At 40.0% G+C, this 144,179-nt stretch overlaps 1 protein-coding gene across 7 annotated transcripts; it reads right to left on the bottom strand.

Moving 5' to 3' along the window:
* Positions 1–22,700: 22,700 nt before the first annotated feature.
* On the bottom strand, positions 22,701–143,318 carry PRKCQ (protein kinase C theta). Of its 7 annotated transcripts, XM_054594000.1 has the most exons (21): positions 143,154–143,318; positions 90,774–91,104; positions 90,080–90,262; positions 89,778–89,904; positions 85,099–85,298; positions 81,952–82,016; positions 78,640–78,743; positions 75,060–75,222; positions 73,904–73,935; positions 73,725–73,810; positions 69,322–69,451; positions 65,819–65,928; positions 64,976–65,093; positions 63,043–63,203; positions 59,400–59,573; positions 40,962–41,053; positions 39,301–39,363; positions 38,026–38,164; positions 33,237–33,425; positions 24,901–25,029; positions 22,701–24,118 (listed from the first exon to the last, which is right to left on the bottom strand). In XM_054594000.1, the coding sequence occupies exons 4-21, from the start codon at positions 89,893–89,895 to the stop codon at positions 23,963–23,965; spliced, it is 2,229 nt and encodes a 742-aa protein (XP_054449975.1). In that variant the 5' UTR covers positions 89,896–89,904; positions 90,080–90,262; positions 90,774–91,104; positions 143,154–143,318; the 3' UTR covers positions 22,701–23,962. The 7 variants fall into 7 exon arrangements, with proteins under 7 accessions (XP_054449975.1, XP_054449925.1, XP_054449964.1 ...); XM_054593950.1 differs by lacking the exon at positions 78,640–78,743 and having other exon boundaries at positions 81,956–82,016; positions 143,154–143,317; XM_054593989.1 differs by lacking the exon at positions 78,640–78,743 and having other exon boundaries at positions 65,018–65,093; positions 81,956–82,016; positions 143,154–143,317.
* Between the last annotated feature and the right edge of the window lie 861 nt (positions 143,319–144,179).

Below are 144,179 nucleotides of genomic sequence, written 5' to 3'. Positions count from 1 at the left end.
CTGGAATTTATAATGGGAATTCCTTTCAACTATACCTGAAAGAACTCTCAACGCACAGTTTTGGTAACAGTAATAGATTTTCCTCAATTTAGGTTTAAGTGAGTAAACCTACAGAAGGTAGCATGGAGGAGATACTATAGCAAGAATGTTGATATACTGAAAAGCTATCATTTTCATGAAATGGGAAAAATAAGATTAAGGTGGTAAACCAAGATGAACTTTCTTTGTTCATACAATTACTCCAATGGCAAAATTACAAATCTTGTAATATGGAAGGGTTAGTTCATTATGCCTTTGGTGAAATGTGTTCAAAGGCTGGTTGATACCATGACTTACCAAAATTGAGGAGACTAGTTTAGTTTTGGACTGCCTTCCATTTGAAGAAGTCTGGCAGTAACTCATTAATTGTATAGAAAATGGTTGTGGGGATAGAGAGCAAGCCAGTCCTTAACATTGTTTGGGTACTCACTCCTCAATAAATGTCTTCATTTACTGATTAGTTTAATTTGAGATGATTTGCAATTTTTCTTATTGAGGAGTATTTGTTGGATTATTTAATATGTTACCAATTTGGTGGGGTATGTGCTTTTAAACTGACGTAAATCCTTAAATAAATGAGTAAAGCTCGTAAGTTGGGACTTCAAGCAACAGAGATCACAGCTGGTTTGCTGTTTGGGACTCTTCATCACACTGGCTGAGTGAGGCTGCCATGAAAATACTTTTTGGAACCTTCGATGCCTGCCACCTTCTTGGGAGGAAATCGAGGGCAGAGAGTGGGACTTTATTTCTAGGTCAACAGCTGCCAAGATTGACCCCAAGCAGCTTCATGAATGGGACTTTAAGTAGGAGTAGTGTTTGGGAATGCACAGAGGCATTTTTGATTTTTTAAAATGGCCCCAGCATTGGTGGTTATGGGCATTATTGGCATTTAGTGTTTGGTAAGAAGATGTAGGGAACTAATTTGGCAAAGGACAGTTTAGTTATCTTGGAATTTGCTTTAAGATGTAAAAGAAATTCATTATCCTCAATTATGTTTATCAATTCAATACAATTTCAATAAAAATATCAAATGGGAGTTTTAAAAGCAAAATTTAAGCTGATTTAGAGTTTATTTGGAATAGTAAATGTGTAAGAATGGACAAGAAATTTTTGAAAAAGAGCAATTGCCTCACAAGATATCAAATTGTCTTATAAAATGATAGTAATCCAAAACAGTTGCTTCTCAGTAGAAGAATAGATACACAACTTGATAGATCATAGTAGAGAATATTCAAAGATATGTATGGTAAAATATGACAAAGACAGAATTTAAATCAGTGAGGAAAGGACAAATTATTCATTCAGTAAGTAGTATTGAGTCACTTGGTTACCCATTTGAAAAATCAATAAGGTTACATCCCTACTGCACACCATGTATTAAAGAAATTCTTGAGTGGTTAGGTCAGTGCTTCCTGACCGGTGTGCTTCTGTACTGGTAGAGTGTAAGTGGGTTACAAGAGGCTTGAGTTATTGATCCCTTCAAAAGTTAGGCCAGCTAGGTACGGTTGGGTATTGTCAGAATTCCTAGGTTTATTGCTGTCTTCTACAATCATTCATGAGCCCCATTGCTCATGCAGCTTAGTTTGCTGTAAAACGAGCATAATGTTTCATGTTTCAACAACTTTAAAAAGATTAGGCTTACCTTAAAAAACAAAAACAAATGAACTATAAATATTAAAACTTCTTAACAGTGTCAAGAATAAGGGAACAACCTACTCTGCATTCTTGGGCCCTTCTGTAACAGTTTGTTCTTAAACCTAAATGTTTTAAATCCTCAGGTAGATACAGACATGGGAAGATAAAAAATTATGACACATACACACATACAGAGTTAGGAAGCATTGGATTAAATGTCTAAATGAAAATATATTTAAAATGTTTGAGTATTTCACTTGGACCAAGATGGAGTAACAGGAGCTAGATTTACCCTCCTGACTGAAACAACCTAAAACCAACAAAATAAATGAAATAAGTTCTCAAGACATTGCCCATCAGGTACACATTAGAAGCAAATGAGGTGAACCTCAGGATTGTACCAGCTACCGCCTGGAGAAGTTTCAAGGTCATGGTGAATGGAGGGGAAACCCAACTAGGGAGACTCTGGCAGTTTCCTTGAGTTGAGTAGATGGAACCAAGAGCCCTGAGAATCCAAGGCAGCTAGACCTCACAGGATAGTGTGTCAGAGCACAGACAGAGGTCTCCTGAGATCTGTAGAGGATGCTACCTAAGTATTCATTTAAGTACTGTTCAGCGTATGTGCATAAGGAAACTGCTCAAGGCAAGGGAGAAAACCAGAAAGGACTGGGGCAAGCTCACAAAGAGTCTGAGATAGTGCCTATTTACAAAAGCTGGAGTGCAAAACCTCATACTCCATGGGATAAAGCACAAAGAGGGATCTCATCTCAGCAGTGCAGAAAAACTAGTCTTAGGCTAAACATTTTTCTAGTCTTGTCTATGAGAACTTAAAGTGAGATCTGAAAGGATCAAACAGTTTCCAAGTAACTTGATCACAGCATAGAACAAAGCTCAAATATTTTTAGGAGTACAAAAATATTTAGGAGTACCCCCCAAAAGAAAAATCTCAATGTCTGACACCCAATAAAAAACCTACCAGGCATAAAAACCTACCAGGCATACAAAGAAACAGGAAAATGAATCTCATAGGAGAAAAAAAGTCACATAAGCAAAACTGACCCAGAAATGAATTAAATGATGTTAATAGGCAAGGACATTAAATGTATTATTATAACTGCATTCTATAAGTCCAACAAGCTAGAAGAAATATTGAACATGTTAAGTGTAGACATGGAAGGTATTTTAAAAAAACAAATTGAACCTCTAGAGGTGGAAACTACAATGTCTGAGATGAACACCGCACTGAATATCTGAGATTAGATATTGTAGAAAAAAGATTAATAAACATGAAGATGTAGCAATAGAAACTATCCCAGATAAAACTCTGAGAGAAGAGTGACTGAAGAAAAATAATAACAGGACATCAGTGTGAACTACTGGATAACTTTAATTGGCCAAATGTATATGCTCTTGGAATTCCCAAAGTAAGGGAGGAGGGAGAAAAAAATATTTAAAGATGTAACAGCCCCCAATTTGCCAAAGATGATGAACACTTCAAACCTACAGATTCAATAGGCTCAAAGAATCCCATGCACAGGCAGCATGAAGAAAACTGTATCAGGAAATCTTATAACCAAATTTCTTAAAACCAGTGCAACAAAGAAATCTTAAACCCAAGAAAATACATATAGACAACATACTCAAAATTTTAAAAAAATTTTGGCTCATTTTATGAACCCCAGGTTAAGAATGCCCTAATTTAGATTAAGAAGGTGAAGGCATGAGGACAAGCTCATGAGGGAAAGGTAACAAGTCATACTGTAAATTTAAGGTTAAAGTTTGGTTACTGCCATTCACAAAACTCCCATTATGGAGAGAATCCCAGGACCATGTGTTTCTATGTGGTTTTGGGATTGTGGGGTCACGGTGAGGATGGAGCTCCTTCATTGGCAATTGTCTAACATTTTCTTGTTTCAGAAAGTACTGGTGCTTTCTGCCCCTGGAACACACTGGGGCCTCTCCCATCGGCCTCTCCATCCCCGGGGCTGGCACACAGACACACAGACACACAAAGGACTGGATGAGTTTAAAGGCTACTTGGCAACTATGACTCGTTGGGGAGTCAAACATTCACTATGATAAAACAATTTGGATTGTAGATATGGTTGACCTGACATATTGAGCTCAAAACACAAGACTGTTACTGTTGTTCAGCCATTTTAGCCCCAAACTCTGCTAGTTAGTAGAATCAACTTTCCTGTTGATAAATTCACCACCGTAAACACCACGGGTGTAATTTATTTTTGGAGGAAATACAATTTTGGGACACTAGAGGTCTCCACCTTACCATACAACAAATGACATCTCCAGAAAAGCTTGAAAGAACAATTTCCGTTGTAAAGATGAGTGGGTGTCTCGTTCCTGGGGTTTGGGAGGGGGCGGGAGGGGTTTGAGGAGAGGGCAACCCGTGAGACAGTCGGGGCAGTTGGTTCAGTGGGTACTTTCTGCGCTCTCTTGAATAGATGTCATCTGCTGGTGTTTTGAAATACTGACTAAATTTGAGTAGGCTTTGCTGGACTTAGATTTTCCGCTTGTTTTTCAGATTTACATCTTTGGTTGGATACCCAAAGCTTCTTAAAGCCTGCAACGCTGGAAAAAAACCAATAAACATGTAATCGTTACTACAAATACTTGCAGAGAGATTCTCTTCCCCTTTGGATTTTAAACGGACTTTTCCCATGACAACAGCATTCCTGTTTTTAAATTAATTACATGCTGCTGTTTGCATTTTAAAGTGCGACATGTGAATGCAAAGAACTTTTGGGTTTATTAGAAAGGAAAAAATGCACCTCTAAAATTTGTGAGGCAGAATCCGACTTTGACTATGAACACTATTTAGATTGATAAATTTCTTGATACGTATTTCTTGCCAGAGGGTGCTGATGAACTAGTAAGAACTGACAGGAATGCTTGGACTACGGTCCCGTGTAAATCCCTACATGCTCCTTCCCATCAGAGATCAGTCAGGGCGCTTCTGATTCCTCAAGGAGATAGGAAGCCAATCTAAGCCTGGTTGTTCCTCCTTGTTGCCATCTCTTCCCTCTCCCCTCTCCCCAGTACTGGTGGCCCTACTCTAGCAAGGGGGAAGGAAAACCTGCCTGCTACTCCTAACAGGCTGCTCCCCAGCCCTCGCCCCATTCTTGGCACTTGCTCAGGAGCCGTCAGCGCCCCTCTCCATCCAAGCTCCGGTGGTTACTTACGGAATCATAGAGGCTTGAAGGAGTGTTGGTGATAGAGTCCATTGTAATTACAATTCAGAGCTTTAAATGCCTGTGACAAAGTGGTTATATATTCTGTGCTTGATTAGTTCCAGCTCCTGAGAACTTCCTACTTCTCGGGGATTCTGTCTATCCATTCTTCATCTATCTATCTATCTATCTATCTATCTATCTATCTATCTATCTATCTATCTATCTATCTATATCTATCTATCTATCTATCATCTATCGATCTATCCATCCATCTATCTATCATCTCCTCTTTTCCTTTCTCTCTCTCTTTACCTATGTATATGTGTATGTTTATGAGTGGAGACCCCAATAAACTTGGAATTTATTTATAAAAAATTGTGTATTTATTCTTACATGTTTATACTTCAGCGACCTTCAAAGTACTCCCCATTTGATGTAATACACCTCTTGAGACATTTTTTCCACTGCTCAAAACAGTTTTTGAACTGGTCGATTTTGATGCCTCTTACTGCTTCTGTTGTTTTTTGTTTCACCTTTTCCACATCAGCAAAACGTTTCCCTTCAAGGACTTCTTTCATTGGGGAAACAAAAAAGAGGTCGCTCAGGGCAAATCAGGTGAGTAGGGAAGATGGGGCATGGGAGCCATGCTGTTTTTGGTCAAAAACTGCTGGACACTGAGAGTGGTGTGGGCAGGTCCACTCGTAAATCCCCCATCATCAAATGGGCAAACATGTTGAAAGAGTCTTCAAAAAACAATTCACTGAAGCTGAATGCAGCCTCTCACAACAACGCCAGCTGGCACACTGATACAGATGTGTTCCTAGGACACGTATTTAGTGGGGAAGCCTGTGCTACAAGGGCCCACCCTCCAGAAGATAATTCTGGTTTTTGGGGTCTCCCTTGTCTGTTAAATGTGTATTTAAAGTGATCAGTACACATAGTTTTAAATGTTATTAGCTGTTTCTCCTTAATATACCTCAAGTAGATTTGTGTACTGCTCTTTCTTGATTTAAATATGTTGAGATTATTTTTTGGTTTTCTACTAATAAATATGAGAATTTATTTTAACTATTCCCCTATACACGTAACTTCTGCTTTCCCCATATTCTCCTAATTAGGTTACAACTCTCAATTTGATTAATTTTACATTTATATAGTTATAGCATGTGATTTTTTTACTCACAGTGGCCTTATTTAATATATTATGATTACCTTTCCTTTTAAAAGATTTATTAAAAATTTTTAAGATTACAATCGACATTCAATATCATTTTATATAACTTTTAGGTATTCAGCACATTGGTTAGATTTTATATAATTTGCAAAGTGATCCCCTGATAAATCTAGTACTCACCTGATACCATATGTAGTTATTACAATATTATTGACTACTATTTTTACCTTTGGGAGCAAATATTTATTTTGTCTAGAATTAAACATTACATCATTTATTCATCAGCTTGGTTTTCTGTGTATCTATCTGTAATTCGCCCTCAAATCTCTGACAGAACTGAAGTCTCTTGTAATACATTTATATATACCAGATATTCCTGTCTGTACATATATTTTTTCTTTTTCCCCCTAGAGAAACCATTCTCTGTCAACCTGCTATAGTCAGAACTGGTTGCTCTCTAGGGATACAGTACAGCATAGCTACTGTCTTACAACTTCTTTTGTAATTATCCTGGGAATCCCTTTTGCTTCATTCACTCTTCAGTTGGGTCCTCAGTCTCCAAGTTCCTGTGTCTTTGTCTTCCTTGCTTAAGTTCCTGCCCCTGGTGTCAGCTCTCCTTCCCCCCAACACTCTGTTCTTTGTCATAATGTCTTTATAATGTCCTGGCACCTGCATAATAGTTTTGTTTAGGGATGGAATTTTATGTTCATTTGTTTTCTCTCAGCATTTTGAAGACATTGTTTATTGTCTTACAGCTTTCATTATTCCTGTGAATAGTCATGTATCATTCTGTTCCCTGATCAACTGCATGTGGCCTCTTTTTTCTCTATGGAAGCTTTTTTGGATCAATTATTCTCTCTCATTTCAAGTGATCAATATTCTAAAATTACTTTATTATGTGCTTTGATGGGGATTTTTTTTCCCATTAATTTTACTGGGCATCAAAATAATCTGCTCAAACTTCTCTTAAGTCTTTAAAACTATTATGTGGACATTGAACCTCAGGACTGAACCTTTAATTTGTTCATTATTTTTCTAACATTTTCTACCTTTCCTTTATATCTATTTTCTGAGAGCTTTCTTTACCATTATTTTATAAACTATTTGTCCTTTTTATTTCACTTATTAATTTTTAAAATTTCCCAAATACTTTTTTTCTTTTCTGATTTTTTTATAGCATTCAGGTCTTTTTCACAAATGTAATATGGAAGCAATATTTTCTTTTGTATCTGTGAAGATTGTAATAATTGTTGTTATTGTTATTTGTTTTTCTCCTATTCCCCAAATTTTCTCTGTTGTCTTTTTTTTTCTTTCAGTTTTTTTCCCGCCATTATTTTGGTTTCTGTATTTTAGGTTAGATAGAGCTTTTCTTCAAGTGCTTGGTGATTCTTAATTGTCTGTTTACATTTTGGAGAAAGACACTAAAATTATGATTGGGAATTGTCCATGCTTGGGATGGATTTAGACATTAGAGGAACTGATAAGGGTAAGGAGAAAGGAACCCAGTTATTTCCATGAACTTCCATAAATGGCTGGGTCTATTGGCCTTTTCTCAGGCTGACCATTTCTTCAGAAATAAATCCTATAATCTATAGCTATGGGAGAAATACTTATTCCAGAAATGAAGTAATGGATGGTGATTAGGGCGTGGGCATGTGTACTCATTCAATATATGGATTTTGACTTAATCTCTCACCTTTTGATCTTATGACTTAACTCCACTTTCCATTGAGGGTCCTTGAGTCCAGATCTTCTCAAGGGAGCAAATCTCTCATTTTCAGCTGGCTGCTAGATTCAGTGGTATCTTGGCTGAATGGAGAAGGTAACTCTAGAAGGTCTGACTGCTGCCTCTAAAAAGTTGTAGCCTTTACCCCCTTCATCAGCTCCACTTTACACCATTGCCTTCTAGGATATTTTGCACAATTGAAATTTCTCTTTATTTTTGAGATTCTATGGAATAAATAGGCCTCAGGTTAAGGATTTCTCTCTTCACTGGGCCAGTTCTCCTACAGCTGCTTTCTAGCTTCCCAAATTTTGTTAACACCTCATTTCTGTTATCTCTTTTCTTGTTCATTTTGTCCTTTTAGGTAATATATCTTTAAAAAATTAAGTGAGGTTGGGAAGGAAGTGGATGAAATGTTGTTTCCAATGCACTGTGTTTCTTCATTCCCTCAGACAACACAATAGCTAGGAAGGGTCTTTTTTTGTTTTAGTTGAGATATAGTTCACCTGTCTTTCTTATATTAATTACAGTTGCTATCAGTTTTACTTGTACTAGTATTCTGTTTTCTCTAGCTTCAAGCTAAATGAAATATGAATAATTCCTCTTTCACATAGTCATAGCCTTCATATATTTGTCCACAGTACCAAAGCTTCTCTTTTTCTGCTCTGTAATATCTTTTCTTCTCCAAGCCAAACAACTCCAGGTCTTTTGACTGTTCTGATGTTGCTTAATTTGGTTTCCCTCTATCTTTTTGATAACCTTCCTCTAAATTAGCTTCATTTCTTTGAGGTCTCTCTTAAAATGTAGCACTTAACCACTTGTCATGGCCTGATAATTTCAGAATATGGTATTATTGCTATTCCTAGATTCTCTTAACCCACTACTAGATCTTCTCTGGGAAAAGAGAGGTCTTAGTGTGCAAGTCTGGAACTGAATAAATCTTACCAATAGAAACAACACAGTATACTATAATATAGCATTCTTCAAATTGGGAGAATAGCAGTGTTATGAAGGTTCTTGTTACATATTTGAAAGTTTTATGTGTATACACACACATATGTATGCATGTTATTAACCAAAATAACATGCATATGTGTGTGTATGTATCCATATCCATATACATGATAGTCACACAGATGACTGACTCATAATCAAATAATACTATGAGATCTCAGAGCTGTGCTATCCAACATGGTAGCTACTAGACATATGTAACTGTTTAAAGTTAAAATAAGGTTTTAGTTTCTCAATCTTGGCCACATTTCCAGTGCGCGACGATCTTAAGTGGCTATTGGCTACCCTTTTGTATAACATAGGTAAATTTTCATTTTTGAAGAAAGTTCTATTAGATATTGTTGAAATTCAGGGCTTGAGGTGCACATTGTTCATGACTGTGTCAGCACCAGTGGAATTAATTTGTCATGCGCTGTAAGAAAGGAGTTGACGTACATATAAGCATTTATGACAGATGTAAATCAAATGCATCAAGACACATAACTGATTCTTCTTTGATAGTTTCAACGGAGAAAAGCAATGGATGGACTCAGTTCTCACACCGCACCTTTAATCGTGATCATCTAACCATGATTAAAATCAGAAGAATTTGCATTATGGTAGGACACATTTATAGCAGAGTGGTGGTTTAGTTTTAGTCTAGGTGAGATCATATGGTGTTTGTCTTTCATCAACTGGCTTATTTCACTTAGCTTAATAGTCTCCAGTTCCATCCATGTTGTTGCAAAAGGTGGGAGTTCCATCTCTCTTTCTTTCTTAAATGCAGATTGATTTTATTTATTTTTTTAGATGTCAAAGTTAATTATAAAATATTTAAAAAAATTTAAAACCATTATAAATTCTCAGCAATTAAAACAACATGATATCAGCAAAGATATAATCAAGTAGATCAATGAAATATAATGAGAAATATAATGCTCCTAGAGACAAACGTATATATCTAACAATATAATATATGATTAAGTTGATATTTCATATCAATGGGTAAAATAAGGCTTATTCAACATATAAGGTGCATGGACCACTACTACTTGAAATAAAACACATATAGAGCCCTATTTCACACACTATATCAAGAAATATTCAGGTGAGTTAAAAATCAATATGTCAAATCTAAGGAGTTTTAGAAGAAAATAGCACTAATATTTTTCATGACCTGAAGTAAAATATTCAAACTCAGAAGCTATAAAGTAAATATTGACAATATGACTACTTTTTTATATGTATATTACTATATAGTAAATTAAACATTTAACTATATAGTAATATACATATAAAAAAGAGGACAAGGAATAGAATAGTATTTGCAACACATCTAAAACATGGTTAATAGGTTTTTTTTGTTTTTGGTTTTTTTTAGGGAAAAAATTCTACAAACCTTAAATCAATGAATGGATAAAGATTACCAAAAAGTCATTTAAAACTTTTTTAAAAAAAATAATAGAAATAGGCAAGAAATATACTAAAACAGGTTTAGTTTCAACAAATAGTAAAGGAACAATTAAAATGACATCATTGTCACAATCAGATTAATGGGTATTAAAGATATCGGTAATATCAAGTACTGGCAACTCTGAAAGGAACTGGGTATTCATAGAAACTTTTTCTTCATCTTAAAGCAATCCCTTTAGCCTATTTTGCAGGGCTGGTTTGGGGGAGGTGTATTCTTTCAGCCTTCTTTGGTCTGGGAAACTCCTTATTTCACCTTCCATTTTAATTGAGAGCCTTGCTGGGTAGAGCAGTCTTGGCTGCAGACCTTTGCTTTTCATGATTTGGAATATTTCTTGCCACTCCCTTCTGGCTTGCAAGGTTTCTGTTGAGAAGTCAGCTGCTAGCTGAATAGGGGCTCCTTATATGTTACTACCTCTTTCTCCCTTGCTTGCTTTAGGATTCTCTGTTTGTCTTTGATATTTGCCATTTTAATGATGATGTGTCTTGGAGTGGGCCTCATTAGGTTCCTCTTGAATGGGACCCTCTGTGTTTCCTGGACTTGTTTGACTTTTTCTCTCTTCCATTTGGGGAAGTTTTCCATCATGACTTTTTCAAACAGGTTCTCTATCCCTTCCTCATCCTCTTCTCCTTCTGGTATCCCTATTATACAGATATTATTACGTTTCAGGTTGTCCTGCATTGCCCTCAATGCCTCTTCATTCTTTTTGAGTCTTTGTTCATTTTCTTGCTCTTTCTGGGAGCTTTTTTTCTACGTTGTCCTCCAGCTTGCTGATTCGGTCTTCAGCTTCATCTAGCCTGATTTTGATTCCTTCTATTGTGTTCTTCAATTCAGAAATTGTATTCTTCATTTCCTCTTGTCTCTTATTAATACTTTCTATGTCCTTTTTCATGCTGATATAGTTTTCAGTAAGTTCCTCATAGTTTCCCTGTAGTTTTTTGTAATTCTCTCTGAGCTCACTGAGCTCATTGAGCTTCCTTAGAACCATTGTTTGGAACTCAATATCTGATAGTTTACTTATCTCTATTTCATTTAGTTCTCTTTCTGGAGATTGCTCCTTTTCCTTTGACTGGGGCGTATTTCTCTGTCTTCCTATTATTTGTGAGACTCTTCTCTTTTGCTTCTTATTCTTAAGTTGATCTGTCTTGATCTCCTGACTTTGTGGTGTGTCTAACTTGCATTAACTTTTACAAATCACACCCTGACTTTGGTTTTATAGCTGTCTAAGAATACGAACAATAAGGTAGATATTGTGTGTGTGTGTACACACATACACACACACAATATCTTCTATCTATCTATCTATCTATCTATATGGCTTGTTCATGTTTAAGTTTGATCTCCTCCTTTTGTGACCAGGTAGAATTATTTTTCCCATAACACTAATTTATTAATAACAATACTGATATGTTAGTGGGAGCCTGTTATACATTAGGTGGTCTTCTAAGTGCTTTGCCTGTATTATCCCATTTGCTTCTGATAACTCCCCTATGAGGTTTGCACTGTTATTGTCCTCATTTTAGAAATGTGGAATCTGAGGCACACAGTGTTTAAATGACTTGTCCAGGGTGATACATCATGTAGTGGTGAAGCTGGGATGTGAATTGGCCGGTCTGACTCCAGAATGTACTTGCTCATACATGATGCTGTTTTGCATACCTGTATAGTGATAAAGAGCCAGGCGTTGGAATGAAACACCTCCTTTTTAAGACTCTGGGTAAGATATCTCAACTTTCCTTATTATAAGATGGGGCAACTGTGCTGTCCTCATAGGGTTGTTCTGAGGAATAAGTGAAATAGTCCACATAAAACACCTAACACAGTGCCTGGTTCTTGGCAACATTTTTCCATAAGGAAATCTTTCATTCTGCACTTGCCAGCTAGGGGCTGGCCCAATAACCACTTCAGTTAATGAAGTGAATGCATTCTAATGATGTATTTTTTTCAATGTCCCTAAGTACAGTTAAATAAAGTTTTATTGGAACACAGTCGCAGTCATTCGTTTACATATTGTCTATCATTTCTTTCCTGTAACAGCGGCAGAGCTGAGAAGTTGTGACTGAAGCCACCTAGCCCACAAAGCCTAAAATATTTACTCTGTAGCCATTTTCAGGAAAAGTTTACTCCTGCTGGCTTAGATGACTCTTTTTTCATCCCCTGGGAAGGGACCACTCTCCCTGGACATATTGCTGCTTGCATGATTCTGGAACAAAATCAGGGTTCTGTTAACAGAACCTAGGGGATGATGGCTATCAGCAGGCATACAACAGTGTAGACTTATTGGGAATATTATTGTAGCTAACTGTGTCTCTGCTGCCAGGCTGACGGTGCGTGTCCCTACTAAATCATTCTCTATACAGTGATATATTTTATTGCCAAAACTTCATCAGCAATAGAAGTAATATAGAAAGCAGAGAACTGAGAGGCAGGAAATAGGTTTCCTGCTGGGGGCATTTGTTTCCTGTCTCCCTGGTGGGATATCACCCCACCTCCCAGGCAAGTCCCCCATGTGGGAGTTGTTTCCACCCCTCTGAGGTGCTTTCCTGACAGTGAGTTGAGAGCTATACAGAAACAACCTTGGGGGATGCCTACTCCATCCCCAAGAGGGCCGTGGTTGTTTGGGCCCGCTCTTAACTTACTGTTGTTTTAAAAGGCAAAATAGGGAGGGAAGCATTTCTGACCAATGGCAACTGGTGTGGTCAGCAAAAGCCTCAGGCAGGAGGTTAGAGCATCAGCTGGGTCTTGGGGTTGGGTTGGTTTGGGTTGTTTACCTCAAAAGATGCAGGAGGAGCTCTCAAACTGGTAGGAGAAAATGAGTCAAAGTTCTGGGATAGGAATATATATCAGGTTTGTAGGGAACAATGAGTCAACCAGTTCAATGCTAATAACTGCATGGTGAGTTTTGCAATAGTTTAGTTAATTTCTCTCTCTCCATCTCTACAGAAACACACACACACACACACACGCACGCACGCACACACACGACACACTCAGGACTCTTGGGTCTCAGGGTTTCTGAGGCTACATGGAGAAACAAGGCAGTCAGGACTAGACCTCATTACGAACCCTCATGGATAGTGGATGTGAGTCACTGAGAAAATAAATGTACCTGGCGGCTTCAGTCCCCTGGCTGGCTTTCTGACTGGGGAGTGCTCCCACCTCTGTCAGAGGGTTCCCCGAGTGAGTTAGAGGACCAAAAGAGGACTGACTTGATGGTTGCCCAAAGCACTACCTTCCCAGCTGCTCTGAGGACCCTTCAGTAGTGATAACAGGTTGTTAAAACAACTCTATATGTAGTCAGAATTGGTTAGCCCTTGGTCACTATTCTAGTGGTTCCCCAATGTGGTGATAAACTACACAACCACTACTTCTGTGATTGCCCTTTACTTCCTGGCTTCTACTCTTTGATGGCCTTGCGGGCTCTGCTTTGATGGCTTCTCCCTTTGTCAACTGCTTTTTGCCTCTTCCTAAAATTCCCCAAGAACAGAATGTAATACCAAAGTTCAGTCAATCACTGTTGGACAAAGTCCTTACTACCAGGCTTTCTCATCAACTAGTCTCATATGTTGATAGATAATCATAGCTAGGTGCTTACCCACAGTCAAATTCATTCATTCAACAAAGTTTATTGAGCACCTGCCAGGGTGGTAAATTGGTGATAAAAGGTAGGTGATGTATGCATCTGAAATCTCTCATGGATACTGTGGCACCAAGAGCAACATAATCTTCGCTCCAACACATGTTTGTGTGTGTAAACAAGCAGAATTCTTAGGGTAAAATAAAATAAAATAAAATAAAATAAAACATCCTTATTTTGCCACTCTCCATCCAAACCTGTTCTGTGGGGCTAACTCTTCCAACCTTGGAATAGGTTTCAAGATGTTTTTGGTTATTTCCAGGTGATTGAAAATATCCTCACTTCTACTTTCCTTTCACAACTCATTTCAGCCACTTAAATGTTCAGTGTGATGGAATAATTCAAAATCCATTTAGAGTAATTCTTCTCCCTCCTCCAGTTCAAGTAAGCTGCATGTTGTGGTCAGCTTCTTTGTGATTTCTCACTTCATGTTCTAGTCTTCTTTTCTGGCTTGGTAACCATGGTTTCTGCTCTCCTGCCTTTTCTCTCAAGTTGGGAGAGGAGAGGTAAAGAGTAAGGGGTGGTGGGAGAAGTCTTCCCTGATTTGCACTGTTGTGGATTTTGGTATTTTCTGGGCCTTGTAGGTGATTAAAGGTGGTGCTTTCTTTAATAGGGGTCTTTGCTGGGTCCATCCCAGACAGATGTTCTGAATACTGAAATCTCTGTTTGCACTTTTATACATGATCAAAGGCATCTCTCTTCTGGTTAGTGGTGTACGACTTCTCCTCTACACTTAAGCATTTGTGGGCAAGTCCCCAGCAGAGCAACTGCCCTGAGTGGTTTTGCTAACAGGCTCCAAGAAAACCCTGGTAGCCTCTCTCAATGGCTCACACCTTATACACGGGAAGTACTCATGCCTCTTCCTTTGTCTGCATGTGCAGTGAAAGGTTCATGAGAGCAGTCAGACTCTCAGTCCACATCTTCCTTAGAAACACTAATCTTTCTTTTTCCTGCACCTTTGACTGGGCCCCAAGGAAAAGTTCTCATTTCTATGGGCAACTGCGTGGAGGCAGAAGTACAATATGGGAGAGAGTTGGGGGTGGTGGTGAGATGGCCAGGCTTCCAGGCAACTGTCTCCCTGTACTGATTTCTTTAGAAATGGAGCAGCTAAGGCCAGTTGTGAACTGGAACCGGATGAGTCATTTTAAAACTCTGTAAATCATAGGACATAGCATTGCTGGACAGATGCAGCAGGAATACTGCAGTCTGCAATGAAGCAGGATCTGATGTTAGATCTGGGTTCAAGTCTCCACTGGGCCACTTTCTAGTGCGACTTTACATAAGTCACCATCTCCTTGAGCCTCAATTTCCTCATCTATTAAGTAGGTATATTAAGAATCAATTTCAGAGGGTTCCTGTAAGAATAGAGTGATATGTGTAAGTCCTTTGTATATTCTACTATATGAAGCAAACATTGATATTGTTAGTCACCGACAAATTTACATAGACAACGTATATTGGAAGCCAGGTTTGAATTAAACATTAAATGGGTATCGTGGTGGGGGGGGGAATACAAATTTGTATGTTATTATTTTTAAGGGCCAGCTCTTAGAAATATCTCCTGCTGTGGTTCCTGGTAGGGGTGCTCGGGCAGCCTGAGAATACTAGATTCCTCAGAACAGGGTGTGTAGGGACCCAGAACGAGGGATTGGAGTGCGGGAGGGAAAGAAGGGGGGCTGGTGCAGGTCTGCCAAGGGTGGAAGCAGTGAGTGTTTGTGTGTATGGAAAGTATTGCTCATTGACCTTTGCAGCTTCTCAGATTAGAATGAGAAAACGTTCATGCTAGAAGGGACCTTAGATATTATCTTCCCTGACCCCCTTATTTGGAGTCCCCCAAAGATTAAATCACTTGTTCAAGGTTTCATGGTGAACGAGAAGCAGAACCATTTCAGAACAAAGGGCCAGAAGATCTGTGATCCTTTACCCTAGCCTTTCTCTTCCTCAGTGGTTGCCTCGGGGCCCTTGTCCATTCTCTTCTTCCTTCAAGTGGGTGCATTTGGTAGACATCTCTGTGCATTTTTATCTGGAGCAAGCGAAGGGGAAGCATCACCTTCCATGTAACTGGAGATCCATAGACTTGATATTGTGTTCAGGACACGGTACCCTAACATCTGAATTGATGCTTCTGAAGACAGGCACCTATTTCTACTGCGTTTGATGAGGCTCTTAGTGTTCATTTCAGCAGCATCTCTATTTTAAAAAAAAATCACAATAGCCTCAATCTGGTCATGATAAATCACAGCATGTCTGTCAGACTGTCAACTTGCCTTTATAATTGTCTTAAGGTAGCATGAGTCTGTGGCCCTTTGGCTCACTGCAATATTTTATTTTCCTTGTCAGGCTGGTCATGTCTAGAAGAGCTCTCAGTTCACATGCTTTTGTCGATTACCCTTCATATAGACCATTGTGGTGCCAAAAGTGAAAAAAAAAGTAAAGCAAGTAAACAGAACAGTTGTTAAGTGTAGCTTTATACTCATGTTTAATTTGATGTTTGAAATGGTAACTTTACCTGATTGTTCTTTCATTCTAATCACCTTTTCAGGTTTTGGGTTCCCCACCCCACAGCAAAATTAACATGGCTTTCTCTGCTTCGTCTTTTCCTAGCCCGAGCTCAAACAAACTGTACACAGCTTCCCGACTCACTCCACCTTCCTGGCCCAGGAGGGGGCAGCAGTCCCTACACCAGGGATAAACAAACATGCTCTAATGTCCTTTTTACTGTTCCGAAATGAAGCTGCAGGTAAATAATCTATCCCTATACAGACTTGCCCGTTTCCTCCAGTTTGAGGGTCTGTTACTTGGTCATGGCAAGTTATTTCACCTTTAATTATTTCCCTCTTTGTTTTACCATATTCAAGGCTAGTCTGATTTAGAAGTGCAATATTCTGGGCCTTATTTTAAATAAAGTGAGGTTACTTGCCAGTAGCAGGGGTGTAAGTGCTGTCATTCCCTCCATGACACAGTGAGCATAAGCCATAATATGATGCTACATTACCTGCATTTTATTACTTGCTTTGCTCTCGAAGGAGCTGCTTGTGCGCTCCTTGTTTGGCCCTGAAGGAATGGGAAGGCAAGGAGGTCTAGGTGTTTCTTCATGGCTGCAGCCTCTGTAAACAGACTGACTTGTGAGGATGACAGGGAAAGAAGCTCTGGGGAGGAGTGAGAGCAGCGCCGCAGCTAGACATGCGCCTGCCTGTCCTGTCTTGACCACTGTGCAGTGATGAAAAATAAAAGAAGGTGTTGGAAAGAGAGACCTTATGGAATTTGAAGTCCCATGAGGGCAGTGATGATGGCTCTTTTGGTGCTGTGAAGATGGGATGGGCTGAGAAGGTAGCATGTAGGTTCAGTAAAGGAATGTTGATGGTGCAACATGAAGGCAGAGGGGAAATGACCCCATGTGGAAAGAATATGTATAGTTTAGTTTTGAAAGAGAGCAAATTGGGAAAAGCACGCTGTTGGGATAAAAGGTGAACCTTTGTAGTTAGAGAGTTCTGGGTTCAGATATGCCTTGGCTAATTACTAGCTGCATGACTCTAAGCTGTAAAATGGGGCAGTGAAATGGGAATATAATTATAATTATAATGCCTAACTCATGGGGTTATTGTGTATATCTACTTTCCTCTGGCACATGAAATGTTTAATAAGTGTTGGTTCTTTCCCAACTTCCTTTTCTAGAGCAAAGTTCTGCGATGGAATGTTTGGAATTCTTATCTTGCCCTAAATTGTTGAGGAAGTCATAAAATGGGTCATGACGACCTCATGCAAGGAGCTCAAGAATGGGCTTCTCCCTCACTCACTCTCCCCCTGTGACTTCAAGGTTGTCACTTATCTTCCAGAAGCTTCTATTTCTTCCAAATACAAACAGATGGACTTGTATAGTTGAGTGTCCTACAATTCTGAAATTTGATGAGGCATTACTTTTATTATTTTAGGAGACCATGGCCACCTGCCTTGATGTCTCCTTTCTGGGAAGAGATAAAGATCAAGAGAAGGAAGTGAGGCCCAGTGATCAAAGCTAGATGAGTTTCACCTCTGGAAATTAGAATCTGCATAAAATTAACAAAATACTTTCCCATTTTAAAAATAAGACCATCTTACACAGCTATAAGTAGACTCTATAAGTATATATGAATGTTTTAAATATGCTTTTGTCACAAAAGCTGTGACATGAGTGAACAAAACCAGCATAGACACAAATTTATCCTCAGAGTTCCCCCATGTGTCTGAAGGGAAGGTGGGTAAGATTTACAGTAACATAAAATGTGGATGTCAGGAAAAAGCAGAGCTTCCTTTAAAAGAAATCGTGGGATTGTGACCTGGAGATTGAGTTTGTGAGCATGAGATTAGAGGTTTTAAGGTCTTACCACTTTCCCACTTCAGGAGAAACCTCAGCTTTCCTGAAAAGGCCAAGAACACTGTGTTGACCAAAAATAAAACTGGCCTCAAGTCCATCCTAAAAATCAGTGTAACAAGTACATGAAAATGTTGAAAACTAGTGGGAGGTCCCCTTTTGGCTGATTGGCCAACCTGGGGGGAATTACGTGGGGCAGTCACTTATCTTTGTTCTGGGAGAAGCGGGTACTTTCTTTTCCCCTAGCGGTGGAAGTGGGGGCCTCTGTAGGGGCAGATAGGTTTCTGGACTCTCCTCATGCAGAGGTCCGGCCACTGTGGCCTTCCCATCAAGGAACAGCAGGAAGCTCTTTGTGAATAGTTTGCCTGGACCACAGGGCCTCAGCTCAAGCATGGGGAGGGGGAGGCCAGGGGACAGGGGGAGCCAAGTGCCTGAACTTTAATTTGGCTCAGCTACTCTGTCACTCCATCTTCTTGACCAATGCTTTTCTTCTTAGACTCTTCCCTCTGTAAAAGCTGAATCAACCTTTCTGGCATTGACACCTTAGGGAACTCCTGGTGCAAAGGACTTAGGAGATGTTATGTGCTCCTTTATTCATTAAATAGAAACTCACAAAATAAGCAGCCTTGTGAAATGTGTACATGGTGAGTTTAATATGTAAGGATTATTTACCTTATTATATTCATATTTTCATTTTTTTAATTAAAAATGCTCCAGCTTTATTGAGGTATAATTTAAAAATTGTATATATGTAAGGAGTACAACTTGATGTTTTGATCTATGTATACACTGTGAGATTTTCACCACAATCAAACTAATTAATGAATCCATTCCCTCAGATACTTATCTTTTTCTTTTGTGGTGAGAACACTTAAAATCTACTCTCTTCAAATTCCAAGAATAAAATACAGTATTGTTCATTGTAGTCACCATGCTGTACATTAGATCCCCAGAACTTATTTATTTTGCATAAGTGCAGCTTTGCACCCTTTGACCAGTATCTTCCCATTTCCTTTTCCTCTAAGCCCCTGGCAATGACCATTCTACTGTCTGCTTCTAGGAGAGTGATTATTTTAGATTCCATGTGTAAATGAGATCATGCAGTACTTGTCATTCTTTGGCTTATTTCACTTAGCATAATGTCCAGATTTATCCATGTTGTTGCACATGGTAGAATTTCCTTTTATTCGGGAGAATAATATTCCATTATATGTATGTATATACATACTATACTTTATCTGTTTATCCATTTATGGGCAGTTAGGTTGTTTCTATATCTAAACCATTGTGAATTAATGCTGCACTGAGCATAGGAATGTATATATCATTTTGAATTAGTGCTTTCTATTTCTTTGGATAAGTACCCAGAAATGGGGTTGTTGGATTATATGGTAGCTCTATTTTTTAATTTTTTGAGGAACCTCCATACTGGTTTCCATAATAGCTGTACCAGTTTATATTCCCACCAACAAGTGCATAGGGTTTCCTTTTCTTTATATCCTCCTCGCCAACACTTATTTCTTGACTTTTTGATACTAGCCACGCTATCGGGTATGATGTGATGCCTTGTTGCTGATGTCCTCCTCGGATGAACAATTCTATATGAAGGAAACTCTGAGTGGATCTTCACTACAGAAAATTCACTTCTAGGTTAGCAGGAAACTCTTTTATATACACATATATATATTTTCATTTATGCCTCTGGTGCTTAAGCTTTGAGGATTTTGTTATGCTTTGTTGGCATAATTTTAGTGGCTCTACGGTGCCTATGGAATGACATTCAAGCTCTTTAACCAAATATTTGCAGCACTGGAAATCTGGCTCTAATATACTTTTCTGTGCTCTCCATAGCCCATTGGTTTGCTTACTATCTCCTGAAGGCCAAGCCCCAAGTGTGCAGTTTTTGCAGTAGTGTGGGAGGTTGTCACCCTCCCCGGAACAGTAAGACAAGAACAGCTGATTCTGACTACAGATGAATCCAGGATCTTGCCTTGAAGATAGTAGAAGTGCATCAGCCTTATTTAGAACTCAGAGCAAAGGGTGCCGTCCAGAAGAAGACTGCAAGATTAACCCCAAAGCTGGCTTCAGGGACCTGTTCTAGGAACACTGTCGCCACTTAAGAAAAAAGTTTTTAGTCTGCAGGAGAAAAATACATGGATAAAAATTATGTTTCTGTCAATTGCAGTTACCAAACTCTGGCTGGTGTTTTGAGTAGCACACATTTTAGATGGACTAGGGAGGAGAGAGGAAAATTTACAAAGTTCTTTGGGGGATCCTGAAGACAAGCCAGGTACTTCTAGTACATAATAGGTACATAGTACTTATTTGTTGAGTAATTTTCTGATTGGAGGGCAAAAAAATAGTCTAATAGGCTGACTGAATGTTGTTCTGATCTCTTATTATAATGTTTTAGAAAAAAGCACAAGAATGTGCCTTTACATAGAGTATTACAGTTGTTTTTATTCCGGCTATCTTAGGGATCAACTCTAACTTGATGACATTTGCACAGATTATTTTTCCAAATAAGGCCACATTCACAGGTGCCAAGTAGATGTATCTTGTGAGGGGCCGCCGTTCAAACACTACGCAGGGCATTCATTTATTGACTCATTTCCCAAAACCTCTTTTGAGCACTAATATACAAAGGAATTATGGGAAGTATGAAGATGAACTGGGCAGAGATCCTGCCCTCAGGGGTATACGGCCTGGAGAGATGGCAAAGCATACCCTTTTATAGCTTGATCGACAATGGTGGGTGCTGCGAGAGAAGCACAGAGAAATACAGTATGATGGGAGCTTGGAGAAGTGAGAGACAGATAAACCAGCGGGGGATGGGGAACAGTGAGGAGGGGGGATAAGGCAGGCCCATCCATTGAACTGGATCTGAGAGACAGGAACACATTGAACATGAGGTGAAGGGGCATTTGGGGCAGAAAAACTAGCATCGGGGAGGCCTGGAGGTGGGAAACAATAGGTGTGGATAGGCAATGCTAGGGAATTCAGATTGTTTGGAGCGCAGGTGAGTGAAAGGGAGAAATGAGAGGTAAAGGTAGAGGGGTCGTCAGGGACAGAACGGGTGGCGTTTAATGGGTTTTAGCCAGTGAAGATGACACAGGGATTTGAACGTCAGTATGATGGAATAAAACCTTTTATTTGTGAACATAATATTTTTATATTAAAATAATAAAGATTATTTTAAAATAAAGACATTTAAGATTCAACAGATGCAAAAGAGGCCTTCTTGGAGCTTTTCTTATCTGACTAAAAGCAAAACCTTCAGAGAAATGAGGAGCACCATAAATTCCTTCTTTGGGACGGGTCTGTTTCCAGGAGTGAGACCCAGAGTAAACCTACTTCCTGTGAATCCTGTCTCTGGGGGGAGTTTTATGGCCCCAAAGAAGACAAGGATCATTCACATCATTGCAAACGTTATCTCCTGTTTGTTCTCCTGAAACTCATTTGTCTTTCCTCAAGAAACCTATTTGTTCTTCTCACAGAAGCCTTTTCTCTCCTTTCCCTTTTTCATGCTAAGTTAGGTATTTTAGCCCCCAATTCTACCCAGTCCTCTGAGTGACTCACCACTGTGCACTCCCATGTGCATGTGCACCACATGTGTAAATAAAATCACTCTTCCCTTGCTGATCTGTCTTTTGTCAGTTTAATTTGCGGGCCCACAGGTGCTTGATATAAGAGGGTAGAGGAAAAGTTATTTTCACTTAGAAGTTTATAATATAGCTTGTATACCTTAATTAAAATGGAGAGAGAGACTTAAGATGGAAAGATTGATCCAGGCATGATTAGCAGGAAACTAGAGGTGAGTATGTATTTTGCAGAGATTGCAGAAGCAGAATCATAATGATTTTGTTAAAAAAAAAAATGAGAGGGGGGATAGTCTCCTAGTCAATGATGACTGAGATTCTGAGCCTGGATGACAGGGCCTACAATGGTGTCATTAACAGAAATAGGAAATACACAAGAGATAAAGATTGTAAGAACACAGAACAGTTCATGGAGCCTGTTGGAAGCCTGGCAGAGAGGTGAGAACTGGAGGTGCAGATTTGAGATGCACTGGATTGAGTGGGCCTTAAGACAAGAGGTGGAAGGAGAGAACCAAGGGCAAGTGAAAGCAAGGAGGGGCAGGGGTTTTGGAAGTGACTTGGGGAAGGAGAAAAAGGAGCCTGTTAAGGGGGTAATCAAAGGTGACAGGGATGAAAGACGAAGGTGCTGGGTCAGAGGGTTCAAGGAGCTGAGATCAAAGAGAGGGTCTTCCCTGGTATAAAAAGCTGTAGAAAGGTAGACAAGGACTTAGGACATTCCACAAGGCCTGGCAAGAAGGTAACTCTTCAAGGAAGCAGTGGCAGGAGAGAGAGGCTGGAAGGCAGAGCTGAATTCGGGTATGGGAGAAGTAGAGGCAATGTGTATTGATTACCCCTAAAGAAATGCTGTGGTGAAGGGAAAGAGGAACAAAATACCAATGACTTAAGGGTTGTCTGAGTTTCTTACCCACTTTGGGATTTTTATTGATTTCTAAAATTTAAAACATCAACTCAGTCCTAGCCACATTTTGAAAACCATGACAGAACCAAGTTTTTGGGGGGACAAGTAGGGAATTAAACTATTAAGATGCATCCTTTTTTCATTCTTTTATTCCATGTTTACATATCCACCTCTTTGTCATTAAGTCACAACACTTTATCAAAATATACAAACAGCACAGATACTTAAGAATGTATAACTACAATTCTAATTAAACAAGATTGACTGCTACAACTAGCATGCATGGGTCTTTTATCTTGAGTGATGCCTAAAGGGAGACTTCTGAGTCATAGATAGATTCACCAGTAAGGGTACAGGAACTGTTTTTTCTTTCCCTGTAGAAGAATTATACACTTAATTTCTTTTCTTGTTAACATAAATGTGAGGATGGCAATGAGTGGCTGCCACTGTCCTGTATGTAATCAACTGAGAATGGATGGATGGAAAGGTTTATTGGCAGGAGTACCATGATTCACTCTACCTTTGCTGGACTGTAAATTTAACATCTATGTTGACAAGGTCCACAGAATAGGCACTCTTTTAAAACCTTCCATATCAGTGACAGGAGCTCTTTCCACTCGCCATTTCCCTCTTTCCTGTGAATTACATGGCTAATCATAATGAATGGATTGATAAATCTCAAGTTACAAGCTATGTTTATTATGAAGGATTCCCATAAAAACCTATTCAGGGCTTCCTCCCCCACCCCCCACCATTTACACTTCCACAGATGTACACAGAATAAAATGGATTAGTAGTTACTTGTCCACAGCTGGATGAAATCCATTATTATACCAGGCTTTCATGCATGGAACATGCAGTTTCAGTCTTGAGAAGTTTGTTTTCACTTTGCTCTGCTAGTCAAATATTTCATTGATCAGCAGTTGGATCACAAGTGTAGAACATAATTTAGAGCACAAATAAGTTTTCAAATCTTTCACAGTGCGAAGAACCATCCTTCAAGTAAATACCTATGGTTAGTAATGACCTAACTTCAAGAGTGGCTGTGAAAGATGATGAGAGAAACCAAAGGCGCCATCATTAGTGAAATTGAGTTGGTTTCTGCTACAGATACAGTCAGTGAGGAGCTGAAAGGCGTCAGCCTTTATCATTGAGTGTTTCTTTCTTTTCCAAGTCGAAAAGGAACCCAAGTTGTGTCACTCAAACCAGTTCACAGAGAGAAGGCAAATTCCTTCGTGTGTCTGGAGAGGTTCAGGATATCAGCTTCTCCATCCCTGGGTTAATGAAGGAAAAGTTTCTGAACATGTTCTGGTCCATACTGTTGATCAGGGCTCTGTCGGCGAACGACAGCCGGGGTTTCTCGTTTAAGAATTCCTTGTCGAAATTGCTGCAGTCATACGGTGATTTCTTGATCGGAGTTTAAGGGGGTAAAAAAGGGAAGAAAAGCAGCCACTGAATTAGTTACTTATCTTTACCTTTGTTATCAAGGCTACGATCTGTGTATGACAGAGTTGATGTTTGCAGATAAACTAAATACTTCCAGATGATCACATGTGGTTTTTGTTGAACATCTCTAATATCCTTACTCATCAATTTATCAATAGTATAATTAAATTCATACAATGGAATTCCACTGTAAACATTCAAATAGGATCTCATGTTTCTAGCTAATAATTTACATGAAGCAGGATTGGCAACATTTGAAAAAATGGTGAGCCCAAACTCGATCTCGGTCTTTTCAGTTAAGAGAGAACAATGGGTAGGTGGTGGGGACAGGGAGGGGGAGATGTCATTACAGGGCGGGAGCAGAAAGAAGGAGTTTTGCAAATTATATCTACTTCTGTTCTTTTATCAACATCCTTCACTGCCATTGGTTCCCCCACCCACGTTAATTTTATTATTAAACATCTTTGACTGTCTTCCAAGACAATGCAGTGTGGTACAAACTCTCCTCAAGCCACCTGGTCCATTTGGTGCCCATGGCAAAGAGAGAGGATGTAAAAACAAACACTCATAAATTCTGTTCAGTATGGTGTACAATTCAGCTTTCTAAGATTATCAAAAGTCAGCCTTACATATAGAGGAGCATAACTGAGAGTCAGGTACCTCCCACCCTCAAGAGAACCAGCAGACAATGTGGGAATAGAAGGAGAATGGCTGGAAGCAAATGTCCCTGGGTGTCTCCTTACCACTTTAGGCCTGAACGGTGGGTCAATCTCCTTTCTTTCAAGCTCTTCCCAGTTGATCTCCCGAAACAAAGGGTGCTGGCGGATATCTCCCCTCACTCCCAGTCTCTTTTCAGGTTCCCTCACAAAGAGCTGAAAAGGATCAGAAAGGGAGCAGTCACTTCTCCAGGGATGAGCCCATTCGCTTTATATGGAGGTTGCATTTCTTAGTGAGTGTCATGAATTTGACTCCACAAAGATAATGGCCTGGCTTTTTGCCACTTGCTTTTCTAACCTTAGTTTTTTTTACTTTCCATTATCAACTGCTGACTCAAGTCAAACTGGTGGCAAAACTCTCCTTCAAACAAGCCTTCTGAATATTCTGGAGTCTGAGATTTTGCTTCATTACTCCCTAGAAATGCTGTTTTTTTGAGTTGTATACACCTGGTTTGAAATCAGCTTTTCCCTGGGTTATTTTCCCTAGCAAGTTACAGCTGAGTTAGTTTCCTTACCTGCAAAGTGAGTGAAGCGTCCTTCCCACAGGGCCATTCTGAGGGTTAAATGAAGTTACAACAACAACACACACAGACATGTACACATGTGTGCACTAATTCCTGGTTTGTGAAACCCCACAAACATAGAGTAAGTGATTTTTTATTGTTTGGCTGATTGCCCATTAACCAAGTGTGTTTTCTTACAAGGCTGTCCTCTTAGGATTACAGTCTCACTATATAGGTATAATGTAAACTAGTTCCTAACAGTCAGCTCTGGGTAAGGCAACTGATTATGAGAATCACTCTTGAATCCTGCAATTCTGAAGGACAAGTAATCATTCAAATCATCTTTTGCCATCTCTGACCTGTTACATAGATATTTTCCTCTCTGTCCTCTCTCCTGCTACTTTCCCCGATGAAGTCAAAACGCACATTGGCCAGGACAGGAAAGAAACCTGGAAACTCATCAAAGTTAAACAAAACATGTCAAGGGCATTAAGGAACAAGAGAGTCCAAACTTGAAACCTAGAAAAGTCATGGGTCTCTGAGTGTCTGGAATAGTCATCCCTCTTTCTCACATCAGCTAGATGTTTATTTATGAAGCAACTGCTAGTTGGAGGCTATCATAAGGAGGCTGTGGGTCTTAAACAGAACCCATGGTGAAATGCAGGGATTTCATGAGGTTCTGGCAGAATTTTACCTCCATTCTCACCTAAATTGCAGGGATCTCTTGCTTTTACTTCTTATAAGAATAGCCAGTCTGTGTTTTAAAACATGGCTTTATTATGTTGCCTTACTACTTGAAAATCTCCAAAGTCTCTACTTTACCAAAAATAAAAATAAAGATAAAATAAATGCTGTAATAAATGCCAAAAATAAAGATAAAATACAACATGCTGTAACAAAATGGAGATTTTCTTTTTCTTTCTTTCTTTCTCTTTCTTTCTTTCTTTCTTTCTTTCTTTCTTTCTTTCTTTCTTTCTTTCTTTCTTTCTTTCTTTCTTTCCTTCCTCTCTCTCTCTCTCTCTCTCTCCCTCCTTCTTTCTTTCTTTTTTAATTAGGAGAATCTTTTTAGAAGTCTAAGTGAAACGCTTCATGAACCCACCCCAGTATATGCAAATGGTCTTGTCTTGGGCATGGTCCTAACTTCCTCTCCTTTTGCTGTAGGATGGCCACTGGGGCATCTCAGTGGAAACTTGGAGTTCCAAAGCATCTCATTGGAAAACCACTACACAGTGGAAATAACATGAGACTGTCATCTAAGAGGCTTACACCCACATGGCTTCCACCAAGTTTTCTGAATCTCAGTTTCCTTACCTGTAAAATGCAGAGTGAGGCAAGGTGATCTACACTCTTGTGAATCCTAAAGTCCTCTGAGCCACTTGGGCAGGCGTTCCAGGCTCTCTGTAGCCAAATGCTGGCACACATCCTTCATTTCCCACTGTAACCCTCTCTGCTGTTCAGACATGTCGACTCGTAGAATATGCTACCTGCCTTCCCTACCTCTGTCCTTTGTTAATGACACTTCCACCTTTTAAGAAGATACCTCTCCCCACATTCTGCTCCCATTTCATTCTCTTCATTGTTAGATCCTGACCCACCTTTCATGGTTTGGCTTACAACCCGTCTTCTTTGCAAAAGGTGAAAGATTTATATGATCTGAAGAGAAACAGGAGTATGTCCTCCCCGTCTCCTCTGTAAAGCTTTCTTTGATCACTTCAATTCATAGTGAGCTCTCTCTCCTTTTCAAGTCATGTTCATTGTTATTGGGTTGATTAGAGCCAGGCATTGTATAGATGCCTTAGCTATATCATCCTGATTTTAAAAACAGATTCTAAAAGCAGATATTATCTCAATTGTCAGTTGGGGAAACCAAAGCTCACAATAGCTAAGAAACTTGCTCAGGATCACAGGTCCAGCCAGTGATAGAGCCTGAATAATAAACAGCCCATCACTACTTCTGGTACTGGATAGTCTTCTTCTGCGCTCCATAGAATGTGGAGTTAGCTACATGTATACATGCACATGTATACATACATAGTTATGACTGCTGTTCCTACTAGAGTAGAGTGTAAGCTTTGGAGGGCAGACACCATTTTATGTTTCTGTTTCTTAGAGAATCTAGCACAGTGCCACACACAAAGTAGATGGTCAATAAATGGTTATTGAACAAATGAATAAGCTGTCTTTCTATTTATGTATTTGCAGATTATGTGTCTTCAGTCCTCATCTGTTAGCCTCTTGTTTTCAGCATATAGATCAGCATACACAAAAGGCACGAAGTTCACAAACATATTTTTCTGTAGAATCAAACACCAGTATGAGTCACCAGATGGAAAAGCAGATTGATTTTTTAGAAGCAGAGGGAATAAGTGACTTGCCCCATATCTCTTGCCTTGAAATGATCATAATAAATTATTGAACTCCACTTCTTAAGGACATTTTGATGAAACAAGACTAGAGAGAAGATGAAAGTGCCTCAAGAATAGGCCCCCCAAGCTAGCTAATTAAATGCTTCAGTGAATTAAGTTAGAAGTAACTGCTGGAGGCCAAGTGTGTACCATACTAGGTTTTCCATTAGATTTTTCTAGTAACATGGCATTTGTACCAAGAGGATCATGACAAAGAACCTTCTGAGACTGTTACATGTACCCATGAAATTTAAAAAAATAAATATTTTAAAAGATAAAATGTATAATGAGAATATAATATGACATCCAGTTTTGAGACCCAAAATTCTTTCTAGTTTTGTACACAACGGTAAATTATCATCTTTTCTGCCTGGCAGCCAACCACCCCCCTCCCCTCCCCCTCCCTGGTTCTAAAGATGACTGGTGACCTCACAGGCAGTCGTTGGGTCTGTGGCAGGGAATTCACATTGAGGGAATAAATGTTCATGAAGACAGACTTGGTTTTGTTCATAAAAGCTGTCAGAAGGGTGGTTTACATTTATAGGAAACAGCACACTGCTTACATAAATGACCAGGATGTAGCTGGAGTTTGTTTAAATTTATTCAACTGCTTAGGCAAGAAAGCAGTGCTGGGCTTCTGAGGACGGCTCCCAGGGCTTAGCACCTGTCACTGGAATCTTCTCTCTCTCCATCCCCTTCTCAGATACATCTTTCTACAAAAGGGAGAGTCATTTCTGTTTGAGATCATTAGTTTTCCATCATTTTTCCAAACAAAAGGACGGGACATCCTGGATGACTAAATGGGGAAGAAAGAGGCACTTCTTTGGTAATAGCCAACCATACTGCAGTGTCCCAGCTGTAATTCTTGACGAAGTGCAGTCTCTCCTCTGGGCAAATTGTTCAGTGTGCTACATGCATCCATGTACTATGAGGGGAGAGAGCCCCTCATACTGAACACTGGTGCTGTAACAGATGCCACTACTTGCTTTGTTTAGCTTTTCCAGAAGACCCATTGCACCTGGGTTTCACAACATTAGGTATAATTCCCTAGGGAAAGTTTCTCAGAAATATTGCTTTGGATTTTTGCAAAAAGGAGCTCAAAGATGTGGGGCTGTTGGATAAAGGTTATAGAGAAAATGAGCACAGATGAAATTAGAACCCAGTCTTATGGTCAGAAAATTGCATGATGGAAAATAATTTTTGTCAGCCCAGTTGCTAAAAATATGGGTGAGCTACTTTCCCCGCAACGGAGCAAGGACATGGAATTTTTATTAAGTCATGAGGTAAAGATTAAGCCCAAACTCTTCCATATGGATTTAAAACCTCTTGCACCAATGAATCCTTTTTCTCCCCTTATTGATCCCTAATTGTCTTGGTTTCTGCTCTATTTAAACATATTTATTTTCTACTCTAGCATCAAATCTTTTTCCTGCCACTGAAACTGCAGAAAATTTTTTTTTTTTTGGTGTTTGCTGGCATTTAGACTTACATTTTCTTCTAAATTTTTTATTTTGAAACAATTATAGTGACTTAGTATGCTTGGGCTGCTATAACAAAATGCCATAGACTGGGTGGCTTAAACAACAGACATTTATTTCTCACAGTTGAGGAGGCTGGAAATTCAAGATCAAGGAACCAGCATAGTCAGTTTCTGGTAAGGACGCTCTTCTTGGCTTATAGACAACCGTCTTCTTGCTGTGTGATCACATGGCCATTCCTTGGTGCATGTACTTGGAGGAAGAGATCTCTTTTCCACCTTTTGTAAGGGCATTAATACCATCCTGGAGGTCCCACCCCCATTACATCATCTACACCTAATTACCTACCAGAGGCTGCCTTACCTCTGATAACCATCATACTGAAGGATTAGGGCTTTAACCTATAAATTCTGTGGGACACATTCAGTCTCTACATGTAGGTTCGCAGCATGTTAAAATATACCACAGAGATGTCTGTGCACCCTTCACCTAGTTTCCTCTAATGCTTACACCTTACATGATTGTAGTATAATATCAGGACTGGGAAATTGGCATTGGCACAATATGGTGCAGTATGTCTAATTCTATGTGATTCTATCACGTGGGTTGAACTGGGTGACCACTGCAACAAACAAGATACAGAACTGTCCTGCCAAAGATTCCCCTTGGGATAGCCCTTAATAATCAATCCCCTGCTTCCATTATCCCTAACCCCTGACAACACAAATCTGATTCCCATCTCTACAGTGTCATCCTTTCAAGAATGCTACATACATGGACTCATAAAGCCAGCTCAATGCCCTGAGACCCACCAAGTTATTCTGTATATCAATAATAGTTTGTTCCTTTTTATTGCTGAGTAGTATTTCATATACATGACTTTTCATCTTTTCTCCTCCAACTGGAAGTAATTCTTTCCTCCTACCTAGTCTTTCTCTCCTTTGAAACCATTGCTCTCAGCATCTTTCCAATGACTCAACTTCTGCTCAACTCCACTTGGCCCCAGTTACTCCTTCACCCTCGCTCCTTGCCGAGAGCTCTCCCAGATCCCTAGGTGGAGCTGGGTTTGGGAAGCACAGCTGTTTAGCTTTATGCAGCATCAGCAGGTGAAGGTGGATTGCAATTCTATACACCTCCAGGGTCTCAAGAGAGCCAACAAGCTTTTTCCTTAGTTCCCTTTCCTGGTGGTTCCGTCCCGCCCCCGCTCAGGCCTTTTAAATGTGGCCCTTGCTTTGGATTAAACTGTGTCCACTCTAAATGTGTATGTCAAAGCCCTAACCACCAGTGTGAGTACTTAGAATATGGAAATAATTGAAGTTAAATGAGATCATAAGGGTGGGGCCTACTCAGGTAGGATTAGTGTTCTTTTAAGAGGAGAGAGCAGAGAGCACTCTGCAATTTCAGGACAGAGCTAGAAGGCAGACTGCAAGCTGGGAAGAAAGCTTTCACTAGACCAATGCTTCTGGACCTTGATCTTGTCCTTGCAGTCCCCAGAACTGTGAGTGAATACATGTTTTGTTGTTTAAGCCACCCAGTCTATAGTATTTTGTTACAGCAGCCAAGCCAACTAACATACCTCATGTTAAGTGCTCCAAAAAGCTGAGTGTAAAATAAATGTAGCAACTGTAATAATGCTTGAACTTGCCTTTATGTAAAGAAAATTGCTTACACTGTCATCCCGCTTTTATTTTTACTATTATCTTTTTTAAAAAATTGGTTAATTTTGAAATTAGCTTTCATTTTATGTGTTTTGTTCAGTCATTAAGAGTAAATTTAATTGATCATTTGGGGAGCTTTCTAGGTTTATTGCTCTTTGGATCACAGTCAGAAAAAGTGAAAGCTGAGTTGAACTGGCTCAGACTTTTAAACACCAGCACCTTGGACAGGGGGTGTTTTCTGGGGGATTTGTCAGCACTTCAGGTTCCACATCTTGATTCCTCAGGGAGAGCCCTGGAGTGGCCCCACCATTTCCAATAACCCAGACAAGCTGTCAGTTGTGTGAGAAAGGTAGAAGTGTTTGCCCTTTAAATTTAATTTCCGGCAGTTCCTCATGAAAAAAAAAGTAGCCTTAGTGAAAAAAGATGGGCCCGGTAATCTTTTTATAAGTTTATATTTAAAATTCACTGATCGCTTCTAATGTTGAAAGAGTTTATCTTATTTCCCTTTTCAATACAGAGAATAGCAAGGCTGAACATTATTTCCCTAAATGATTATTATTATTATTTTTTTAGTTAGCTGGGATCTGAGATGCCAGAAATCAAAACACTGTTTTGGTTCAAAACATCTATATTCTTGGCCCACTTTTTTTTAAAAGAGTTTTATTTCTTCATTTTTAGAGAGAGGGGAAAGGAGGGAGAAAGAGGACAGAAACATCGATCAGCTGCCTCATGCGCATCCCCAACTGGGGACCTGGTCTGCCACCCAGGCATGTGCCCTGACTGGGAATTGAACCTGGGACCTTTTGGTTCACAGGCCAGCACTCACTTCACTGAGACATACCAGGCAGAGCTTGGTCCACTTCTTTTAGATTCGTTTGCCTCACACTGGAAGGGCTCTCTTATCCGGAGAGTTGCCGGGATGGCTCAGTAAATGTAGGTGGTTATTATTACATGGAATTAGCATGTTGTATTACCATGATTTATTTTTAGTTTTTACAACTTGTTACAGTCAGACACTGTAGATGGTATCTTGAATCCTCAAAAAGGTAAACTGGGACTCTGGCTAACGTCCAAGTCTTTAATGATGGTTTTCAGTGCTTCTCCTGTCCCCTCATTGGTTTGCCCTGGGAGCTCCTGGTTCATAGCCAGTGATTCTCAGAGCCAAGTTTACATCTGTAGCACTGTACACTGATTCTTAATTGATCTTGGGCTATCACAGACAGAGGTCTGAACCCTGTGTTGATGGTAAATTCTGGAGATTGCTGCTGAGATGGTGGTGGCCTGCATTCTTGGAGTTTTAGGGTAAAAATGCATGAATATTTCCAGTGGACACAGGTAGGGGAGGTGGCAGGAGTGCTCGTCTGCCTAAGAGACTTTGCCTAGCAGGTGGCAGGCAGTGAGAGTGCCAGAGTCCCAGTGGGAGGGAGTGCTGCTGAGGTGGGGGCTGGGGTAGAGCTGGGCTGGGGAATGCACCGAGTAGCCTGCATCTCAAGGGCTTCAGCCAAAAATGTCCCCAGTGATAGGGATTTTAAAAAATGCTGCTAAAATGCCACAGCAAAGTCTTGGCTTTAACAACCTACCAAATTGAAAGAGCATGAAGCCACCCAGCCATATAAGGACAGTTCTTTCTACTCATTGTCCCTCTATCCTCTACCTGCTTTTAACCTGGTATAGCCTGAAATAGAAACTCCAGAGCTGGAGAGGAAGAGAACAAAGACACACATAGTATGACCACACTTCCTTCTCCAAAGGCAAGCACTGCCAGCCATGAACTTGGCCAAGGGAGAGGGAGTAGGACTCTTCGCTTCAGAGTTAATAGTGATGTGATAACTTATATCTTGGACTGAACAGTTTTAATTTACCAACTGAGGTGGAGTATTATGACTTAAGAGTGACAAGTGGTTTGTCTTTTACCTAAGAATGAGCAGAAAAGTCATGCATCCTGTCCAAGTTTTCAGCCAGGAGCAGGGGAAGATGAATTGGACTGAATAGATTTAATAGGGACTATGGGGAAACAAAAAGTTGAGTTTTAAGCTACAAATTCTGCTTGTTCCATGGACTAGTTATATCTCAAAGTGGAGCATCCAAGAGTTATGAAACTGGTTTTTTTTTTGCAAATCATGCACATGTGGATTTATTGCTACTATATGTTCATCATATTGGTGCCTCAGTTAAGGCAGAGATGGTTAGATTTCCGTTTGATTCAATACAACTGTTGCTTACTTTACCGTGTATAAATCCGAGCTTAGAAGTGAATGACAATACTGATTAGAAAACCTAATGCTAACCTGATGAAGTCTCCTTGACTTCATTTCTTACCTTCACTAAAAGGTCCTTAGCCTCCTTCTCAAGCCATCGTGGGTAAAAGGGGTTGTCCATGCGGATGGAGTGGAAGAGCTCTTCTTCATCTTGCCCATGAAAAGGTGACTGACCAATTAGCATTTCATAGAGGAGAACACCAAAGGACCACCAGTCAACAGAATGGTTGTATTTCTGACCCAGCAAGATCTGTGTGACCAAAAGGCAGAGGTATAATTAATAAAAATGAAGTTGAGGACTGAAAACCTTGCATGGGCTTTTTCAAGGACATTCAGTAAATAATTGATGGTGATGACAGTAGTATGTGGTTTTAACAAAGATCACACTGAAAACTGAATCTTTTGAGAAGCTAATGATTGGATGCAAATGAGTGGGCAGTGCTAAAATGGAGTAAACATTTTTGAGTTTCAGTTTCTACTTTTCTTCTGGCCTTAAGTGAAACAACTGAACTGTGTGTCCCATTAACTTCCATTTCCCGTGTGATGTGAGGGCTTGGGCAGTAGGTTCAGGCCTAAGAAAGCTGGTGTCCATCCCAGCTCCCCTGTGCCTCTGAGGTAACCAACTAAACCAAATCCAGTGTTGCACTTCTACCACCCCGAGTCTTTGCATAAAGTTTATGTAGGTAATCAAGTATCCAGAGAGGTCATCTGAACAAGTCCATTCTTTAAATCCTAACTAGTCATGGTTTATAACTCTAAGAGAGTCAAATTTTGTGACTGTGCCATGAGACAGACTAGGATACCAATATTTTGAGTAGATACCAATGTTTTGAATAGAACTGGTCTGGCCTATTCTTAAGAAAAGCGAATTTAAAGTCTGGAATCCCACCTAATTTTTAAAAATTTCTACGCTTTTACCAATCCACTTTCTGGCATAACAGGCTTTGTACTTGGGTCTTCAGCAACTTTCTTTTTAATGTTGGATCACAGAGAGTGTACATGTCACTAAGCTCAATCCTTTTCATCCCTACAAACCATGCTGTACCCTTCTCTAAAACAGTACATAGGGCTCTGACTGGTGTGGCTCAGTGGGTTTGGTGTCATCTCTCAAACCAAAAGGTTGCTGGTCAGAGAACACGCCTGGGTTGTGGGCTAGGTCCCTGGTTGGTGGCATGCGAGAGGCAAATGATTGATGTTTCTCTCTCTTCTTTCTTTTTCCCTCCCTTCCCCTCTCTCTAAAAATAAGTAAATAAAATCTTAAAAAAAAATGTACATAGGATCCATCAATGCATGGATGGATAAACAGTGTGGTCTGTATATAAAGTAGAATACTATTCAGCTTTAAAAAGAAAAGAAATCCTGACATATGATACAGCACGGGTGAACCTCGAGGACCTTGTGCTAAGTGAAATAAGCCTGTAACAAAAAGAAAAATGCTGCATAGTTCCATTTATGTGTGGTACCTAGAGGAGTCAATTTCATAGAGACAGAAAATGGAATGATGGTTTCTAGGGGCTGGGGGACATGGGGAGTTGTTGTTTAATGAATACAGAGTTTTGGTTGTGCAAGAAAAAAAGTTCAAGAGATCAGTTGCATGACAATGTGAATGTGCTTAACAATACTGATTGTACTTTTTAAAATGGTTAAGCTGGTATGTTTTATGGTGTGTATATCTTACCACAATTAAAATCAGCGCATAGTAGAAACACAATTTTTAAATGGAGAAGAGAAAATCCTTGCCTTTCATGACTGCTGCTGGCAAAATGGTTTGAGGGCAAGTTGCTTTATTACCCAAAACAAAATGGCGATAGATGGAATAATAATAATATTGAAATACTAAATTTAAAAAGCAAGATTTGATCCTCTTGGAGTCCTTTTCACCCGGCCATTTAAGGCTTAGCTCACCTGTGTGAGCACACCTACAAACACACAGAAATCATGTTACTGTAGCTTCCTCATTTGAAATGGAATTTCCCCCTTCATAAATGGGCCTTTGGAATGGATAGTGGAATGGCAGCACTGATCGCCTTAGGAAAGAAAAATGACATGATAGTTTTAGACATTTGAGTATTTTCCAGGGAAGCTTGTATGTCTTAATGCTGGTGAAGTTTTTGATGCAGTAGAATAATGTGCTCAGCAACCATCTCTGGCCCTTGCCTGGCCCCAGGCCTGTCCTTGGGCAAGGAGACAAGCTTGGAGTGAGGCTCAGGCATACTGTGAAAGTATCTCTAACATAAGACTTGCCAAGCAAACAACAACAACAACGAAACAGTTATGAAGGCCGTGCAAACTCCACAGCACGTTCTACTTCTGCCTTAGTCCCTTATTGTGTAGTTTACATAATATTTTATACACTGGGTTGTAAGGACCCAGTGAAAAGTAAGAAAGATAAAGTGCTTTGCTGTATGGAAATGGCTATATGTTATATGATAAATATCTGTCTTGACTAATGGGTACCCATTTGTGACAATAAAGATCAAGCTGCAAACAGAATTTATCAGTCAAACCTCCGGGATAAAAACACTATCCACTAGCCAAACTCAATAGTTGAATGCTAAAGTTTACCTTAAAGTTTATTAAAAAAAACAACAACTTTGCCTTAAGGAATAATGTAAAAGTAGACCCAAGGAGAATGATAAAGAAAATAAAGATGTGCACACGTACACAATCATTTCAGATACTTGCCTGGAGTGAGGCCCGGTGCACACGCAATTCCCAGGATATGCCACAAGGGAGAGCCCAAAGCAACCAGAAACTGCGTGAGCACCACCTCTTTATATGTAAACAACTTCATTTGGCAGGAAAATGAAAAGGATTTTGGAGGACAGGAGACAGCTGTGGTGGTAATTAAGTCATCTAAGCCTAGGTGATGCTAATAAAGAATTTTAGTCTTAAGTTAGAAGGAAGAAAAAAATGTAGATTTCTACTCAATGACATACTGTTAAAACAGAATGTCTGTAAATGCTTGCTGATAGGGTTTTCCAGGCAGTGTGTGTTTTATTTGTAAGAACCTCTGAGGTAGGTCCTGTTATCCCCAAGAAAGGAAGTGGTTGGACTTAGGGAGGTTACATGTCTTATTTAAGGTCCCGTAGTTAGTGTGTTGAAATTTATGTTCTGAAGCCTGGTCTTTGGCTGTTTAATCTCATTATTTTAATGAACCATAAATATATACTATTAATAAATATAACACAATTTAGTTATTTAAAACTATTTTATCTTCAGTTCAACCTGATTATATTCCTCTTTATGCATATTTTATAACACACATACTATATTGGCAAAAATGTATGAGGTTCATGTAAAATAAGTACACATAGAGTGGGGATGCTTTTTTAACAGATAAAGGAGCAGGTCAAAAAGTTTGAAAACATAAGGGGATCCAAGATGGTGGCAGAGTAGGCGGACGCTACACTAACCTCCTCCTAGGACCAAACTGGAATTACAACGAAATCATAGAAAAATGACCCTGAATAACCAAATGAACACTAGCTGGCGAGAAGCCTTATGACCAAGGACAGACAGAAGAAACCACTTCACCACATCAAGGCTGTAATTAGGTCAGAATCACATACACACAGAACTGTTGAAAATATATAAAGATGCACTGGCAGTTGGACGGCGACGGGGAGGAAAGCCAGGTTAAAGGGTATCACTGGGGTCCAGACAAGAGATATCTATGCCTGGAGTCAGGTATTAGCAATAAGGATGTGAAGGGATTGGAGAAGTTTGGGAGACTGAGGCAAAGGGATTCATTTTGCGCAGGGGTCCCTAACCCCGGGGCCATGGACCGGTACGAGTCTGTGGCCTGCTAGGAACTGGGCCTCCGTGTGCCAAGCCCTGCACTTGGTCCTTGGGTAGAAAAGTAAAAAGATCACACTAATCTATATATGTGACAAAATGGTATAGAATACATCTTGTACCAGTATCAGTTTCCCGGTTTTGATTGTACCACAGATGTAACCATTGGAACAAACTAGGTGAAGGGTATATGTGGGTGAGATTTCTGCACTCCTTCTGCAACTTCTTATGAATCTATAATTGTTTCAAAATAAAAAGTTATTAAAAAGGGAATCAGAAACAGCCCCAGACTTCAGAGCAATCACCCAGTGGTGCAGGAAGATTCAAAGATAAAAAAGCCAGGATGACAATTGTTATGCCACAGGAAAGGCTGCATGGCTGGGGGGTCCGGTCTGCCCAGGTGGCCGCTGCCGGGACTCCCTAAAACGGAGAGGGGAGGGGAGGGGAGGGTGGGAGGGATGGATGTCTTCAGAGCAAATGTGGTTCTCCTGGGGGCTCTGAATATGAGAACCATGCCTCTCCTCCCCGTTTTTTTAAAACTTTCCTAGGTTTTCTCATCTTATGCTCGCAGTAACATGTGATACAAGCACTGTCCTCAGTTCGCAGAAGAGGGACTACGTCAGCGCACTCAGCAGTCTCTCCACACTCACACAGTGGCAGCTTAGAGACCACAGGGTAGGTTTTCCTGGTCCCAAAATGAACCTGCCAGACTTAGGCGGCCACTTATGATCCCATTCAGTGTCCACTTGGTTCTTCCCCATTGTTTTCCCTGGTGGGTCTGAGCAGAGTGAGGATATTTTAAGGCGGGGGGTGGGGGAGGCCACGATAGAAAAGACATTCATGACTTGGAGAAAAAACCTAACCAGCATGAGTACCATCCCCCATGAAACAATAACAGCAGCTGTTATGTGCGGCCCCACTTATGAAATACTCAGAAAAACAAATTTAAATCCTGAACCAAAATACTTAAAATCTTCTGATTTTCAGGGAGAAGGAGCAGCGATGCTTGGCCCGGGGTGTGCTGGGCTGGAAAGGGGCGGTGCACATCCTACCTCGGGGGCGATGTAGTCAGGGGTCCCGCAGAAAGTGTTTGTCTTGGCGTCTCCTAACATGTTCTCCTTGCACATTCCAAAGTCCGCTATCTTGATATGTCCATCTTTGTCTAACAGGATATTATCTAGCTTCAGGTCCCTGAAAAACAAAAGCAAAGCACAATCTCACTTTAATAATTCCAATTTTGCTAAGATAGAATTGCCATCTGACGGGTGGTCTCATCACTCTACATAGGGCAGCCCTCGCCTGGCCGTACCCTGCGGAATCAGAGAGCTGTCCCTAAGTGAACTGGTAGCCGCTTGTGCGCACCACAGCCCGGTCCCAACCATTCTGACTGAAAGTTTCTGGGCTGGATGATGCAGAGTTCCTGTCCTCAGCAGCTGGTGCAGGGCACCACGTAACCCTTGCTGATGACTCCAGGTCAGGGCTGTGAGCGTCTGCTCCAGAAGAGCACACGATCCCACTCTCCTGCATCCCCTCAGTTGTCTTCCCTTTCTGTCTGGCTCTCAACTGTCCCTCCTCTCTGTGTCGCTGTGCAGGCCTCCAGCAGGTGGGCCGGCGTCCTGTCTAGCTCCTCTCTTTTTTTATGTTTACTTTTTCCCCCTCATTCTGCAGTGAGTCAGGAACCAGACAACTAAGCTTTTGAATATTCATGTGTTAAATAAATGTCAACTATGTTTTGAGAAAAGAAGTCAGGAGATTGAAGTACAATAGCTTTCATCAAAGAAGGATGTGAAACGACGGCGTACAATGGAGAGATTTTGGACAGACATCCATTCACAAAAGAGGTCGCACGTGGTGTTCTGTGCATGTCCACAAGGTGCAGGCTCCCAGGTTTCCATCAGTGTGTCTGAGTGCTCAAGGGAGAGCTCCCCCCACCCAAAGGAGAACATTCCATCAACATTTCTAGGCAGCCCAAAGGAAATGCAGGCAAAGACAACAGCTGTGAGAGACATAATTGAGGAAGCAATAACATATAAAAGAGAAAGCACAGTATTAGAAGGGAATGAGAAAAATGGAGGTGAGAGGATGAATAGGAGAAAGGACCGGAATAAAGAACTAGATAGGATTAGAACCTTACTGCTTTTGAGATTGGAATTTATTACTTGGTTGTGGTTAAAGCATCATCTGTGTTATCACTATGGGCAGGAAGCCTGGGTGAGAAACAAAAACACTCTGGACTTTTCATGGCACTAAGGTACAATGATTATGTTAACCAGACCAGGAAACACAGATAGATGCCTCAGTATTCGTCTCCAAAGGGTAAACTGTACCTGTAGACAATGCCTTTGGAATGAAGGAACTGCAGACCAAGAATGATTTCAGCAGCATAAAACCTGAGGGAAGAAAATCAGGGTTCACCGTGAAGGCATTAACAGAGCAAAATAAAACCCCCATTTTTATCTAGTGAGTGCTCCACACAGTCCAATGCTAAGTGTACACACTCAACTTTGTATGTACACAATTTATCTGTATACACACACAATCTTTTTTCATCCTAACAAAAGGAAGATGAGACTGAAGCAGAGCTGGTATCCTAAGTAAGCCCTACCTGCAGCCAGTGCTCATTTTTATATTTTAATCTACAATGCTCAAACTGTCACTTTTTTCCTAATAAAACATCCACAAACATTAAGTGTAATAGTATAGTAAAACAGGAAAATAGTTTTCCCTTTTATTTTTAAACTCTGCTTGGAGTCTTTAGACCAGTGTGCAGGGTCATTCCAAATAGAATTGACTTGTTTGTGTGCAAGAAACGCAGCCCGAAAGGGGGCGGGGGAAGGGTGCGAGAAGATGGGAGGGATACTGGGCCCTCCATTCTCAATGGCAGACTGGAGGGCAATGAATTTGCACTAGCACCGGGGGGACTGAAGCTGAGGATGAGGGAGAACTTGGGAGCGAGGTTTGCTGGATCTCCTGGGAGGCCCTGAGGATACACTGGATAGCCTGAGCCTGATGGCCGGCTCCTCTTACAGAGCTGGAAAGGGGGTTGGGCCGAGTGAAACCTTTCCAGCAGAAAAATGCCAGGTGGTTTCTCAGCTGTGGCTACACCATACAACTGTCTCTGGGCAGTTTGCTGATGGCTCCTGAAGGCAACGAGATTAGCAGCGTGTGTCCCACTGGATCTCACAAAAGAGCCCCTTCAGCAGGGTTTCTGCAGGAGCTGGGGAGCAAGCCATCTTTTCAGCCCAGCTCAGACTCCACCACTCAAAGCATTCATTGGGGGCAAGCGAAAGATTACTGAAGAAATAAAGCCAGTGCATGCCCCGCATTTTTAAATGGGCCTGGTGGCACCGTTTTTTTTTTTTTGGTTGCTGTTGAATGTCACAGCGGTTTTACCACTTTTGAAAGAGGGACCACGAGGGGTGGGGGTGGGGGAACAGTGGCTGGGCGTCCTCAGCTGCAGTCCCACCGGGCAAGCACAGCCTGTTCGATTCCGCTTGTGTTTAGAGTTGCCCAAGAAGGTGAAGATTTATTCTCAGACTAAGCCTCCCTCACGGTTTCCTAATTCTCTTGCCCTGGAGCCACATGCTTTATAGCTTCACATTGACTGTCCCACTAAAGACCATGGCTGAAGCGTCATTCTGCAACCACCTTTAAGATCTGTGCTCCATTTAACGGCCCCCTTTTGAAAGGGCAAATATTTTCTCACATGCTCACATGCTCCTGAGGAATGGGAGCATCTCTTTGAGAAACTAAAAAGTTGATTTCAAAACACAGGGAAATTAAACAAAACTGACAAGAACGTAAGAGTCACAAACTGGGAACACCGTTGCCCTGTGTGATCATTCGCAGGGTTCCCTCGCCCTGAGAGTTAAGCATGCTGGGTGCAGAAACACAAACAGTTCAGGGAAAGCATATTCTGTGGCCACTGTGGGGACACAGTAACTGCTGAGAGCGATGGAAACCCCCAAACCCTTCAAAGGGCTCTTACGTTGCTCTGGAAAGGTCAAACTTGTGGCAGCTTTGGATGTGGTACATTAAGTCTCCTCCGTTGAGATATTCCATCACAAAAAAGAGGTTTTCCTAGGAAAAAACAAAAACAGTTTCAACCTTTAGCTTCCTTTAAAAAAAAAAAAAAAAACACAAGCATGGATTGAGATGATTTCACAGGAACCAATTCTGTCTTGAGATCACTTATAAAAAAGACTGTTAAAGTAATTTAGCTGATCTGCAGTATTTCTGAACCCCCAGAAGGCTGGGAGCCCGTGGAATGCCCTCTAGGATGCCCGTGTGCCAGGACTCAGCAGCTGCGGCCAACATGAGGGAGGGTGCACCTGGATTTGCCCAGTGGGGATGGTGTTGGGCATTTTGTGGGTGCTGGTTGTATACCTCTGAAATGTACAGTGTCTACGGTAGAATAAACACAAATTGGGGCTCTGTTGCCAGCGGCAGGGTGAAAGCATCCATTCATTCAACAATCAGGAAGTAGTTGCGAACACAGTTTACAGGCATGGCCCCTCTGGGAGAAACGAGTGTGGAGATGCTCATTGCTGCCTCATCCATCAAAGATGATGAGACACAGTCCTGCATTCAGGGAGCTTGCAATCTCGTGTAGCCTTTATTCCTCTCCAGTGCAGGCTCTGCTTGTGGCAAGCCACAGCTTAAAAGCCTGTTGCCTCTAGCAGAGGGCTCCCTGTGTGTCGTTAGAGCTGGCACCCTTGAGTGGCAGCTGTCAAAGGCAGGGTTGAGGTCTGCCAGGTGTGGTCAGAGTTTCAGAAGTGACTGTGATTCCAGGAAGCCTGAGCTCCTCTTACTATGTGGGACCCTACGTCCTCAATAAGAATATTCATAGCACTTTGAGTGCCCTAATTTTTTAGGGTCCCCATGAACCACAGAATTAGTAATCCATGAAGTATGAAGATATGTGGCGTGTCTGTGCATACATTTGCACCTAAAAACCTCACCTGGGTGATTTTTTAACAGAATTAACCTTTAAGTTTTGATGCGAAACTGACTGTGGCCTTGGGGCACACCAGGTGCCAGTAGACACGGCATTCTGGTCTGGCAGTGACATATATTGCTTGTTCCACATTCCACAAAACTAAGGAAACCCAGTATTGTGAAAATTATCTCAATAATTCAGGTAAAGGTAAGCATCATCTTGCTTTGTCCAAAGTTGACCTTAGGTGGGAAGTCGCTGGAGCCCACTGTTTCTCTTGTGCACATGCCAAAAACCCTCTGCTGACCTAAGTCCAAACGTTGACATTTCAAACATACTTTGAGATGGATCATTTGCTTCATCTGCACACACCTGCTCTCTTATTAGTATATCTTCCTTCAAACTCTTGTTGTCATAAGTACCATATGAACGGCTTCTGACCTTTACATTTATACCCCAACCCGCGATGGCCTGTGTACACACAGTGTTGGGATCTCCTAAGTATTCAGGAGAATGAAAAATAAAAGGTCAGTGTGAGACCACTTAAAACACTGCTCAGATGAAAGATTCCCTTTACGTGTTAGGATGTTTACAAATTCCTATAAAGCCTGAAATTTCAGAATTTACAAATGGTCATTTTGGACTTGGAGAAAGTGGGGAAGGCAACTCGAGGCCCCAGGCCAGCCCTCACTCGTGCACATCCCTGCACAGCAGTCCCATCAGCTCACCTGTCTAGACCAGACGCGCACCTGTGGTGGGGGCTGGGGACCGAATGCGTGCCGTCAAAGAGAGTCTAAGAAATCACGGCTCTCGGCCAGTGTTTACCACCACGGGCATTCCAACAAGGCCACACTGATGTAGTGATTATTACATCACTACATAGTGATGTAGTGATGGAGATTTATAGCACGTTGGATGCCACACTTAATCCTACTAAAAGACATTAGGGCTCTACAGTAAATTTTTCAAAACAATCTGTTGTAGTTCTCATCTTTATATCATGCTGGGGGCAGTGAATAAAGCTCATCGTGTGCCTTTGGTTGTTTATGATGGCATTTTGCTTTAGTTTAAGCCTTTGGTTTGAGTGAATATGGGCTTTTTAAAGGGGAATAAGGGCAGTCCATGCCTGGAAGTCGAGCTTGGGTGAGCAGGACAGGCAGACTTGTTATTCCTCTAGAGGGTCCTGTTTGGAGGATCTTTGCCAGGTCTGATAGCTATTTGGAAGTCTCGGGGATCCACTCATCAAGGAACTGTTGGGTCCACTCTGGACCCAATGAGATGATGCTGTGATGAAATTAACATGAAGGACTCTACATACAAACCACGTGGTCCTTGGGGTTGGGTTTTGAGTATTGCATTTTGAAGGATGGGTAAATCTTTTCAAAGTTGAGTCCCAAATCCCAGTCATAAAAAGTAAATATGATCACAATAGCCTCAAACTTTCATAAATGGCTGGGAAGGGAGTGCTTAGGGCTGCAGTTGACCTGCCTCTGACCTGGAACCCTTCAAGGCCGCCGTCAAAAAGAAGTCTGCCCACTGGGGAAACTCTGGATTGAGTGGACTAGGGCCCAGCCCAGAAGAACTCCACTCAGGGTGATTGTGAAGACCATGACATGGTCTTTGCCCCTACTTAGGCCTGAATTCAGAGCTCCTCTATGTGTGGCCTGGGAGAAGTTACTTAGTCCCTCCTGAGCCTCAGAGTCTTCATTTGTGAAATGGAGGCAATAATATTCCCACGTCATGGGTTGTCACTGAGTACTCCATGAGAGGATGTGTGTGGAATGCTGGCTCAGGGCTGGCACTCAGCATGCACATGATATCTGGTAGCTGTTGTAATTATAGAAAACAATTGAAAAGCTAGTCAAAAATAAAAACAAAAACAAAAACAAAAAACATACACCAGCTCCTTCCCAGAGAAAGGAACTGTGCAGTCCAGGGACTTGGATCTCCTGCAGTCTGTACTTTCTGTTCTGATCCTGAGCAGAGAGAAAAAGCAAGCAGGCTAGACTGGGGGTGGGGGGCATGGTCTCCTGAGCTGGTCCCAAGACTGGTGCAGCTGGCTCTTCTTTAGGCCTAGTGATACTTTAACTGACACAAATGTTTCTTCTGAGGGAGTGAGAATGGACATTGTGGTGGTGTTGGGAGAAGGGACGTTTCAAGTCTGCCCTAGACTTAGAATTTGTCAGCACTGCTGGCACAGCATCTGTGTAGTGGAGATTCTCGTCTCTGTTCTGTCACTAACTAGTGGGTGGTCATAAATCACACCATCCCTGGGCCTTAGTCTCAACCTCGGCAAAATGGTAAGTATCAGCAAGACCCTTGGCTACATTCCCCTTTACTAACCCAAAGACTTCCTGGTTTTCCATATTTATTTTTTTCCCCTTTTTTTGGGGGTGGGGTGGGGAAGAGATGAAATTAATAAACTATGACCATTGAGCATGTTATAAGACTTATGTAGTGCTCCCCAAATGATAAAATAAATATTGGTAAGGTGTTATGCTTGCAAAATTCTTAAGAGAAATCTTGGTCTAGAAGTAATGCATATTTGAAGTAAAATTAAAGAAATAGTGATGAGTCCTCCCTTTGAACTTTCTTCAAAGGACATAAGCATTATGGCTGGGTTCAGGGACCACCTTAACACCCTGAAGGCGGCCATTAAACAGAGGTCAGAGGGCCTCCTCCCATTTAAGTAGTGCCCTGGTTATGCCAATACAGCTTGGCTATTGGTTGGGGGCAAATTCCTCTGTGGCCCAAGGGTCCTGGTTGCCTTAACATTTGAATTAATCGCCCATGGGCCAAGGGCTGAAAGGCAGAGTGGGTTGGAACAAACTGTGGCTCAGCACTCTTTTGAGCAGACAAGAGTGGCAGGAGAATGACTTTTTGATTGGTTTTTGTATTTCGTTTCTGAATCTCATATCTTTTTCTTTTAGAAAGAACTTCCAGCAGGTCTGCTGGAAGAAGAGTATTACCTAATTTTGAAAAAGAATTGAAACACAGGAGTAGAACTCAACCTTTAGGATCCTGATTGCAGTCCAAGCATTCTGGGAGTTTTTTCACTTTGCCTACCTAGTAGCTCCTTGGAAAAGGGAACTTTAAAATAGGAGGGATGCCTTACTTAGCCAGTTTCCTGCAGGAGGAAACATGCTAGGGTTCTCGAAACCTCTGCTGTCAAGTTGAATGGGCGGATCTGTAAAGTGAGCGGTCCTATAAAGCTTCATGTTCATACCATTCGTGGTCTTCAGAGTGAGTTCTATGAGTGTTCTTCCTTCCTCCATTGATCTTATCAATGAGACAATCAAACACTGAGTGTATTTCCATCCTGTCCGTGAAGTGAGTTTTAGTTGGGGTTTGACAGTACAGTTATATCAGGGCCACTGGAAGAAGTGATTCATTCAACAACGTTGAAGAACCTCTGGCTAATGAGGATGCATTTGGTATATTACTCAATACCATTTATTTATCTATCTATCTATCTATCTATCTATCTGCTCTCCAGGTCACAAGCATACCTATGGCATGCATGCTGTTTCATTTGCCAGACTATAAAAACTAGAGTAACAGCTTTGCTGTGATTTTCTGACAACTAAAGGCAATAGTCAATACTGATGTTTTGCAGATAAATGCTCTGTGGCAGTATTTTTGGGAGCTTTTTAAAATGATATTTATTAGAGTCTTGCAAAATCACTTATATATACCCATATGTACATGTGTATATATATATATACATACCCATATGTACATGTGTGTATATATATATATACACATATTATGTATATATATGGAGAGAGGGAACTTTCGAGAATTCAAAATGGTGTAGTGTTCTCGCAAAGATTTCTGTGTATGAAGTACTGAATTTTCCAGTTCCCACAAATATCTTCCATTGATTGGTTGAAAAAACTGCATAACTGGCTCTCCTATATTCTTATAAGAATATGAGATCACTTTAGGGAGATTCTAAATTCCTTTGTATTCATTTTCTTTGTGAAATATTTATATGAAATTTTACTGTAAAAGTGACTTATGCTGGCACAATGAAGAAATGAAGGTAATCACTGTATACAAGAATAGGATATTTAATAGTTTGCAAATCTAAAAACTGAAATAATCATTTTTCAGAAAACATATGTACTAATTTCAGTGGTTCTCGAGGCCAGATCTTGTAAATAATTCTGGTCTGAATTTAACCAAGACATTGTCTTGGATTCTCTACCTTTGTGATTCTCAGTCTATATACTTTATACAGTTGATGTGCTAAGTCTGAGCTAGTGTCATAAGTAGAGGTGGGGCCCCTCCATCAACGTTTACATCTTTACTTCTACTGATTGTTTCTTCCAAAACAAGGTTTTAGTTGAGAATTACAATCTGTAAGAGCTGCTTTTTGACGTCCTCAGCAATATGGTCATGAGGGCATGGAGGGGCTGCCTCCCTTGAAATAGACCACAGAGCGGGGGGCTGGGCCGCCCAAGCTGTGTGCTTGGAAGGAGCACGCAGGTTGGGGTGGAGCTCCCATCTGGCCAGCATGCCGGGTGGACGCACTGGACGCTGGGCTCACCCAAGAGTCTCCCAGGTTCACTGAAACACCTGCGTCAGCTTGGTCACCCCGGCACTCGGTTTCTTAGGTATATTTGTAATTTAGAAGACGGGAGCCATTCTGAATCTGGAGTACTTTATTTCTTTCTTCCATATTGAGCTATAAATTAAAACATCCTAGAAAATAGGTTTGTGGCCTTTTTCATCAGGAATATGCCATTAAATAAAATTAACAGATAATCATATATGTATTTTTTATATCTAAATCTAGTGTGTGTGTGGGAGAGTGAGTAAGAGAGGGGAGAGAGATAGCAAACTCTCTATAGACCAGCAAACTCATTCATTAGGGCCTGTTTATATTTCTACTGTAAACTCTAATTAGTGAAATTCACTGCCTTCAATCAATTCATTAGTACATATCAGAAATAATGTGCCCGAGTTTCTAGAGGTTTGCACCTTGCAGCAGGAACTCAGGTTCAGTTGATATTTACTGATTTAATTGTCCCACAGGGTCTTCTTCCATTAACAAATAGATTATTTCCCTTCAAAACAGAAGTATAAACAGGACTCCATTCCATGAATTTTAAAACTCTTTTCCCTGATATGATTAGGTCTGTAATGAGAAGCAATATAGCAGTTAGGCCTATGGACTTTGCCACCAAGCTGCCTGAGTTTGAATCCTGGCTTCCCTACTTAACAGCTGTTGGACTTTAGGTGTGTTGCTTATCCCATTAAAGGGACCACCTCATTTTCCTTATCTATAGTAAGTGGATAAAATAGTGTCTACTTCAAAAGTTGCTGTGAAGACTAAATGCCCTAAAATGTGTAATGTGCCTAGCACATGTATTGGCACATAGTGAATGCTCTATAAATGTCAGCTGTTGTTATATGATGTCTATAGTTACTACATATAATATGCATGCCATACATGTTGAGAAATACATATTCACAAGAACAGACTAAGTTTTCAAACATAAATGGCAAGTTTTAAGGAATATGATTTTGAAGTGATAATGATTTACTCTACTGAAGATTTCAAAGTTACTAAATTATCATGGCTACAGAGAAAAAAGATGCAAAAAAGGAAGAAAGGAAATACTCAAAATTCCTACCTCTGGGTATCTTTGAATGCCATAACTAGGAAAAACTTTTTTTTTAAAAATAATACTATTGTGTATTTTCCAATTTTTTAAAGGATGTTTTGATATAATTACTTTTATAATGAGGGAAAATAATGAATTTTACTTAAAAATTTTAAGTGAGTGATTTTTCTACCACCTTATGTTTTATATGGTATATATTCTCAATATCTGCCAAAGGAATAGGTTATTGTTCAGATTTAGGCTACTGAAAAGCAAATTCCCCAAAGTACAAGGAAGAGCTAGGGCCTTGTGCTCTGTCAGTATATCGATTTCAAAGAGGTCTGGGATAAGCCTGATTCACTGATAGATTCAAATTAGCATTGCTATTTGTAGTGCTGGCTTGGAGATTTGCATTAAGTGTGTGATGTCAAGTCAGGTGCTGTCTTTTCCAACTCACCTAAATTGAAATTGGCAGTCTTATTTGGGAAGAAAATATAACCAGGCACAGGGTAGAAGAGTTATCTGGTTATAAACTTTTAAAATCGCATTTAATAAAAGTGATGCAACTGGAATAATTATCTCAAAAAAGAATCAAAATAACGGGAAGATCTGAAAAAGGAAGTGTCATTAAAATAAAAATCTATGTTCACAATATGAAAGCAAGATGATTAAATGCAAGATTAAAGCGATAGATTTAACAGAATTTGTTGTATAGTTCTCAGAGGGCTATGTCTGCACACACGAATATTTTTTAGAGAAGTTAAAAGTCTTAGGCTTGTCAAAATACATTAACATTTAAAACATAAGCTAGTTCTTTAAAAGGACATTTTGTGAATGAATATTCTAGAATTAGTAAACGGGGAAATGTAAAAGATGGGCTCAGAAATTATTATTTTTCAGAAGTTATATGATTTTTAAAAAACATTTCATTTATTTATATTTAGAGAGGGGAAGGAAGGGAGAGAGGGAGAGAAACAGCAATGTGTGGTTGCATCTCTCACACCCCCTACCGGGGACCAGGCCTGCAACCGAGGCATGTGTCCTGCACTGGGAATTAAACCGGTGACCACTTGGTTCGCAGACCGGCACTCAATCCACTGAGCCACACCAGCTAGGGCAGAAGTTATATGATTTAACTTCACTACTTTCCCCTTAGAATGATTACATGTCTTTTTAATAAAAGAATGAAAAGTAAGAGCTTTGGAAATTATTTACTGACAATGACTATTCAGTATAGCTAACAATTGTCAAATGTGTGTGCATTATAGGATAAACAAGAACTTTATGGCATTAAAGAAATTAGCTAATGATTTTATCAAAAGAATAACAGATAATTTTTTTTTTAGGTTCTAGCTCTGCTAGGCCACTAACAATTAATTTTGAAAATACACAGAGAGCTTGGAAAATTTTATGCAAATTAGGTCAGAAATATATACTCCCTCTCCAGGAAAAGTAAGGTGGGAAAGGAGGAAAAGAATAATTATAGTCGTTTTTTGCTACTACGTTTTTCTTCGAAGACTAGTAAATTAATGTGGTAAATTTTATTCAAGAGAAGATTTGCAATGCCTGAAGAAAAAAATAAAACTAGAATCAAAGTATTTACTGCATATTATAAAATATCTAAATATACTTGTACCCTTCTAAGAGTATCACATATTAACCATGTGTAAAAAATGCTGCAGCATCCAAGATTATAGCATAATAATATGGAAATTGGAGAGAATTCATCTCTACTTTGGGACATATTCTATTACACCAAATAGAGAGTGCACCATGAAAACCAAAGGGGAGCTGGGCCAAATCTAAAATTCCAAAATTAAATGAAATAACCCACATACAGTATTTAGCCCAGTGCTTACATATAGTAAGAACTCATAAGTCCATGTTGACTTTTGTTACGTGCATTGTTCTGTCACACAGGATGGAAAGCATTTAGTTGTATTATAGTCAGACCTCAAGGATCATCCCAACATGTACAAGGTCTGGAGCAAGATGCATGCCCCACACCACATGTCTAAAATTTTAAGTGTTATAAATCAAGCTCATCAACTGTAAAATTAAATATGCTCTATATTCCCATATTTTTATGCATATGTGTATATATATATATGTGTATGTGTTATATGTGTGTGTTTTTGTGTATATATTGAGGAATATACCTTAATAATAATCCAGAAGGTCAGTGATGAATTTAGAATTCCTCTAAATCTTGTACCAGTTCAGTGGCTACCCTGGGAAAGTGCTGCACTCCCTCACCCCGCCGCCACCACGTGCACACACACAGCAGAACCTAGGAAGATGTCTGCATGTGCTTCAAGCTATTTGGGTATGGAATTCTGGGGTCCCAGAGCATGGCTTAGGAATGGGGCTAGTGGCTGAGGGGGTGTGGCTTCTTGCTCCATGTGGCTGGAGGAAAGCCAAAGGGAGGGTTCTAAAGGGTCTAGGCGGAACCCCTTTTGCTCCAGCCTGAGATTTAGGACATGCGATAGATAATTTTCCAGTTAAATGAGTTGGAAGCTGCCATCGGTATTTAGGCACCTTGAAACCTCAACTTTACTAACAGTTGTGGATTGACAGTATGATCTAGAAAAGAGCACTATACTGTGATTGGCTAGGCTGATCTTCTTTGGATCTCAATTCCTTAGGGTCAGAATGATGGAGCCTGGCTCCTTCTTATGTTTAAATAAATTCTACATCTATTCAGTCTGTCATAAGAAAAACAAATGATTATAACAAATCAAATTAAAAGCAATGAACAACCAAGATGTCCCCCAGTTGGTGAATGGATAAACAAACTGTGGTATATCCAGACAATGGAATATTATTTGGCAATAAAAAGAAAAGAGCTTGGAAGCCACGAGAAGACAAGGAGGAACCTTAACATGCTTGTTACTAAGTGATAGCAGCCAATCTGCAAAAGCTACAAATTGTGAGTCCAACTGTATGACATTCTGGAAAAGGCAAAATTACGGAGACAGTAAAAGGATCGGTGGTTGCCAGGGATTTGAGGGAGGGAAGGATGAAGACACAGAGCACAGAGGGTTTGCAGGGCAATGAGAAACTATTGAGTGTGATACTGTAATGGTGGATACATGCGACACATTTGTCAAAACCTATGGAATATTCAACATAAAAAGTGACCAGTAATGTAAACCATGGACTTTATGGTATAATAGTGTATCAGTATTGACTTGTTATAATAAAAGTATCACACTAAAGCAAGATGTTAAAAAAAGGGGAAACTATGGGAGCTGGGGGAGGAAGGATACGTGGGGACTGTACTTTCCACTCAATTTTTCTATAATCGAAATCTGTTCTAAAAAATTAAATCTATTAATTAAAAAAAAATAGTAGCAGTAGGCTAGCCAATACATTTAAGGCAATACTAATGTACATGACTGGAAGAAAAACAAAACATCTTTATATTCTTCCTCATATGGAATTTATACAAATATCAATAACATAATGACTGAAGAATATGTAGGCTAATAAAGTTCTACTAAACTCATGTTTATTTGCCCTATAAAGGTAGAAACTTACACAAAGAAGATAGCATTGCAGGTTCTATTTAAAATTATTCTTGAAATGATGACTTCTAGACATATGTTTTTATTTATCTTGGTTGACAGTGTCTACTTAAAATATTGGTAACTGCTCTTTTAGAAATAGTTTTCTTTTTTTAAAAATAGTTTCCTGGAGAATTACTGTTTTCTCTTTTTTTGAGGATTTAAGAGCTCACTCTCATTCTGGATAAATACAAATGAAGAAATGGTTTAGAAGTCACACATTAAGTTTTGTTTCTCTGTCTTGAAGGCTGCTTTCACCTTGCCAGTTTCCATCCCTGGGAAATTCCCATCACACACGTACTCTTCAAACTTTGGCCCTTCGGTGGTACCTTGAAATTTTTGCTTCTGTCTCTTACTGAATCTTTAGAGGAGCCCCTGTTGCTGACATTTCAAGCCTCTTCTGTGTGTCCAGCTTCTCAGTCCCACTCCTGCTGCTCTCATTTCCAGCTCGAGGCAGCGTCCTTCTTCATTGGGGGACTGCACTCTCTGTGAGCTGCCTCAGATTCCCTCCCTGTCTAACTTAGTCTCCTCCTTTCCCTTCTGTGTCAGAAGTGACAACCGTCCTTACCAGAGTTTGCTGTAATCTTTATCCTAACCCCTTCCTCTACCAGAATCTTCCTCCCTGAATTCCTCCCTGTTGTCTGGTTTCGTCCTCTGTCTCAAGCATTCTCCATTACTCTTAACCTGTAAACCCTGTGATCAAAGCAGGCTTCCGTCTTCTGAAACACACTTTCCGAAAGACGTCTGTATAACACGGAGTCTGCCCACCTGTCACTCCTTATGCCTCTGTCACCTGACATATGCCCTTGACCTTCTACAAAGATACTTCTTTCTGTTCCTCTTAAATGTCAACAGTTGGTCCCCTCACTGGCTCTCAACACTGTGTTCCCTCTTTTTTGAAATTCTTTCCTCTCCACTGACCCTATTCTGACAGTCCTCCCCTTACCTACCCAAGAGATCTCTTTATTCCCCCTTTTTCCTCCTGCTCCTGAAGAGAAGGCTTCTCTTGGGTTCAGTGCGTGAGCCACTTTATCCCAACTCTCCTCTGTTCCCACAGTCCCACATTTGTCCCTTCCTCTGAGTATGTGCCACAGCCCCTCAGATGCTGTGTGGTCATGGTTTAACATGGAACTGCTTCTCTGAGGGCCCTATTTTAGGAGAGGTTACTGCTGGGAACAATAAGTATTAAGCAGCCTTGTGCTGCCTATCTCATGTTTGCTCTCAGACTGCTGGCTGAGAAAAGGACATGGAAGTGACAGAAGTTTTAATGTGGAGAGACGAGGATGTAAGAATGATGTGGGGGTCAAGGCAGAGAGTTCAGAAGCTGCAGCGGGCATAGAGCCTGGGAACTGGGGGTGAAGGGGGACCAACGGGACTGAAGGACACGCAGAGGTTGAAGCGGGTATGCCAAGGGTGGACATCCTCTCCTCAGTCCTTCTCGCACCCGAGGATTCTGGCGGACATGTTATAGTCAACCAATATAATTTTCTATAGGATGACTTCTTTTTCTCCTATTCCACCCTCCCCCCTGTCCCCCTGAACATTTTGTAGCATTCTGTGAGGAAATGAAAAGAGGAAAAGAACAAAACATGCTTTTTGGTATCAAGGAAAGTATTATTTACATGATACTTTCAAGTAGGTGTCTCTGAAAACAGTCACAGAAAAGGTCAAGCAGTACAGGAACAAAACCAGCTTTCTGGGACTTGTAAACCGAGAAGCCCGAGGGGTGAAAGATAATGGTCGTTAAATAGGATTTAGTGAATCTGACCACGTGAGGAGGTAGTCTCTGCTTTCAAAGGAGCCGAGCAGGTTCACAGATGAGAGAAGGCACTTGCCTACAATAACACTCTCGAAGTAGATGCAAAATGCTCATGTCATGAGGGAAGCTGGTGACAGTACTTTCGGGACTTTGAGAGAACAGCTGACAGAGAAATGAACTCACAGTGTGGTCACATGAGCCCTGAAGAAACATTATAAAAGTCACATAAAGGTGAGAAAATATCTGTGAGCTTACAAAGCAGGTGTGCAGAAAGGGTGCGATATTTCAGGCTCACTAGGCAGTGCTTATAGTCAAAGGATACCCGAGTATTTGCTCATTAATTGCTGATTTTCTCCAGTATCTTGGGGGAAGGGGTGGTGCAATATGAATTTACCATAAATCTACTAATTTTTGTAAGTTTACTGTAAATCTCACATCTGCCAAATCACAGCTGAATTGCACAGAGAGGGCATCGGAAGCACATGGAAGAGATGAAACAAGCATTTCCAAGCATTCTCACTGCAGGAAACTGCCAGAGCGCTTTAAAGAAGACAGACTTGTCAGTCACTACGAATGGGGATGACACAAAACATTAATTCTTGTCTCAGTTCGTGGATAAGTGTTTTGGAGGATGTGGTTTGTGTGGGTTTTTCTTTTTGTTAAAATTGTGATAATTGCTAGCGCTCCTAACTCAGCCAGAGGGTTTATGGATTAAAAAGTATTCTTGAGAGCTTCAGATGAGGCAGTTTCTGAATAAAATACTTGAAAGTAAAAACCTTCTGGCAACCTTAGATGGCTTTTTGCTTTCAAACCATGGAAATATCAGAACGACATACTTTTAAACACTACTATGTTAAGGAGTTTTATTTCAAATAATAGTAAAATTCTTGCCGTTAGTATGGCACTGTCTTCATAAAGGAGCCAAAGTCCTCTGCAAGTGCTATTTTTTTTTTAACGTTATCTTTCTGGAGGCCCAAAGAGGACAAGGTTACCAAGCAATGGTAGGTGGCTTGTCGAAAGTCATACAAATTGTCAGGCATAAATTCATAACCCGAAACCATAAACACAGGGAGACCATGGTGAGGCTGGCCCAGAAGTCAAGCTTTGTGTGTTCTATAAATGGAAAGTGAAACTCAGTTTTCTTTTTCATATTAGAGAAATTTCTAAGTAATACTAAGAAGGTTCACATTGGGAGTGTGGAAGTCAAAGGCAGTGGTGTAAATGTGAGTTCACACTAAATTCCTGTCTCCTGACACGGTGCTGGGGAATCTGCTGATGGAGACCTACAAAACCACAGCACTTACACGCCGCCTGAGAGGGGACTTTAAATGTTCTCATCATCTAAAATTTCTTCTAGGTGTGACATTGTAACACTTCTTATATGACTTGTAGACAGACTGTAGTACAGATAGACCTTTCATAATCCAAAGGAGACACAAAGGCAGGCCGTAGTTCACTTTTAATTTCTAAGGAAATTATTTCAAAACAAAACGAAAGAACACAAAACAGTGTTCTCACAGTGCTGGAGGCATCTCTCCTTTCCAAACTAATTGTGGAACTAAACCTACTTATTTTTCCATAGTGCTATCAGAGATAAGTCCGAGAAACTTTAAATACTTAATTATTTAAAAACTTTTATTTATTTATTTAGAGAGAGAGGAAGGGATGGAGAAAGAGAGGGAGAGAAACATCCATGTGAGAAAGAAACACTGATTGGTTGCCTCTCCTATGTGCCCTGATAGGGTAGGGGTAGGCACTGAACCCGCAGCCCAGGCATGTGCCCTGACCAGGAATTAAACTGGTGACCTTTTGCTTTGCCGAGTGACACCCAACCAACTGAGCCACATTGGCCACGGCAGGGTACTTCAATTATTGATCTTTCTTTTACTCTAGCATAATTAAAAAGAGAGGAAAATTATTTTTCTCAGTGTTTTGTCTTCCCTGAAGGCCAACATTTAGTTACTACAGTGATGACATGTCACTATGATACTTCCATGGTCTAAATGTATAGGAGGCCAATATCTGGGCACAGACACACATGGTAAAATTGTAACACTGTTCCCAGTTACCAGGTGAATGGTTTTAGGCCAAGTTCATTATCCTTAGTCTCAGTTTTCTCATGGGTGAAATAAGAATAAACATATTGACTTCACTGGGTTTAAGAGAATTAAATGAGATAATATTTAAAGTATCTTAAAGTTCCTAGGAAACTATCGGGCACAAAATAGGCTTCAGTAAAGGCAGGCTTTTAAAATCATATTTTTCTGTATTTTAAAATATATGTTGGAACAGAGATAGCTGGTTGCCTACCTTTCCTTCTTAGTAGAACATTTTATTCTGGATGCAAAGTGCCTATTGCTGAAAACCAAAGTTTTCTAGCTTTCCCTGTAGCCATAGAAGGGTCAGAGGTATGTGAGCAGAAGTTTTTCGTGGGCCTTATGGAAAAGAGATTTAATAAAGAAAAGAGAGCTGGCGTGGTCTTGCTTTATTCTCTCCCTCTTCCTCCTGCTTCTTGACTGGAATGTGGTTGTGAGGGCTGAGCTCCAACAGCCATAGTGGGCTGAGGAGTACTCTTGGGGATGGAAGCCCAGTGCTGTGGATGATGGAACAGGGAGCAGACTGTGCCAGGATCTCTGATGAATGACACCATGGAACTGCCATACCTGCTCTGAACCACACGTCTCGCTCCTTTTATATGAAGAGATAAACACTTCCATCTCCTTTAAGTCATCATTATTTTCTGTTCTCATTACTAGCAGCCAATGCAATTTCTAATCAACACATGTTATTTCACATTTAGACAGTTCTGAAACTGGGAGATAGTTCCTAATACAATTTTAAAAATAACTTTATGAAGAAAAGTGATAGTGCATCTAGTTATTAGTGGTATCTTAAAAATAAATGACACAGAACATTATTTTTCTAAGTTAGGTAAGACTTTAAAAATTTATTTACTAATTAGAATTAGGAAAAGGAAATAGTTTTGCAGTTTTATCCCCAGGCAGTTTTCTAGTCTTGCCTGTTTTGGGGGAGCATATGGAACTTATAAACAGTAGGTCCCCAAGAATAATTTGTTAAATTAACAATGAGCTTCTAAAATAATTTGTGAAATATATTTTCAAGGTTATATGATGAATTTGTTTCTAATAATTTTTATTTTACTTATTAGTACAGTGGAAAATTTATGACAATTATTCTTTTTGTGGATTTTCCTTATTTCTACTGTTTTAAAATGTAAATAAGTGGAAAATAGGTACTGAGCATATAGGCTTGAAATCCATATATATATATATATATATGCATATATATGCAAGACTTAGCTGACATACATACTGAATTTGGTATTAAGAGGGACTGTACAATTCAAGACATAGGGACTTTCATGTGAGACACAGAAAATAAAATATTAAAAAAATTATAAGTGCTAGTATAAAATAAAGAAAAGAATAAAAAGTCATTTTCTCCTCCTGTTAAGACAACAACCTTTCATCATGGTGATTTGTACTAGACTCTGATGCCAGTGGTTTATGTCGCAGCCTGAATGAAGTTATACTGATTGATATAGCACTGAGAAAATGAATTCATTTCAAAGATTCTTTCCTTTTGAGCCTTACTCAGGTTCAGATTTAACTGACACTGTCTTACACACCTACGTTCCAAGCACTGTGCCTTCACACACGGGATGCAGCTTCCAGCCCTCAGCTCTTCTGTGTGGTGATTTTAACTCCCTGTCCAGTGCTGGGGAGGACGAGCCCCAGAGTCCCACTGACGGGTGGTTGAGCTGAGACTCAAGTTCTTCAGAAGCTCAGTCCACAGCTATTTTCACTCTTCGTAGCTTCCTAAATGACTTTACCATATTTTCACACTTCAACAGGTCATATGTACCTCATATATGAATTTTAAAAGCCTTTAATGATTTAACCCACAGATCCTGACAAATTACAAAGGGATCTTGTCCTCACAATCTTCTAAATAATCTGGCATTCAACAGGTAGGTTGTTTGGAGGCAGAAAGCAAATGAGTAACTTTTTCTAAAACCACAATTCCCTAGAAAAGTAAATAGTTATTCATCTTATCTAATGTCTTCACTAGTATGCAAAGAAGACTGTCCCCTCAAAAAAGCCGTTTTCAAAATGTTCCCAGAGCAAATCATCATCATTCATATCAGTTGTTGCTTTATACACTCGCCTGTGGTACTTAACTAGTTATTTTGTTTGACCTACAAGATCTGAATAATAAATCAGGACACCTTAGAGGCAACTCAAGTCCTTCAGAAAATGTAATGCAAGCTTTCCACTCCCATCCTTATTTCTAAAATGACTCAATGCCTTGAAATCTAAGTCATGAGCCAGTCATGTTTGACATTTGTGCACATCCTTTGCCACTTTTTCTCCTGCACTGACTTCCCTGTTTTAGAAAAACACCACGGCTGCGTGGGACCCACACGCACCTCCCATGGTGGGGAAAGAAGTGAGCACAGCCTGATCCCTAAGAGATAAGCAGAGAAGGGAATGTAGCTATGTTCTAATAATGTGAGATTGATAACAGCTTTCCCCATATGATATGAAGACAGTCATACATACAAATGTCAAAAAACAAACAAAAAAACAACAAAAAAAATCCCAGTGGGGAAAAGGTGCCAAGCTCCACTTGATTACGTAATGCCCCTAGAAGTCTGGTCTGAAGCACATTTTATGTTTATACAAGCCTCAAAAGAGGAAAAGTGAGATTGTAAACAGCGCCAGGGTGCCCAGCGAACCCAGCACACAGGCTGGGAGAGCGTGGCCAAGTTCCGCACTTGCCTTTCGGTAACATGTCTACACCATCCCAGACCAATGGATATTTATGACCTCCACGAGGAAGTTTCTGGTAGAAAATACCTCTGACTTATTCTCAGAAATTCCAAACTCCTTCCTGCTGCAGAAAATAAGCCTGCTTTCTCTTACGCAGCTTCTCCTGGTCCCTTCTGTCCTTTGTGCTTTCTCTCCTGTTGCTCCCACACGTCTACTGCCCCAAACTCAACCTCGTCACATTCCAGTTTCTAGGATTTCAACTCTGGTGCTTAGAATCTGCATCCTGCAATGTAACATTAGCCACACTGTTGGAAGTAGTACTCTTGCCTCTTTCTTTAGGGTGAAATTCTGTAATTTCTCAAGGCCAGAAACTGTATTATGCATTTCCATATCCTCCACAGTGCTTTGAATATGGTATATTTAGTAAGTGCTCTATCATGGCCTAGTTTCTCTTTATTTTAGCTATGTGTATTTATTCATTTATTCTTTCATTAAATATTGGTTGAGTACCGACTGGGGGCTGGAGAAGCGGGGATGGAAGCCTTAGTTGCCGTTTACATTTTCTGATTGATTCACGGTTTCCCAACTAACACTTTCTGTGGCTGGAGGCAGCCGAGAGGCCCTCTACACTCATGGTCACACTAATGTAGTACATTATCATCAAGGCTTGAAATACAGAGAAAAACTTCATGTTCTTTGGGCCTTAACCTCATGGTACCACATGGGTCTGACTATTATTAAGGCTATGCACAATGGGGGTCAGAATGAAGGGGAGCAGAAAAACGAAAAAAGAAAAATAATGTTTGTGCATGAGATCTACAAGGACAAGGATATTCATTTTGGTGTTATTTAAATCAGAATAGAAAGTTAGAACGGTTCTAATTTGGTAAATCATGCTGTAGAAGAATATCCACAGATGTGAGGAGATGTATAAATACAGCGTTAAAAATATGGGGTACAGAATAGTTGATATTTACAATAGGTTGCTATTTTTATTTTAAAAAATTCACTGGGGGGAAATCTGGAATAAGCTACAAAGTATTAATGGTGAGTATACCCAAGGGGTAGGATTATAAATGATTTTCTTCTTTAAGTGTGTATTTTCCAAATTTTCTAAAAACGATCCTGGATAACTTTTGAGTCAGGAAAAAAGTAATTAAAATTTTTTAAGGAGAAAGGAGACCAGGACGAGACTCTTCCCTGACAATAGGGTAAATTTTGACTCCCGACAAAATTCACCCTTTCCCTCAGCACTTGGGTCTGGGCTCCCTGATAAAGCCCCCTGTACAGACAGCTGCTCTGTGGGCCTTAGGAAGGCAGATACCAGGGCACATGCCTTTTGATTTCTTTTCCCATTTTTGTCTCTTCAAATAAATGTATGTAGGTGAACAAACAGGTGTCACATTTTTTTTTCCCTCACAAAGCACTGCTTTGTCCAACAAGTCACAAACTGGTACAAATCCCAGTCATTATATAAGTTAAATCAAATTATAAAAAAACAAGCAAACAGACCAACAAATCCAGAAGTAAAGCCCTTTCCCAGCTCACGACACTGAAAAAATTCTAAGTAATATTTCAATGGTATTTAGAGGAGAAGAAACCTGTGTGGATGGGCAGAAGGTGGACTGAGATATAAAAAAGAAAAATATGCAGACTAGACCCCACATCTCACAATGAGGGTGCCACCAGGGGTACTGTGCTGGGACAGGCACATTTACTAGGGGCAGGCAGAGCAACGTTTGTCTGCACAGAAGCCATACCTTAGTCTGGAACGTACAGAACATGTGTGTTAGGAACGGGTGCTCCCAGGCCAAGGAGAGAACTCTCTTCTCTACCATTGTGCACTCAACATCGTCATCCATCAAAACCACGTCTTTCTTCAGGGCTTTTATTGCAAAAAATTGATTGGTTTTCTTGAACTCTGCTAGGAAGACCTATAAGGAAGGGGAAGAAGTAATTTTATTTTAGAATTTGGATTCACACTCATTAAAGAAGGGACAAGTCTGAGAGAGATGTGTTGAGTGAGAAAAGAGGCTTCCTTCTCAGGCCCCTTTTGTCTGTGTACAGAGTGCATCACTGGTTTAGGATGCCACCTAACCAGTTTCATACTCTCTTTGTATCTTTCAAAGGGTTTCCCAAAACTACTGTGCCATTGGATGGGTTATTCTCAGTTCCTGAAAAATTCTATTAAAAAAAGTATGCCCTGTCTGCCCTGGGACCTGAGCACGTTTATAATTAAAATCCAGAGACAAATGTGTATCGATGGAAGCAGAAGCCAGAAGCAGAGAGGCAGGCCTGATTGTATTTGAAACATCACTGCAAATGAGCACAAAACCTTCTCCAAGTTTTACCCAGTTTTTTAAGGCAAAAAAAGAATCTTTGAGGCATAGAGCTCTCCTAACTTGCTTACAGAGTGCACACTATCACCCTGGTTGGATGACTCAGTTGCTTGGAGCATCATCCTATACACCAAAATGTTGTGGGTTCGATCCCCAGACAGGGCACATATGGGAGGCAATAGATCAATATTTCTTTTCCATCGATGTTTCTCTTTCTCTCTTCCCCCCTTCCTCGTTCTCTAAATCAGTAAACATATTTTAAAGTATTTATAAACATATTTTAAAATCCTTGGGTGAGGATTTAAAAAAAGGGGGAAAAAGAATGCACACCATCTTATCTGATGGCACAGACCTCATCGCAGTTTCAGGACCTACTATGTATCAGGCATTCTGCTTTGTACTTTCCATGAGCTACATCCTTTTATTATCTTTTAATTCTTAGCTGAAAACACTCTGCAAGACAGACAGGAATAAAAAAAAAAAAGGAGCTTCAAAGAATAACTTAAGTTTCTCAAATTCAAAATGGGGCTACTCAGTGGAAAATCTAACTCCAAAGTTTACTTTTTCCTCTTGATTTCATCAATTTCACATGAAAGGACACCAGATGGTACCTAACGGAGAGTTTCTACAACTTTCATCTTTGCAAGTGATGCAGCCACAGACGACTAACAGTTGCAAGGACATGGCATTTGGAGACAGAACACTCCAGCTCAGGTCTCATTTCACAGACATTTACTAGCTGTGGGAATGTGGGCAAGTGAGTTAACCTCTCTGAGCTTTGGTTTCCTAATGTGTAAAAGAGAGAACTGTCACCACATTCTCTCACTCACAGGACCACTGTGAAAATCCGATGGGATGCCACGTGGGAAAGTGAGCTGAGAGCTACGAAATGCTCTCTAAATGACAGTGACTAAGAATACCTGTCATTTGTTTCTTTTATTGACTTTTAGGGAGTCTTGAAGTCAATGATGCTAAACCAGTAGTGTAAATGCATGTGTCCATGTATAAAATAATAGAGCGCAGATACATAGCTATGAGGTAGCTGGCTTGATAGAGTGGAAAGAGTTTAAATGAGAATTCAGGCAAATGACTACGGTGTATAGCCCCAGAAAACATGCCATTTGTTCTCTTGGGCCTAAAAGTAGATATAGAACAAGGATATAGAGGCTACCGTTTTGGTGAGGAGCCATATTTCCTATGAAGAGCAAAGAGCAAGAGGAACAGTTTGGGAGTATTCTCAGTTTTGGGAGCAAAGGAAATGGGCTGTCCCATGGCTTTGGTGCTTCGTCATTCTCTCTGTGGGCCCCACAGTCCTCTCAGAGCATAGGCGCCCCGGGTGCTGATGGCCAGGCACAAGCAGAGGACACCTGAAGCTCTCATTTGTTCTGGATAGTCACTAAGACTTATGGGTTCAACTTCACTTCTTCCTTATTAACCGTGTTCCAGTGAAGCAATGCACACAGGAATAAAGAAAGGTAAGCATTTCATTAACAATTCAAAGTACTCTTTTGGTAACTGCTTCATTCAGAAAAACATCCCAAAACTAGCCATAAAGTAAGGAGCTGAAAAGGTAAAAAAAAAAAAAAGCACATCTCTATAATGTGCTTTCAATTTTTGGTAAAAGGTTATGATTGCATGTTAATTGATGCTAAATTACAATGGAGCCTGGCTGTAAAATTGCCTATTACACTCAGATTAATGCCAAATGGGCCTGCTGTGGTTCATATTATTGTGGAAACGAACTAAATGAATTAATGGATATCAGCTACAGTTTGCAGGGCAGAGTAAATATTGTCAAAGGTGAAGCACTGCTGTTTAAGTCCAAACCCCAATTATAGCATGATGGCATTCAGCTGTGAAAACAATCAGTTGCATTTTAGTTTGTTTATTATTAAATAAACTGGATAAGTTTTTCAGCCAAAGTCTGGTGAGCAGGTGCTGAGCATAAGCAGTCTCTGGTTAAAATTTTCATAGGTGTCACATCCAAGAATATGAAACAACTGAGAGTGCCATTAATACATTAGATATCCTTAATATTGGAAAAACCTAAAATCCTATATTCCGTTTCATTCCTCTTTACAACCACTGGTTTGTAAATATTCTCCCATCATCGATAATTGATTGTAATTTCTTAAATTATGTCTTCTTCCTCTCCTTGTCCTCTGTGACTGGAAGAGATAGCCCATGACAGGAATGTGCAGCAGGGAGGATTTAGAGGAGGGACTTTCTCCATGAAGCTTTTCCCAGGATTCTCAGGATACAGCTGTGTCATCGGGGGAATTGCGTCCCTTCCAAAAAACTCATATGTTGAAGTCCTAACCCCCAAGACCTCGGAATGTCATTGTATGTGGAGACAGGGTCATTACAGAAGTGATTAACTTAAAAGGAGGCCACTGAATTGGGCCCTAATCCAATATGACTATTGTCCATATAAGAAGAGGAGATGAGACACGCACACAGGAGTGACTGCAAGAGGACACAGGGAGAAGAGGCACCTATAGGCCGTGGAGAGAGTCCTTAGGAGAAACGACCCTGCTGACCCCTTGATCTGGGACTTCAGCTTCCAGAATTGTGAGAAACTGTTGAAGCAGCCCCGTCTATGGTATTTTGTTATAGTAGTCCTCGCCAACTAATATAAGGCTGGGGACATTTGCAAAAGAAAAAGAATCACATAAGAAGTAAAACAACACTCCAGGTTTGAGAAAGGAGCAAAACAATGACAACAAAACACTAACCAAACAAAAACCTGGTGTGAATTATGAACAGGCTGAAGCACTTTCTTGTTTCTGAGGTGTCCAAAAATATCAAACTCATAAGTTTGGGGGATGGGCACTTTGAAGCAAAATGGCTTGGGAACAATGATTTCCAGGAAGCAGAGGCTGCCATTCCTTAGAGCCCCTGGGTCCCTGTCTATTCAGACATCTGAACTCTGTCACAAAATGCTCAGGAACACACTCTCTGAACACCCACCCACGGTTCTGATCCCAAGACTTTAGTTCCACTGACCAGGAGCTTTGCTGTTCAATTTTTGGAATTTGATGTTGTATTCTATATGGTATCATACCTTGCCAAAACTTCCTTTCCCCAACATTTTGTGCAAGATAAAATCCTCAATTTTTAATTTCATATGGAGAGATGGTCTTTCTACGTTCAGCGCAGGTTCTGGACGATGGCACATTTTCTCCATCTCATCCAAGGGAGACTCCCAGGAGATTCCCTGAGGCTCTGAAAATAGCAAACAGTGGTTAAAAGGAAACAGGTAACAACAGAGGGTCATTCTAGCTACTTGCAGAACATGCTTCCTTGTCCACTTCCCCTTCCAGATCCATCTGCAATGATGCAGACAGGGCTCCCTGGTGGGCATGAGCGGCACATCCTGCCCGTGAGCCTGGCACTGGGGCACAGGCTGGGCTGCTTTATCTATCCAATGGATTAGGGGAAATTTTAAGTCTAGAAACAATCCAATCAGCAAAAGCCCATATATGCAACACAGATGAGCACTTTTAGTAAATGTCAAATCAAGGACAAATAGGGATTTTTATACAAATTTGAGGAAAAATGATTCTTCATTGCTTGTGTGGCTCACAGGCACAGTGGCATCAATTTCTACGACTTATCAGGGGAGGGATGAGAAAATGGATAGCAGACCTCTAAACATCCAAATCGCATCATTTGTCAAAGTCTTCCTACTGCCTACTTCGGTCATCTCTGAGACACAGTCTGCTTCTCTGCCTGGACTCCCTCCCCAGATATAATCCAAACCTTTCTTGAAAAAATTTTAAGTTGATTTATTTCTCACCCCATGTCAGAGAGGGTGTAGAGAAACATTTCTGTCTTTCCTCCTCCCCTGCATATCATTTTTTTTCTTTTTTATCGAAAATATTTGACCTATCACATTGTGTTCACTTAAGATGTACAGTGTGTTGATGTGATACATACTGTGATATGATTGCCATTGTAGCAATAGCGTCACTACCAAATCATGGAATTATTATTTCTTTTCTTTGTTTTGTGGTGGGAATAATGACATTTATTTTTCTGTCTCTAGGTTTATCTTCCATAGTTTCCCTAAGTCCAAGGGCAATGAGTATTTTTTTAATGTACGCTGAAACTCTTCAGGTTTCAGAGTCAAGTGCTCATACCCTCTCATGATCGACCGTCAGACCGAAGGCTGGATAAACTTCCATCGCTTCATGTGCACAGGACATTGGGCACTGCTCTTCTTGCCCTTCCTATTCTTACACTGCCCAGAACAGTCTCAAAGGTGCAGAATACGATGGTTCTGTGGTATTCCCACCACTGAGTGTTATGGTGGGTTTATTTCTGTAAAACCATTTAACAGTGGCAGGAAGAAACATTCTAAAAGTCTAAGGAAAACTTTACAGTTGTTTTTTCCAGACCTATCCCATTTTCTTCTCCCTGCTCCAAACCTCCTACCCACTTAAAAGGGTTTCCTAATGGGGCAAGTGCTGGTTTCACTTCTAAAAAGTAGGAGCCTCACGGATGGTGGTTAGGTCTGTAATCTTTTTTAAACATAGAAATTATTGGGGTGACATTGGTTCACAAAGCCATACAGGTTTCAAGTGTACAACTCAACATCATCTGTACACTGCGCTGCGCACCTATCACCCCAGCAATGTCTCTTTTCACCCCCATTTCCCATCCCATCTTAGCTCATTTCCACCTACCCTGCCCCTCCCCCCCGACTTTTCCTCTGGCTGTTGCCATACTGTTGTCTGTGTGTGCCTGTGTGTTTTATATATATATATCCCTTCGCCTTCTTTTATACAGTCCCCCCCACCTCCAACAGCTGTCAGTCTGTTCCATAGATTCATGCCTCTGTTTCTATTTTATTCCTCAGTTTATTTTAGGTCTGAAATCTTTAAGTAGAAAAGAATCATCTATCAGACCAGGTAAATGGAGAATTTATATAGAAGAGGTTAAGGTTAATCAAGATAAACTACTGACATTGATTCTGTGGGGATCAGGATAACTACCTCGTTTCCCCGATGCCAGTACATATGGCAGCCTTGCTTCACCTTTTATGGAGCATGGGGGACCAATTTCAACGGGACCTTCTCTGAAGATCTGTTCAGTATCTCTTAAGCAGCGAGCCTAGATTACAAACAAAGAGTCAGATCACCCACCTCTGATGTGACAGCTCAGCCTGTGACATCCTTAGGGATGAAAACCATTTAAGACCCCTAAATGCGTAAGATAACCAAAGTTCTTTCCCTCAGCCCTCTTTGGATTCTATATTTTGTGAGAGTCTGTCTATTGGATTTTATGCATCAGCAGAATCTATTCACTCTCTCATACTTTTCTGGAGGCTAACTGGTTTCTCTCATGCTGTGCGCATCATTCTGTTACAAATAAGAATGGAAGGTCAATGGGTAGAGGAACAGCACCGCCAAGTCCTAAAGAGGGTTAGTTCTTGGATATGCAAATTCGGCATGCTAGTCAGTGGCAAGGCACAAGCTGCCCTGGACTCAGTGCTCTGAGGTCATTCTAGGGATGATTCTAACATAGAAGCGTTCCCCCCAGGCTATTAAATAGCCCTAGTATATGGATATAAAGTTGGCAGTGAACCCTCAATAATTTTAATGAATTTGTTTCTGTCCCTGATCATTCTATGGATTTAAGATCTTATAAAGATCCATACAATACAAATGCATTAAATAAATTATCTCAAAGGGAAGGGCATGGGCATGCAGATGAAAAGGGAAAGGCAAGTGCTCAGAAAGAGACTCCTTGTTGACCCACACAGTTGCTGCAGATCAAAGAGCAAAGGGACTGGAGTAGTCCTTGCTGAGTTGAAATTGCAGGAACTTGTCACCGACCTGTTGCGTGCTCTCAATCATTGCCAGTGCTTCAGCCATTAGCTTCTGGTTTATGCCACATAGGTTGGCCACCTTTGTCTGGCATCGGTGATGTACGTTCATGCCACATGCTGAAAGGAGGACAGTGACACCATGAGCCAGAGCAACAGAAACGACTGCCATGGACTTGGCACATTATCTTCTTTAGGTACACATATATTGAAGGAACAATTGGCAACCCTGTGCCGTCTTCCCAGCAGAAGGAGACACTGCATCCAAATAAATTGGGGGCAGTGCTTTTATGATGCCACTGGGCATCCACCTCCCCTTCCTGAAACAGACCAACACAGACCAGCTGCTCCTCACGTGATGCTGGGAAGTGATCCCCACTAATGATGCAGCCAGAGCTGTGTTGATAGGGGTGGAAGTCTGCTGTCAGTAGGCATTTAGACTTTGCCATTGCTGAGAGACAAAGATTGATATTGGCTCTCACTGGTGGTAATATGCAATGTTGGAACTGAAGGTTGCTCACGCCCACCCGAGATCAGAGCCCAAGCATCCCCTTCCCCACACAGGCTGTAAAGAGATTCTCTGCCCTTTAGGCTGAAGCCCAGGGTTCAACCTCAGCCTGCAGAACTGAAAGTGAGATGGTGGGGGGTGGTCTGTGTGTGCTTACGACTTGGGGTAGGAAGAGGGCAAGTGGCTGGAGACCACATTCCAGCATATGGGAGAGCTGGGCTTGCTGCACTAAGCCACCTACATAGGCTTCTAGCTCTGACAGCCATGACCTCGGAGGAGTTTTCCAATTCATTAGTCCCGAAAGCAGCACGATAAAGGCCTGCCCTCCACTTACTGTGACCGTGGGAGCCACCTTGGTTCGGGGGTGTGCATGCCTGTGTGTCCGTGTGAAGACGACTATTATATCACGTTGTTGGTTTTAGAGAATTAAAATTCTGCTTGTGAAACATCACTATTATCATGAAAAAAAAAGTTCACGATTTCCAAATCCTAGCTAAAAGAACTCTGATCTCAAGTCCTTCTTGATTCTATAAAGGTATATCAATAGGGGTTGTTAAAATGGAATTAGGCAGGAGGAGCTATCAAATCATGCAGTTTCAATCTTATTATTAGCCTCTTTGTATGCAAAAAAAATTTAGCACAATGATTGACATCAGATAGGTGTTAACTAATTACAACTTTTCTCTCATCTTCATTATATATTACAATGAAATATGTATTGAAGTGTCTAGGTGAAATTTTAGCAGCCTTCACCTTTAGTTTTAACTAGGCCACTCTTCCTCAGGTAGTTTATAACAATAGACAATAAAAAGGATTTTATATGTAAATAAGTATAAAGTTATTTCTTGTCCCAGTATAAAGGCACAGATGTAGTCATAAAAATTGACTTACAGTGCAATGTTTAATAAAAATGATATTTGCAGAAGCTGCTGCCCTTCTGAATTCTGCATCCTTAGCACAGGGGGATGAGGGGTTGTTCCTTAAAATTGTAGCCAGATGTAAGCTTGTCTCTGACACAGGGTTGTGAAGAAAGGCCCCACCTCCACTGTGACAATGTCATAAGTCTTTGTTACTAACCTCTTAGGTGATAATTTGATCTCTGTGATAAGTTGCTTTTGGTGACTATTTTCATGGGAGGTATAGTGGAGAGAGGAAGTAGGCAGGTCAGAAAGGAGGCCCTACCTAGGAAGGTGACTCTTAGGAAAGCAAGATAAAGAAAGTATGCAGTGAAGATGAGGGAAAAGGAGATGTAAGGAAGGGAGTTGGACGTGACAAAGATGAGGGCATCAGGAAGAGTGACAGCAGGGACTTAAGGGTGTTGACAGCTAGAACAGAGAATAACACCGATGAGGGAGGAGAGGGAGAGGGAGGAGAGGGAAGGGAGGAGAGGGAAGGGAGGAAAGGGGAGGGGAGAGGGGATGAGAGAAAAGAGGGAGGGGGGCCACTTGAAGTGCAGGAGATGGGACAGTGGGGTCAAGAATGGAATGGAGGAGAAAGAACATTAGAAAAGGACAGAACAAAGCTGGCATGTGAGCCGTGAAATAATGCCAAGAATCCTCGTGGAAGTTCTAAGCTCAGTGTAAGCGCACTGCTGGGGCCAGCTTGGCCTGGGTAGGTGGGGCGTCTGGGCTCCAGGGAAAGGAAACGTGGACTGTGAGACCTCACAGGAACAGGAGGCCATCAGCTGGGGCTTTGAATATTCATGTCTTGTTTGTACAGTTAGGATATTTGAAGTTACTTCTTGCCTGTGAACTTGTAAAGCTAAATCTGTACAGTGCCAGGCCCTCCCAGGCATCTTGAACAGGCCTGGAGAAGAAAGTATATAGCAGTACTTGTGTGCTATGGAGGGACTGTTCAAGAGAATTTTGACTACATATGTGTCTTGCCTTCAGCAGTGGTTTAAAAACCTGCCCCCTCCTGCCTCCATGAAGATGTCATTCCAGGCTCCCCAGACACGTGAACACAGTTGGGATGAGCAGGGGGACGCTACTGAAGGTGATCTTTCACCTACCGTCAGCGCCTCTGTCACTTAAAAGACATGCATTAGCCAGTCACGTTAAATAAAATAAGACTGCAAGAACAGTGGCTTCTATATTTAATAATTCAGAATAGAAAGGTCTCTGCTGCATGAAGGAACCCTCCTTTTTGAAGATATTTGGGCCCTATCCCTACCCTCACCCCCCACTCAAAAGGCAGAAATGCATTGTCATTCTTACTGGAATGTTTCCCTTCCTACCCTCTCATCTTGGTATCGTAGCATCTCAGTTTCTGGGGGTTATATTATTGCATTGGCAACTTGGAGTTTTAGAGCAAGAGAGCCCTTTTGGCTTTTTCTCAGGGTCCGCCTGAAAAACTTGACCAGGGAAGGCTGCAGGCTCTGGCTCTGGCGACCCTTGAGGAAACATTAGAGTCAGAGCCAGACTTGGCCTCTCCCTGGGCATTCTGAGTTTGCAGCACGCTTTGGTGATACACTATCTGTCCAGCTTAAGTCACGGAGTTCTTCCATGCAGGACCTTCCGTTAGCCAAGCAGATGCACTGGGCTTGCTCCTTGATGGGACCCCAGAAAGAATCTCACTAGTTGATGCAAAAGAGAGGGCAGGGGCACAGCTGACACTGCCAGAGTCAGGGGCCAGGCCCAGGGAGGCGGCAGGTCAGGTCAAAGGAAGTGGTCAGTTAGAGGGAAAATGCTGCCTTCATTTCTCCCCAGGATCACACAACAACAGAAGGCAACGGGGCCAGGAGCCTTGATGTGGAACCTGAGTGATTTCGTAGTTATCTGGGTTCAAGGTTTAGGGTGTGCGTGTGGGGGGGTGTGCGTAAGAGAAAGAACAGCAGTGACTTATTGCTTCAGGCATTTTCTCCGTCCCCACCCTGGGCTCCTCCAGGCTGCTCGGAGGGGTCAGCTCTCCATACCCTCCCCCCTTCCTTCCTGCGCTCTGTTAAAGCTGTGAATCCACCTGCTGGAGGTATTCTTTCGGGGCCCACATCATCTCCCACTACTCACCGTCACACTTCAGTCCTTGCCTGGCCAGGCCCCACAGCAGGGTCCCACAGTGCTCACAGAAGGTTGGGCTTTTGTAATTGTAGACTTTGAATCTATGCGGCATGTCAATTTTGAACCTCTCCTTGTGGAACTGAAACGAGAGCACTGCATGGTGGTAGGTGTCCCTGGGTCTCCAGCTTTCTATCTCTTAACAGATACTTTAGCATAAGTAGCAGAGTAATAAAAACAACGGAACAATGCATTTTAAGCCACAGTTTTTACTTGTTAAACTTTATTGTCACATCCAAAGAACTCAGACACCCATTAGTTCTTTTGAGGTAAGGGGCAAGAGCGTGATATGCACATATCAAGTAACTGGCAGACGGCTTACGTCTGAGACATTCCCACAGCGGGGCTGACTTTTCAGGAGGGGGGACAAGGGTTATTTATTTAAATGGGAGCTAAGTAAACCTTGCACTTCCCTTCCTATTTTAATATAAATATTTTCTTTACTCTTTCAACCCAGAACGAGTGCTTTAACCTTTGGAAGGTGTTACATAACGACTCCTCTAGAGGAAACAATGCCATGGGATAATCAGTATTAGAGCCCAAAGTGTGAAGCGTTTCACACCTGTTATACATGGACTGAGGAGGCCAGGGGTAGATGGCAGTTCTGCCAGGTACTGTACACACATATGGCGTGTGTATTCTCTTTTACACATGGGATATTTTGTGTGATCTTCAAAATATCCCACTTGAAGTAGCCTCTGTTAGTACTTTCATTTGATAGATGAGGGGATTAAGCACAGAGAGGGCAAGACACTTGTGTAGATCACACAGCCAAGTGAGCTGGGAAATCTGTAGCCTGGCTGTCAGAATCAAAGCCTATCTTCTTTTACTGTTATTCTTCTCTCCCTCTAAATAAATGTATGACTTAGGGGATGGGGAGAGGGAAGATGAGAAAGGGATGTTGGTGGTAGATGTATGCATGGCAGTTTTGTTTTGTTTTTTTTTTCCCACAATTTTCTAGTTTACTTCCTCTCCTTTAATCAAACTTATCTCATGCTCAACAACAAGAAAAATCAGGCAGTTTGAATCTTGACAAGAATACCAGTATCCTTGCACAGTATAAAAAGTTTTACATACTTAAGACCTATAATCTCTGCCTAAGTTTTTAATTAAACAATTGATTTGGGAATGTATGCACTAATGAAGCCTTATTTATTCAAGCGATGTAGCTAATGTCCCTGCTTGGGCTACTGGTCAGCACTGGATCTTTCCAATGGCTGGTTAGACTTGCTCAAAAGTTGCCCAGCACTTACTGTAGCCATTTTCAATCAAGAAAAGAAATAACTTTTAAAACTCATTTTGTATAATCATTTCCACATAAATATGGACAATCGATGTCCAGGTCCAGGCTGGAAGGCTTCCACTTTAAATCATGAACTGCTCAAATGGTTCAAGATATGTCTGGGAAAGACTGTAGATCGGTACTTTCTAATATGATAGTCACTTAGCCACAAGGTCAAATGAATATTTGCAAGGTGGTGAAAAGGTGTGCTGTAAGTGTACAATGCACACTGGATTCTGAAGACTTTGTATGGAAAACTGTAAAATATCACATTAATTTTTATACTGAATATATATTAAAATGATAATAGGCTGACTGGGTTAAATGACATATAATGTTAAGAGTATTTTCACCTGTTGCTTTTTACTTTATTTAATGCAGCTAATTGGAAATTTAAAATTATTCTGTGGCCCTCATTCTATTTCAATTGGACATTAATTAGCCTTTAAGGTTAACAGTCATGCTTACGATGTGTGATTCTCCACAAAAGCTGAGGCATCAAGTAAAGGGAGCAGGAGGCCATTTGATTTAAGCAAACAACATTGGTCTGGGAGACTGAGATCTGAATTTTAGCCCCAGCTTTGCTTCTTATAGGTGGTTGAGTGTAGACAAACTACTTTAACCTCCTTGAGGCTTAGCAGAGTCACTTTAATAAAAGGTTATCCTTTTCTGGCTCTAAATTTTAAAAGAAATTCTACTCTGGAAAAAATCAGTTTGCTTTCTCTGTACCTGCCCCTTTGCTGCAGAAAATCACATGCCTGGGCAGGCGGATACCCTCATATTCAAAGGGGCTTTCAACTGTGCTTGGCCATCCTACTGCTTTTTCCTAATGCCTTTTGTTCCCATCTCTAAGATAATCATTTCTCCTCCTCAGAGAAGATCCTCCTCCTCAAAGCTGGCCATTGTCTTCTCTTGTTCCTTCTTGCATTCCTCAGACTCCACTGAGGATGTAAGTTGGCTAAGAGAAGTTCTCTTATCTGCCCACCCCCAAGTCTACAAACCAACCTTAATCTGCAACCATATTCTCCTCCCTTCCTGACACAATTGAGGACATGTTCTTCCATCCATCAGAGACCCATCTCCACATCCTTAGAATATGTGGACCTTCTCCCCTCTTGCCAAGGCTGACTGCTCTGGTCATTCCCCTCTCCAACTTCATCCATCCATCATTGCTCCCTAACTATGGGAATATTTTTACTCCTTGTGTCTCACCTCCTTCCAGCTACTGTTTTACTTCAATGGTCTCCTTCACAGTTAATCTTCATGATAATATTAATACATAGGTTGTTTACATGTTATCTTCCAGTGCTGGCCAATGACGGTACCACCTTTATAAATCCTCTGAAATTTCTCTGATCAAGGTCTCCAAAGATCTCCACGTAGCCCTCATTTTTTTCATCATCTCAGCTGCACCAAACAAAACCCCGCCCTTTCATACACTCTTAGCATATGAAGAGCCCTCTCGGAACCCTTGTTCTCAGTCTCTTTCACAAGCCCCTTCTCTTCTACCTAACATCTAATTTTAGATTCCTTTTGGATCAGTATGTTGACCCTGTACTCCTTTCTCTCTCTACTCACTAAGTAATTTCTTTGGCAGCTTTAAATTCTACCCCAATGATAGTCACCTTCAAATATATAGATTTGGTCCATTGGCTCTTTGCATTCCAAACTCATATAAAATTGCCTATTGGATACCTCCACTTGGAAGTCCTTAGGCATCTCAGACTGGCTTTGTCCAAAACTGAAATGTTAATTTCTCTCTCCAGATCTCTCCCTCCAGCCTTATTCACATTCTTATGGTTCTGCTATCTACCCCACTGCTCAAGACAGACACTTAGCCATCACCCCTCTCTTTCATTCTCTATATCTTGTCCATTGGCAAACAAGTCATTTGGAACATTGAAATCACCTAAAAAAACCTGCTTGCTTTGTACCATCTCCACTATCACCGCACTTCTGCCCTGGTGGGACTCCACACTCTGATTTTTACTTTCACATCTCAACCCACCATTTTCCCTACCAGCAGTCACAAGTGGACTTTATGTTGCAAGTCGAATAAAATCCAACCTCTTTTCCAGGATCTAAAGACGCCCTCCTGACCTAGGTTCTGCCAAATTCCTCAGCTTCATGTTTCCATTCTTGCCCTTGCTGTTCCAGTCATGTGGTCTCATCTCAGTTGCTAGAACATGCTGCTTCTTCCCTTCCATGGAGCCTGTCAATCTGTCTTGGGGGCTCCTCTCCACTGCTGCCCACACAGCTGGCTCCTTTCATCCTTCAACTCTCAGCTTAAGTGTCCCCTCCCTTGGGAGAGTCTCTGACCTTCAGTCTAAGTGAGCCACTCTGTTATTCTCCAACATCACACCTCGTTGGCTATTTTTATAGTACCTAATTAATATAAATGGGAACTATACATAGTCATTTGTTAATGTCTGTTTCCCCAGCTTTATGGTAAAGTCCATAAAGGCAGAACTACATCTGTTTTGTACTCTGCTATGCACAGAGTACATACATATATTATACACCCAATAATTAATACTTGTTGAATGAAGAAGGGAAGGTGGGAGAAGGGAGGCTGCCTGACTTTCTAGCTCAGCTTCCCTTCTCCATGGAGTAAAATCTAACTTGTCCTCAAACTATATACCTCAAAGTTCATTCTAAAAGACATATTTGCCTTTAATAAAAGAATTATGCATCTATCATCATCTTTTTCTAACCTTGTAAATGCTTATATCTGTATTTTATTATCATTTCCCTCTATTCTTTGTCACTTCTAGCTATAGATACCACAGAAGTTGTTCTCACATAATTGATCAAAACTATATCTTCTGGCCACTTTCTATTATATTTCTCTGGAAAAGGAAGAGCCACTAAAATTCTTATTGTGTTTTTTTTAAATTCACACCCTAGTCATGAATCTCAGTAACAATTATTAAAGAGGAAAGGCTTTAGGGAGATCACCGATAAGCTTAAAGATTCAAATTTGGGCATTATTAAAAAACATTAGTGGGCTGTAAAATCTAATGTCAGGTAAAATCATCATATTTCAGACAAAGGGGAGAATCTAAATACATACCATGGTTTCTCGGCTATTGACAGCTGATCCCGTGCACTTGGCTATGACTTTATCTATACACTTCTTGTGAATTGCTGCATTACATTCTGAAAATAAATGAATGTGGCTTAAGATTTTCAGAAGTTAAGGAACCACTAAAAAGGAATGATAGTAATACAACAGAAATCTTTCTTACTTACGTCGACACTGGTAGCCCTGTTTGTTCAGACCCCTGCAATAAAGCACAGGTTTGATTTATGTGGATATTCGAACCAACTGCAGCACCACAGACATCTGAAAGTTGATGAGATCTCATGGTTTCCTACTATCACAGAACATTTTCTCATTAGCAGCCCTGGTCTATCATTTGTCAAGAGTGTTAACATGTTATTTTTTTTTAAACTGCTTTGTTAAAAGTTTGATGATAAAATAAATGAGCTCTCATTAATTGCCCTCTCGTTGGTGTATTTTCCAAACAAACAAGGTTAAAATGCTTGATTGAAAATGCATCATTGGCTCCTAGTAGCAAATTTCCATATCCTACACGTAAAAATTCATTGTCTCATTAAGCTCAATATAGATCAGCAAAGACATCTGAACAACATTCCATTTCCTCTTTCTGAGTATCATTCCTGAGTAACACTCACTATGAGAAAGGGAGGGGGTTCAGGTCATCAGATGAAAACAGGTTGATAGAAATCCACTAAAAGTCTGTTTGCCCTTGGACACCCTGGTTAAACTAGGGTTGTGCATTAATGGATTTTGCAGTTGTCCAAAGGGAAGAACATTCTGCTAGGAAGAAAGTAGGCTGAGACTAGAGATAGGAGTTGTTTCAAGTCTCCATTCCATCATAGCCTTTGCTATGTGGCTACTGAGGATTGAACCAATCTCTGTTCGAGGACTGTTAAAACACCCAAGAGCACAGTAAACATCCAAACTCATTAGCTCCAATGGGAAAGTTGTTGTCTGTTGTAAACATTAGTGCCAGTACAGTTAAGCTGTTGAGGTGGTGGGAGTTTTCAGCTATAAAACTATGCTTACCACAAGGATATCTACCTCCTCTGTCCCTCTCCTCTTACCCCAGAGCCTCCCATTTAATCAGAAACTAAAGTCCTTGGAACCTTCTCCTGATGGAGCTGGCTTTCTTGCCCTATAGGAGCCACATTATGAAATCTTCTATAAAATCAGACTCTTTAAGTCTTCTCAATTCAGGTGAAGTCACTGAAAACTCTCATGTAGTATTTATTCTAGGATATTCCCCTAAGGTGGGGCATGCTGGGCCGGGGCCTTGTGGGGTAAGAGGGTGCAACAAAATGCATAACCTACAGCTTGGAATTAAATGCCAATTTACTGTACCAGACAAACTCATGGCAGACGGAGCAAAACGTGGGTTGTGGAAAAAAGGTGGCGGTGAACTCATGGCACTTGACATGATGGACTTTGGCCTGTTTGATGGCTCCTCGACGGTGATGCAAAGCAAAGAAGCCTTCAGTCTCAAATTCACTCATGTCCTTTGTGTCTGCAGAAGAGGATGAGGGACAAAGTAAAGTTCTGTGATATGGTTGTCACAGCTGGATGGGGAAGGTGAGGAGGTGGGGAAGGGATAGAGATGAACAAGGAATTACACAAGTTTTGAGACCAGTAAAATCCCCAATACTTACTAAGGTTGGTGTATTACTAAGCCTTTTTTCTTTAATTCTTTAACACAGATTTATCATAGGATATATTATATTAGGATTGAAACAGGTTGAATTATTGGCTCAATCCTTCACTATTCTTTGACCCTGCTGAATTACTATCTTTGAATTTTTCAAACCAGAGGTCAGAACTTTCAAGGTATTTATCAACCTTTCCTATTCAGTGTCAATGATGAGTCAGCCAGAGAAGGCAGGAAGTGGTAAGTACTTTTCTGCCTGTAATTCTAGAGAATAATGTGGTTCGTTATTGACAGCAACTTGTAAATGGCATTTTTTTTTTTTTTTAGGTCCCAAGATGCTTTACATCTGGTTATAGAGTAGAGTAGACTGGAGGGAGGTAGTGTGTGAAGGCAGAAGAATTTGGGGAATTATTTATGTTCTGGTTGCTGATGTCCACAGTAATCAAATGTACAAGCTACAGACTACACTGGTCAATGAGGAAAGGGTCAGCAATCAATAGATCACTGCAGTTTTTTAATGTCTGGGTAATCCTGGATGTTACCTACTCATCTATAGGAATCCAAGTCCCAGTCCAAGTCCCCAGACATATTTTAAGCCTAAAGTCGACTCTACAGTGGTCCACAAGTTTGTCTTATAGCAACTCCAGACTCCCAGATAAAGAGCATCCCCAATAACCATGTAAAGAGTTCCACAGATGGGGGCGTAATACTGCCTAATACTTTAAGGTTAGACGATTTAGGTCTTTCCATTTGGAACTGGGCTGGAAATAAATTTGGCTTGGTGAATGAGGGGTTAAATTCAGGGTCACTGAGGCAACTGCCTTCCATGAGTTCTGGTGTAAGCATGGAGATCTATTTACAACTTATGACTGGTGTAGTAGGACACTGGTCATTAAGATCTGACTCATTTCTATTTTGGTCCAGATGCATTGATATGAAATAAAGTATAATATTACTTTTAAATTCATGAGATGAATTATTTTGGGAACCCTCCCTCACTGTATTACTGTAAAATTATATGTATATAGATATATTCTGTGCATGAGACTATAATGCTGTAATTTTTTAAAAAAAAGTCAGAAAGTGCTAGAAATGAATTTATTCCCTTGCTCTTTCTTGTGATATCCTTTATTCTCTATTTCAGTCATTGCAAGAGAGTAAATTTATAAAAACTCAGAATTTTTTGAATTCTTCTGATATTTACTATGTTTATTTCTGAAGTAATTTGCTCTTTTGTTTATTTATTGGCTTGAAGAAGCTCATAGATTTTTATATGCTTTATATTAGTTTAATCTGTCACTGGTTTGTAGTCAGTGCAACCACAAATGTTTCCTGGGCAGCTCTGAGAAAATTGCTATGCTGAATGTTTTAAAGAAATATAAAATATTATTCATAACATTTGAAAGTGGCTAACAGTCAAGTCCAGGAGACAGGCACTCACACAAAGAACAGTATATATGATGGTGTGAAACAGACTTGGAAATAAGTACAGCCATATTTTTTAGGTGGTAGGAAAAGGAATTACAAAAGAGACCACACCGAGGCACCTGAAAAATTAAGAGGAAAACTTGAATAATATCACATTGGGCTAACCAATAAAGAATGGATTGTTCAGCATTGAGTAATAGAGAAATGTCAAGGGAATTGAAGGCTAAGAAACAGGAATTTGTTTTGAAGATTCATATTCTTGGAGAAAGCCATTTAGCAGATTGGTAAGAATATAAGCCGGTCTGTTAGGGTTCAAGAATCAACAAAGTAGAGAAGAAACAGGGAATAATAAATATAAAGTACTTTTTCAAGAAATGTGTCAGAGAAGGAGAGGAAAGAAAAACTCATGGAGGTAAAAAGACTGAAAAAAGAATGGTCTTTTTGAAAATAAGAGAAGGTAGTTCAATTCAGTATGTCTTTGCAGAGTTAAAAACCAAAGAGAAAAGGAAAAGTTGAAGATGCTAGAAACAGAGCATGATTGATGGTACAGAGCTGCCAAGAACTGAATGCAGGAGACCAAGAATGGGAGGGTCTTTCTCTGAGGCAGAGAAGCAGGAAGAGAGTGCAGGAAGAAGCAACTGTACTCTAGGTGCAGAGACAGATAGAAGATGAAGTCTCTTCCAATTATATGGGAAGGGGTAGACCAACCTCCAAGAGTGAGAAGAACAAGATACCCTCAGAAACCAAGGAGTACAGCCTGTGTGGAATAGCCATTGTATGGGAATTGAAAGAAAATGAAAGGAACTTTTAAATGCCAGGGTGAGTCCAACTAAACAGTTTAACAAACATTCATTAAGTGCCTCCTATGTACCTAGCATGCAACCTGGTACTGGAGTTAAAGAAACGAGTAAGACGAGTTCAAACATTAGTTTTCTGCATGGAGTCCAGAAGGAAAGTAGTAAATGTCAGAAAAGAAATAATCACATGATGCTACGGGACTGTAGAGGTGTGGAAACTTAACACTAGCTAAGGCAGGTATAGGCAGGTGAAGGTGAGAAAGACAGGAAAGTTGGGACAAGGAAGATACTAGGAGAGATGATTTCTGAGCTGAGTTCTGAGGGATGAATTAGTCCTATTAACATGTGTGAGAGGTATGGTGGGTAAAAGCAAAAAGTGTTCTCTTTAGATGGAAAAGAATGAGCAAGGGTATAGAGATAAAGTATCTTGGGATGTGTATATTGCCAGTGTGCAGTATGAAGCAGAAAACATCAGTGGTCACATCCAGAAGATGCCTAAGTGTCACATCAGTTTGAACATTTTTCCTGTAGGTAATTTGTAAACACTGAAAGGTGGTAGGCAAGCACAGAGGCAAAGAGAGGAACAGAGGCATGGCATGCTCAGAACGGAGTTTTACATAGTTTATTCTGGCACCTAGGTAGAATGAATGGGATTTGGCAAGAAGTAATGATGATGTAAGCAGGGAATATAGTTGAAAAATACTGAATAGACAACATGGGCAGAAACTGTTGATGGATTAATGTGGGAGGTTAAAGGACAAAAAGGCTGTAAAAATTACTTCCAGGTTTCAGGGTGGATGAAGCAATAATTAACCAAGATAACAAGGACAAAATAAATAGGTTACTGGTAAAAATGGTGCAAAGGCGCACAGCAGGAGAAGGAGAATGCACAGTTTGGAGATCAGGACATCTTTGGATGAAGAGGGTGCTTGTAAGAGCAGAGTGTTTAGGGGCAAGGGCTTATCAGGGACTCTAGGCTAGGCTAGGAGTTAATGTTACAAGTGCATAACAAATAAGTATGAGAAAGAAATGAGATTAGGATAAAGTCTAGTACTTATTGGGTGGGAGAGAGGACCGAATTGACAAGAGAGGAGGATGAGTTCCAAGAGAAAGAGGTCTGACTCAGTCCTTACTGAGGTGGAGAATCCCAGTGAAGACCTGTGGGGTAATTGTAGGTTATTGAATGGATAAAGAAAAATGTAGGAAGATGTGAAAACATGGAGTGGATATATCAGACGGTTATGGTGAACATTGAAGCTACAAAGAGTAACGGTAGGAAAGCAGAGGAAGAAGAGGAAAAGTGATTTCAGCACTTTTTCAAGGAATAGGCATTTTAAAAGATAAAGAATGGATTGTTGTGTGTGGAGAGCAATGAGCCATTTAATTCCCCATGGAGAGCCCCCAAAGAATTGGAGGCTTCCGTTAAAGAGGGTTGCAGGAGACATGATGTCATCTTAATTGTTATCCAAGATTAAATTCTTTACCCCCATTCATTTGGTTTCTCTTCCCATATCTCCCATTTCTACCACTCCTATGATCATTTTCCTAGTCTGTTTTAAGAGATGTCATCAACATTTTTCCTTCATTCAACTTTTATTTTTAAAGATTTATAAAAGCACCTTAACTAAGTACTTATAATGGGCATACCCTTCCATCTACCCTGCCAAGAACTCTTGCTCTTATTTTCTCTTGGAGTCTTTCTTTTATTTCATTCCTATAACCACATGCCTAGGCCAGCATCTCACCACCTCTCCATTGCAAAAATGAAATTTTATAGGCTCTCTCTATACTCAGTCTATTTCCTTTCCCAAACCCATCCCACATTCTGTCACAAGCAACGTCCTCCAAACACTGCTTTCATGCTGTCATGCCCTGCTCAAGAATGTGACTGTGACTTTTTGTTGGTGACTTCTTGAAGTGTACATACTCCTCTTGTCTGGCTTCTAAGCCCTCCAAGATCTGTCTTGGATTCTTCACCCTGACTTTAGGAGGGGCCCACTGATCTACCTACACCAATCTTTTCATAGTCCTTTGTCCACTCATATTTTTGCTGAAGCCTATATTTTTTCCCCTAGAGGCTATTCCTCTTTGCAAATCTCAACTCTGCTTACCCTTCAGGGCCTGCAATATATCATTTTCTGGAATAAAGGTAATCCATTGGTTAATCATGTATTTATATGGTTTAGTATTTAATTCTCTGTTTAAGCTGTACCACCTCTCCAATTTGGGTTTAAGATCCTTGAGTAAGAACTTATATTTGGGTTTCCTGAATCCTTCAGAAGATATGAACATTCTTAAAATTGATTGAGATGCTATACTTCTCATCATCAATAAGGAATTTTGCACTTGAATTATTCTATAATATTGCTTGTTGAAAACTAGGGTTTTTGATATATAAAAATTTAGAGATAGGGTTTCAATTTGGGGTTGGTATAAAAATTTGTAAATACTACAAAGTTTTAATCTTAAAAAATCTTCATGGGTTTGCGTAATTATTGTTTGTGAAATGTTATTGTTTTTGGTCACCTGAATTTGTTTTCTCATTCTAAGACAAAACTTAAGTTCCGCAGTAATAGGATAAATATCCATGGAGTTACTTTTCAAAGTAGTGATCTTTAAGCCATTTACCAAAAATACTTGCATTCTGATGGAGGACTTTCTTTAATTTACATTGGGCTATGTTTTGAACTAATGGGAGAAGTATCCTTCATTTTACTCAAGGAATTAAACAGTATTGCTAATATCATTTAGTCCAGTACTTTCACTTTTTATGCAAAGCAGTTATTCAGCTGCCCTACCATCACTATCATTTGGCTGACTCAAGAACAGTGCAGTGACATGTACTATATATCTGGAGCCTCCAGACATAAAAGAAGAAAAGATCTCTTTAGGAGTTTCTTTTTTTTAAGGTTTACTATGGAAAGTCTCAAATACATACAAAGCTGAGGAAACCGATTTATTTCCCAGTACAATCATCCAGCTTCAACAATTTCCAATCCATGGCCAGTCTTCCAACATACCCCTTCCATCCCCTGACCCCTGTACCAATGGGTTATTTCAAACAAATTCCTAGTATTATTTTTATCTATAAACATTTTAGGATGTATCTTAAAGATAAGGACTCTATAAAAATATAACTACAAATATCATCACACCTAAAAAATTAACCTTGTCTCAATATCACCAAATATGTGGTAAGTGCTCAATTTTCTATGATTATCTCTTATTTTTAAAAATTATATGATATTTATTATATACTTTTTCCATTACCATTTAGTCCCCTCATATCTCACTCCCCCCCGCAATCACCACACTGTTGTCTGTGTCCATGAGCCCTTTTTCCTTTTTGCTCAATCCTTCCACCCTCTAACCTCCCCCACCCACCCCAATAACCGTCAGCCTGCTCTCCATCTATGAGTCTGTCTCTGTTTTGCTTGTTATTCAGTTTGTTCATTAGATTCCACATATGAGTGAAATCATATGGTATTTCTCTTTCTCTGACTGGCTTACTCACTTAGCATAATGTTCTCCAGACTTTTTTTCTAGGTATTGTTTGAATCTGGGCCCAAAGGACTTGTACATGTAAAGCAAAACCCCAAATGCACCATAAACTAAACTGTAAACTAAAACTTGTTTCTTGGTAGTAAAACTAATTTAGAAAATAATTAAATCAGTTTATTACCAGTCAGTTCACATATCCACTCTGAGGTTTAGGATTTTATGAGTAGTAGCATTTGATTTGTTTAAATAGCACTTTGACCACAGAATATAAATGCAACATAAGGAACTGACAGGCTGTCACAGACCCCAAGCAACACTGTAACTGTAACTTCCCTGACCAGTGCCTGTGTTACATGGAACTGAAACTCTTTAGCAATGCATTTTCCTTCCTTGTTCTTAAAAAAAGTTGAGGACTGACGAAGCTATTAATATTTTGCCACTGAGGTTATGGAAAATATTTATTGGTTTCTTGTATTTATTTTATATTCTACTGATAATTTGATAAGTTTTTTATATCACATCATTTACCTACAGTGTGTATACATGTTGCAACACATAAAGAGAGCCTTTTGAATTTACATTAAATTTCCAAACTAAAATAAAGACAGATTATAAAGCACTGGGCATATGAGTCCACAAAATTTAAAAAAAACTAGTGGTATAAATGGTTTATATTTTTATGCTTCTCTAACCCAGATAGTGTACTTTCAACTACTGTTTGAGCACCACTGGAAATGTTAAGCACATTCCTTGGGCTTCCATTTTATCCTGATTCTTTTCTATGCTTTGCAAAGGTCCAGTAAGTTGCACAAGAGGAGAAGGGACATGCCCTCCTCATCCCCCCAACAAGAAGAAGAAATGTCACTTGCCACTCATTTCCAGGAAGTATCTTGCATTCATTAGCATTCGGCCTTGAGGCTTCAGCTCTAACTGGTTGAGAGAAGAAAAGGAATACTAATCAGAATGTGAAACAGGTTAATGACATCATAACTGGTGAGTGTGGTGATGGCAGATTCCCAAAGTAGAATCCAAGCATTGCTCCCTTTCATTTTACTCATACATATTTCCATAATAGCGCAGCATCTATGCATACAGCCTTTCTTTTATTAAGATGCCTCAGCAACTCATTAATCTTGTCTGGGGAGCAAAACTTCCACAAGGAAGAAACAAAATTCCCCAACAGATTCTATTTGACTTTCTTGCCCCCCCCACCTCTTGCTGCTTATCTGAGGACTTGTAAAGGGGCAGAGTCAGATGTTATACATGACAAAAGAACCACAGACACAGGGACTAGCTCTTAGGGGCAACAAGCAAATCTTGGGGAGGACAGATAAATCCTTTACCGAAGACGGCTCCACACATGCGACCAGGCTAATCAGGGTATGAAATGGGAATGGCCGTTTTCTTCCGCAAGGAGAGATTTTTTTCCTTGGGAAAGTGCTGGGTAATCTAAGGGAAATTTTAATTCAGTTGGTCCAAGAAAGGATTAAAATAATATATTTCAGTACCATTATGCAGAAGGGATTAGAACAAAGTGACATTTTGAAGGGCTGATGCAGGATATCTCATGATGTGACATATGGGAAAAATGTCAAATCCAAGATAACCTAACCACTATTGCTAATATACCAAACCATAACACTGTATTGTTAATATGCCAAAAAGAATATGACGGTGAATTAAAAGTCATTACTGATAATTACATCCATGAGTTAACCAGAATAACTGAGGAAGAGTAAGAAGTGTCCAGTTGAACCCAGGGTTGAATTTGAATCATGGCTAAATAATTTATTGGTTGTGTGACTCTGTGCAAGTCACTATACAAAGATCTCTGCAAAGCTGATATAGTGATACTTAACATCATAAAATAAGCCTGGGCTGCTCGGTCAACTATAAATTCTCAGGCAAGCTTAAATAGATTAATGAAAAGGGAAGTGCTTTTGACATCAAGTCTGCACGCTGTTGTTCTCCGGTTGGTGGAACCCGGAATAAAGATGGACACAGAGATGTAACTGGAAGAGCAGGAGACAAGGGTCTCTTTCCCAGATGAGGTGGAGAAGACGGGTACCAGGCGACCCCAGAGTTATCCATAGTTAGGATGTAGTGGTAATGGAGGAAATTAAACCTGTTAGCTGCTGGCAAAACAGTATCCACAGAAAGTCACAGTTCATCACGTTTGTGAGAGTGAATAGGTGGTGACCACACAAATGCTAAAAACCTTGGGAAAGCAGGAGGCAAGCCGCCCTGTGGGGGTGAGAAGTTGCACAATGGTGTCTGTGGAGGTGAAAGGCGGATTTGAGAAAATACTCTCTTTTAAATAAAGAAATGAATTTTAAGAAAGCACATTTCAGTAGAAGCATGGGAAATTATAAGTCCAAAACAACCTGTTACCCCTTAAACACTATAAATAAAAGTCAAGTAGGAAATAGCCTTTAAAAAAAGCTGGAAAATATAAAAAGGTTGCTAGTTAAATAAGGATCTGAAGGCCACCAAGGGTTATGTCTAAATAATCGTCGATTGCAAAAAAAACCCCGTGAAAAGTCTGATAAGAATAAGTCAAAATAGGCAAGAAATTAAATGCAACTTTGAGATATAAATAGAAAAGCAACCTGTTATCAGTGAAGCTTAAGAAAAGAATTAAAAAATTAGTCATCCTTTCATTATTTGAGAAGGAAATCAAATAATGTACTACTTTTAAAAATTAGGGATTGCTGACTTTTTTTTTTCAATGAGGCAGAAAGTAAATGGAAAGGGGTGAAAATTGGGGAAGATGTTTTCTAGTTAATTTCTGCCTAATGCTGCCCTGCTTCAGGCCCAGCTACAGCCTCACTCCCTCACCTGGTCTGTGTAAATCCTTTAACACCACATTACACACCTGTGTCATTATTTTCCAGTTAGTTCACCTCTGCCTACTTGCCTAACTAGCTACCCAGGAAGAGTTTGGTTTCCATGATTCTTATCTGAACACATTTAAGCATGGGAACCATTTTGTTTTTTAAATTTTATTATTAAAAATCTTGTTATGTGCTTATCTTTAAAGATTACTTTAGCGACACAAGCAAAGATATAAACTATATATACATAAATATACACTTTTCTAAAAAGTACTGAATTATTTTGAGGTCAAAAATACAAAACTGACACCAAATTTACCTTTTAGGCTTATATCATTCCCATTTTGAAAATCATGACCTGAAAATCTTTCGGGTGGACTTATTAAAAATCTGAGTTATAAGAAATAAGAAGCAGAGAAGTAAGATACTCTCATTTTGTGTAAATGATAGGAACATTTGAAAACATTTTCTGGGTTTAAGATTATTTAAAAGCAGTTTTTACTGGTATATAAATACTTTCACTTTGTAGGCTCCAGAAATTTTCATTAGAATGTTTATGCTTTCATATTTTATTCTTCCCATTAACATTTTTATACATTTGCTACCCAAACCTCTAAAACCTGTTTTCAAAAACTTGCTGTAGTAACATGGATTGTGTACGATGTAACTTTTTAGTACAAAGTAAGCTAAGTGAAAACCTTTAACTAAAACAGTTTATAGGGATTGGCACGGTATGGAGAAGACCAAACATTAAATAGATCTTTGCTCCATCCTCTCACCTCTGTCATCTTATCTATGTTACAAGACATCAAGATATCTATGTGCTATCTTGATAAAGAGACAACAGTTATGTTCTCAAGTTAGGGGGGCATTTGTGATATTTCTGAGCTTACTTTTAGTTATAAATCCATAATAGTTGTCCATAGCATGAGACCTTCTTCACCTTATACAGGAATCAAAGAGATTTGAATATGTAAATATGTTCTACAGTCCACAGTGAATAATCATTGTCATTATTAAGTCACCAATGAGTAAGTGGCAGGGAGTCTGTTTACCCAAGGCTGGAGTATCATTATTTTAGGATGACATTGAAATTTTGAGCTAGTCTTTGGCTAGTTCAGTACTTATCGCTTAATGGTACTTACACTTTAAATAGAACTCATGGCTCAGATATTTACCCATATTTCTGTCTTCCCATTGTTCTTTCTGCATCTCTCGGCCAGGGAATAGAGCTCAACAGTAGTTTCAGATATGAGGTCCACATTTTTGCCCTTGACAATAATCTGCATTACTCTTCCCTTGTTGATATGGGCATCAAAAGTGCTGTCCCAGGGTGGGTACATGGTTGGCTTTTTCTGGATGTACATCTGCCCATTCTCTAGGAACAGAAAGATATGGTCTCATTATTCCTTTAGCCACCTCTGGGAAAAAATTCAATTCAACTCAGCAGTCGTACTCATTCCTGATCTCTAGGATATATAGTTCTGTTGGGAAGACAAAATTAATATGTAGAACGATTAGAGACAATATAGGACAGAATGAGATAGTTTTAAGTTCTACATGCAAAGTAATGTATTTAAATGTAAAAGTCAATCTGAGACCAGTGGAACAGAATAGAAAGTCCAGAAATAAGCCCAGATCTATATGGGCATCTAATATTTGACAAAGGGGGCAGAAGCATAAAATGGAGCAATAATAGCCTCTTCAACAAATGGTGTTGGGAGAGCTAGACAGCTACATGCAAAAAATTGAAATTGGATCATCAGCTGACACCATACACAAAAATAAACTCAAGATGGATAAAAGACTTAAATATAAGTCGCAACACCATAAAAGTCCTAGAGGAGAACATTGGCAGGAAACTCTCAGATATCCCACGCAGCAATTTTTTCACCGATATGTCTCCTAAAGCAAGGGACATAAAGGAAAGAATAAACAAGTGGGACCTCATCAAAATAAGAAGCTTCTGCACGGCTAAAGAAAACATCAGCAAAATGAAAAGGGAGCCAACTCTATGGGAAAATATATTTGCTAATGATACATCAGATAGAGGTTTGATCTCCAAGATATGTAAAGAACTCACTCGACTCCACTCCAAGAAGACAAACGACCCAATCAAAAAATGGGCAAAGGACCTGGGCAGACGCTTTTCTAAGGAGGAGATACAGAGGGCCCAGAGGCATTTGAAAGGATGCTCGGCATCACTAGCCATCAGAGAAATGCAGATCAAAACCACCATGAGGTACCACCTCACACTGGTCAGAATGGCCATCATAAACAGATCAACAAACAACAGGTGCTGGCGAGGCTGTGGAGAAAAGGGAACACTAGTACACTGTTTGTGGGAATGCAGACTGGTGCAGCCATTGTGGAAAGAAGTGTGGAACTTCCTCAAAAACTGAAAATGGAACTGCCTTTTGATCCAGTGATTCCCCTGCTGGGACTATACCCTAAGAACCCCAAAACGCCAATTCAAAAGAACCTGTGCACCCCAATGTTCATAGCAGCACAATTTACAATAGCCAAGTGTTGGAAGCAACCTAAATGCCCATCAGTAGATGACTGGATCAAAAAACGATGGTACATTTACACAATGGAATACTACGCAGCAGAAAGGAAAAAAGAACTACTAAACTTCGTGACAGCATGGATGGAACTAGAGAGCATTATGCTAAGCGAAATAAGCCAGGGGGAAAAAGACAAATACCATATGCTCTCACTTATAAGTGGAACCTAACCAACAATACAAAGATTCAAGGAAAATAAGACCAGCAACACTGAAAGGAAAAGAAACCAACAGAGACAAGAGGGAAGGGGGGAGCAGGGAAAAGGAAGGGACGGGGAAAGTCAAGGAACATATAGCAAGGACTCACGGACAAAACCAAAGGGGAAGAGTAGAGGGAGGGAAGGAAGGAGGGAGGTGGCAAGGGAAAGTGGTGGGGGGAAGGCAGAGATGAATGTATTTGAAAAAATAAATTAATTAATAAAAAAAATAAAAGTCAATCTGGATAATTTAGGCAACAAAAACCTGGCAATCCCTGGGACTGCTGATGTGCTCTTCCTATTCAACAGTTAGTTGATTCACTTTGAGTGTGGACACCTAAGCAAATAAAAAGAACTCAGGGACTAAGCCTAGTATATTTGGTGGGCAGATTAACTTAAACCCCATTCTTTATGACAAGAGGCAAAACCTTTAAAACATCATGAGCCATTATTTCTTCAGTTCCCAAAGGAGGATACATTTTACCTGAACTATGAGGCATGCACCCTAAGCAAAAACTGACAGGTAACTCACAGAGGTGGTGGCTTCCTCCGTGGAGTGAGTCAGCAGAGTAGGCTACAGACCTGCAGTGAGGAAAGGCGGGCAAGGGGTAGTCTTGGACATGGTCCTTACAAGGACCATGGTCAGGATGAGTAAGTTTAAGGGAAGCCCGCTCAGAGCCTCCAGGTGATTGGGAGACTTTACTAGTGGGAGTTTAGGTAATGTTGTCATAGATTTCATCCAGACTGAATTTCTGTAGTAACTGTTCTTTAATCATTTCAGAAGCAGAAAACTGCAGCTGTATTTGAGTGTCTGTTCCTTGTGATAATAAGCACATGAAGTGGCAGATTTAGCAATTCAGAGATGTTGACCAAACAAAAGGTAAAATCCATTTAAAGCTTGGAAACAAAGCAGTTCTGACTCCTGATGGCCCTCTCTCTCCAATGCACAATGCTAAAAAGGAAGAGGAATTTCGCATTTGCTAAGTGATTATTTGGGAGGAATACAAAGATTTGGATAAACTGAAACTCTAAATTTTAGATGAACCTGGCTATTAGAGATACAAACTGATAATGATGATAAGAGTAGTCTAGGAAGGGAAAGATTTTTATGCTTGTTTAAAAGAAATTGAAATGGAGATGAGACTTAAAAGCAAACAATGGCAATATTAACAATCACAGTAACATTTTACTTCCATGAACCTGAAGCCCCTCCTTCTCATAATTCTTTTCTACCATAACCTTCTTCCACACCTGGCAAGGTGTTTGTCATACTTTTGTTCACTAGGTTTGTAATCACCTCAAAAGAGGACAGAACCCAGGATCCTGTCTATTTACAGTAAGTTTCATCATTTTTTCAAAGACTCCCAGACCCATATCACCGGTCCCATCTGTCCCTTTCTGTTCTGTTGACTCATCATGGAAAAGGAAGCCTCACATCCCCGGTGGCTGAAGTGTGTTTAAATTCTATAGAAGCAATACTTGAATGATAATGTTCAGAGGGATTTCTTTTCAGAACAAAACCAAAGCAAAATCAAAAACAAAAACCTCCACACTCCTCAGGCTAACCTTTTGGAAAAACAAAGCTGTTGTCTTTTCTGACAAGGTCTTGATCCACATGGCTGATTAGACCAAGTTCAAAGGCCAGAAGAAGACATGAAAAAAAAGCTCTCTGGAGGCAAATGTCAGGGGGACCTGTGGTTGTAAAGAGAAGTGGGATCCAGGAGACTCACTAAGTCCAAAGCGGCTTTGAAAAACTCAGACATTTTACACTTCAAAGATTTCTGTGACATTTGAAAGATTTTAGATTAGGAGCAAGCGCCATTCTCACTTTAACTTAACAGGAGAGAAATCTGGTGAGAAGGGAAATCAGGATGATTCAGACTGTCCCAGCTTTGACAGTCACAGTGGCAGAAAGGACAAAGTCAACCAGGATGCCAAGTCTTCCCAGGGAAGGAAGAGCTAAGACAGGAGTACTAGGAAGTCCGGGATCCTGAGCCGGCAACGTCCAGCTAGAGGTTCTCACCTGCGAAATCAGCTTCCCCTGGCATCTGTAAATGTCATCCCCTTAGAGGCCTTTCTTCCCTGTATAAAATAGCATATCTCTCTGTCCCCAACGCTCTCTCCCCTCTCCTCTCCTTTGTTTTTCTTCACTTCACATTACTTATCTTATTATATTTTTTGTTTACTGTCTGTCATCCTCTGCTAAAGGAAAGGCACTTTTTCAGTCCCAGTGCACAGTAGAGGCCCCATAAATACTTTTTATGTAAATTCCTCCTTTTGTCACTGCAAATCTGCACAAGGCAATCATACTGCTCTACAATGTGTCTGCTGAAACAAGAAGTGTGTGGAGGGAAACAGGGAAGGTAGGAGGGCTGAGAAAACCTGGAGGCAGTGGAAGGAGAATGGAAGCCAGCTGAAGTGACCATGGGGAGATTCCACACAGAATAAGATTATTTCAATGGAATAATCTAAACCCACAAAGGGAATTTCGGAAGACTGTCACACTTCCTCACCGTGAACTGCCTATATGCATTTAACTTGGACAAAGCATTGACTATTACTTTACTGATCCAGGGACTTAGTAAACACGAAAGTAAGTTTTCTAAAATTTGGATTCTAATGGCTAATTATATATTCTTTGTATCATTCATCAAAGCTTAGCCAAAAGAACAGTGATCCATATTCAGAGCTAATTTTGAGACTATGCAGAACTTAATCTATGATCACTGAGAGCAACCAGGCTTAACAATATAGGTCCCACGTTCTACTTTAGCTCACTAGATTTTTTTCCCTGCTAACTCATCACATAGTGTCCTCAAATCCATTTCTCCATTCTTTTGTTTGATCTCTTTGTTTTTGTGGAAAAATGGTGCAGTGAACTCGAACACAAGGCAGGAGACCTGAGTCTAGTTCAGAGGTGATCACTCAGCCCGTATACTCTTGAGGAAGTCTTGGCTTCCCTGGACATCAGTTTACTAGACTGTAAAATTAGGTTAGACCACAAGACCTTGAAGACTCCCGAGAGTCCTTGCTTTGAAGTTCATAGCAGGATCTTCCTCCACCGGCCCCTCCTGGGAGACCCATTCAAGCTTACCTGATTCAACATATTCTTTGACAAGCACAGCGCAGTAAGGGTTAACAGCCTCTCCTTGACAGGGCTGGCAGGACCCACAGTCAAAGTTGGACAAACCAATTCGAAGAAATGGTGACATGGTGGCTCCCTGCAAAAGTGACAAAAGACAAATGTTTGAGGGGCTATCAAATATATTGTTTTTGGTGTCCCATATCCACTTAACCAGTGTGTTATTGCCAACAGACACAGCTTCAAATGGTTTAACTATCTATTCAAACAAATGCTTTCACTTCCCCTTGTGCACAGAACATCATTGGGCTCACCCCAAATCACGGATGGACTTGCCGAGGAAGGAAGCTTTCTGGAAGTCTGCGTTATTCCCCTCTTCAGTTAGAATTGTAATTCCACTCTTAACTGAATGTAGTTACATTTAATAGTTGCAGAGAGAGGCAAACATTTCCCAATGTTTTATTTCTTCTATTATTCAAGTAGGTACCAGGAAACAACTAACAATAATAAGAAAATGAGTTTATAAAGAGTGAGCCTATTTTAGTCACACCAGTTAAATATGACACCACAAAATTCTTACATGGGCTATTTATGTGTCTGGTAGAATTGGCTGTGGGCATTTAGCAGCTGATCCCTATTTACTTCAGACATTTCAAAAAGGTTGCTTTCTTCACAGTCAAATATATGTGTGAACATGAACATACACACACACACACACACACACACATATATGAAATAAGCCTTTGAATATCATGAACTACTTAAAAAAATCCCAAATTACTGACCACCATAAAATAATGCTTTATTGTGTAAGGCTACACAAAGTACTTCACAAAAGCCAATTAACTAATAATTATGCTTGCCCAGAGATATAGGTGACAATCATAGTCTTTGCTACACATTATAGGATTTTAGTCTGAATCTTCATGGGCTGTGTTCCTTTCCTTGCTTGCTCTGGCCACACTTCTCTCAACTAAATATCCTTTTATTTTCTTTTTTTTAACCTACTTTTCCATGAGGTTCCATTACTTTGAAACTATCATCAGGTATTCAGTGAAAAAGTTACTTCTTTGCTTCTTCTGGCTTCTTGAATTGTTTTCTCCTCCTGAATTTTTCCGAACTTTCTTAAGTAAGTCAAAGTTAACAAGAAAAAAAGCCTGAGCTGTCTTTTCTACCTTTTATAAAGGAAGAAAACTACTCAGAGTAATAGGAATCCAGATGTGAGAATGAATGGCGTCACTGGGAACCTTGGGTCCAGAATCCTGAATCTGGCAGAATCATAAAAGTTCTTCAGCCTCTGGAATGCTGGCCGTCTTTGGATCTTCTGGATTTTCTGAACCTAGGGAGAGAAAAATAAAGGGCTCTTGACAACTGCTGTTAATTTCATGTATTTTTTTTCTAGATTTTTTTTCATACTTGAGGATTCATTCATTGATTTTAGAGAGAGAGGAAAGAGGGAGAGAGAGAGAGAGGAGGGAGAGAAAGACATCTGTGTGAGAGAGAAACATTGATCGGTTGGCTCCTGTATGTACCTGGACCAGGGTCCGAACCTGCAACCTAAGTATGTGCCCTGGCCTGGAATTTAACCTGTAACCTTTTGGTGTATGGGATGATGCTCCAACCACCCGAGCCATCTGGCCAGCAGGATGACTTCCAGACTTGTCTTTAGGGGCCCCATTCACCCTGTGAGTTTAGAATTCTTGGGCAGGAGCTGGGCTAATAACTGAGAGTTCTCTGGAGAAAACTTCTTAGAAACCCCCCTTTCCTGGGCCATATAGTTTTTTTGGACAAATCTATACTTGTCAAAAAGCAGGAAAAATTACTAGAAACTGTCCTCATTAGAAAATATTTACCATGTATGAACTCTTTGAAGATTTCCTCAATACAAGTAAAGATAAATAAGTAATCCTTACTTGAGTCTGGAGGGATCATTAACTCACGAAGCCTGAGTTGCAAGCATTCTGACCCTTAGTGAATGATGTGTCATTCTGCTATTTCCAGACTGGGTTCAGAATTAGGTGACAGCGGCTCAACATGCACCTGGGAAAATCTGTCTGGGAATAGACAGAAACCTCCAGGGTAACCAGGGTATCTATGTATGGAAGAAAGGTGCAGTGAAACCCTCCCGAAGGGCTTCGTAGACATCAACTGACCCCCTATTTCATCAGATTCCACACTCATTTGCCATTTTACCAGATTCACTTGCCCTGCCCACTGACCCATGAGCATTTGACAGTTTACCTAATGTGTGCCCTTGTTTGAAAGCCAGGCCACTGCCTCTTTCTAAAGGTCTAGTCCCAGTGACAAGATCTGACATTTTGACATCTACAAGACAGAATTGACATTTGTGTTCTTAACTTCACACATTGTTTAATAAAGCCTCAAGCTCAGGGGTGTGCTTTTTAAGGCCAAAGGTAGCATTTTATTTTTGAGCTACTTAGAAATTTTTCCTTGCCTGTAACAATAAAGGGATCCTTATGAAAAATTAAGAAAACACACAAAATTGGAACATCTCCTCACAGTTCCACCAATAAAAGTAAACTGCTCTTACTGTTTTGAGGTATTTTTATGGTCTTTTAAAATTAACAGGTTTTGTGTTTTTTATTTTGCCTGCTTATTTGTATGTATGGCATTATATTTGGCTTTTTAATTTAACATTTTGCCATAAAAATTCTCTGTGTTACTACATTATTTTTGTTAGCATCCTTTTAATTTTTGCATTGAGGGACAGCACATTTAGACTATTTCTAACTTTTCCATACTAGAAATATGCTGTGATAAGCATTTTTTACAACTTAAAAAAATGAGGAATATTACATCAGACTAAATCACTAGAGTATTGGATTGTTACTAGATTGAATGATAGTATTTTTTGTAAGGTCTTATACATTTAAAGAAAATAATAAAACATAAAGCCAAAGACCTCAAAGGAGCAATATCGATCATAAGTACAACAGACAATGAGTTAGCATCATTATAACATAATAAGCACATGCAAATTTGTATAAATGCTACCTATGACCCAAATGAGTAAGTGGTAATAACACAAACTGTACAAAATACAGAAAACATAGTCGCAACTAATTGTATGGAAAAGCATTCAGCCTTGTGAGCAATTTAAGAAATGAAAAATAAAACAAGATACTATATAATTGCATTTATATATTGTTCTTGAAAAGGCAAAACGATATGGAGAAAAAATATCAGTGGTTATCAGTCATTTGGGTAGGGGGCTGGGTATGGCTCTAAAGGGATAGCATGAGCAAGTTTCTAGGAAGATCAAACTGTTCTGTAGTCTGATGGTGGTAGTATTCACAAAAGTCTAAACTTAAGTCCACAGAATTATACACCAAAAAACAAAAGTCAGTTTTGCCATGATGCAATTTAAAAGCCAAATAAAAAATATGCTTTTGGCATTTCAAAGCATGGATTATAAATCCAGAGATTATATGGAAAAATACAAAGAATATACATTAGGAAACTGCAAATTCACATAATAAAATATTAATTTCAAATCCTGAAGTAATCAAAAGTAGCTTCCTCAATTTACTAAAGTGAAATAGAGCCTTAAAGATGAAAAAAAAAACCAACTATTACTCTGCAGTATGTAAGCTCTTTTGAAAATTTGCATTTCAGTGCAAATAGCTGAGAATAAAATAACATTAGAATCTGGTAATGCATTTCTTTAAATATATATTAGTATTCAATGTTTAATTTAAACTATAATAATGAAAAGAATTAAAATATTTAAAATATAAAAAACAGTAATAATTTAAAAAATCCTTAACTGAGGGTATGTGTATTGATAAGAAAGAGAGGGAGAGAGAGAGAGAGAGAGAGAGAGAGACAGAGAGACAGAGACATAGTTGTGAGAGAGAAACATGAATCAGTTGCCTCCTGTACATGCCCCAACAAGGGATTGAACCCACAATCTAGGTATGTGCCCTGACCAGGGATTGAGCCCACAACCCCTCAGTGCATGGGACAATGCTCCAGCCAACTGAGCCATCTGGTCAGGACAAAAACAATAATATTCTTTACCTATTAATTAGACAGTATTTTGGAAATGCTCTTACCTAACACTGGCAAAGACAACATGAATCATACAGTTTTATACAGCAGGGTTTGGAGTGTAAATTTCCACCATCCTTTTGAGTGCATGCACACATTCACACACTGTGTGTGTGTGTGTGTGTGTGTGTGTGTGTGTGTGTGTGTGTAGCTGAAGAGCCATGAAGATGTGCAATAAACCCAAAAGGAAGAAACTAACATGAAAGCTTTTGTGAGCTGGCTTCTTGTGCTGAGAACTGATGGTAAGAGAGGAAGGGGATTTCCCCAGGTGCTAAAATAGAAAGGAGAATTGTTTGTGTACAAAAATACATGCAGGGGAATAGGAGCTATCAGGCTCTCCTCCTCTAGTTTTTCTGTGAGTATAAATTTCATAAATCACCTGTTTACTTGCCATTCAGGGTGGTTGCACCCTTTACAACTAACAGCAAGGGTGTTAGACTGACTGGCCAGGCTGTACCTGAGCCCAGGGGCTGGGTCCCTCTGCAGACCTCTCATCTGAGCAGTTAAACAACGCATTCAGGTCTCTCCTGGACAGCTCTTGGGGACACTCCCAAGGAAACACATTGTTTCCCACCCCCCTCCCCCACTTCAAATCTGCCCTTTATTTTCCCAGCTCAGTGACTAGTACCAAGACCTTCAGCTTAGCACTCTGTTCAAATGTCACCCTTTCCCTCCTGTACCACAAGTGAAGAGCTTTCTCCTTTCCCACCTCCTTCCCCTGCCTCACTGTTGCTTTAGCTCCATTCTTCATCCTCCCCAGTTTGGCTCATTGCAGCAGCTTATCCTGGGTCTCTCTATGCAGTCCAGGCACCTCTCATTGCCAGTCAGAGCTCCATGCTGCAGCTCAAATGACCTTTCTCAGGACTGGGCAGAACTACTGCCGTTTCTCCGACTGCCATGCTGTGTCATAGCTCTAGGCTTTTAGTCATGTAATGCTGCTCCCTCTCCCTGGAATGCCCTCCTATTTCACTCCATCCTCCATCCACCCCGCTACCACTTCCTCCCCTTTCAAGTTCCTCCTCCATTCCTACCTCCTCTTTGAAGTCTTTCTTCCTTCTGCCTCCATCATTGTCCCTCCAACACATCTTGGTGGGATTTACCTGGACATCATGGTCCCTGGGTACACTGAGAGACAGCGTCTGTCAAATTTATTTACCTCACCTCTGCATTTCAAAAGTCTGAGTATGATAAATCCTGTCACTCCCATTTTCTCTCTTTGTCTCTGCTCAGTCCCAACTTGGAGGATACAGCAGAGCCCCGCCAGGATTTCTCCTATTTAATCCTCGGGTATCACATGTACTTAGAAGAGAGCTGTGACTCCAACTACAGAAGTCTCTCTAGTTTTATCTGCATTCCATCTAGCAAACGGCCTCCCCACAGAGTGCACGAGTGTGCCTTACTTCCCTAGACCCCAGTTGTGATAAAGGGTTTCTCTGTTATCAGATTTCTTTGGACATTTCCTTCAGCATTGTGGGGCGGGGTATTCACATGGCCACATTTCCCTATAACACTTTGTTATATTTCTTGGGTCATGTTGGTCCCCCCATGAAAGACTGTGATCTCTAAGAGCAGGGACCATGTCTTCATCATGTGTGACACCTGCAGGGCTGATCCCTCTGTCTGATATGTAGCCTATGCTCAATGCATTTTTGTTAAGGAACTTAGTTTTCAAAAGCAACGTTTTATATAATATTTTAATCTTTATGCAGTTCTTCTACCTGCAAGGAAACACTATGGTCCGGTTAGGTGGCAGATAGTTACACAGGATGTCAATACAAAGGAAGAGTCCATGCATTGTTACAGGCAGCGAATCGATGCCATTCCTAGCTTAGCAGAAACAGTTATTTAACCGCTCTAAGCCTGTTTTCTCATTTGGGAAATGGTGATAATACTATTACTCGTCTCAAAGGACTATGAGGATGAAATGCATAAATACATGGAGGTGCTTAGACTGAGAATGGCACATTGTAAACTCTCAAAAAAACAGTAGTTATTATTATTATTGCAACTCTGACATATTTTGTAATGGGCTTTATTGACTTTACTGGTTGTACCAAAAAAGGGCAGGAAGAGAACAAAGCATACCTGCTTGAATGATGGGACCACCCTCTGTGCTCTGCCACTGAGCTCCTGTAAACCCCTCATGTATCTCTCCTATGGCACATAATACCCTCCCATAGAGTCATCTCGATGCCGGCACTTACCATGACGAACTGTCAGTACGTCCATGCAATCTTCTGTGCCTTTGCTATCCCAGCTGTGAAATATCATTACAATATGTACTTTAAATTTGTAGAGAATCTGTACTCAGTGTTTTCACCTTTAAGTGTGATCTCATCCATCTTTAGCAGGTAGCTATGATTCAGGTAGATGTTCAAGTGTAATTGCTCAGTGGCATGTTTAAGGTCATGCAAGATTAACTACTGAACTGAGAACTCTGGTCTCTTGATTCCCTGGGCGCTGACTCACCTATTTACCTAGACTGACTCATCTGCCACAATTCAAACCTGCCAACCGCTTTCACAGAGAGGTTTAGGATCACCATCACATAACAAAAGGTGATGGGGGAAGATTCCATAGAAATAGAAAGCAATGGAGCTGCTATGTACTCTCAACAGCTAAAGAAAAGACCCACGCATCTGTTCCTCTGCAGCAAATGAAATAAGGATGAGCATGCTTCTTTATTTTAAAAAAAATCTGGATAGCTCTTGTATTGCTCTAAGTTAGCTGGGGACATCTTGGTGACAGAGAGATAGTCTCACAGAAACACCAAACCCTCTAACACAAAGCAGAGAGAACACAAACGAATCAAGAGTAAACTTGGAAAGGAGAAAAAAAAAAGCATTCAGTTGTTTCCAAGTGCATCATTTCAGTTAAAATTTGGTAAATTAAACATCACATAAATTTTGGCAAATTAAGCTCCACCTATAGCTTTTGGTTTTCTTTGTGAGATGCAAAAGTTTCTTAGGTAAGGTGGATTGCTGAATAAAATGCCCTACTGCTGTAGAAAATAACCTATAATAAGAAAAATTAGTTTGCATTGCAATGTGCACAGAAGAAAGATGGTAACTAGTGAACAATCGTGTCATCGGGAAGCATGTTATCCTGTTGTTGAGACTTCTACCAAGTAGTGTGATAAAAACTCAGATTAAATATTAGCCTCTTGCCCATAATTATGGTCTCAAAAGTGAATTAAAATAAGTACGAACTGAAGGTAACAGTTTAAAATGATTCCTCTAGTATGTGCTGTAATGACAAAAGAAAACAAGCCTGACCTTCTGCCAGCTTTTAGAACTAGTACGGAAAGGAGATTTACTAACAGAACTAGTATTACCCTCCTCCCTGCAAATGTTAACGCCCCTCCACCATGATGGACTGAATCATGTCCCCCTGAACTCATGCTGGGGCCTTAAGACTCCATGTGAATACATTTGGAGAGGGGGCCTTGAGGGAGGTAATTAAGGTTAAGGTCGAGGTCGTGAGGGTGGAGTCCTAATCAAGTAGGACTGGTGTCCTTATAAGAAAAGGAACAGACCAGACAACACCCCCCTCTGGCACCCCACTGCCATGCGGGGAGGCAGTGCAAAGGTGCCATAAACAAGCCAGGAAGAGAGCTCGCATCAGACACCGACTGTGAGTGCACCTTATCTTAAATTTCCCAGCCTGCAGAGCAGTGAGAAAATGAATTTCTGTTTTTTAAACCTGTTGTTTAATATTAGTCTGTGGTATTCTGTTATGGCAGCCTGAGCCGACCTAAAAAACCAGTAGAGATGAAACAACTATTGAACTATAGAAAATAAAGCACCTGGGATGACATTATTAATATTGTGACATTAATTTTAATGTGACATGATCATAGTACCACTAAAACATAGCTCTGATCAAAGTATACAAATACTCAAGAAAACTGCCCAAGTCCTTGCTGCATTAAATCATGACTTCTTAACCTGTAATTTAAAAGGCGCCATGTGTTGGCTTCAGCTTGCCCTCCCCACACAGTGCTGCTGAGTCGGAGCCTCTCTCAACTTCTCTGTTAGCTGAACATACCTGGCCCTCCATCTCGGTGGCTCTGCTTTTGTCCCATTCCTTCTGCTGGGAATGCTCTGTCCATCTCCACTGATGCACAACTGCCGCCCTGCAGTCTTTCTCATCCTCCAAGGACCTCACTTAGGCACTGCCTCGTGAGGAAATTCTTTCCTGTTCCCCATGGTAAGAGGGGCGGTTTATCTGATGGATGCCTTTTAGAAAAATAAACTGTGCCTGCCCAGCCCAGCCCCCTCCTCTGTTTTGGGGGGTCTGCTGACTTCAAAGTTAATGTTTTTCCACTCCTCTCTGCCAGGCCATCAGCATGGTGGGGCCCATCTGCCTCAGGCCTGGCCGTTGTCCAGCACTGCCTAGGACACTGTGAACAGCGACCGACCTATTTGCTTAAACACTTTGGTCATACCCACCAATCTAGCCTTTATTACTCATCAAGTTAACATTTCTTCCCCAACTTCCTTACTCCTGATCTGTCTCTCCACTGGTTTTAAGTACAAGCATAGCCTCGAGGGGTTATTTATTTATTAGGTCTCCTACAATTCACAAAACTTTGCAAAGAGCTTTAGAGAGCTTACAGTATTCAATCCTCTCACCAAGCCTGTTGGGTAGGTGAAATAAACTCCATCCCACCAATAAGAAACCCGAGGCTTGAGTGGGTAAGCAGCTTGCTGAAGGTCATACAGCTGGGGCTGGCAGAGCCTGGATTCCAGCCTTGGTTGCTAAGTGTCCCACCCAGACTAGTCAATTATTTCTTGTTGGAAAATGCCTTTTAAGGTTAGGCCAGAGGGGAAGTGAAAGCATGGAGATTTCCCGTCAGATTATTTCCATCTGCTCTACCAGTTCCTAACTAAAAAGGCCCTGTTACAGCTCTCCGCTCAGGTTGTCTCAGCACCCTCCGTGCTGACCGTGTACTTGTTGAATTACCCGAGGTACTAACTTGACGTTTCTCTTTGTCAGTATCTGTGGCTTAATGATCTGTCTTTCTACCCAATGGCTGTAACCTGAAGAGTTCAAAAGTGGGTACTACAAACAGAGTTGAAGTTTCTTAGAATGACGTAAGCTCTCTTTTGGAAGTGAGGTCAACACCGCTGACCTTGGTAATTTTCCCAGGGTGCCATCAGTGTGTGCTCTCTCACCTCTGTGTCCTCTCCATTCATGCCATTACTGGTGGCTGATTGGTATCTGAGAGGATTTCTGTGGCCAGCGTTTAGAATAAAACTAACTGCTTCATGTAAGGTTGGAGCAAATCAGTCTCTTTGGAACCATTTTCTAACCATAGTTATAGTAATCACTGAGTTCAAAGATGCCGCCTCATATAGGAAGCAAATCTAATTTCTGGCTCTGTTCATTGTGCCAAAATTTACTCTTTTTAAAAAATTTTTTATTTATTTATTTTTAGAAAGAGGAAAAGGGAGGAGGAAAGAGAGGGAGAGAAACATTGATGAGTGAGAGAAACATCGATCGGTTGCCTCTTGCATGCCCCAAAATGGGAACCTGGTCTGCAACCCAGGAATGTGCCCTGACCAAGAATGGAACTGGAGACCCCTCTGTTTGTTGGGTGATGCTCAACCCACTGAGCCACATCAGTCAGGGCAAAAGTTACTCTTAAAAGAGAATCTTTACCATACACACATAAGGAAAAAAAAAAGGAAAAGAAAAATAACTACATGAGGTGAAGGATGTGTTAATTAGCTTGGTTGTCATAATTCTTCCATAATGTAGACATATATCAAATCATCACCCAGTAGACAGAGCATGCATTGTAATCTTCCCAGTACACCAGAGGAAGAGTTCTTCTCCTGCCAGTTAGGTGCTCAGAGAGAAGCACACTACCTGAACCAGGGATGTCATATCAGAGCCCAGGCCCAGGCTACTCTGGTCACAGGGTACCTTGACCGAGAAGGTGAAGCTGACATACCTGGGCACTTGATTCATTATCCTCTGGCCTTTACATGGCAATGTGCAAAGAGGCATGGAGACACAGGACTTGGAGGACACGTGGACAAGCTCACAGGTATGTAAATGAGACTACTATGGTATGAAAGCCAGCGTTTACCAACTGCATAGTCTTAGACAAGGGACCTAATCTCTTTGAGACTGTGTGTCCATATCTGCAACCTGGGGAAAATAATAGACCGATTTCATAGGATTGTCATGAGGATTAAATAAACTAATTCATGGGAAATTGCTTACAAGAGTGGTGAAAAGGTAGCTATTATTATCACATAGGACTTTCTGAAAGTATCCTTAGAAATTCTCCCTGATGAAAATTAGTCACTGATGATGGTAACTTAGTGGATTATATGACATGGCCTAGAATGCACATAAAGTATTGGCTATATATATGAAGCAACACACACACACCTCTTTTTTTTCTGCCATTGCTCTGTAAGCATTTCTAAACTTACTATGTATAAAGCACTGTGCTGGTTTCAAAAACGCGACATGGTCCCTGTTTCATATCAGTGTGGGGGCCTCAGAATGGGAAGTGATCAGAGATGGAGGGTTTGGGAGCCTGGATCCCACTTTCTTGCCCTCTTATCCTGTGAAGAAAGTGATGTGGCCAGTTAACATGGGTGGACTTCATGTTAGAGTCAGAGAAAACAAGAAATGGCGAAGTGGGTTGTCACTCCTCGGTACACCAGTAACAAAACACTCCTGTCCTCCTGGCGCCACTCTAACACCACACCCCACTTCCTCCTGAGGGTGTGTGACACTTTTCAAAGAAAATACAGTATTTAGTAGTATCACCATAGCAAGCGGAAATAGCAATGTTCAGTCCATAGACCAACTAATAGTTTTGTACAAAATAACATACACAGAATCCTCTCTGTTTTTGCTGCCAGTGCTGGTCTGGGTACTGCTCATCACATGAAGAGTCCTGTAGAGGAGGGGACAGGGTGACCAAGGATGAGGGCCAGGAGAAGGAAAAGGAAGAGGAAGAGTGAGGGTCCAACAATCTAGGGTAGACATGTGAGTGTTGGTGAGGTGTCCACTTCTTCTTGCACACGGAAATATCCCCAACTTAAAAATGAATGGGTTGTTAAAGTATGTTTGTAACTGGAACTTCGAATCCATGGGAACTGTGAGATTAGATACTATTTAGGTTCCAAGATTAGCCCACTAACTACTAATCTGTTCATTCAGAACGAATTTATAAAACTGACCATGTTTTGTTGTTCTAGCTCAGTGCGACACAGAATTTTTAAAACATTCAATACCTGACTATTTAATCAGGGGCACTGACTTCTTTTCCTTTAGATGGTCAAATAAAAAAAATGACAACAGCCAACACAATAGCTGTCTGGTGTGAATGAATAAAAATTATACGATTTTTTTTGTCATATTGGCAAAAAATATATTTTGTGTGTGCTGCAGAATTTTAGTAATTAGTTGATGTGTCCCATGAGATGAAAAAGGTTGAAGTAGCTTATGAGAGCCTCTGTTTTTCTTCCTGAGACAGTTCAGATTTATTGTGGGTTGCGTAGCCCATTTTAAGTCTTATTTCTCAATTTAAACACCGCAAATGACTGTGATTCTCAGGGAACACTAGTTTTCCTGCATGAGAAGAGAATAGCTGTATTCTCAGCCACAGCTGCAATGGAGACCACGACAACCACGCAAGGTCGGAACCTACCAGCTCAGCTCCTGGAAGACCAGTAGTACCAGCATCACCTGGGGACTCTTTAGAAAGGCAAATCCTCCAGCCTCACCCAGATCCAATGAGTTAGAAACCAAGAGGCAGGGCTCAGTAACCTGAGTTTTTATTTATTTATCTCTATTTTGCAATTATAATTGGCATACAGAGAGGGTGCCACTGGCATGCAGTAGGTTGAAGTTAGCAATACTGCCAAACAACCTACATAGCACAAGACAGCTCCCTGAAACAAGTATGTCCATGGTGCTGAGGCTGAAAACCCTTGTTTTGAATAAATATATTAAATGTGGTGATGCCAGGAGAATTCCCTTATCCATTCCTTGCTTTCTGTCATCACTTGTCCCCTGTTAGAGAATTCTAGCCTCACAATGAGAAGGGAATAGGGTGACTTGGGGAAACATGTCCCTCTCTTTTCCATACTCTCTTCTCATTTGGGGCCATGACTGGCACAGTGAGTGACATATAATATGCTTACAATAAGTGTCTTTTTATTTATTTATTATTTATTTATTTATTATTGAATTTATTGGGATGATATTGGCTAATCAGATTATACAGGTTTCAGGGGTACAATTCTATAACACATCTGTATATTATACTCATATTGTAAGTTCACCACCCCAAGTCAAGTTTCCTTTCATCACCATTTTTTTTCTGCCTCCAGAGCCCATGCTATTAACCAAAGCTTTACTGTGACTCAATATTACTCCACATAACTGATTCTCTCTAGATGCTAAAAAAAAACAACAAAAATTAATACAACGTGATAATGGCATAGGAACAGTTAGCTCCTACAAATAAAACAGATAATCCAGAAATATTGTTTAACCTAGAAAAGTTGAAGGTATAAAAGGGTAAAATTATAAAATATTAGAGAACAAAGACTGCTCATAAATGATATCAGAAACCTGTTTAGCCTTATTTTAAAAGTCAGTTTAAATCCAGTTTCACAACATCTACTAGAGTAAAAACTAGAAGAAAAAACCTGTAAAAGAGGATTAAGATGAATTAGGAAAAAAATGCACAAATTGGGTATATAAAAATGTTAAATGGCTGTATGTTTCTAAAGACTCATTTTAAAAAGGTATACAATAGTCTGGGGAAATGATGAAAATACGGCAGATAAATTTTATTAAAGACCCATATAAATTAGCAAAAATTTAAAAAGACATTAAGTTCTAACACATAAATGAGCAAAAGAGAAAGTACAACTTGTAAACAAATTTGTGAAATAAATGTTCAGTCTTACTATTAAAAGAAATGGAGGACATACAGAGGGCCCATGGGCATATGAAAAGATGCTCAACATCACTAGCTGTCAGAGAGATGCAAATTAAAACCACAATGAGATACCACCTCATACTAGTCAGAATGGCCATCATTAATAAATCAACAAACAACAAGTGCTGGTGACGATGAGGAGAAAAAGGAACCCTAGTCCACTGTTGGTGGGAATGTAGACTGGTGCAGCCACTGTGGAAAACAGTATGGAATTTTCTCAAAAAACTAAAAATGGAACTGCCTTTTGACCTAGCAATTCCACTGCTGAGATTATACCCTAAGAATCCTGAACATCAATTCAAAAGAACCTATGCACCCCAATGTTCATAGCGGCATTATTTACAATAGCCAGGTGCTGGAAACAGTCTAAGTGCCCATCGGCAAATGAGTGCATCAAAAAACTGCGGTGCATTTACACAATGGAATACTATGCAGCAGAAAGAAAGAAGGAAGCCCTACCTTTTTTGATGGCATGGATGGAACTGGAAAGTATTATGCTGAATGAAATAAGCCAGGTGGTGAAAGACAAAAACCATATGATCTCACCTATAAGTGGAACCTAATGAACAAAACAAACAAAAGAGCAAAACAGAGACAGGGGCATGGAAAAAAGAACAAACTGACAGTGACCAGAGGGGTGGGGAGAGAGGATAAGAGAGGAAAGAAGGGGAAGGGTTTAGTCAAGGAACAGGTATTAATGACCTATGGACATGGACAACAGGGTGGGGACTGACTGTGGGAGCAGGGGGTGGGCAAGGCAGGGGAGAGCAATGGAGGAAAATTGAGACAACTGTAATAGAACAACAATAAAAAAAGAAATGCAAAATTGCAAAGAAGGCATCTTTTGCTTATTTTTTTTTTTTGATGATACTATCATTCGCAGAATGGACAAAATTAAGCTGGAATTCTCACAGAGTGTTGATAGAAAGCAATTTACCAACATATACCAAGCACCATTAAAATATTCATGCCCCTTTTACCCAAATATCCCATGTCTGAGAATCTATTCTACAGATATAATCCAAAAACATGAAAAAATTATATGAATAAGATAGATACTGAAATATTACTTATAATAGCAAAAAACAAGCAAAAAATAAAAGAAAAGCAACTCACATTTCAGAACAGGGAATAGTTAAGTAATTTATGGAAAAATCGCTTACTAGAACATTATACTCTCTTAAAAACAATTATGACACCAATAACATAAAAACCCTTATAATATCTAGTTGTACAGTAGGAATATAAAGATTTTAAATTGTTTTAGGGTATGGGATTGAGTCACTGTTTTCTCTAATTTCTAAATTTACTCTGGATTTAAAAAAACCCAAGTTCCAATCCCAGCTGCCCCACTTCACTCACCAATCAGTGTGACCTCGGCTCAGTTACATCAGTTTTCTATGCTTCAGTCCTTCTACCACCATTTATCACCCTCTACCCTCTTCTGCCTCCCACTACTACCTTTTCCCTCTGGTGATCACCATACTGCTGTTTGTGTCTATGAGGTTTTTTTTTTTTGCAAGGCATAAAATTTTTTATGTAGTAGAAACAGAATATGAAAATTTAAGTGACAATGTTTATTTTAAGTATATTTTTTACTCATTTAATTTTACTTTCTCATATTTCATTTGAAGCTTGAAAACATAAGAAAACATGTGAGCCATAAAAACACACATTAACATGTAAATTGAAATTTAATTTTATTGTATGTCATCAAAAAACATTTATGACCTGCTTGAAATTATTTTTTATGTTATTCTTACAAAAACTAATTTTCTTGAATAATTCTTGTCTCTAAATGTAAAAACTATTTTAGTCTGGAATTTGTAAATCTTGCTTTGCAAATGACACATGTTGTGGGGAATCGATTCCTAGTTATGAGCATAATCTGTTAAATTAGATAACCTGGGTTCAAATCCAGCTATTATTTACTAGCTATGTGATATTGAGCAAGTGGTGTACTTTGCCTGTGCCTTAGTTTTCTCAGTGGCACAATCAGGAGATAGTAGTAACATCTTTCAGAGAGTTGTTTTTGCTTAATCCCTTCACCTTTTTCACCCGCCCCCACAGCCACCCTCTGTTCTGACAGCTGTCTGTTCTCTGTACTATGAGTCTGTTTCTATTTTGCTTGTTAGTTTATGTTGCTCATTAGATTCCACATATATGCGAAATCATACAGTACTTATCTTTCACAGACTGGCTTATTTCACTTAGTGTTATACTCTCCAGGTCTACCCATGCAGTTGCAAAAGGTAAGATTTTCTTCTTTTTTACAGCCGACTAGTATTCCATTGTGTACATGTACCACAGCTTTTTTTGTCCACTTATCTACTGATGGGCAATTGGGCTGCTTCCAAATCTTGGTTATTATAAATAATGCTGCAATGAACATAGTGGTGCATTTATTTTTTGAATTAGTGTTTAGGATTACTTTGGATATATTCCCAGAACTAGAATCGCTGGGTCATAAGGCAGTTGCATCTTTTAATGTTTTGAGGTAGCTTTCCACAGTGGCTGCACCAATTTGCATTGCCATCAACAGTGCACAAGTGTTCTCTTTTCTCCACATGCTCACCAACAGTTTGTTGATTTATTGATGATAGCAGTTCAGACAGGTGTGAGGAAATAGCTCATTGTGGTTTTAATTGGCAATTCTCTGATAATTAGTTATATTGAGTATCTTTTCATCTATCAGCCATTTGTATGTCTTCTTTGGAGAAGTGTCCATTCAGGTCCTTTGACCATTTTTTTAATTAGATTTTTTTTGGTGTTGAGTTTTGTACGTTCTTTATAAATTTTGGATATTAACCCCTTATCAGATGTATCACTGGTGAATATGTTCTCCCATTCAGTGGATTGCCTTTTCATTTTGTTGATGTTTTCCTTTGCTGTGTAAAAACTTTTTAGTTTGCGGTAGTCCCATTTGTTTATTTTTTCTTTTGTTTCCCTTGCCCAAGAATATATATCAGAAAAAATATTTCCACATAAAGCGTTCAAGGTTTTACTGCCTATGTTTTCTTCCAGGATTTTTATGGTTTCATGTCTAACATGTAAGTGTTTAATCCATTTTGAGTTTAATGTATGGTATAAGAAGGTGGTCCAGTTTCATTTTTCTTTTTTGGCATGTATCTGTCCAATTTGCCTAACACCATTTTTTGAATAGACTATATTTACCTCCATATGTTTTTGCTTCCTTTGTCAAATATGAATTAACCATAAAGACATGGATTAATTTCCGGCTTCTCTGTACTGCTTATTGGTCTATATGTCTGTTTTTATGCCAGTTCCATGATGTTTTGATTATTGTGGCTTTGAAGTATATTTTGATATCAGGTACTGATATTCCTCCAAATTTGTTTTCTTTCTCAAGATTGCTGTGGCTACTTGGGGACTTTTGTGGTTTCATATACAATTTGGAATGTTTTTCCTAGTTCTGTGAAATACATACACCACTGGTATCTTGTGGGAATTGCATTGAATCAATAGATTGCTTTGGGTAGTATGGACATTTTAATGATGTTAATTCTTCCCAACCATGAACACGGTATATGCTTCCACTTCTTTGTATACTCTTCACTTTCTTTCTTCAGTGTCTTCTAATTTTCCCAGTACAGGTATTTTATATCTGTGGTTAAATTTATTCCTAGGTATTTTATTTAATTTTTGAGGCAATCGTAAATGGATTTATTTTTATACTTTCTCTTTCTCATAGTTCATTATTGATATATACAAATACAATTGATTTCTGGATATTTATTTTGTATCCTGCTACTTTACTGAATTCATTGATCAGTTCTAGCATTTTTTTGGTGGACTCTTTGTGTTCTCTTTATATGGTATATATATGGTATCATAATATCTGAAAATAATGACAGTTTTACTTCTCCCTTTCCAATTTGGAAAACACTTAGATTTTGCCCATTGAGTATGCTGTTGGCTGTGGGTTTGTCATATATGGCCTTTATTACATTGATGTATGTTCTTTCTATTCTCACTTTGCTGAGACATTTTATCATGAGTGGGTGCTGGATTTTATCAAATGCTTTTTCGGCTTTTATTGATATGATCATGTGATTTCTTTTATCCTTCCCTTTATTTATTTGAGGTATCACATTTACTGATTTGTTGATATTGTACCAACCTTACCAACATTGCATACCTGGACTAAATCCCACTTGGTCATGGTATATGACTTTTTTTTTTAAACCTTCACCCAGGGATATGTTTATTGATTTTAGAGAGGGGAATAAGGGGAAAGTAGAGGGAGAGAAACATTAATGTGAGTAAGAAACATTGATTGGTTGCCTTTCATACATGCCCTAACTGGGGACTGAACCTGCAGCCTAGGGAGGTGCCCTGACCAGGAATCAAATTCACAGCCTTTTGGTTTGCAGGACAATGCCCAATCAACTGACCCATACCAGCTAGGGGTGATCTTTTCAATGTGTTGCTGGATCTGATTTGCTAACATTTTGTTGAGGATTTCATCAGGGATACTGGCCTATAATTTTCTTTCTTTGTAGTGTCTTTATCTGGTTTTGGAATTAGGATAATACTTGCCTTGTAAATGAGCTTGGGAATCTTCCTTCCTCTTGGGTTTTTTGAAATAGTTTGAGAAAGACAGGTGTTATTTCTTCTTTGAATGTTTGGTAAAATACAACTGTGAAGCTATCTGGTCCAGGACTTTGGCTTGTTCGGATTTTCTTTCTTTCTTTTTTTTTTTTTGATTCCTGCTTCAATTTCACTAGGTGTAATCTGTCTATTCAGATTTTCTGAGTGTTCCTGATCCAGTTTTGGAATATTGTATGTTTTTAGGAATTTGTCCATCCCACCCAGGTTGTCCAATTTGTTGGCCTAGTTATTTGCAATATTTTCTTACAATCCTTTGTATTTCTTTGGTGTCAGTTACTTTTCCTCTTCCATTTCTTATTTTATTTATTTGGGCCCTCTCTCTTTTTGTTTTGATGAGTCTGGTTAAAGGTTTGTTAATCTTATTGACCTTTTCAAAGAACAAGCTCTTGCTTTCATTGATCTTTTGTATTTTTTCATACTCTCATTTATTTTTGCTTTGAACTTTATTATTTCCTTTCTGCTAATCACTTTGGGCTTTTTTTGTTTTCCTTTTCTAGTTCCTTTATGTATAAAATTAGATTGTTTATTTGAGATTTTTCTTGTTTCTGAAAGTAAGCCTGTAATACTATGAATTTCCCTCTTGGGACTGCTTTTGCTGTGTTCCATAGATTTTGGGCTGTTGTGTTCTCATTTTCATTTGTTTCACCATATTTTTTTGATTTCTTCTTTAATCTCATTGTTAACCCATTCATTGTTTGGTAACATGTTATTTGGCCTCCATGTCTCTGTGTATTTTTCAGTTTTTTTCTTGTGATTGACTCCTGTTTTATACCACCATGATCAGAAAAAAATGCTTAATGTGATTTTAATCTTCTTAAATTCATCAAGTCTTGTTTTGTGTCTTAACATGTTGTCTATCCTAGAAAAATATTCCTTGTGTGTTTGAAAAGAATGTGTATTCCACTGCTGTGGGATGAAATGCTCTGAAGATATCAATTAAATCCATCTGATCTAGTGTGTCATTTAAGGTTGTTGTTTACTTGTTCATTTTGTCTGGAAGATACATCCCTTTGATGTTAATGGGGTGTTAAAATCCCCTACTATGACTGTTTTAGTATCAATCTCTTCTTTTATGTATATCAGATTTGCTTTGTATATTTAGGTGCTCCTATGTTGGATGCATAAATGTTTGCAAGGGTTATATTCTTTTTTTTTTTTTGGATTGTTCCCTTTATCATTACATAGGGAGTCTATTTTGTCTGATATAAGTATTAGCACCTTACCTTTTTTAAAATTTCCATTTGCATGAAATATCTTTTTTTGTCCCTTTACCTTTAGTTTGTGTGTATCTTTTGTTCTGAGGTGGGTCTCTTATGGTTATCATATATACAGGTCTTGTTTTCTTATTCATTCAGCTACCTATGTCTTTTGATTGGAGTATTTAAGCTATTTACATTTAAAGTGATTATTGTTAGGTACTTATTTATTACCATTTTATTCTTTTAACTATGTTCTTCTCCTTCTCCAAGACACAACATTTCTTGTACTACTGGTTTGTTGATAACAAACTCCTTTAGCTCTTTCTTGTCTGGGAAGCTCTTTATTTCTCCCTCAATTTTAAATGATAGCCTTTCTGGGTAAAATCGTCTTGCTTGTAGGTCCTTGCTTTTCATCACTTTGAATATTGATATTTTCATGCCAATTCCTTCTGGCAAGAAACGGTTCTGTTGAGAAATCAGCTGAGAGTCTTACTGGATCTCCTGTAGGAAACCTGTCTTTCTCTTGCTGCTTTTAACATTCTCTCTCTTCTTTAACCTTTGCCATTTTAGTTATGATGTGTCTAGGTGTGGGGCTCTTTGGGTCCATCTTGTTTTGGATTCTCTGTGCTTCCTGGATGTGTGTGTCTTCTTTTACCAGGTTAGGGAAGTTTTCAGTCATTGTTTCTTCAAATAAGTTCTTAATTCCTTGGTCTCGCTCTCCTCCTCCTGGTACCACAGTGATGTGGATATTGTTGTACTCCATGTTGTCTCAAAGGCCCTTGAAACTATCCTCATTTTTTAAAATTATTTTTTCTTTTTGACACTCGGTTTGGTGTTTTCTGCTACCTTGTCTTCCAAATTACTAATTCAGTCCTCTGCTTTATCCAACCTACTGTTTATTTGTTCTAGCATATTCTGCATTTCAGATACTGTATTCTTCATTTCTGACTGGTTCTTTTTATGGTTTCTATGTTCTTTGTTATGCTGTTGTAATTCTCACTAAGTTCTTTGAATACCCTTATAACACCCTCCCCCTTATTTTAAACTCCATGTTGATAAATTGCTTGCCCCCATTTCATTTCACCCTTTTTCTGGATATTTCTCCTGTTCTTTCATTTTGTGCATATTTCTTTGTCTCTTCCCCATTTTGGCTTCCTTTTGTGTTTGTTTCTATATATTCGGTAGATGTGCTTGACTTCCTAGTCTTGGTAGTGGGCCTTATGTAGTATGGGTCCCATGGGTTCCAGTTAGTGGTGTCATTGATCAAGTAAACTGGGTGCTGCAGGAATGTCCCTCATGTGGGTTATGTGGGCCTTCCTGTTATAATTGAGTCTTGATTGCTATTGCCCATTTGTGTGTGGGGTTGACCCTCAGGCTGGCTGACTGTGAGGATCATACTCTGCCATAGTGTAAGAACTACTGTTCGGGTGCTTACCCCAGGAAATTAAATTTGGCTCAGCAGTCTGGTGCCTTCTGATATACTGCTTGTGAAACTCATTGGATCCTGCTCTGGTGTTGTTTGAAGCTGACTACCAGATGTGTTGGTTCTGAGGCATCTTTGGAGGGATTTTGGTGTGGGCCAATGTCAGACACTGCCTGTGACTTTTTCTGGACAGTCTGTTTGGAGTTACAAAATGATCCACGGTTTGTATTTGCCTCATCAGGGCTTGGGTGTATGTGGGAAGACCAAGCTGTGCATGAAGGGTGGCTTTTATCATCACTCAAAGCACCCTGGGATCCACCTCTGCCTACCTTCATGTGCCAGCTGCCAGTTAGGCTCAGTCCTTGAAAGAGCCTCTGGCAGAACTCAAGTTGCATGAGGCAGGTTCTCAGTGAGTCACCAGGTAGGGGTGAGTGGTCACCAGATTGATACAGGTTCAAACTCAGTACCAGTGCTGGGTCTGAGGCCACTCAGCAGATGTCCCAGGGTATACTGAATTTAACTGCCACCTGCTGGGTGCTTGCATACATTTGTGGTGGGGCAGGTCTCAGGAAATCATCAGGGTGTGGTGAGCAGAGTTTATCAGGCCCAAACAGATAAAAAATTGACTTTGTGAAGGGAATGCCATGCACTGGTCTGCAGTGCGATGGGAGAATGACCTCTGTCCTACAGCCATACAACTCAGTCTCTCCCAGATTCTGCTAGAAGCCTAATCTTAGTAGGGTGGGGCCACTGGGAGTCAGGAGGATGGGGCTAGTGGATTTTGTGTGATATGGAGTGGCTGGTCAGGCTGGAGAGAAGGTGGGTGCAATCTCCCCACCCCTGAGTCACATAGCTCAGTCAGTCCCAGATTCTTACTAGATCTCAGCATGGCAGAACCACCAGGATTTGGGAAGGGGGTCACCAGGAGCTTGGAGAGTGGAGCTAGAGATCTCCTGTGAAGTGGAGGTGCCAATTTCATGGGAAAGTGGGGGGAATGGCTCTTGCCCCAAAGCCACACAATTCAAGTCACCCCATGAATCTGTCCAGACCTCTACTTCCCAGCCCAGGCAGCTGATTCCTCAACAGGGCACACGCTTTGCAGGGTGAGGTAAGAGGGAGTCCAGAGGGTGGGGCTATTGTTTTCTCCCAAGCTGATGCCATATGGAGGGGAGTGCACCATCCAAGAAAGATGGCATATGCATTGTGGGAGAGGGACTCATCACCAGGATCCTGGTACCTGTCCCTTCAGCTCTCTCCCCAGAGCCACAAACTTCCGTCTCTTTTCCCATGACTCCAGTCTGCTCTGTCCTTCCGCCATCAGATCCTAGGGTGAGTGGCTGCAAATGAGATTTTGTGCATTGGCCTGTTAAGAGGGTACATGCGTGTCTAGCTGACTGCTACCTCTTTAGCAGACAGAATCCCCTCTGATTTTCTTGGCCAGATGTTATACTGGTGTCTCTTTCCTGCTTGGGTGCTCTGGGCTGAGGAGCCTGGCTTGGGGTTGAGAACTCATGCTCCTCCCAGAGTCCTTCGCAGCTGAGATAACCCTCCAGATTCTTAGCTGCTGCTCATGGCAGCAAGGCCAGCCCTTTTTGCATCTTCACCCTTCCTACCAGTCTTTACGTGGCTGCTCCTGTAAATCTTTGGTTATATGGTTTCTCTTCAGCTAGTCTTCAGTTGGTTATTCAGATTGCTTGCTCTCTAATTTAGTTCACAGTGTTTTTTGAATAAGTAAATGGATAAATCAATTATGAATGAATAAATCAGTGAACCAATCAGTTAGTTGATCTGTTCTTTTTTTTTTTTTGAAAGCAGAAAGGACTTTTAGTGAACAAGTGGTCTATACTCTCACATAGCACATAAGCAAATTGAGGCTCAGAGAACTTAAGGCAGGTGGTTAAAGTTATCTATCCAGTTAGTGGCAGAATATTATTAGGACCCAGGTCTCCCAGGTCCTTATTCATTCATCTTTTCACTGTGCCTAAATTTTACCGTTGTGGCTCTACCTCAGAGAGGAATATAATTTGAACAAATGCACAGAATATTAGTATTGCTTACTCTGAAAGACTTCAAATCATCAGCTGTCAAACCCTTGCCCCAAACAGACTTAATATTTGTGACATACACTATTTTTGTTTATTTTGAGAAGTGTATCAGCCTCAAATGCAGTAGCCAGGCATTTAATTACTGAGAGAACCTAAAAAAACTGCTCATCATTCATATATCAAAGGGGTTTTTTCTGTATTCCTTATATACTTATAAAATGTGAAGAGATTTAAAACTTTGCTTCTTCAAAAAAAAAATGGTAAAAATAAAAAAAAAAGTTTTCAGTTATGGGATCTATCTCTTGCAAATGCCAAGATCTGATTTTGTGTGATGAGTTTTTAATGAGTTAAGATTATTGTGTGAGTTTTCAGAATTATAGAGAATTATCTTAATAACAAAATAGAATTTCACTATTTTACTCTAAAAAGTTCTTTGCTCCCTCCTCCTCGTTGCTCTCCCTCTCCTCCTTTCCTATAGACTGACCAGCCCGTTCTCCTTGTTCTACTCACAGCGGGGGGAAAAAAGAGAGCATGACGATGGTAACCAAATGGGCATCCGGTCTCAATGTCCTGTTTCCTCCCCAAAACTGACAGCACAAAATGAACTCGAAACATCTTCTGGGCACAGATATTTTTCTGAGGTTTAAGAATTTGAAATTCAAATTTGTTTCCCAGAGTAAGACCTCTGGAAGAGAAAGCTGAGGGAAATGCATAGGGTTCCTAGGACCTCTGTCCTGCACTTGGGCTGTAAGAACAAAGAAACTGAACTCTGGGGACACGACCTCTTCCTCCTGAACAAAATAAAACCCTGCAACACCTTAGGAACCTCTGACCCTCATCCTCAATATCTCCCTACCTAGAGGCTCAGAGATAAGTGAGAACTGGTCTTTACTGCGGGCATTTGTGAATGGCTGTTGAGGAGGCGTACATTCTTTTCCTTCTCTACTTTTATGTGCGTGTGTGCGTGCGTGCGTGTGTGTGTGTGTGTTTAAAAGACTGTATCTATTTATTTTTAGAGAGGAGAAGGAAAGGAGAAAGAAAGGGAGAGAAGCATCAATGTGTGGTTGTCCCTCCGGTACCCGATACCGGGGACCTGGCCTGTAACCCAGGCATGTGCCCGGACAGGGAATTTGAACCAGCGACCCATTGGTTCACAGGCCGGCACTTAATCCACTGAGCCCCACCAGCCAGGGCTTATGTGTGTTTTAAAACTAACAATTCATCTTGTTCCAAGAAAAGAATTGAAAGCAATACTCTAGTTTGTTACTCTGTACTTCTTATTTCCCTAAGAGTTTACCTCTTAGGGAAATAAATGAGAATGAGGGATAACAAAATCTGACATTTATTCAAAGTGCTTTCACATATATTGCCTTCATTTTAATGCCACAGTCTTGTGACATTTCCAAGTCAATATTCTTACCATATTATACAGATAGAGAAACAGGTTCAGAGAGGACAGGACATTTGTCCAAGGTCACATAACTAATTACATTGGAGTAGGGACTGGAACTCAAGAGCAAGATGCTAACCTGGGAGTTCTCGGCTGTAAACATTGTCTTTCTTTCTCAGAGTCTGTATAGAAAGCATGCACGGGTCTTCAATTTCCTATAAGCTAAGTTCTGTTCTGTTAGTAATTGTTTTTAATTATATCGGACTGAGTGAGTTATGTGAACGTCTTTGTCCAGAAACCTTTAGGTTCCCACTGAGTTCTCTGCAGCTGGTTTTGACTGCAGAGATGATGATGAAAAGGTATCATTCATCTAATGTTTCTCTAGGACTCTCAAAGGACACTTTCACTTCAGCTGTTCCCAGTAATGAAGCCATACCTCTTGTCTGGGCAAACCCGGTCTGGGAGGGCAGGATCAGGATTGCCTTTCTCTGCTTCCTCCCCACCATGGGTGCCACCCTTCCCCGACACTTCCTCCTCTGGACCCTCTGCACTCAGCACTTCCCCCTGGTGATGGAATGGGAATAAAAAGACAAGTGACAGAAACAGACCATCTGGCCTTCAGGCAAGTAGGGAGGAAGATAGGAAGGCAGGGCTTTTGCTTTCCTGCCCCACAGCTCTCTGGAAGGAACATGAGCATGGTCTCCAGGAGCAGTGGGAATGGGAGTGAGGTTCCTGCCAGCTTCCCCCCAGGATGTGGCAGAAACACCCCTCATGTGAGGCTCTGAAAAAGGAGTAGGTGCCCAACAGCAAAGGCCCACGTGCCGCGCTCTGGTGTCCAACTGCTGAGGCTGCTGTGACTGGGGTCCGGGGGATGGGTGACTTTGGGGGCAGCAGGAAACAGGTATGCAAGGCTGGCCCAACTGACTGCAACCAATTCCTGTTATTTTCTTGCTGGGCCTCTGGTAAGCTAAGGAAGCAGGGCTGGTTTCTGATTGGAGGTAGAAGGCATTCTGATAGGAGTGACCTCTTAGCAGAGAAAGAAGAAACATGTTATAGAAGTTGTTCCACTGGAAAATGCTAAATATAGTTCTAGTTGTTTAGAGGCTGTTTCCTGTACTGAAATGTATCTCTCTGGATATCATTTCCCCCATTGATCCTGGTTCTGTTCCCAAGGTTACTCTCAGTAAGTTGAATAACTGTACAGCCCCTGCCACAGGTGACCGTTTTCAAGGGCAGCTGACATGCTTCTCAGCCTTTTCTTCCTGGTAGTAAATACACTCAGTTCCTTTAGTTCTTTTTTTCTTTGTCAGAGTTTCTAGATACCTGGTCTTGATCACCTTGCAGGGACACAATGAAGTTTGTCTAAGTGTATGAGTCTCTTGCCCTGGCCAGGTGGCTCAGTTGGTTGGAGCATGACCCCACACACCAATAGGCTGTGGGTTTGAGCCCCTGTGGGGGCACGTACCGGAGGCAATCAGTCGATGTTTCTCTCTCTCCCACTTCCCCTCTTTCTAAAATCAACAAACATTCCTTGGATGAGGATTTAAAAAAAAAGTATCTGAGTCCCTGCTTTCTATTCTTTTGGATATATACCTAGGAGTAGAATTGCTGGATTACATGGTAATTCTATGTTTAACTTTTTGAGGGGCCATTATACTGTTTTCCTAAGCAACTGTACCATTTTACACTCCTACCACCTATGCTTTTGCTGTTGTTATTGCCAGGATAATTAATCCACATTTAATAAAATTTTTATTATGGTAAAATATATATAAAATTTACCATCCTAAATATGTTCATAGTGTTATGCAAATACCACCCCTGTCTATCTCCAGAACTTTTTATCTTTGCAAACAAACTCTATCCATTAAGCAATGTGTCCTCCCCTCCTTTTTGTAGCCCTTGGTAGCCACCATTCCACTTCCTGTCTCTAAGAAGTTTACCAGTCTAGGTATCTCACTTAAATGGAATCACACATTTGTTCTTTTATGTATGGTTTATTTTACTTAATGTTGTTAAAGTTCATCCATACTGTAGCATGTATCAGAATTACATTCCTTTTTTATGGCCAAATAACTTTCCATTGTGTGTGTATAGACCATATTTTGTTTACCATTCATCAGCTGATGGGTGCTTAGGTTGTTTCCATTTCTTGGCTATTCTGAATAATGCTGCTATGAACATTCGTGTATAAATATCTGAGTCTCTGCTTTCAATTCTTTTGGGTATATACCAAGGAGTGGAATTGCTGGATTACATGGTAATTCTATGTTTAAATTTTTGAGAAGCCATCATACTGTTTTCCACAGCAGCTGTACCATTTCACATTCCTACCAGTAATGCTCCATAACACTGATTTCTCTGTCTCTCTGCTAATAGCCATCCTAATGGGTGTGAAGTGTATCCCATTATTGTTTTGATTTGCATTTTCTGAATGACTAGTGATGTTGAGCATCTTTTTATGTGTTAGGATGTACTTTTAAAATATGTCTGGAGTAATAAACACTCTCCAGATATTGTCAGATCAACAGAGGATAGTGTTCTGTGATCCACTGAAGATCCACCAATGTCAGGCTAAGAATAAACTGACTTTTGTGGCAGCTACATTCTACTGTTACCTCATATGGAAGTCTTAACTAAAACTCCTGACTCCTCTTCATTAGAATGCTCTAAAGGCATACTTTCCTGCCCTTGACCAGTTAGGTTGTTGGATCTAAATGAAGGCTTTTAACAAAGTTAGTTCTCAGAGTGCTGTTGGCCTAGCTTTCATGACATGTGATCATTTTGACTCTGCCTTTTCTGGATCTTTCCAGTTTTGTGTGGTCAGCTGTCAGTTTGGCCTGACTTCTAAGTATTCACTCAGGACATTTATTTCTACAAATGCTGATGACTAGGACAGAATCAAGTACAGCCTCCAATGACCTGTCCCTAAAGACCCCTCTTTCTTGAATTTGAGGTGAATTATTGATCCCTAGGCACCAGCTGGTTGTTTTTTATGTTTTTAACAGGAATGTTGTTCTAGATATTTTATTGAAATCAAAATGCTCTCTCACTAGTATTTCATTAGTCTGGTAACCCTACAAAAATGGAAATTAGGTGAGTCTGGAATGAAGCCTAGTAAGCCTATGCTGAATCCTGCATATGATTACTTTTTATCTTTTTTTTAAACAACTATACGAAAATTTCCTGCTATATTACAAGTCTATCTCTCTAAGTGAAGATTGGAAAACTGCTACTTTGGGCTCTTTCCAATTATCCTTCTTATATTGATGCTACATAGTAAACTCACCTCCAACTGTTCTCTTTTCCATATGAAGTATTATATACTATTAGCTCTTTTCTCCAAAATTTATTCATATTCAAAATTCAAATGTTTTCCCCATACTCTCTAGATAGTATCTGATTTCTGTATGAACTTATTAAAACACTGAGCCCATAGACATTTCTGCACTATTAGCTTTAAGGCCCAGGAAAGTAACCACAGCTTTTCAACATGCTCCTTGATTCTCTGGCAGAGGCAGGAGCCTGGGCTGTGCACAGTTCTCACTGTGTCCTCTTCTTGTGTTCTCACCAAGAGAGAGGAGCCAATACAAAGGTCAAGGAGGAACTAGGTAAACTTGGGAAAACTTTGGAAAATTATTTTATCTCTGTGGGTCTCATCGTCTTTGCCTACAAAATGAGGGAGTAGAGGTTAATCTCTGCAGTCTATTTTAGTCCCGACACCCTATGGTGTGTGATGGCTTCCAGGCTTGCTAGTTGTGGTCACTTTTGCTGATTACAATGCATTTACAGGCAGAAAGCTGCCATCTTGTAGAAATATCCTTGCATTCTGACATTCTGGGAATAACATATCAACGGTCTGTTCAATAATAACATTCACACAATGAATACTCATTGAGCACGGGTGATCGGTGTTTTACCCTTGAACACTTGCATTTTAGTGGAACCAGTGAAACATGACTACAGCAGCACTTATCGAAACCGTGGAGATGTGAATAACCTGGCATATACAGTTTCCGAGGAAATTGTTCTCACTCTGAGACTAGGGCAGAATTCCGCAGCTGGGTTGGCAGTGCACTCTGCCACTCATCTTGTGATGTTAGGTTGTAGGACATGGGGCGCATACTAAGAAGTCAGAAGGTCAGCCTAACATTGAATATGATGGTAAAGGTCACTCACCTGATTTTGTGGTTCAAATTCCTTATCTAAAAAGGTTGGAGGTAATAAAGCCTACTGACATCATATATACACACACACACACACACACACACACACATATACATATGAATATATATGAATATATATATATTCACATTCCCTGGGAATATAATTCATAAGGTGTGAGGTATTTCAAAGTCAAGTTCATATTCTTTTCATTGTTTCTCTTTCTATTTGCTTATTTTTTTAAATAAAGCTTTCTTTTCCTGCTCGGGTTCGGAAAGTCTCAAAGCCAGGTGAAACCCCACTGCCAGCGTGCCCTTTCCCTACCTCGAGTTCCTTCGGTGGGGCTCTTGAAAGAGTCAAGGGCTAGGAAGTCAACTCTTTCCCTCCCGGGGAGAGCGCAGCCCTTTAAATGCCTGGCAGGGAGGCAGCCAGCTTCTGCCACTGTCCTTTGAAGCTGTTCCTCAGCCCAGCAGTTCCCCCATTTCTGTGTGCTCAGTACTTGGTATGCGCACATCCTGCTGTGTTTACTTTTAAAAAGAAAAGAAGAAAAAGTCACATGGGTGGAGCCCACGCATCTGAAGCACAGTCAGCCTGGCTTCATGCTTCTTAACACTTTCTGCTGAGCCTGCTCTGGTTTCTTTCTATTTCCAAATGGAGGAGAAAAACGAAAAGGGGAAGGATGCTGGTGGGAAAAGGTGAGAGAGGAAAAAGTAGGCACTAGGTCTGTCATGACTAAACTTACCAAGTGCATTCTCAGAATAAGAGTTCATACATCATCTTAAAGCCAACAGCAGCTTCTGTCACCCTCAGCTATTAGAGAGAAACTAACCGCTATTTTGTGGTTACATTAGAAAAGCAAACACACACCTCCAGACACTTAAATACTGTCATCGATGATGAAATAAACTCACCCCTAACAGTGATCTTGTTTGACTTATGCTTTGTGTAGGCAGTTGTCAGGCCTGGAAACCACAGAGCGTTATGGGAAGGGAAGGAGTCATCTCCAGCCTCCTTAGTACTAAGATGGTTACACATTTTTCAGGTAGTTTGCATGTAGCTTCAAAGGAGTTTGCCATTTTCCCCTCAGGTAAGTAAAACTGATTATATCATTTATCTTACTGCGGTAAGTTGGAAACCTCATTAATTCAGTCTACGGCTCATCCCTGATTAATTTGGAATATGTGTTAAATTTCACAAGGCAGGGATAGATTGAAATTTACCTTTGGGAAACATATTTTGGTGAGGGTTTTGCTAAGTTCTATACCAAGACTATTTCAAATCTTAAGGGGATGTGTTTAAATGTGTGGGATGCAGGTATTTATAATGGAAATGCAAGTTAGAAATATGATTAGCTACCATTGATTGAGCCCTATGTTGCTTTATACCTATCTTTAAAAAATGCCCACAGTAGCTCTGCAAGGTAGAAATTGTCATCCTCACTTTACAGAAGAAGAGACTAGGCAAAAAGGTTAAACACCTCATACACGGATTTATAACTAAAAAGGGAAGGAGTTAGCATCTGAGATCCTTTCCACTACAACCACAGCCAGTTTCTATTTTTAAGGGTGGGTGTTCCTAGACAATCTATTTTTAATTATTTCAATTGCTTTACATACCATCAAATTAATCAAACATAATTAAACACTGTAACTATTCTAGAATTTCACTAACTTCTCTTCTAATTTGTCTGAAATACAAAGAAGTCACAATATTCTGTATATTTTGGGACAAAGGCAAGACAGTAAAAATATCACTGCCCCATTAATTTTTATTTTATTGTGTTGTGCAGAACTGATGGAAAGATCTGAGGTACTTTTGCACCCCACCCTTCCCCTGCCTGGGGGTCTAGCCTGTTCCATTTGTCTGCAAAGCAACTGTTGCCTAATTGCTAAGCCATTCTGTTCTTTGGGAAGGTCCTGTGTAACTCTTAACTGATGAGATCCTGGTAAGAAAAGGAAGAATATAACATTTCTTTGTATAATATTATGTTTTACCTTTTCTTTATTTTTAGACAAACCCCCAACTCTGTAAGACCTACACATTATTTTGCTTTCTGGGTTTAGTATAACATAAATAAAGTATTCCTTTATTTTCCAATCAGTTATGGGGTTGGCCTCTCTAAGATTTGTAGCGTATGTTTCTAAAACATTCAGAGGCCTATTTTTTATGGAAGATGACATATTTACTTTCAGCAGTTTGGGAAAGCTGTATTATTTTTGGTGCCTAACAAATATTCACAAAATTTAACCAGTCTAATTTTTCCTAAGAGATAATAAAATAAATAGACTTGACATTATTTTCTACATAATAAACTTAAGCTCATTGTTTTCTCAATTTAGATAGGCACGATTCATTTCATAGAATGTAGAATTACAAAAATAACTTGACTTTTCTCCCTGAGCATACTCTTACTACCCTCTTTCATGTCAAAGAAAAAAAGAAATTCTCAAGCTAAATAATTTATGCATTAAATTATCATTTTCAAGGTAGCTATAGAGGGAGAGGTTGGGGAAAATGATGTTTCAAGAATCAAAAAGAGTGTGGAGTAAATTTTTTTATAGAAATGTTTATCAGTGGGGAAAACTAATTTGACAGAAGTTAAACTGTTTGTGACAGAGTCAGTTTTGAGTTTAATTCCTGCCACTTTATATCCATTCTGGAAAGTTCATGGATGGCTTTATGTTTCCACTAAAATCAGCATTACTCAACGTTCTTCATCACATTTACCCCTTAAGAACAAAGTCACACTGTCAAATGAAGTACTGATTTGCTCATTTTAATAATGCAGTGACCACAGGATGTATTGGTAACAGCAAGGAGAAGGACTATCATTAATTCTACAGTGATTACCTCTCATTAATTTAGGCCAAAGGATGATTACAAATTAAGGTAAGTGAAAACTGGGACTTCGCTTGTGGTTTGATTCAGTCTGTCCTCAGTATCTGAATTTATTAGGTAACTGTTCAACCTTCTCTCTTACTTAAGCTATCAGAGACCCAATTACTTAATGGATTATATCAATTTTGTGTTCCTGAGTAACAGGAGTCTGCTATTATTTCCCTTATGTTATTAATCTATGGGGGGAGGGAGTATCGGGAATTGTGAAACAGATGATCGCTTTTATGATGCTGGGACCCTGGGAGTAGATCTCTAATTTACTAAATAAGGAGATTTTGCAGTTCAATTAACCCTAATAATTATGGCAAACTCACTAATATGAAAATTAGGAACTAGGGAAATGAGAAAGGCATATTTCTTGCATGTGGTCTTCATGAAATTTAGGATTTAGACAGGGAAGAGAAAGAAACTGAATTAGTATCTATCATGGCATCATTTTTCGTGGCCTCAAGTCCTCACAGCAGCTTACAGAGGAGGCAACTGAGGTCTAAAAGGTTAAAGTAGAGTGGAATTCAGCTCCCCAAAAGGAACAAAATTCTGACATATGCTATAACATGGATGCACCCTGAGGACCTTATGTTGAGTGAAATAAGCCAGACAGAAAAGGACCAATACTATATGATTCCATGTATGAGCGAGCCCTAGGATACACAACATCATAGAGATGAAAAGTAGAGTGCATAGTGGTTACCGAGGGCTGTTGAGGGGGAACGGCAATTATTGGTTAGTGGGCACAGAGTTACTGTTTAGGAAGAGGAAAAAGTTCTAGAGATGGATGGCGGGGATTGTAGCTAAATGATGTGAATATATTTAATGTCACTGATCTGTACAGTTACAAATGGTTCAGATGGTAAGCTTTATGCTATGTATATTTTAACACAATTTTAAAAAGGGTTAAAGTAAATTGTCCAAGGGCTCACAGCTAGTGAGTTGAGTGAAGAAATGAACTCAGAGATGTCTAACCTCTAATACCAGGCATTACTGTTATGCTGTTGTGCAAGTCCTGATGTTTGTTATTTTTGTCACCTGCTATCTGTTTTTATGTATCAATCAATAGTAAACTCATTTGAAACAAAAGGACAATAAAAACGGGGTAGCAGTGTGGGCAAGGGAGGAGAGTAAGAACTGTCTCATCCTCTCTCCACTGGGCATGGGGTCCAAGTGCCTCTTCAGCTAAAGAAAGCAAAATGGGGCTGTTGAGGGGAAATATGGGGCTTGGTACAAAGAATCTAAGTAAGGATAGGGAAACCAGAGGTATAGAGCTTTGAGAAAACATTCTTACTACATTCAGTTCAGCTATATCTTAAAAATCGTACTGATCCATCCATTTTTCTATTCATTTATTCATTCATTCACTCACATTTATTGCCTGCTGGCTATGTGCAAAGCTTACTTGTAGGCATGCATAAGCAGCCATCTGGTATTGATCTTGTCTTCCAAAGGGCTAAATTTTAGTTGGGGCAATTGAAAACCTCTGAAAAATTAAGACGCAATACCCAGGACTAGGACTAATGAGTAATGGACAATAGGTTGTATACAGAATAAGTGCACCAGGTCCTCAAAGCAGGAGGGACCTAAGTGGCTTTGGATGGTTTGGGGCTGAATCAGGGAGAAAGCACAACTTGGTTGAGCATTCTCCAGAGGGAGTCATCAGAATTCCTTCAGGTAGGATTTCGGTAGGTGAGAGGAAATAGACGGGATGCTGGAAGGGCAGAATATCCAGTAAGAGCCAATGTCAAAGGCTGTACTGAAGCAAGGAATCTGAGAAAGGAATTCAAATAGATAACTCATATACAGTTAACCTATTGCTTTGATGGTAACTGGAGTGACAGCAAGGAATTTGAAAATCTCTAGGTCAGAAAAATCTTGTTCTAGCTATTAGTTTTTTGACTTGTGGTAAAAAAACAACAACAACAAAAAAACACACACATAAAATTTACCTTCCTAACCATTTTTAAGTGCTGAGTTCTGTATTGTTAAGTATATCCACATTGTCGTTCAGACTTTCAGAACTTTTCATTATGCAGGAATGAAAGTCTATCCCCATTAAACAACAATTCCCCGTTTTGTTTTGTTTTTTGCCTCCTGCAGCCCTGGTAACCACTATTCTATTTTCTCTTTCTATGAATTTGACTACGTTTGATACCTCATGTAACTGGGATCAATCCATATTTATTTGACTTTTTTTTGACTGGCTTGTTTCACTTAGCATAATGTCCTTAAGATTCATTCATGTTATAGCATATGTCAGAATTTCTATTTTTGAAGCTGAATAATATTCCATTGTATGTTTATTACACATTTTGTTTATCTATTCTTCCATCAATGGTTATTTGGGTTGTTTTCACCTAGAGGTTTTTGGGAATAATGCTGCTATGAAGATAGATATGAAATACCTCTTTGAGACACTGTTTTCTTTCCCTTTTTATTGACTTTATTAAGGTTATATTTACCAATAAAATTATATAGTTTTCCAGTGTACAGTTCTCCCATCTGTCACCTGCACATTGCCTTGTGGGCTCACCATCCAAATTCTACTCTCCTTTCGTCACCATTTGTCCATCATTTACTTTCTTCCACCTGCCCCTCCCTTCCCTCTAGTAATCACCATCCTGTTGTGAGACACTGTCTCCCATTCTTTTGGATGTATATCCACTAGTGGGACTGTGAGATCATACCATAATTCTATTTTTAATTTTCTTTTGAGGAATTTCCATAATTGTTTGCCACAGTGGCTACACTATTTTACATTCCCAACAACAGTGTACATGGGTTCTAATTTCTCCACATACTCAACAAAACATTTTGTTTTTTTGGTAGTAGCCATCCTAATGGGTATGATGATGTCATATTTCATGTGATATTAATTTGCATTTTTCTAATCATTAGTAATGTTGAACATCTTTTCATATATTTCTTGGCCATCTGTATATCATCTTTGGAGAAATGTCTATTTAAGTCCTTTGAGAACTTAAACAAATTTTTTTGGTTTGTTGAGTTGTATATAGGTATTAGTTTTTAAATTGTATTCTAAAACATTTCAGGTGTACAAAAATATAAAAAAAACTTAATGGACACATTTATACCAATAGTTCAACCTAAAAAACCCAAACACCTAACTCATATATCTGAAGTTGCTAATGTCCTCCCACTGATTTCATTCCCTTTCAGATACCCAGTACCCACCAACAGAATTACTATCCAGACTTTGGAGTTTATTATTCTCACCATTTTTATACATAATACATATACATATTTTACTAGTTTTAAAACTCAATATAAAAATTGCTTATATTCTTCCACCACTTTATTTATCATTTTTGTGAGATTCATTCTTGTTCATACACATAGTCTCAATTAATTCATTACTCTATATCAGTGGTTCTCAAACTTTTTGGTTTTAGTATTCCTTTCCTTTCTTAAAAATTATTGAGGATGTTGAAGAGCTTTGGTTTATATGGATTTAATCTATCAGCATGTGCCATCTCAGAAAAAACACTGAGAAAAATTTAAAACAATTCTTTATTAACTAAAAAAATAGTAAAAACCTATTATATGTAATATTATTTTTTCTGAAAAATAATATTTTTTAAAGCAAAAGAAATAATGAGAAAAGTGACATTGTGTTATATTTCTGCAAACTTTTAAGTATCTGGCTTAACAGAAGACAGCTGGCTTCTCACTGTCTCCTTCTGTGCTCCGTCTGTTGCTATCCTAATATGTGGCCTCTGGAAAACTCCAAGATACAGAAAGAGAGTGAAAAGATAAAGAAGGACTTCATAGTATCATGAAGTTAGTTTTGATCTGAGAAATCTCTGAGTTTTGAGGATCTCCAGGGTTCCTTGGACCCCAATTTGAGAACTTCTCTTTGGTATTCCATTGAAATAAATACATTACAGTCTTCATCTGTTTTTTTGTTGATGTTCTTATTTTTTCTTTTAGAAACCATGCTGTTAAGAATTCTTGTATATTTCTCCTTGGGCACATATTTGAGAGATTCTTCAGAATATGTGCAAAGTGGGTTTTGGTATATACATGTCTTTGCTTTTATACTAATTGACAAATTGCTCTCTAAAATTTAAAATCTGTGAAACGGTCGATAGTTTTTAAGCACTTAAAACTTAACTCAAGGTTATCTCTGGGAGACAGGAAATTTGGTTATGATTTTAAAAACGGAACTATAACTAACAGTATGGAATTGCATCTTGTGTAGAGAAAGGTCTCCCAAACAAAAAGATGCTGACGGTTAGCCATGGAAATGGCAAAAAACAGCTCCAGTGACAGAGTCTGGCAGAGCTCATTCAAATATTTCTAGGGAAAGAACACACCCATCTCCCTCCCCATCCTCTCGCATGCCAATTCAACCACTTGCCTGATGTGTGACCTTAGGCACTTACTTTGCCTTTCTGGTCCAATGTCCTCATCTGTAAAATGTTAATATCTCATGATTATATGGGTTAAAACATACTATCAGAAAGCAACAGAAAGTAACAGAAAGAAATGTATCAGAAAGATACAGTCTCTTCAGAATACAAGACTCACACACAAAGCAACAAAGGTCAGCCGATGCTGAAGTCCACACTGATTTCTGGAGGAATTACTATTCTGAAGAGAGAAAACTCAGTAGCAGTTGCTTTAGGAGAGAAATGGGGCTTGGAATTGGGAATTAACGAGCACTGGAATTGGATGAGGGGGATAAGGTTGGGGAAGGAAACAGCGCGATAAATAGTTTCCTGTTTTGATAACTTGTTCTGCAATATGCAGAGGGCAGTAGGGAAATGCTGTGGCTGCTGACATTTCTGTCTAGAGTTCTCCCTTTGGAAGGCAGCTGGTAAGGCCAGATCCACCGTACACTGCTGTAAGAAGAGGCACATCTCACTCATCTTCAGGAATTTTGTCAGCTCTTTCCCCAGAAAATAAAAATAAAAGTTGTGTTTAGTCACAGAAAATGAAAAGAGAACTGGTATTTAGAGGCTGATTGTAGTATCAGACATTTCTTCCAGTAAGTCTCTTATTATAATGTACTCTTATTTGACAAAAAATTATTTCCATTAAAAATAACCAACTTTAATCCTATAATGACTTATTTGAATCTCCTCACAAGAAGTAAGGATCTGTTCATGTCACCTTTAATTGACATGAAAGCAGAGTGGTTATTTGTTTGCATAGCTTAGTAGTAAAACCTCTCATTTTTCTAAATGGTGCATATATGAACTATTTTTAGGAATTTCTACTTCAGACAATATAAATTCAGATGAATAAAGCAATCCTTTAAAACAGAAGCTAAACAGAAAAATATTTACTAAATTGTAATTCTGTGCTATCACTGGATGGGGGAAGACATCCATTGTTTTATATATATATATAATATATATATACATATATTATATATATATATAAAACAAGCATCAAAATATATCATAATGGGTTTCAAAGGCTGCCACTAATTTGAATTACTTTAAGGGTAATAATGCAATTACCAATTTTATAATATTACAGTAATGTTTTATAAGTGGATACCATAGGGGGGATTAAAAAAATGGAGTATGGTTAAAAATGACCTCTTCATCTATAGAACATTATAGTAAGAATTATTACCTTCTCATTATTCCCTTTGTTCTTATTTAATTGGTCATGTTTTTAAAGGAACAAATGATAAGACATATTTAGAAGAGCCAAATGTTACCGATGATGTCATTGGTGTTGCTTCTCCTGCGGATGTGGCTCTATAGCCTTTCCTTCTGCCTCCTCTGCCTTTTGATATCTGCAGCCCACCACTCCGCGGATCTTGTTCTCTCAGAGAGCACTGATGATGGCATTTTCCAGATCTACTGGCTCATTCTTGGTCTTCTTCCTTGCTGGCTCCCCTTCTTCCATCTCTTTAGTCACTCATTAGTCTAATCTTTTGGTTCAACTTTCTTTACAAAAATAAATATGGGTATGTCCAAGTTTTGACTTGACTCCTTTCTGGCCAATCTCTTCTATGCTGATGGCTTCAACTATCCTCTACTTAGTGATAACTTTAATAAGTACATTTTTTTGACCTATAGTTGCACTTCCATCAGTCCTTTATTTTCAACTACACATCAGACTTCTCCAAGTGGTGTTCTACCACCTCCTCAAGCATGACAAAAACAAATGTGAATTCTATCTTTTCCTCAATGGCCATGCCTTTCTTCTTTTTCCTGTCTTGATCAACGGAATTACCAACTACTGAGTCTTCCAAGCTACAAATATTGAAATCAACTGGGAGTGCTTTATTTTCAGCCCTTACATCCAGTTATGCAAAAAGTCCTATGGATTTTGTCTGGTTATTTCTTTTGTATTGATCCCTAACCTTCAATCTTTTAGCCTGGTAACTACAGATATCTTCTCTAGATCATTACAATGAATTTCTAATTAGTATAGATCCTCTTGTCTTTACATGCTGCCTATTTCTCTTCCACAATACCCATAAGAGCTGTCCTTCTATCTCTCTTTCGTGTTGAAAAAGATGAAACAGCTTCTTTTTGCCTAAAGTGTGAAGTCCAGACTCAAAAGCCACATGATCTCTTTGTTATAGACAAACTTCAAAACTTTAAGGAAACTCAATTGTGGCTGAAGATATAGCTCTTAAACAAGGCATTAAAAAAAAGTGTTTGGTTTCTTAAAATGTGTTCTTCTCAGCAGTCTTAAATTTGTTTAAAATAACCGTAAGCAAAACAAATCTTCCCTCACACAACTGTAAAGATGAAAACAGACATCTAATGCTAATAAAAAAAAATAGCTTCGTAAACACATGGAAGAGATATATGCAGAAACCCACAACTGATTTAATTTACAAAACCACAGCTTTAGCTCCACTAAGGTAAAGATGACTGAGATAAAATACAACCAGAAAACTGAGATAAAAGATATGGGGTAAATAACTTAAGCTGATGGTTTAGCAAGCAAACATTATGGGTGTAGTATGAAGGTCTAGGAAATTGATTGGGACTAGGAAGCTGATGGATTGACTCCACAGAGCTCCTGGGAACATAATGTTCTTAGGGGAATCCCTGCCTGCTGGAATAGTGTCACCTAAAGGACCATGTTCCTTTCACCTGTGAGGATATGGTCACCTTAATGTAGGAGGAGAAATAAGACTTGTAGGTCCAAGTTGAATTTTTGAGGTTGATATGGAAGAACACTGGTGTTTATTAAGATTATTTTAGAGCCAGAGTTCAATGGTGGATGCCAAGAGGCTTTCAGTGTGGTTTTGACTCTACTGCTAACCAGCTGTGATACACTGAATGTCCAGCTCAGCTCTTCTGAGTCCCAGATTCCTCCTGTTCATTTTAGTAACAGACAACACAAAATTAAGGATTATTTTTTAAAGGTGTAGATTCTCATTAGTAAGAGAAATCATCATAGTCAATAGTCAGATTCCATATATTTAGCCACAGATATTTACTGACCACCTACTAACATACTAAGTGCCAGGTACACACCAGCAAAGGAACATAGTGGTGAAAAAGGAGCCATGGCCCCCAGCCTCATCCTCAAGGAGGAATGGAGAAAACAAGGGTTATGCACTATTTGGGACCATGAGAGGAGAGAATATGCCTCTTCTGTATCTCCCGATGACTCGTCTCCACCCTCTTTTTTTTTTTCTTTTTTTTGTAACCTTGATTTTGTGGCAGTGAGTGTATATCAGATAGTTTCCCTTTTCCTCACTCTCCATAAAAAGACAGAAAAATAGTAATGTAAGTATAGGCTAGGTTTCTGAAATCTGTCTTTTTAGTTCTTCACTTCCTTTGCTGCTATTTCATAGCAGTTGTCATAATCTAAAGCAACTTATTTACGTGCTGTTTACTTCTTTCATTGTCTTTATCCTCCAAAAGAAAGTAGGCTTCATGAGGGCTGGGACCGTGGCCTTCCTTTATGTCCGACCTTGTAACCCTCAGATCAATCACTAATGATGAATGAAGTGCTTGATCAATAAATATTTGTTGACTGAGTCAGTCTTGGCCTTTCCCTTTTCCATAAAATTTCCTGTTTTTTATAAGTTACTGATTAAGCCACTCTAACATGTGAAGGAAATCTTAGTAGTGCTTGCATTTTTAAGAGGATCTATGTTCCTTAAACTTCTGGTTGGCAGAATTTCAGGTACTAGAATAAAGCGAAGTAAGCGTCTGGGCAGTGTTAGGAAGGCTATTTTGAGATCAGGTGGGAAGTAGCATTCCAAAGGTGGCCACCCTTTGATTTGCTGGGAAGTCTACTCCAAGCAAAGAAAATGCCTCTGTAATGCTCTGGTTTTTCGCAGCCTCTTTTCCTCCTCTATGGCTGAGTCCACACATCCTCTAAAAGCGCCAGCCATGGGACAGCTGCCCCTCAGGGGTCCACCAGGGACAGGAGGGTGAGGTTAAAATGGAAGTTATATAAGCGTAGATGCTTTGTTTCTGCCCCCAAGTCAATGAATCATGGATGTTCTGTGCTTTATTTGCCTATTTATGCGTTTTCAGGGCTAATATTTATATATTCAATAAATTGCTCAGCCTCTAAAAATTGTCCATTTGCTCAAATATTAGGCATCTGCTGTATTTTGTGTTATTTCTGCAAACCAACCAAAAATAATAAAGTACAGGTTTCTTAAGATTTAAAAATTATTCTTTGGAAAATATTGGTAAAAGAGGTGTTCTCTTGACTGAGAACATCTCTTTGAAATTTTTGGAATCTTGTGCTTCAGAAACTTGTCAAATAATAATGAATAAACAATAGATATAAAAAGGATCAGAAATTTAATGTGAACCTTATTAGTGATTCACAGATATGAGAACCTACTGACTAAAAAGCAAATTATAAATCTATATAAAGCATATACTGGAAAACAATTTATCTCACAGTATAACAATATATTACTCTTGTAATTTCCGGAACAACACCATAAAGTTGAAGTTCAAACTTCAAAGTTATTACTAAAGAATGCTAATCTGGCTGCATTTCTCACTCATTTCTAGTTAAGCAAACTTTCTTCTTAGCAGCTCTTTGCAACTTACAGCAGTCTGTATATGTGTGTGTGTCTATATATGATAGAATGTGTAATTTTTAACCTGTTTAGTGTACTGTTACATATAATATTAAACACATAGAAGAACTGATGATAAAAAAGAATAAAAATGTAACAGGAAAGTTCAAGGAGCGTGTCACAAGAATTTGAGATTGAGATAAAAAATCAGGAGAATAAATTAGGATTCTAAAATACATTTTTAAAGTTTACTTAAAATGTATTTTTCTTTTACAGTAGTATGGACTTGGAATATAGCTGGCAGAAAGAAAACACAATGCAAGGAATCTGGTGTCTGACTTTACTGGAAAGGAAAGACGCAGGCAGGGAAGAAGCAGGGGTCAAGGTAGATGTTCAAGGTCGAGGAAGAAAGGAGGACCAGGTAAATGAGCATGGCTGCCTGTGGGCCTCCTCTATGTGCTTCTGCCCTCATGGGAATGCGGGCGCGACCTGTTGGTGATGAGAGTCAGAGGGAAGCGCTGTGGCAGTCTCCTTCTCCCTCATCAGTTTACCCAAGAGGCAGAAGCTTCGAGAATTCCATGCAGCTTTCTGGCCTGTTAAAAACATGTCTCTAAATGCCTGGATGAATTTACAAGCTGCCTGGCATACAGAGATCCACCCTCGAGGGCCAGTGGCAAATGCCTGGGAACAATCCAGGAAAGAGTATAGGCTTGAGGTATGAAGCTGAACCCAAGTGAGTATTTTCTCTGTTACTAAAATGAGTAACATATTGCACAACAAAACAAGGAAATATACCCAAAACAGTAATTGAGATATAAAGAAGGAAGGAAGTGTCAAAACTCACTTCTTAGAATTACTACCAATGTCAGGTATATTTTTTAAAAAAACTGAGCCAGTAGATACAGCATACAGTCAAATTCAAGCTCAGTAGAGAGTGTTGAGAACATGGGCTACGGCAGCACCCTGTTGGCATTCCAACTCTAGCCCTCAGCAATGTGGCTTTCAACAAGCTACCTCAGGAAAGTAGCTTTACTGAAGCTACTCTACCTCATTTGTAAAATGAGGACAATGAGAGGAGCTACCTAAAATGAGTTAAGGGATGTAAACTTATCAGGGCAGTACTGGTATACAGAAAAACAAAACAAAACAAAACAACAATATCAGTATAATTAGCAGTACCTAGTTTATATACTCAATAGAGTCATGTTTTCTTCCACTATTTAGCAGAAAAAAATATTTTCTCATGATGGTTATTCTCTTTATAATTTTGTCGTGAGAAGAAGGCTATGGGTTCTTTTAAGGTGGGTGTGCCTTGCTGGTGCCCAGTTCCCACCCCGCGTCGCCCCAGTTACACCATTTCCCCTACACCTTGTCACCAGAATCAAGCGCAACACGGTCAGTTTCACTTTCATGTTATTCAGTCAGTTTGGATCAGGAGTAAAGAGCAACATCTCAGATGTAGGAATGATGTTCCATGGTTTTCCCGGGGAGCATCAGGTACCCTTCACTTTGTCCAGCTTCTCTCCTCCCCTCCTAGTTGGGGCAGTCACCTGAGGAGAGCTAGCTGGTGTCTGGGGGAGGGAGGTTCTGTCTTGTTTGGATTCTGGGTGTCCCACCTTGTAATTTCTGCTCAGGGGTGCCCCGTATCTCTGTGGCAGGGTCTGATCTAAGGCAGTCATATCTTCTCACTGATCCTTTTTCCTTAACCTCGACACACTTTCTCTCTCCTCTGATTGAATTTTCTGTTTGACTTGCTGTGCTTGTTTCTGGTCGTGCATTTCTCCAGCGCATCCCCGTTCTGCATTGTTGCAGCTTTGCAACCCACCACTTTAGCTCCCTCACACTGTTCCCTCTCCTTGGCCCTGGGCCTCCTCTTCCTCACACCAGTCTTCTTGCTGTTTGGAGTTCTCTGGTCTTTCCCTCAGGCATTCCGCCACTCTGTCATCATCTGCCTGTACTAAACTGACATTTAAGAAATATTTATGAGCACTTGTGTGTGGGATTCTGCCCTAGGGAAGGGCAGGCTGGAGAGAAGGAGACACAGGCCCCTGCCCACAAGGAGCTCGTGGTGTGGTTGGGATGAGAAGGGGCAGTGTTAGCACTACTGAGGTAGCTTCCTGTATAGGACACCCTGGCTCATGGGGGAGGATGTCTTAACACACTGGGGGTGGGAGGGGTGGCTTCACAAGGGAGGTGATGCCTGAGGGGTCAGCAAAGTGAGGGTGGGGTAAAGTGGATCTCAAGCCTCTGGTCCCACATGGAGCTGTGTGAACCAAGAGTAGGTAAGAACTCCAAGGCCTCCTGAGATGGGAGCTGAAGAGGCAGTCAAGGGACTGACTGGGAAGGACCCAGCAAGCCGTGTGAAGGGTCTGGATTTTATTGTGCAGGGTGTATGGAGCAATCAAAGAGTTCTCAAAGTAGAGAAGGGCAGTCAGATTTTCGTTTTAGCCAGAACCTTATGTCAGCAGAGTGAAGAAGAGTGGGTGAAAAGGGTGAGACCAGAGGCTCCATTGCGAAAATACACTTGATGTCACCTTTATCACCTGTATCCGGATCAACAGCCTAAATATTTGTGCAAGACTGTGTTTCCAAAGAGGGCCGCACCGGCATCTGCCATTCCCCACTCCTGCAGTTCCACTCGGCCGTGCCCCACCAAAGGGTGCCATCTGCGGCCCTTCTCGTGAGCTTAGCCAGCCTGCGGTGTGTTTTGACCAGTAGGGCTTGACAGCAGTGATGCTCTGTGACTTCCTAGTTTAGGCCTTACGAGATCTGAGCTTTTGCCTTTGTGTGTTTGGAACACTCAAAAAGAAGCCGGAGGTAGCCACATAGAAAGCGGGGACTTGAGGTGGTCCCACTCTTTTAGCTATGCCTGCCAAGCACCATATATGTGAGGGAGCCCGTCTCAGGTCTGACCACCGCCTTGAGAAACCCACGATGACACCGTGAGGAACGCAGTCAGCCCAAATTCCTGATCCACAGAGTAATCCAAATAAAATCGTGTCATTTTTAAGCCATGAAGCTTTGGGGTGGTTTGTTACACAGAGATTCATATGCAAAGCAATACTCTGAGTCAAATAAATGCATACCAAATAAATAATAAACTGCAGCCTTGACAATGTCAGGGCAATAGCATTGCTTCACTGTCACTGTGCAGCCAGTTGTACTTCATCCTTAACTATTTACTAACAAATCTCATTTTGAGCCTATGTCACATGTCACTGATTAGCGCTTAAGTTTTTAAGAAAGGGGTTCTTAGAAAATGTAATCCTGTGATTCTGTCTGGCAAAAGGCTAAGAAAATGTGGTGTGTGGATTAAAATTCCCTGGAGTTCAGTGTGAACTTTCCTGCTGGTAGTTTTAAGACAAATATCCAAGCAAATACATGTTTCACTTTTTGGAGCTACAGAATGTTTGCTGATTCTTCACAATTTGTTTTCTTTGCTGTATGGCTAAGTGTCCCCAAGTAGTACTTGAATAGTATGTCCTCTCTCTAGGTCTAGCTTTTTACACCCAAAGTCTAGGCTATTTTTTTCCTGAGACAGTACCTACAATATTGTTCAGGAGAAAATTGACTTTTAATATATTTAAATAAACATATATTCTCTCTGTTCTGAATACTTCTAGTCTGTTCTCTGAAGGGAAGGGGCTTTTCTTCCTTTCATTTCTATTGATATAATAACATTCAAAATGTTGGCATTTTTCTCCACCAGCTCCACCTATGGGAAACTTTTAACAAATGAGTTTTACTTCATTAATTTCTAAAATTATCTGTTAATTTATGTTTAGCGATATTGGCATTTTTTGGTCAAGTAAGTTGCATTTATTTGATTTTACTAAGTAATGAAAAGCATTTTCCTATTGCTCAGATGCCTTACTAAAGTGCCTTTAGTCACAGATCTCAAGTGTACTATAAATATTAACAAATCTCAATGTTCAGGAACTAAGAAAGAGTCCCAGTCGCAAAATCCTTCTTTTTATTGGAATGAAGGAAGGAAGGTTAAAGAACTTTGTGCTGTGCCTTTGGCAAATACTTAATCTGCCTCTGTCCCACAACCTGGAATTATGCAAGTTATTTCTGACTGGATTATTTTGTCAACATTTAAAGGATTTTAAAAAAACTCTCTAGGATTAACCCAGTTGTATGTAAGAGGCAGAGTAATTCAAGTTCCTTTTAAGAAAGGGTTTATACAACTACTCTTAATATCACTCCCTCTGTACAGCCTGAATATATTCTGAACAAAAAATACATACCAATTTCTTTTTATTTTTGAATGACCAGTGCAGAAGAATCCAGACAGTTCCCAATCCCAAAAGAGAGAAGATTCCATCTGGCAGTTCTTCACTATTATCTTATCTTCCAGAAACAAAGTTCACTGAGGAAATCAAGTTGTTCTTTTGGAGAACCAGCATTTTGAGAAAACTTGGTTGTTACAATATTCCTTGTGTTACCATCACCAACAACACAGTAGAGGAAACATTTTGTTATCATATGAAATTTTGTTTTTGCAAAATCAAGACATTGTAGTTGAATGATTTCACTGTTTGAGTGACTGCACTTCAGGTTATCGGTGAGGAGTTACCCAGTCCACTATTAATTATATTTTCTACTCTGTATGGCTGTTTACTAACACTTATGAAGAGGCTATCACCTGGAATCCTTAAAATTTTCCAGTACTGCACTAGCCCAGGTACTCAGGGACATGCAGATACCAAAAGAATACCTGAAAAACAGCTACAAAATGATAGGATCGGGAGGGCTCCTGAGACCTCCTCATCCAACTCACTGTGGTCAACAAGGCAAATCTGGAATGAGAATCTTGGTCTCCTGGCTCCAATTTTGGTGATCTTTCTTTTGGCCTTCCCTGTTGGATGGCTCTGAAAGACTGGCATGGCCATCGAGGGGCAGGGTATGGGCAGGGGAAATGATGCCACACAACCCTTCAGCCTCTCTCCAGTCTTTTTTATGGAAAGGGACAATCTAGTTTGGATCCTTAGTACCTCTGTGTGCCAATTCCCATATATCCTTGTTTACTGTAGGGAAATTGGAGAGCTTATGAGGTGGAGAGACTGGCACCTTAGAAGGTGGGAAGGGAAGAAACATCAGATGACAAAGTATGGAGACTGGCTAAACCGAAGTCAACACACCAGAGAACAACTGTACTTGGCTCTATGAACCACGCTCAGGCAGATCCCTGAAACTCACCTTGAGAATACAGACAAAAATGGGAGTGCTTGGGGCTCTTAATATGAATGATAAGGCTCCCTCAAATGTACATCATGCTCAGAATCTGTCATGTTGGTGACTGGAGGAAAATCAAATATATCCCTTGACTCTGAGAGGCTTCATGAGCTTCCTTAAGTCTGCAGTCTGAGTTCCACACCAAGTATTAAAGAAAGGGAAGGAAACAGAACACCTGGCACATGTCCTTAGGCTAGCTTATTTAGGAGACAAATTAAAATATCATTATTGAGCTTCAGTTATGAGCTGGATGGAAATCTCAGGTCCTCAGAGACTCACGTTGAGAGGACTCACTTCAAAGACACACAGAATCAAAAAAGGGAAGTAATCACCTGACAAGTTACATGGAAGGACACTTTTTTCCTGCTAATTGCTAAAAGGGACTCTGGTTGAGAAGAGGTCTTCATGAACAAAGGGACGAATGAACTTAGGATTTAGGGGGCCACCTAGTTTTCTTATTTGCTAAAGGAAAGCAGGATGCTTTGGATGGAGAGCCTATTAGGGGCTGGAATGCATAGGATGTAAGAAGTGTTTCCCTTATTTGCAGGCAAAGATGAGCATACCGATTTGGTGGCCCTTACCTGACCCTATGTTGACATTCCCTTGGAGAGAAGGGTCACAGTGGAGCCCACAGTTCATTTCCTCTGAAACACAATGCCATTCATGGAGTAAAGGGCACTTGGAAAACTCTCTGAAACCCCATAGTGTTATGTGAGTTTTTGTGGTACAAGCCAGAAACCCAAGCTCTTGTTTTAACATCATTTTAACTCTGGCTTTCTTGTTAGGATCCCATACTCATGTTCACTTCATTTTATTATTGCTGGGATTTATTTTTAATCTCCTTTAAAAGATTATGTTTTTTCCCCTTTGATTTCATATTTTTGGTTATCCTACCTTCAAGTAGTCCATAAATAATTTATTACTCCTTATATTAAAAACATTTTTCTTTGAATGCCTTGAATTATTTTTTCTCTGGCATGCTTTTATCATCCAAATTCTTGAATTTAGTCTTCCACTTTTTTACCTTTCTTACTCTTGCCTGCTTAAACAAGTTTTAAGATAATTATAGTTTTGTTGTGAAGAAACAAACATAAGCCTTGAAGTCTTTAGTCATTTTGTTAAAACTTTTTTCCTCTTTTATGCTTTAATATTTTCTTTTTATTTAAGTAACTAACTTTAATAAAATTATATAATTAATTTGTCAGTATATCTACATTTAATGTATACCTTTTACCTCATAGGATGTTTCAAAGTATTTTAATATAAGCTATTATTTTCTGATCATTTTTAGCTTAGTCTTTTTTCCCCCTTTTATTACTGGCATCATAATGGTTAACAGAGTGAGAAACTAAGGATGCTAGAGGGAGAAAATCATACCATAGGCAGGGGGAAATAGAGTTTTTCCCTTGTAGCACGTTGCCTCTTAGCTTTAAAAATGTTTCCCATTTCCTTCAACTTTGACTTTCTAGTAGAAGTTATTGAGATAATTCTAGATAGGCAAGAACTGTCCAGGATGATAGCGATTCTAATTGTTCAGACATTTAAATGACTAGATTAGGATTCTTTTCTCCTATAGCACTCAGTTCTCTTGATATTACAGGTTCTAAAATGTATGGCTTATTTATTTATCCTACTAATACTTATTGAGCACCTACTATATGTCAGTTATGGTGCTAGATGCTAGGGATTCAAGAGAGAATAAGGGAGAATGTGGCCTCTGCTCTCATGGAGTTTACAGTCTACTGGAGAAGTCTAAAAGTAAACAAATAACAGCAAGATATTCTAAGTGTAGAGGTAGCTAACAGTTGTTGATTGGTTACTATATTCCACCCATGGTGCTAAACACTTTATATCGCATATGTGCTTTAAGGACATGTGGGAGGAAACAAAATCCTAATTTGGAGCATCAGGACGAGCTTTCCAGAGAAAGATGTTTAAGGTGGGGATTGAAGATATTAGGAATTAGCCACAGGAATGAGAAGTTTAGAGGCTGGGCAGAAAGTTGATGAGGCAGGGGGTATGTGGAAATGCTATGGAACCCAAAGAGGCCAGACTTGGAGGAGTGTGATGTGTGTGGAGCTAGAGAGATGAGGCTGCAGAAGACAGGGGAGAGTAGATTAACTAGAACCTCCCATTTCATGTTACAGAGTCTGGATTTCATTCCAAGTGTATTGGGTAGCCAATGGAAAACTTAAAGCAAGGAAATGACATGCTCAGATCTGGATTCTAAAAAGATCCTTTCAACTGCAGCATGGAGAACAATCCATATTAACAGAGACCATCTGGCAGTGACCTAGAATAGAACCAGCGGTGGCCTGTAAACAGAGCAGAGGCAGTAGGGGCAGGAAAAGGTGGACAAGATATGGAGATATTCAGGGGGTGAAACCAATAGAACTGGGTTTGGGGTAAGCCTGGAGGGGAGACGTTAATGGAAAAACATTCAGATTTCTGGTTATGCAAGAACAGATGCTGTCAGTGGCAGATACCAGGAAAAGTGAGAAGGCAAATTTAGGGAAAGAGGAGGGAGGAAGACAATACATTCAGTTTGGGACATTGTGGTACTAGATGCGCCTGTCAGCTATCTGTGGAAGAGGATCAGTAGGACTTTGGACAGGTGATGTTTGGGTGGAAGTCGGCAAGGACACTGCTGTTGAGGTCAATGAGGAATAAGGTTGCCCATGATGTGAGAAAAACTGAGGAATGTTAACCTTCCAGGGGACAGAAAGGAGAGGGGGAACTTTCAAAGGAGAAGAGAGAAAGGAAGGGAGAACAAATGGAAACACTGCTCAAAGAATGCAGGTGTGCTTAGTACCTAGTGTGCTGCAGAGATATCAAGTAAGAGAGGAGCAGGATTTAGCAAGAATTAGCTATAAGAGTGTGACTGTGAGAGCTTCCTAGAGGCAATAGAGGCAAAGACAGATGTCTGTGGCCAAGGCATTTGGAGTGAAAGAACAGAACAGCAGGTGGAGAGGAAAACTGAAGGTGTTTGGTTGTGAAGAGGAGAGAAGGAAGTAGCTAGAGGGAGGCATAGAAAGATGGTCTTTTTCTTCAAAGGAGGAAGGGATTTAAGCCTGTTTAATGCAGTGAGAATGGTGCCAGTAATGAGGGAGAAAAGGAAAACATACCGTATTTCACATAAAATGCACACTTATTTGCCCAAATTTTTGAGGGAAAAATAAGAATGCACATTATACATGGGTATAATGATTACATACCATCGGTATAATAATGGGTATAATCTGTGTATAATGCATTCAAAAACGTGGGTGCGCATTGTACATGGCAAAATATGGAAGTGAGAGAGGAGATAATCAGAGAGACTCCCAAGAATGAAGAAGAAATGGATTCCAGAGCACCACTGAAAAATGAACATTAGACAGGAAGTGAGCCTTTTTTTTTCTTAATTGTAAAAGAAGGGAAGGTGGACCCATATTAAGCTAAGATTTTAAGCCCCGAGATCATGTACTCAAGGGTTAGGTTGTTTTCCTCTGGAAAACTTCCATTTTCAGAGAAGCAGGAAGCAAGGCAAATTTCTGTGAGTCAGGGGATGGTGGTATCAGGAGAAGGTCTTGAAATAGCTGCTGCAGAAAGTGCAAGACGGCTGACCAGGGAAAGTCTGAGAGCCTGGCTGCAGTTGGAAATCATGGAATTAGAGCATCGTGAATTTGCATAGTTCCAAATATATTTTTGTGGTAGAACTCATCAGTCCCTGTATAGGCACCGAAAAGAGTACGCTTTTGGATTCAGCTCTGGTCCCAGGGATGCCAGCTTTAGAAAGGAAAGCACATCTCCCATGGCACCACTGATGTTTGCCTTCTCCCAGCAGCACGGGGAAAGCTCTAGGGAGGACCGAGTGGCCGTTTTTGTCTTTTGTCAACTTCTGGTTGAATCATCCCTGGTCTGCATTATCAGTACTATTTCTTTTTAACCTATAGTTTCTAAACCACATAGGTGGGCACCGCCCTACGTAGAGGGACCTTTTGTTTATCTTTTAGGAGCCCTCCCACCTGCCCATGGTTTCCCTAGTCCTTCAGGGAATGCTTGAGTAGTAATTACTCCAATGATTTGGCACTAGAGAAAGGCATATAAGCACAAGGTGATATAGGAAAAAGCAATGAATTCAGGAGTATCATCAGCCCGGAGACCCCTGATATCACGCATCAAATGATTTGGTAAAGAGTTCATTGGTTACCATGTCACACCTACTAGGATGGCCACAATTATAGAAACAGAAAATAAGAAGTGTCAGTGAGGATGAAATTAAAATCCTTGTGCACTATTGGTGAGCATGTAAAATGGTGTAGCTGCTGTGGAAAGTAGTGTGATGGTTCCTCAAAAAATTAAACATAGAGTTATCATTTAATCCAGCAATTCCATTTCTGGGTATATAGCCAAAAGAATTTAAACTAGGGACATGAAGAGATATTTGTACACACATGTTCATAGCAGCATTATTCATAATAGCCAAAATGTGGAAGCAACTCAAGTATCCATCAAGAGATGAATGGATAAACAAAATGTGGAATATAGATAGAGTAGATTATTATCTAGCCTTAAAAAGGAAGGAAATTGTGACTTATACTACAATATGAACTTTGAGGAGCCTTGAAAACATTATGCTAACTGAAATAGCTCAGTCACAAAAAGACATACTGTATGATTCAACTTATATGAAGTATCAAAGGTAGTCAAATTCACAGAGACAGAAAGTAGAGTGGTGGTTTCCAGGAGCTGGGGGAAGTGGGGAATTGGGAGTTATGGTTTAATGGGAGCAGAGTTTCAGTTTTGCATGGAAGGATGTCGGGGCTGATTGGACAATAATGTGTACAGCATGGGAGAAAAGTAGGTTTACTGTTGTGAGTACGCAAAACACTGAGTTTATTCTTGCATCATTATTTATTGTATTATTTTCCATTCAAACCACTGTAAACTCCTTTTGGCCTACCTTGTATTTAATGCCAATAAACTGTATACTTAAATGTTATGTGTATTTTGTCATAATTTTTAAAAAGTTAATTGGTAGGTTGTCCAGCTCTGTGGTTTATAGCAAGTGGTTGGTGCTCAGATAAACCTGACTCTACCAACTTACCAGCTTCAAGAGCTGGACAAGTGACTTAACCTGGCTGAGCCTCAGTTTCCTCATCTGTAAAATGAGGATGATGATGATAATAATAATATCTAATTTATAAAAGCTTTGCAAAGATTAAATGAGATAGTAATGTTTGTGAAAATAAATAAAATTGGGAGTATAATATCTAGTACATAAGTTATAAACAATTCAATATAATTATGTTTTATAGTTTTTGTTGGCTCTATTATCATCAACATTATTAGCTTAAGTCAAAGTTAGTTAATATTAACCTCTACAAACCTGTAAAAGTATATGCTGCCAAAATGAGTGCCTTTAAATATCTTTTAGTTTAATCCCGCAGAAGAAACCTGCAACTCTAGGTTTCAGATGAGCTATCCCTAATTCCCAAAACCTCTGATTCTCATTTCCCCAAGGATATTTTTAGATGACAGGAAAATGAGAATTTGTATATAAATGCTTGACATATTAAAATAAGGAAAGATGTTTCCATTCCTAAAAGAAATGCCTTTTAATTCACCTTTCTGCCTCAACATCATGTTTTTCTATGAGTTTTTCATGATTTCTACCTTAACAGCTAGAACAGATATGACAATACAAAGTGAGATACATTGCTGCTTGAAAATTGGATGATTAAAGCTTCAGAGTAATGGAAAGAAACAGAAAGAATGAGCTTAATGCTATGCATGTCATCACAACACTAATTTCTCTACTTTAGATGACAGATTTGACCTGGGGCAATAAAATTACATAGATATGGAATCACATGATACATCTATGCTCTCTGGGGTTTTTCATTACATAACAACTTTTTACCTTAAATTAATTGTGGAAATTATTTGAAAAAAGAAAAAAAAGATTGAACCTTATGAAAAGGAAATCACCTGAAATCAAATACACCCTTATTAACGGACACATTAGATTAATACATCAGCAATAGTTTCAGGGGCAAACAACAGAATGGGTAACTCTAAAACATGAAATGCATTAAAAAAATGAAGTACTAATTCTAATTCCCATTTTAAAGGTTGGCAAATGTCCTGTAATTAAGTACTGCACTATAAGGAGATTTGTGGAGCTTTACCCTGAATGCCAGTCACAGATTTGTACAATAAACCCACACTCACAAAAGAAAATCCTAGACCCAGTGCACAGGACATTTTATATTTGGAAACACCAAATTTGTTATAGAGCAGAATTCCATCTTTTCCACAAAACAGAGAGATTATATTACAATTTAATGAAGACCTTTGGTCATTCTAGAAATGACCAAAGACAAAGGCTATTCAAGGGAGTCTCCAGCGCCTGCCATGAAAGTGAGAAATGAACTATTAGTGTGGAAGGGGACCACTGAGATCGTAAGAAAGACCAAGCTGTGAATAACTGAGCAGTGTCCCTGTAGACCTGAAAGAGGGACATCAGCAAAAGGAATCAAAGTTCCAGTAGTTGACTGGTGTATTTTCCAGGTGGACTCAACAAAGGGTTGTAGGGAGGGCGAGCTGTAGGAGAGAAGGTGGAGAAGTGGGCCCAAGGGCTCCTCACCATCCTGAGCCACCACAGTACAAGACAGTGGCGGAAGCGAATATGACAAAACGGAGGATGGTGACAAGACTCCTCCCTGGAAGTTTACATTTTACAAGTTTACAAAAAAATCACAGGAGGCTGAAACAAAGGCTAATGATGTGGAAGAGGTTACTCTTGAAATCAGAAATAAAAGTTGATGAGTGCAAACAAAACAACAAAACTTAATTTAGACTTAATCACTAAGCTGGATGAGTTTCTCACCTGAGGCTTTGAAGGTTTTAGAAGCTCTTCGAATACTGCATTTTAAAATATATATATGTTCATATTTTTGAACAAAAGGAAACAAAATAAATATATGTACCTTCAATCAGCAGAAGAAAGAGATAACAAGATCATTCTGAGGCAGACACCTGCCTCAAACAATGGCACTGATCTCGGAGGGATTTTAAACAGCTGTGCATAAACTTCAAAAGTAATTTGCAACCAAATTAGTAAATGTCACCCTCCTTTGCAGAGACACAGCATTTTTAAAAGACATCAAGCATCCGCGGGTAAGCCTGCCATTTTATGAGTTGCCAAAGATAAGTTAGGGGTAAAATGAAGATGGTGATTCACAAGGTTGGGGTGTATCCTGGGAGTGGGGGCACCCGGGACTTTATAAATAGGGCTTGTCTGTGAAACATCCCAGTTGGGAAAGGACTGGTGGTGGTTACAGCTCTAGAAAGCAATGCAAGAGGAGCAGCAACCAGTAGAGCTGCCAGACTTTGGTCCAAAAAGGGCACTGGCCCTCGTAGGACCTGCACGCTCCCCAGGATGGTGGTTCTCACCACTGACAGGGAGGAGCAGTAGTGCCTATTCTTTTCTCCATGTCACCACCCCTCCGTGTCCCCATGCCATTACTGAATCATCTCTTAGTACCAACTTTGAGCAGGACAATCCCCAAGGACAAGGCAGCTCGGTGACACTCACCTTGCAGAAATAACCAGAATTGCCCAGCTAAGCCAGCCTTTGGGTTTCTATTCATGCTCACAGAAGTGCCCAAACCTTTAGCCTAAACAGTCAATCTCATATTGATAATTGGAGCTTTTAAAAATCCAGTAAAATAAAAACATTTAACTCTACTTTCTATACATGTGACCCTCAAAGCAGAAAAACAAACTGTCCCTCAGAGGTTTGGTTTTGTTTTGGTTTGGTTTTTTTTGATCTCTCAGAAACCCACCTCACCCTGCCCCAGGCCCTTGAAGAGAAACTTGGTTCGTTTTGAAGAGTGAGTGTTGGCAGTCCTTTCTGCTCCTCTAGCAAATAGATTTCAAGAAAACAAGTTCTCCGTGACAGGCTGCCATCAGTAGCAAACATCTCTCCTTACAAATATTTGCCAAGAATATAAACCGTTCCACCTTCTTCCTTTCCTTCCTCCTACCTTCATTAGTTCAGGTGAGAGTTAAAAAAAAAAAAAAGAAAAGAAAGAAAGAAAGAAGGAGGAGGCGCCCCCTGCCCTGTGGCCTCCTGGCGGCCAAGGTCCGCAGCGTCCTGTGCAACCCACACACAAGAAGCCCCGGGAAACAAGTGACCCAAAGTTTGCTGCGCTTGTGTCTCTTTTCGATTTCTCTGTCACCCTGCTCTCCCCTTCCTGGAACATATCACCGTGGGAGCTGGGCAGACCTTCCCTAGTGGACCGCGGTCCTGGACCCGCGCAGACAGACCCTCTTTCCTCCCCGGCCAGCGATGAGCGGGCATGCATGGACCTACCTCTTGGATGGGCTGCCGTTCCGAGCACGGCTGTTCTGCGGTGGCGCGGGCACTGGCAGGACCGGTGCGGTGGGTGCGCCCGCAGGCGGAGCCGGCCAGGGGGCGCTCGTCACCCCGCGCCTGGACCGCCGGAGCGGGTCCCGGACACCCGCCCGCCCAGGAACCAGCGCCCTGAGCGAACCACTGCCGGCACCTCCTCTCCTCTTGCTCTGCTCGCCCCTCCCTCCAGCCTTGCTCCTTACTGGTTCTTCTCGCCTAGCTGCAGCGACCAGAGGAGGGGGCTGGGACACCCTTGGGGTGCGATGCTCAGGGAGGGCTAAGGAAGGCGCGCTGAGCAAGGGGCACAGGCTGAGGGCGAGGAAAGGCGAGGGGCCGGGGGGCGGGGGGAGGTGTTGGGGGGGGGCGGGGGGGGGGGGGGAAGCGGCGTGAGACCGCGATTCTACAGCTAGCCAAACTGAAAAGCGAAAATGATCCTTCAGTGGGAAGGATCAAGGTCACCCGGTAAAAAGAACTTCATCTACTTTGTCTGTTTTTACACTAGAAAGGATTGTGAATATTGTTGTTTTACAATTACTTGCCTGAGAAGGTTCGGGTACAATTCTGTGCCTTGGGTAGTCTTTCCGAGATTGCGTCTGACCTAGGATTTTGATTTTCTATCTGCGCACTGTTTTGTTTATAATATCCAAAGGTGCCCTCTCTAAACTTAACAGCCCTTGAAGTTGTAATGTTATTTTAAGACTTTTGTGCCTCAGTGATACTAATGACTATCGTGATGAGGATAACTGAGAGATGAAAAAGGTAGGGGGTAAAAAAAAAAAAAAAAAAAAAAAAAAAGCCAAGCCTTGGATCAGCAGGCTTCTGATCATGGAAGGAGAGAGTGCTGCTAGTTTCAAACTTTTAATTTAAAGACGAAAAATCGAGGCCCAGCAGGGTTTGGTGACTTGATTAGTTCACATTGCGGCCTGTGCTGGGAAGCCAGAAATGGTGACTCTCCCTCAAACTGTATGAACTCAGAAAAGTGAACAC

The sequence above is a fragment of the Pteronotus mesoamericanus genome, unplaced genomic scaffold (genome assembly GCF_021234165.1).
Source record: "Pteronotus mesoamericanus isolate MK-2021 breed Mesoamerican mustached bat unplaced genomic scaffold, CSHL_Meso_final contig_130, whole genome shotgun sequence".
NCBI lineage: Eukaryota > Metazoa > Chordata > Mammalia > Chiroptera > Mormoopidae > Pteronotus > Pteronotus mesoamericanus.
This window is presented reverse-complemented; position numbering and strand designations above follow the sequence as displayed.

Coding starts and splice junctions, on each gene's coding strand:
- PRKCQ (XM_054594000.1), bottom strand. CDS start 89,895: ATGTCACCATTTCTTCGAATTGGTTTGTCCAACTTTGACTGTGGGTCC. Junction 75,223..78,639: donor TCCTCTCTCCCACCCAATAA/GTACTAGACTTT, acceptor CCTCTTCTGCAG/ACACAAAGGACATGAGTGAA. Junction 24,119..24,900: donor CACCGTTCAGGCCTAAAGTG/GTAAGGAGACAC, acceptor ACTCCGATCAAG/AAATCACCGTATGACTGCAG.